The following is a 117,419-nucleotide window of genomic DNA, read 5'->3' as shown; positions in this document are numbered from 1 at the left end:
CTTGTTATGTAGAGTTGTAGATTTCAATGGCGCTGAATTGTAATTTTGTCAAACTTTGATCGGTGTTCGTGCAAAAGTTCTGCTAGATCCTAAAGATTTAAAACCATAAACCTAAAGGTCAATGACTGTGCTGTCTTTTTTCAAAGTCTCAGAGGATTTGAGGCACTACCGGTCAGCTTTTTTTCTCGCTGAATTTGGATTATTTTAAACTTTTGCGTGATAGAGAAAAGTGTGTCTACTTCATCCGAGCTCAGTTCGCTCACAAACGAGCAGATGTGAAGTAATTACTATGTTTTGACTGAGGAAGAATCAATGTATTAAATTATTCTTACGCAAGCAAAAGACGATTAAAATGAAATGTAATTTCTGTGACCCAGAGTACCGGCGAAACGAAAAATCGATCCTGTGAGCAGTTTTCGTGCGGAATATGAATTGCGATGAGTCTAGCTGGGTCTGAGCTGAAATACAGCTGTTTCGACAAAAGGTCGTCCAAAAAAGGCGGAAAAGCGTACGCGACATTGCCGAAAGGTAGTCTGGGAAATACGCAATAAACTTTAATAAAAGCTCAGAATCCATATTGCCATCTCAAGTCTTCGCTGTACGCGACACGGTCGAAGCATTATGGATTCTGAGCTTTTATTGAAATTTATTGGGTATTTCCCGGACTACCTTTCGGCATTGTCGCGTACGCTTTTCCGCTTTTAATAGACAACCTTTGTCGAAACAGCTATATACATGGCCGGTAGATTCTTTCTTCGAACTGGGTGCTTAATACGGTTTTGGTTTTCTTTTCTCAATTAAGGGCTACTTTTCTTTCAAATGTTCGAGGTATCTTTCTTTTCAATGTACGTAGTCTTTATCTATAAACTACACAAAGCCTAGTTGGTAAGAGGCGGATTCAGTCCAATGAAGCTGCAATTTTTTGGTTCCTCTTGATGCCTCAGTTTGGCTATTAAATCTGACAGTAAAGAAAGACACCTTTGTTCTGAAAGTTGCAAATCATCGTGGTTTCAAATGACATCTCAAAGTTATCGTTTGTCTGCAATGTTGTCGATCGCAACGTTTTTAATGCTGTTTCTTGATTAGGCAATGCTATGCTACACAATCGTGACAAGCGATTTATCTGAGCTAGCATTTTTATTCATTTGATATGACATAAACAGTAATTTACATGTCCTTATCTTGAAAGAGATTGCCTAATAGTCGTGGATGGGTCGTAGATTACAGGTATGAAAAAGGAATGGATTAGGATAGCAAGCCAGATCCCTGTAATATTGTTATGTAACATCCTGCAGACATTCTGTAGTATGGCATTGAACTTGTCTCCTTTTCTTCCTACTTTGAATATGTTGATTCGAGCTATCACAGGGGTTAATGAAAATATGGTAATATTAACGTTACTTTCATGATGTTGTCGTTGTTTTTGTTGCTGTTAGTTAACTGAACTTTTTGTAGACATAACTTTGCCTGTTAGACTAGATCTTGTTCTGTTATGCCCAAAGGAAATTACTTTACTTGTCTGTACAGACCCATGGTCTCCTACCCGGCCCTTCCCCTACTTATCTCTACAGACACGTGGTCTCTTCCCTAACCCCCCCCCCCCCCACCCTCCTTCTCCAAAAAGTGAGTTCCGAGCATGTAAAATAGTTTTGACCATTTCCCTTAAATAAATATTCGCTCTTTGTTTTACCAATGGCAATCGTCGCGTCTTTGATTTCTGAGGCTAAAAGGAGAGCGAAAGTGAGCCAGACTAACCTGCCGAGATTTCCGAACGGTGGACGGAGATCAAGGTAAGTAGGGGTTTCCTGATGCCAGTTCCCTCGCTTCCGAGCATTTGCCTTTGAAAATTTTTTTCGATATATAGCCCCCACCCCACCCCCCGCCTGGTTGATTCCAGAGAAATTTGTTTGCCCTCACCCCATCCCCAAATTCCCATAGCCCACTCTGCTACGAGAAAAAAATATTATTCTCTCTTTTTCACTTCAAAATAAGCCTGTTGTGCAATTGGTGTGTAAATACGAACCAATTTGTACTGCTGATATGTCCCATCAGGGACTCTTTGTCCCATGCTTGTGACAGGGTGAATATTTCATCTTTTCTATTTCAATACCAAGCTTAAAATTAATCATCTTCCTTTCTTTGCCACCACGGAACGCTTTCGACATTTCTGATCGCTGCAGAATGCAACATGTGACATGAACCCAGTTTGCTCTGTGGTTAGTCATCTGTCCGATCTGAGAAGGATCACGGATTCGATTCCCGTCGGAGACTAAGATTTTCTCGTTGTCCATGATCGTTACAAGATCAAAATTTCCGGTCCATGACAAATAGAAACTGTTTTTGCTGATAACATTTGCATTTTTTAGCATAAAAATAGTTTAGTTGAACTCAACCTTGTTTGGCTGATCTCACTCCTACTCCTTTCAAGCTACACTTTTAAAAAGGGGAAGCCCATATTCAAGTAATCCGCATGATAACTATCTGGGCCGGGTTGTTCAAAAGTTGATTAACGCTTATCCTCGAGGTTGGCATTTCGTTGGTTAAAAATGTATCAGAAAACTAATTTTAAGCTGATGGCAAAGAAAAGTCTAAGTCAAAACTGAAGGACAAAAACAGTTTTCGAAAGATTAGATAAGATTACTAATTGAACTCGAATCAAACTTCACATTAATCCAGGATTAGCTTAATCGAGCTTTGGACAACTGGGCCCTGGTCTTCTTCACCACTTACAATTTTTTGGCATGTATACATCAAACGTGTGTAATTAATTCAACATTGGAAAATTAGATTATCTATTTGTTTAGTATTCACCAGACACCAGAACCCGGTTGTCTTGCTTAATTATATGCTCATATTTTAAACGCTTCCCAAAAAGCTGTTGGGTCTTATCGTTTAATTATATGCTCATATTTCAAACGCTTCCCAAAAAGCTGTTCGGTCTTATCGGTTCCTGTTTCAGAAGTGACTTCTGTAAATCGCTTCAGGTGAAGTTGTTAACTCAATACAGATCAAAAATCAACAATCCACTCGACTGAAGAAACGTTGACAAGCGAAAAGTATAAGCTGAACCAGGAAACGATAAGACCCAACAGCTTTTTAGGAAGAGTTTGAAATATGAGCATATAATTAAACAAGACAATAAAAGCACAGAATGCTCAAGTGCTCTAAATTTCTAGGTCAGTTATTTACTATTTTTATTCACTCCTTCTCAGTTATTTTTGTCATCTCTCTTTCCTTCCTTTTTCAAAGTAGGCTTAATGAATACCTATGACTTTAGTTTTTTTTGTCCTTTTGTCGGAAAAAATAACGATTTAAGTAAGCCACTGTGATTGCAAAAGCTACTGCGGGTCAGGGTAATTCTGTTCCTTTTTGTTTTTCTTTGATAAAGTGTCTGCGTTGTTGCAGGTGATAATAACGTTCAGGATCGCTTGGCGAAGATCATACAAATACTACAGCATTAACATTCACTGCGACCAAAGCACAATAAGCTCTGGCCGGTTGATTGGTCCTAACGAAATGCTAGTATGTCGGCAAGGATGCTCTGGAACTGTCGGCAGCTTGCAATTCAAGTGCACAGATTTCAGCAAAAATGAAGACTGGACAATTGGCACCAACAGTTTTCAGTACACATTTCCTATTCCCAACTCATTATCTCGCTACTATGAAGTCAGGTAAACATCTTTTTAAAACGTTTCATCCATATTACGTCAATTTGAAGCAAGGCGAATATGTCACCAATCACTGACATATCTTGACCGAGCATTTTTAGTTCTTCTTGGGGTAATACCCCCTTCCTCATCCTCCCTCCAGAACGCCGAGGGTAATAAAGTTATGGCAATGAAATACAGAGTGTAATATTACGTCTAGAAAAGCTGTTCTTGAGGTCCGCAACGATAGGTGATGTCATCACATGACTTGGAAATTACGTCACGTTTCAGTTCCAAACGGTAGCCATCTCGGATCCTCCATCTTCAATTTTATGATTTTCTCACAACTTCAAAAAGCCTCCAAGCTTAATCAATAGAAGAAAACGAACTGCTTTAATTATAAACAAACGAACTTTACCTCACGTAAGTTAATTTTGTAAAATTCAAACATGAATACCTATACCTACCTACACCCATTTCTGAAAAACATTTCTGCCGAAATATACCGCGGGTTGCCATGGTATCGTCAAAAATTCCATGGACTTTGACCCTTCGCACTAAATTGTTCATCGTTCTTGCCAAGACCACAATACAAAGCCTTCAACAAAAAAACATTTAACTTTTGACTGACTAAAACAAAAATGGAGAAACCTGGCTCTGGAAACTTTTCCAGTGATTGGCTCACTTTTAAAACCTAAGTCGTGTCGACTGTCTCTCTCGCTCATTTCTTCCCTCCTATCAATCTCTATGTCTAGCGATTTAAGAATAAAAGAAGCGACTGAGAACATACAGTAATCTAATATGTATTATAATTGATGACAGTTTCAGAGGCGGAGACTGGATTAGCCTGGTCTATTCTGGCTATGCTTCATGGGAGGTGCGGATGTACGTAAACCTGACTGTCAGGAATGACACCGGGCGTTTGAATACTTCTCCAGTAACAACTATGACACCAATTGTACGTCTGAAGTGGGGCTGTAACCACACTATTACTATTCCAGGTAAGCCGAAACTTTCTTAGCAGCTGTAAACCGCTTGCCAACATTACAACAGGTTTTTTTGTGAATAAATTATTTGCGCGGGCAAGAGTTTGAAGTGTAAACAAAAATCCGGTCATGTGATTAAGTTTTTTTTAAGAATTTATCAAACTTCACATGGAGGCAAGGTAACCAGTAATGTCTTTCATCTGAGTTCTGGCAAAAGTTTGAACTTCCTTGCCAAACTTGCTGCTATAAAGTATTGGTCACTACATGAGAGGCGCTTAATAGTCTCGCACCGGATTATATTAATTACTGGCATACATGACAGATATATATAATCCTAATCAGATGTTTATATTAAAAAAAAATCAATAAGAAACAACGTGGAATTGCGGCCTTATGAAATCATTAAAAAGTTCTTTTTCATATAGTTCAGGCGAAGAGTACCTGCATATAGCGAAAGCTAATCGAGACGGGTAGGAAAAACATAGGTTAAACCATTCCATACATTACAGGTAAATTGATAACTAAAAAGCAACTGATTCGATAGCAAATTAGACGGCAGCTTATAAACAACTAAATAATTAAATAATTAAAACAATCCAATAATAAATGTAAAGAAAGGTACTCGTAAAAAAGGGGCAATAAAAATATCAAAATTTATAGAGTACAATCATTAATTATAGGATTTCAGTTTTGAGATTAACGAATGGGCGTCAACATGATCATCCTCAACCCCGAGAAATGCAAAGATTCTTTTGTATTTGACACTTTTTGAGCATTTCAAATTTAAGGTTGGGGCAACAACCTGATAACTTGTGTCCATTTTACAAAGAGAGGAATAAATAGGATAAAACAAGCCTATTTATACTAAACCTGTAAATATTATGCACAACCGGCTCCCCTGAGGATCCAAAGATGCGCGGGAATTTGAATACACAGGTGTTGTAGGAATAGGGGGCGTTTGTGCCTGGCGGCCCCCAGTGAGAATAGTATTGAGTAATCCATAATAATTCTAGTTTTAAAACAAATTGTCTTTTGAAGGAAAAAAAAATCAAAAATGTTTAATTCCAAGCCACCTTTGGCTTGCTCTCTCTCTGGTCGATCAACTCCATTTTTGTTTTCGTGAAATTTAAGCCCGCTGTAGTAGTAAGGAGTTTTCTTTCACAAAAGCGCGTTTCTACCAAAGTTTACCTTTTATCATTAATAAGCGATATTTCACAAATAAAAGCCTTAGATGACATTAATAGGCCTGAGGCGGAAGTTTGTGTGACTTATTCAGGACCAATATAGTCCAGTCATTTTATGAAGAAAATTCGGTCAACCTGCCACTAATTGCAACAGAAGGTATTCCAACGGTTTTAGACTCAGAAATGTATCCTTAATAACATACCAAAAGTCCCAAAAAATCCCATTTGGGGAAGTTACCAAAAAACGGGATTAATTACGAAGCTCTGAGAACCGTTTTACGACGGCATGGGAACGAGGCTGACTTTGCATTTTTTATAACGCGCGTGTAAAGATCTTAAACTTAATAAAATGCAATGAAATTTCGTGTTTAAATGTTCAATTTAATGTGTTCCTAATACTTTAAGTAACAGAAGATATTGTTTTGGTGAAGAAAAGAAAAGCTGTATTAGCGAAACGCTTAATATATTGGTGAAACTTTTAATTTTGCTTTTTTGGGTAGAGTGTTGTTTTGTTTTGTTTTTGTTTTCAAGTTTACACTTGCCGAATTGATTTCGTTTATGTTAAAAAAATTAATTTAATTTAAATATGTTGAACATTATTGTGGGAAAATAAAACGTTGCGGGTTCACTAGAAATAAAACGTTGCGGGTTCACTAGAAGTCGGTCTTCAGGTCTTGCAGGAGCTGGCGCCTTCGCGGTTACACTTGTACATTTGTGAGTGTTTGTGCTTGCCTTGCACGTTTGTAATATTTCCGTCGAGAAAAATGGCTAGAAGACGTGATTCTGCAATATTCAGTTCTGGTAAGACACACTCAAGAGTACCTACAATATTCTTTAGTTCTTATGACAGTAAATTGAATTAAGTGCACTTTTCGATCAATCCTTCTTCACACTAAACATGTGTCTTCGGAAAGAGTCGACCTGTATGAATAAATAAAACATGCACAAACACCGAGATCATTACAAAGGATACAGACGCATAAAGCCGATTAATTGCGATTCTTTAGAAAAAGACATTGTACAGTTGCGGAATATTTTCAATCAGATTTATGGTGTTTATGCGGCGGAGAAACGTGCAAGAACACATCACGTGTCCAGAGTACGAGATTCTGATGTCAAATATTCTTACAAAGCATTTCCGTAAAAACAAAGTAATTTGATAAACATTTCTCAATTAAAAACTTTAGATATCAAAGCCATTAGTTAACTACAACAAGTTAGGGGTTGCAGCTGTGCTGAAAAGCGCCCAGCCACCACGTTTTATTTTCCCGTACAATTTGTGGTCAGTAATTATTTTTCCCGCGAAACTCCCAACCGGATTGAATTCCGCGGGAAATTGCATACAGACAAATATAGATAGAAAAATTGGAAAGAAGCAGTACGACTTCTTGCATAATCATGTCGTTAAACCTGTGCTAGCTAAATTGTCTGCCCCAAAAAATAAATTTCTGATTGTTTTTTTTTTTTTTTGGTTTGTTTTTTGTTTTTTTACCCAAAAGTTTTCGAAAAACATAATATTTTCTAGCATATTTCATTGAACAAAAATTGCATCGAAAACCGCGACAAGGTCTATTAAGTATGCTTGGTACATTCCAAGTTGCATCCTAATTATTTTTTAGACCATCAAGAATCCTAAAATGGATGACGAAATCACTTGCGCAATTTGCCAAAAATCACTTGATAACGTAAAAGACGTCGTAACTCTTCGTGAGAAGGGAAGGGAGGGTATTAACCGGGCAAGCACAGAGCGCTATGACATCATTCAACCTGCTACGGTCAAAAGGTACACCAAACATACCGCTGCACATACTGCCACCCAACTTACATCACCAGAGTTAAGAAACAGGAGAGTACCATTTCACAATTATCAAGTAGCCGCCGCTCTTTTGATCGCCAGACTGAAAAGTCCTTCAACTTTAAAACTGACTGTTTATTCTGTGAAACGAAAGTTGATTTCGAGGAACCTGAAAAGAGAAGACAAGGTGGTGTGTTCAGGGTGAAAAACCTCGAAACTAAAGATACTGTGTAACAATCCTGTTCCGAAAGGAAAAATGAGTGGGCCGAAGTAGTACATGTTCATGATTTGCCAGCGGCCGATGCCATTTATCATCAGGCGTGCAGCGTGAACTTCAGGACCAAAAAGCAAATCTCAATGCTATTTGCCTCAGAACATCCTGGTCTTAAGAAAAGAAAAATTGGACGAATTTTACGAAAACCCGTCAAATCAGGTGCGTACCCATGGGAGGGTTCCAGGGGTTCCGGAACCCCCCTAAACGAAACCAGCTTTTGCACGCAGTTATAGAAAAGGAGGCTGCCGATACAAAGAAAACAACGCTTTTGAGTCTACACGATGGGTCGAAAGGCATGAAGCATACGAGGTATTTTTTGACACGTTACCTTCTATCGTCAAGACACTTGAGGACATCTCCCATGGACGACTGTTCCAAAACCAGTACAGCAACACTCCATGGAACTGGAATGGTGAGAGTCGAAATAAAGCGAGTTCGCTTTTAAATGCCGTATTGAGGTTTTCCTTTCTCATCACTCAAGTTACTGCTATGAAGTACTTATTGTTCGTAAAGCCCCTGAGCATTAGGCTACAAAAACACGACATTGATGTGTACGAGGCATACCGCAAAGTTGATGACCTGAGTCGGCATCGAACCCTCTATTCCAAGGCCGACAGGAGCATCGCAGTAACGTGCGTGGGACGTGGAGGCAACGACGCCCGAAGAGTATTTCAAGAGGGCCCTTGCAATTCCCTTGCTAGATCACTTAGCTACCCAAAATTCTGGACTACTGTCTCGATCAGCTCAAAGATGCACTTCAGTTTTATCGCCTCAGGTCACCGACTTTGAACTCCTCCGTTGCGCCGAAAATAGCTGCAATCTTCACTACACAACGCGGTTAAAGCTCTGGCTAAATGCGAACATGATTTCTATCCCAACACTCACAAGTTGTTACGAATCCTCTGCACGCTAGTAACCTCTTCAGAATGCCAATCTTTTAGTACTCTACGCCGATTGTAGGCTTACTTACGGGCAACTATGTATAGTGAACGGGAGTTTTTCCTTGCTCTCATAAACATCCAGTATGACCAGGATGTTGACGTTGATGTTGTCATTGAAATTTTGCTCAAAAACACCCGCGACGCGTGTTTCTCGCTGACCTTCTGTCTACTGATTAAGAAATAACAAGATGCCCCTCTAATGGCATTACACGGAATGCTTAATGTAGCCCCAATTATTCCCCATTGTATGTTTCGCAGATGTTTAAAAAATATCCTCCCTTGGCCATTGAAATAATTGTCTGAATGGTTTTATTCAGATATATTGCGTGATACTTATCGTTGTGTTACTAGGAATCATACCAGAAATAACTATGCAATAACGTCATGACCCCGCTGAACTGGTCTGGCCTCCTCTAGCTCTAATCCCTCGCGTTGATCATTCGATCTATTTTTTGAAGCGGATTTTCTTTGCTGTGAACTCTCCCAATTTCCGCCGTTTCAACTGTCGAGTACTACCTAGAAGTTATTATTTCGATTTACTGCTTGAAAAAGGTTGGTTTTCTCTCTGAAAACGGCAGATCCGGAGTCTTAAATTCAGACATGTGGCCGCCATTGAACGAAAACAACTTTTCCAAATGATGATTTGCTTTGACGTCACACAAGTAGAGATGAGTGGGTCCCCTCCCTCGTGATAAACGCGCAGATAATGGAGTTTGATTGGGCCGCTTTTGTTCAAGACAATCAAAACAATAGATCCCTTCTGGGAGAGGGAAGAATTTAATCTAGTTTTAATGAATAAATCAAATGATGATTTGACGTCACACAGAAGTGATGAGTGGGTCCCCTCTCTCGTGATATGTGCCTGAAAAATAGATTTTGATTGGGCCGCTTCTGTTGAAGACAATCAGAACAATATATCCTTACTAGGGGAGGACAGAGTTTAATGCAGAAATTAATGTGCACATTTATGACACCGATGAAAAAAAAGATACCCGACCGAAACCTAGACACGTCATGCCCTGCGGGCATTCCGTGTAATAACAGAGCAGAACGTACTAGTTGACATGTCAAGAAATGCTTCTTCTAGTGACACGCGTATGCCTTATGAACGGCTGTATAATTGAACTTCCTTGAGTGACAGATTTCCGACGAGTTAGAAATTGAAACGTGCGTACGTACGTGTGAAATTTTCCTAGATAGTATTGCGAAAGCCTATTTTCTTTTTGTCACACATATCTTGTTTATCAGTATCATTGAAAACGAGTTGTACCTAGTAGCTGGGTACTGTTGGACGATAATGAAATGTTATAGGATTTCTTTAGTACAGACCTTTCTGAGTGAAAATTTGAAATACTGTATGGCTTTGAGCTTAATTGAGCTTACACACGTATTAAGTAAAGTTATTTACAAGGTGAAAGTTCACAGAAGTATCTGAAGTAAAATTGATGAAATTTGGATGAATTGAGTGCATTTCTGGAGATAAATAAGCAGAATAAAACCAACTTCTGTTTTTTAGCCTCGTTTCCATGTTGCACCAAATCGGGAGTTATTAGTCATTAAAATTTTGACATGTTCCCGTGCTTGGATCCTTTGGGACTTTTAGTATGTTTATCTAGTTACCATTCCTTAATGATTGGCGAAGAGAAACCTTCTGTTGCAATTAGTGGCAGGTCCAGCCACAAAATGACTGGACTAATAAGGACGTTTTCGATCATGGGTTCAAACCAGCTTAGAGTACATGGGACATGAATTTTACAACTGTATGGAAAATGTAACATATTTGGGGCGCTTGCGGCGACTGACAAGAAAGTTCAATGATCCAAAAGTTCAGGATTTCAAGTCGTGTCGCGGCAAAGCATTTAGGGACTACTTTACGGGTCGTAAAACTCAAAAGGTCAAGAACCACGGAGAACCAAAGTTGACGGTTAACGGTGATTTATTCCAACGAAAAACGACCAATAGTACAGAAAGACCAAAATGCCAAATCGACCAACTAAAAGGACCAGCTAAACGACCAAACGACTGTAAACTGAAACACAATACAACGAAACTCTACTAATTAAGTCGAAATAGATGCGCAATCAAAACTAGGTCCTAGCGACGATAATGCAGCTTTTACAATTACATAAACAATTAACTAGCATAAAGGTATCTTAAAACTAATCGAGTTTCAATCAACAGTCGTACTCTAGAATAATATTATGAACTGATTTAGAGCCAAGCGCTCTCTAACGTAAAACTTTGTGGGCGTTCCTTCCTGATAAATGTGTTTCCATCCAATTGACGCCTTTGGCGACTATGAAGCGATTAATCCCTCTTGTGGTTGATTGTACAATAATCCGTTTGAGTACATTCGCCCATAATGAAATCTAACTTAACAAAAATAAAAGATTACTTACATATCGGTCCCACTTGTTCCCATTACAAGGATTCAAGAAAAACGCAAAGCAAACTTCAATAAGCTATAGTAGGTGACTCTCTGACAAAAAGAGGCGCTACAGCCGCTTTTATATGCGCGTGGGGACGCTAAAAGGTCCGATTACAACACCAATCAAATCGAGAAAAATACGAATAAACATTACAACTAGGGACAAGTGACTATGGTCTGATAAAGAAGGCCAATCAAATAAATGGGAACTGGTTAGTGACCTTAACATGGCTCCCCTGAAATGATATATTTCACAAAACTAAATCATATTAAATTATCAGTGTTCAGAATGTTCATATCAAGGTTCAAGTGTTCACTAAAATCAAGTTCTATTTACAGTTCAGTTCAAATGCTTGTTGAGGCTCCTCGGCTGGGAATTACCCCGGATATCGTCATTCAGTTCTTACTTGACATCAACAACACTAGCTTGTGCACTGGTCGCTCCAGATACCGCACTGGATCAGTCCGCTTGGCCTTGTTGTCCAAGCAGCTGTCCGCAAGAGCTACTTGGACCTTGCGTACCTGTCCATCAGGGCTGGGGTAGACAGCGGACACACGTGCTAGCTCCCAGGCGCTTCGAGGTTGATTCTCATCCTTCACTATGACGACGTCATCAATCAGCAAATTACTCCGAGGGCGTAACTATTTCTGCCGTTGCTGTAAGGTGAGAACGAACTCCTTTCTCCGGCGAGTCCAAAACTCGTTTGCTAGATGCTGAACACGCCTTCAACGTTTTCTACAAAACATGTCTGCTGGCTGGAACGTACCTGGTGGAGCGAGAACGACCCTTGACTTCATGATAAGCAAATGGTTAGGGGTCAAGGGTCTTGGTGAATCTGGATCAGCAAGCTGGTTGACTGTGACCGGACGACTATTGACTATCGCCTCCGCTTCACACATTAGAGTCCTGAGAGACTCATCATCTAACTGCTCTCCATTATTCTGCAAAAGAGATGGCGCTCCCAAACTCCTCCCATATGGCTTGCTGCTGGAACACTCATTTTGAAGGAGAACCAATCACATTGCTCCTCCAGCAGCTTGACTTTAATCTTTTCCTGATCCATCTCTGCTAAGGCTTGGGTGAATTCCCTTCTAGCTCCTACGAAGGTTGTTCCTTGGTCGCTCCTTAGCTGACGGATGGGGACCTCGACGACTGATGAATCTCCTTAAGGCGTTGATAAATGCATCCGTCTCGAGGGAATTGGCGGTTTGAAGGTGTATGGCTCTTGATGCCATACACGTGAAGAGGACGCCGTAGCGTTTCAGCTCCTTACGGCCGTCCTTTACAATGAAGGGACCAAAATAGTCTACATCACAGTAGGTGAAGGGCGGAGTAGCTTCGAGGCGATCTTCAGGCAGGTCTGACATCCTTTGTTTCTGTACAGCTCCACGCAGTTTCTGACACTTGACACAGGACGAAATCACGCTGGCGACAACTGATTATCCGTTGATCACCCTGAACCCGTTCGATCGGATCTCATTAAGGGTCATGCCTTTGCTTGATGTCTCGTGCGCTCGTGAAAATACTTTACGATCAGCATCGTGATGTGGCTATCTCGTGGTAGGATGATAGGAAACTTTACGTCATCAGACAGGCTCGCACGTTTGAGACGACCACCCACTCACCCATCTATAAATGGATCAAGCTTGTAGAGCGAGCTAGATGCTTTCATGTTTGCCTTCCTCTCCTGGGCGAAGACTCTACTGCCAGGTTCTTTATTTTCCTGCTTTATCTTCTTTAAGGTTGCTAACTTCTCCTTGAATGCAATGTTCTGCACTGCGCGAATGATTTCGCACTCTGCGCTTTTCAAATCGCTGACCTTCAACGATCGTGTTTCTTCATTATCACTTTGTTTCTTGCGGACGCGATCTCTTAAGCTCTTCACGTAGCGTAGACACAGAGCGACTGCTCGTTTGGCACGATACCAGTTAGAGAAATGTTTTACTCTCTCCGCAAGGTTTGTCTTCTCTGAATCTGTCTGTTAAATCTGTGTGGTTGCCATGGCGACAGATTTCTTAACTTCAGGATCGTCTTGCTTCAGCTCAAGACTGGCCTGAGTATCTTCTCGGTTACCAGTTGGCCACCGGTTTTCCTTCTCCCACAGGATAGCTGGTCCAGTCATCCATCGGGAATCCAACAGTTCTTGTACTTTCATTCCTCGCGAAGCCTCGTCTGCTGGATTCAGTTTAGACTCAATGTACTTCCATTGCTCAGTGGAAGTGTTGTCCTGGATGTCTTGTACTCTGTTAACGACGAACACATGGAATCGTCTGCTCTCGTTGCTAATACAACCAAGTACCACTTGGCTGTCCGTCCAGAAATATTCTTGATCAATTTGATGTTGCAACTCCTGACGCAGCTGTTGGCTAATCCTTACTGAGCACACAGCGGCAGTCATCTCCAACCTCAGTATGGTTACTGGTTTTAGTGGCGCAACTCTAGACTTGCCCATGACAAAGTAGTAGTGAATTCTCTGGTTTTCATCAATCAGGCGCAAGTAACTGCATTGGCCTTAGGTTTCGACGCTCGAGTCCGAGAAATGGTGGAGTTCTGTTCTCACTATACGGCCAAAATTTTCTGGCTTTTAACATCTGGGGATCGAGATGCTCCGTAGTTGCAGCAACTCTGCTCCCCACTTCGTCCACCTAACCTTCACATCCTCTGGTATCGGATCATCCCATCCCACTTCAAGGCGGCACAGCTCTTGAAGGATTGACTTCCCTTCTAACAAGAGTGGAGCAACGAATCCGAGAGGATCGAATATTGAGCTCACAGTTGAAAGTATTCCTCGTCTAGTGCATGGCTTGTCTTGCAACACGATGGCGAACTGAAAACAGTCAGTCTCCACGCACCACTGGACACCGAGTGCACGCTCTAAGGGAAGCGAATCGAGGTCCAAGTCTAATGCTTTAACACCATCTGCTCGGTCTGACTCCGGTATTCTTCTAATGACTTCTTTTCTATTTGAAACAAACTTGTGGAGACGAAAACCTCCTTTGCTGCACATCTGCTTAACATTCGCAACAAGCTCTACTGGTTCATTGACTGAGGGAACGGACTTTAGACCGTCGTGAACATAGAAGTCGTTGCGAAGGAAGTTCGCAGCAGCAGGACCAAACTCATTCTCGTAGTCGTTCGCAGTTGACTTCAAAGCGAAGTTAGCGCAGCCCGGTGACAAGGTAGCTCCAAACAAGTGCACAGTCATCCTGTACTCCTGAGGATCTTTAGTGGCATCGCCATCCTCCCACTAGAGAAAGCGTAACAAATCCCTCTGATCTTCATTTACTCTGACTTGATGGAACATACCCTCTATGTCGCACATGAACGCAACGTACTCCCGGCGGAATCTCACTAGTACGCCAGTCAGGTTGTTTGTCAAGTCAGGGCCTTGAAGCAGATGCTTTTTCAATGATTCATTTTCAAATTCTGCGGCGCAGTCAAACACAACACGGATTTTGTTTGGTTTCTTTAGGTGATAGACACCACGTGCAGAATGTACCAAACACTTCGCTTCCTTTCTGGTTCGACACTGGATACATCCTCTACCTTTGGCACCTTTTCCTCGTATCCACTGTCTATCATCTTCTTCATAAATTCCACATAGTCTTCGCGGTATTTCTGGTTGTTTCTTGATTCAACCCGTCTTTTAAGCTGATTGAGGCGGCAAAGCGCTGCATCACTATTTTTGGTGGTTCAATACCTTCATTCTTCAAAGGCAGTGGGAGCTCGTAGTGCCCGTCTTCGCAATGATGGAACCCTTCCTCAGCAATTTGAAGAAACTTTCTATCTTCTTTGGATAGACCATGCCTCCGTGCGTTCTTTTGTTCGATGAAATCAAGTTCAAACATTTGACTGATCGCAGATGAATTAATTATTTCCTTTGTTTCCCCGTTGAAAACAAAAATAAGTTGACTGTCGCGTGATCCCGGAATGATTTCCCTCGCCAATGTGCGATGACAAGTCGAATTCAGGGCGTGATCTTCCAGGGGGTGTCTGACGTCGCGACAGGTCCCACGATACTCCATCCTAGCAAGGTTCGAACTGCGTAGGGCCCTTCACTCTTGCCCTGAATGACTTCCTTTGGTTTGATTGTCTTTGGACAGTTACAACCAATCAGCAGGGCGACTTCTAAACTTTCTTCATATGGCGGAATCATATCTCTAATCTTATTAGGGTGTGGCCACTTGTCGACTATCCCTGGTGTCGGATTTTGATGTCGTCTGGACGGAATACTTGGTCTATCATACGCCTTTGGTAGGTCAACTTAGGCTCGTTTGTCGAGACGCTGCACTATCAAACTTTCGACTCTTCGTACGGATAACGTCTCGCGACCAAGCATGGTGCTCAAATTCAAACTGGTTTCAACACCTTGTATGCCGAGTTCATGTTCCACTTGTGTTGTGACGAAGTTCGTGTCACTTGCATCATCCAGGAGCGCGTACAACTTGACTTCCTTGTCTGGATTATCCTTATGGAACAGCACAACTTGAACTATTCGACAGTTAGTTATGATACTAGCGGAGTCTGCGACCGAGTTGTGCGCTACGCTTTTAGCGTTAGAGTTTGCGGACTCTCTTACGACCGGTTGGCTTCCACTTGGCGTTTCCCTGCTACTAGAGGCTTCCTGAGAAGCTTGCGGCCTGGAGTCGGACTGTGGATTGTCGCTTGACATAGGTCTCCCGCGATGCATGAGTGTGTGATGACGTTCTCCGCATTCTTAACAGATGAATCTGTTTGGACAGCCCGCTGACAAGTGACCCTTCTTAAAACTGCCGTAACAGAGACCCTTGTTGCGAATAGTTTCATCGCGTTCCTTTACGGAACTCTTTAAAAACTTGCTGCACTTGGTGAGAGCGTGCTGACCATTACACATGGGGAAGGACGACTGCTCTGATTGATTGATCGGCGACTTTGAAGACGTGGCCGGGCTGTGACTTGGTGTACTCCGACTTGGCGCGTTGCGACTGCGAGTGGTTGATGTGGCGAACGAACTTGCGCTTGGCCTGTTGCTACCCCTGTTGTTCGGTCTGAAAATCCGTCCCGACCTGGACTGGTATCCTCCTACGGTCTTCCTTTTCTCCCTCTTTAGCGCATCCGGAGAGAAAATGGGATCATTTGCCAGCTCTGATTCCCCTCTGACGAACTTCACAAAGTCGCTGAAGGTAACGATTTTCTTCAATTTTTTCTGAGTTTCATGGGCGTGTCGGCACCACTTCACACCAGAGTAGGAAGGCAGTTTGGCGCTGATCTGAATGAGGGTTTGAGTTGAATCGAGGTCCCCCATGGACAGCATCGTTTTCATTGCTTCTTCACAACGAACGAGGAAATCTGAAAAGGCCTGAATAGCACCGCTGTCTCCATCATTGATTTGTGGCCAGCTTCTGAGACTTAGACTTATAGGCCTCGGCTACATGGACAGGGTTTCCAAAGCGGTGGTCTAGCAACTTGCGGGCTTCTTTGTAAGCACTATCGGAGCTCATGGCTAAGAAGCCTTTCACCACGTCATTCGCTTTGCCTTTGGTGTACTTGTCTAAGAAGAAGAGTCTATCTCTGTCCAGAGGTACATTAGTGGAGATAATAGCATCAAAGGCGGTCACGAAGGCTGGATGCTCGAATGGATCTCCAGAGAACGTAGGCGCCTCTTTTACAGGAAGGTGGCTAACCTTCTGCTAATTGATAATTAACGAGCTTAACTCTGTTTGCTTTGCTTGAAGGTTTACGATCTCCTGAAGAGCTGTGTTTATTTCATGACTTTGGCTTTGCGGTGCGATTGCAGGCTCGACTTTCAAAGGTTTGGGAGGACAAACAGGAGAACTGCTTGAAACAAACGGAGAAGCATACGGATTAACGGAAAAGCTCCTTTCTTGTTTGATGTTTTCCGAGTTTAACTCTGACTCCATTTCCTTCTTTACACTAGTCTCCTCTTTATCGCTCGGCAGTTTTTCGTCTTCGAGAATTTTTTTTATTGCCGATTCCTCCGCGTTTGCAATTGCTAGATCCCTTTCGAGTTGTAATCGCCTCAGCTCCTTTTCCTTTTCCAGAAATTCGATTTCGGCCTGTAACTTTGCCGATATTGCCGCCGCCTCAACCAAAGACTAAGGTGTTTTGTGGACAAGGAACTTATTCTGGACCCGTCAGACAATCTGGACTTCCTACTGTGACTTGACTTCACAGATCGCGTGGGTACAGGTTTTCTTTCCAGTGCCTGGATGCGTTCAGAGACTCTAATCCTGCACTTAAAATACTCTCGATCGCGCGTGTCAAACCATCGATACGAAACCTCCCTTTCTAGTTCCGATTCCAAAAAATTATCGTACTCTCTATGAGCGTCAGTGAATGCATCTTTCAATTAATCCAAGTGATCCCTTTCTGTTTCTTATTGCTCTATTTCGGTCTCAGGCAAGTCACGAACGGCGTTAATAATTTCAATCTAGGCGGAATTCCGATTAACAAATTTTAGTTCCAGCTGATACGCCTTCCCCTTTTCGAACATTTTCTTTTTTCAACCTGAGCTTTTAGATTTTACGAAGGCGCCTGGCTTGATGCCTGCTATGCTTTTCGGCGGCGGATGTGTTTGTTTTGACGCGTCGATATCCGGATCAGATGACGTTTGGTTACGGAAGAATGCAATGCTATCCGGTGCACTCATTTTTTATCCTAAAAACAAAGTTCCAAAAATTCAAAACAAAGTTCAAGGGCTGTTGATAACCATTGGCGGAATGTTGCCACGATGTTTTTCTCGGACAAAGATTTTTTACTGTGGCGCTTGCGGCGACTGACAAGAAAGTTCAATGATCCAAAAGTTCAAGATTTCAAATCGTGTCGCGGCGAAGCATTTAGGGACTACTTTACGGGTAGTAAAACTCAAAAGGTCAAAAACCACGGACAACCTAAGTTAACGGTTAACGGTGATTTATTCCAACGAAAAACGACCAATAGTACAGAAAGACCAAAATGCCAAATCGACCAACTAAAACGACCAGCTAAACGACCAAACGACCAAACGACCGTAAAGTGAAATACAATACAACGAAACTCTACTAATTAAGTCGAAATAGATGCGCAATCAAAACTAGGTCCTAGCGACGAAAAATGCAGCTTTTACAATTACATAAACAATTAGGAGCGGCTGCCTGTAAGAATCGAGAACTGCATTTCAGCGACCCCTTGGTCGAATTTCTGATATTTCGCCTGAAGATACCCTTGGATTTACTATTTTCGAAAATCATATTTTAAAGTTCCAAGGTATTTTTTTTTTTTTTTGAGAAAATTTGCGAGAGTTTGAAATGCGGCCTAGGTGCGGTCACGGGCCGATGAAAACCGCGAAAATTTAGGTCAAAGGACGAAGCCCCGTTTACGGTGTAAAATAACCCAATGAACTTGAAACTTTACACAAACCTAGACCAACCATCTCACAAGAACATTAATACAATAAACATTCCAAACTCGCTGGCTGCTTTCTAAAGCATGCAGATTTGTGTACGCTACTCAAAATGGCCTCGAAACTAATGCCTATTTTCATTAAAATAAAAGTGTTTCTGGTATGTCATTTTCTCTTAATTTAATCTCATATCTCGAAAGACGAAGAAAAGAACTTTATTTGTTCCAAGTTTCAAGCTCTGATTCAAACTCTTTCCCACTCAAGTAAGATCGAATATGCGTGCGATACTTGCAGCTCGCAATTCACGTCACGAATTATGAGATCAGAACCAATTCACAAACACTTGGGTAAGCGAAATCTGCGAGCCAGCGAGCCATGCGAGCCACCGTGCGAGCCATGCGAGTCACGCGTGTCATGCGAGTCATGCGAGTCATGCGAGCCACAGTGCAAATGTTAAGAATTTTTATTTGTTTTATTTACATTCGCATGAGTAAATTTTGGACTTTTTGTTTTTTTTGTCTTTGTTTTTCTTCGTTCTTGTTATAATTTTGGGGAGAATTTTGCCTATTCAAAATCGCCCAAGATGCGTAAAAAAATAAAAACAATACGCAAAAATTTATTAAGGTTCAAGACTTCAGAAAAAAAAATCCGAGAAAAACATACGGCTGCACCGATACCCAAATGAATTGACGGCTTGATTTCTTTGGGTTTAAGATCTTGCCCCAATTTCTTGCTCACGAGAACTGGCAAAGTTTTCATGGGCAAGATTTTGGGGCAAGATCTTAAACCCAAAGAAATCAAGCCGTCAACTGTGAATAAGCAGTGTGTTGTTTACCGTTTTTCATGTGATCTGTGCGATCCAGATTATGTCGGCTGCACAGCCCGACAACTTCATCAACGCATTGCTGAGCACAAAAATTCGGCAATAGGTAGACATTTCTTAGAAGCTCACGGTAACAGTAACCTTTTGAAAGAAAACCAATTTAGAGTCTTAAGAAAAGTGCCAGGGCAAATTTGATTGTTTAGTTTTATAAAACTATGTACTTTTCTTTACATTACAGCACAAGTATTTCAAGAATAACAATTGTCTCTTAAGTATTTTGAATCTTTTTTTTTTTTGTCAGTTAATGCGTCTTTTTCGAAAAGATTTCGAGATGAATGTTCTACATTCTATTCAAAAGCCAAGCTTTACAAAGGAATTCGAACGTATGTTTACTTCTTTCTCGGAAATAATAGTCACGCGTGACATGGATTGACTGTAACAAACGAGCACGACCATGGAAGGCGGCGGGGCCAGTGTTCATAGTAAGTTCATGCACATTCTAGTTCACGAATTTGTTAGTTCAAGGAAATATATTATCTCGTACCTTGTATTTTTTGCCTCATTTCGTTTCTTCGAGGAATAAAAGTTAGTCAATTCACGGAACCAATGTCCGCCAGAATACGGAACTGCATCGAGTGTTGTCACCGATGACTGACCTATCCTAAGCAAGTAAGCTTTAGAGACTAAACTTTTTTATATTGGCTTTAATCCTTATTTGACCCACAAAATGACCTGTGATATTGAAAAAAAAAAATAACAATAATAAAAAAAGGGAAAAAAATAGACCCCGACACCCTGGAACTTCATTCAAGAACTATAAAAAAAACAAGAAAAGAACAGCACTTCGATCTCCGTGTGTTGGCGTCAAGAATGGCGAGTAAATCGCGCCATTTTAACAGGTTTGGTCTTTAGTGAATCCGAGTTATCAGAACTCTGTCGGTTGGCTGACTGCTGCATGTGGTTGTCCTTAATTTCCCTTAGACAAGTCTTTCTTCAAAACTCGCCACTAGAGTGGCAGAGGCTGGTTTCGAGATAGCATTTGACCCACCAGCTGACGGCAAATGCTTCTGTTACGCTGCTTCTTTTCAAACTGGATTTAGTGCGACAATATTGACTTCGCTCATCTTTGAGTACTCATTTATCATACCTTACAAGATTGGAATGACACTGACAATCAGTCCTGGCGTGTCAATTTACAAAAAACTGAAATATGATGGTTTGCGTTGTCCCACTGTAAGAATTAAATATTGCCATGTTATTCATCTTGTTCCGATGCTCTTGTTCTTGTTATTATGTGAATGTAAATACAACAAATAAAAATTCTTAACATTTATACCGTGGCTCGCATGACTCGCCTGACTCGCATGGCTCGCATGGCTCGCATGGCTCACATGGCTCGCACGGCTCGCACGGCTCGCATGGCTCACACCTTGGCTCGCATGGCTCGCTGACTCGCAGATTTTTATCACTCCAAACACTTGACATCTGGAGCCCGTGAATGTTTCCAAACATCACATATTGGGCCCTAAAAATAATCAGACTCACTGAAGACAGCCATTCAATGTTTTTCGATCCCAGATTTCTTTCCTATTCTGCTCTAAAATAATATAGTTTATATTCCGGTCAATTAGCCTACGAAACATGTGCAACAAATTTGCATACCATTTCGATGTCGCAGGAAAAAGTAGTGCAAATCAAACTTTACAGCTCCTTTATCTTCTTAAATGAAGTGGTCGATCAGTAAAATGGAGAAAAACGTGTGATTTTGTTTCTGCCGTGTTGTTTTGAGTGTTCGTTTTTAGCAGCGACGGCTCAAATCAATAAGCCAGTGTGACAAAACAACTGTCACTCTATATTTACTTCGTTGACTTGGGTAATGCGCACGTGATCCTGGCCAGGCACTTGCTGTTCAGGGCGCTTTTAGAAAAGTACTGCTTGTGGGCCAAGCTAAGACTACCCTGGTGATGATGACCTTGTTAAGCTTAAAGACTGTAGAAGAGATCTGAGAGCCCACCTTTCAAGCTTTGTTTTTTTTTCGCGAAAAAACTTGACGTTCAAGTATAAGTGTCAGTTTTTGTTTTTTTGACTTACAGTAACGCAGATCCTCGAACGTCGATTTTTTGCAAAAAAAAAAAAAAAAAAATCTATTCATAACCTCCATCTCCACAATTAGAAATATAAAATTTGTAACTTTGAGGGTATCAGAGTAGTAAATTCCCAACCGACCAACCCGACCTCCCCCACCCCCATTCCCATCCCCCCTGGCGATAAGCGTCAATTGTGGTTATTGTTTACTTTCTTAAACCGGTTTTCTCGTTGTTCCTGTCAGTTTCTTTCAATTTGCGAGAAGATACGAATCTTGCCAGCGTTGGTCTGTCTGATGATGGCCACGAAAACTGACTTATTACTAGCGCAAGCGGGTGAGGGCTGTAACTACCATATTACTAGCACATGCGTGTTAGGACCGTATTTCGCCTATACATTTTCCAATTTCAGATTTCCTGTTATTATTTTTTCACGGAGTTGAAAAAAAAACTGGCAGGAGCAGCCAGAAAACGATTTAGGAAAGTAAACAATAACCACAATATTATTGACGCTTATAGCTAGGGAAGAGGGGGTAGGTCGGTGGGGAATTCACTTCTATGCTCTCAAATATACAGATTTCATATTTTTAATTGTGAGGATGGTGGTTACGGGTGTTTTTTGTTTTTTTGTTTTTCCGCGAAAAAAATCGACGTTCCAGGGTTTGTATAACTGTTAGTTAAAAAATGAAATGACAATAATACTTGAATTTTTTTCGCGAAAAAAAAAAAACAACAACAACAACCAAAGCTGGCAAGATGGGCTCTCGCATCTCTTGTACAGTCTTTTAGCTTGACAAGGTTTTCATCACCAGGGTAGTCGTAGCTTGGCCCACAAGCAGTAATTTTCACTATTTACAGTTTCTAAAAGCTAAGCGCCCTATACGCGCAGGATTCCATACCGAAATGCCTGGATCGCGTGCGCGTTACTCACATCAGCGAAGTGACTATCGAGTGACAGTTGTTCAGTGTCACACTGGCTTATTGATTTGAGCCGTCGCTGCTAAAAACGAACACTCAAAACAACACGGCAGGAACAAAATCACACGTTTTTCTCCATTTTACTGATCGACCACTTCATTTAAGAAGATAAAGGAGCTGTAAAGTTTGATTTGCACTACTTTTTCCTGCGACATCGAAATGGTATGCAAATTTGTTGCACATGTTTCGTAGGCTAATTGACCGGAATATAAACTATATTATTTTAGAGCAGAATAGGAAAGAAATCTGGGATCGAAAAATATTGAATGGCTGTCTTCAGTGAGTCTGATTATTTTTAGGGCCCAATATGTGATGTTTGGAAATATTTACGGGCTCCAGATGTCAAGTGTTTGTGAATTGGTTCTGATCTCATAATTCGTGACGTGAATTGCGAGCTGCAAGTATCGCACGCATATTCGATCTTACTTGAGTGGGAAAGAGTTTGAATCAGAGCTTGAAACTTGGAACAAATAAAGTTCTTTTCTTCGTCTTTCGAGATATGAGATTAAATTAAGAGAAAATGACATACCAGAAACACTTTTATTTTAATGAAAATAGGCATTAGTTTCGAGGCCATTTTGAGTAGCGTACACAAATCTGCATGCTTTAGAAAGCAGCCAGCGAGTTTGGAATGTTTATTGTATTAATGTTCTTGTGAGATGGTTGGTCTAGGTTTGCGTAAAGTTTCAAGTTCATTGGGTTATTTTACACCGTAAACGGGGCTTCGTCCTTTGACCTAAATTTTCGCGGTTTTCATCGGCCCGTGACCGCACCTAGGCCGCATTTCAAACTCTCGCAATTTTCTCAAAAAAGGAAATACCTTGGAACTTTAAAATATGATTTTCGAAAATAGTAAATCCAAGGGTATCTTCAGACGAAATATCAGAAATTCGACCAAGGGGTCGCTGAAGTGCAGTTCTCGATTCTTACTTGTATCCGCTCTTAACTGGTCTCAACTAGCATAAAGGTATCTTAAAACTAATCGAGTTTCAATCAACAGTCGTACTCTAGAATAATATTATGAACTGATTTAGAGCCAAGCGCTCTCTAACGTAAAACTTTGTGGGCGTTCTTTCCTGATAAATGTGTTTCCATCCAATTGACGCCTTTGGCGACTATGAAGCGATTAATGCCTCTTGTGGTTGATTGTACAATAATCCGTTTGCGTGCATTCGCCCATAATGAAATCTAATTTATATCGGTCCCACTTGTGCCAATTGCAAGGATTCAAGAAAAACGCAAAGCAAACTTCAATAGGCTATAGTAGGTGACTCTCTGACAAAAAGAGGCGCTACAGCCGCTTTTATATGCGCGTGGGGACGCTTAAAGGTCCGATTACAAGACCAATCAAATCGAGAAAAATACAAATAAACATTGCAACTAGGGACAAGTAACTATGGTCTGAAAAAGAAGGCCAATCAAATAAATGGGAACTGGTTAGTGTCCTTAACAATATTTGACTGGCATTTTAGTTTAGACAGGAACGTTAACCCTCGATTCCATTGTTGATTTTGTTCATTGTTTAGTGACTGACGCCGACAATGACGAGGTACGTTGCCGTTGGGCAAGGGGATCCAGTGAGTGTGGTGAGATCTGCGGAGACAGTGGATTGCGCTACGGCGGGATGCAAAACGTACGGTCAACTTTCTCTCTAGATTTTTTCTTACCAAAAAGGTCTCTTAGATGGGCGCTACCTATTACATATGTAATAGGGAGGTTAGAAACATTGGGGGTGGAACAGGTGGGGGAGTAATGATAATTCAAAGGGCAGCGAAAGTGTTTGTTTTCGCCTTCTTAAACGTAAATTGAACCGAGCGTTAAAATATGTTTTTTTAACTGCTGTTAGGTATAGTAGTACTAGTACATTCAGGATCTTTTCTTTTACATCTACCAGAATTTATGAGAAAGTGGTCGGTCAAAAATTGAGCACTTTTCTTGAAACGTCATTTGCAGATTGTCTTGAACTTTGAGTTCAATCGTTCAAACGATCTATGTCATAGAGTCCCCTCTTCCCGTCCTCGTAAGACCTGGTAGTACCCTCCAGAGGGTCCAAAAATGTCCGGACTGAATAATGAAACTGGACGAACTGTTCTTAAGCCCCCCTTGTTGCAGATATGATGTCTTGTCTTCAAAAAAATAAACAATTTACATAAAGCAGTTCCAATTATCACGACACCCAGGTTTCTTATTTGTTAGTAACTACGTAACTACTTTCACACAATAGCGTGAGTGCAGGATCACTTACAGTGCCACTGACAACACTGGATTTTACGGGGTCGCTGCTATGATTGAAGATTATGCCAAACCTACTGACACACAGCCCTTGAGCAGTATACCGCTACAGTTCTTAGTGTACGTTTTTAATTCGAATGAAACATGCGATGAACGCCCTGACTTCATGGAAGAGACCCGTGTGAAGGGATCTTGCATTGGCATTCCTCCTGGGGGAACGTACTTTGATAGAATCATCGTACGAGCCGGCGGGCCATCAAAAAGGTATTTAATTACATACGTTTGCTTTGAAGGTTGGTTCACAGTGAAAAGCTTGGAACTAAATAATATAAAAGGGGAAGTATCATGGGGTTTTTGACCTCTTTTGTTAAATATGGTGAAATAGGACCTTCACTTTGCTACAAAATAATTATAGAACAACGAGAGGAGAGAAATCAACTTAATTCTTGACAGGAACAACTCGTACTCTGTTCTAGCGCATTTTGGAAACAAAAATACGAAAACTTGAAAAACATTAGCCTAACATTTTTCAAGTTTCAATCCATTCCGACCTACTCTGTCTATGGCCAGAGGCACCAATCGACAGTTTTATTGCAATGGGGTGATAATTTGTAACAAAACTTAACAATTATTTTTTGTTTTTGTTGTCAGACAGACATTTTTGGGTTTTGAAATGACATCAAATTTTCGTGATACTTTCCCCTTTAACGGCCAAATCAACACACGTTTTCTATAAGCTAGCAGAGAGACAATCATGATAAAATGGTTCCTCGCTTTCGCTTGGGGTTCTGATAGCCCATTTTACAGTTGTGTGTTCAGTGACTCGACCTTTCGGTAGAAGCGAGGTTTGTTGTCACACAAACATCACTGCTCTCATCCTTTTCACGAAAATTATATTGTTCTTGTGCGAACTAATCCATTTGCACATGAAAGAACCGAAAGTTTTACAGTCACAACAAAATCAACTCTAGCGTCGCATCCACTGAAGCCCAAGTCATAAAAACACGACTGTAATACGGACTATTTGTGTTTATTTTAGGAACGTATTCTATTAGAAATAAAAACTACTCTATGCAAAAAAAAAAAAAACAATTACTATTTTTGTTTTATGCCTGTCTGCAGAATCACTGAAGTAATCACGAGCAGCCCCCAGGGATTTATTAAGTCATCAGTTGCCAGCTATGCGTCGCAGGAGTATTACGTCAATGTCACGTGGACGCCGACGTCCTCAAATATAGAAACTAAGCTGTTTTGTTTTACAGGCCTGGAGGATTCAGGGTAACAATTTTGAAATTCCAATGAATGGTTTCTTAACTGCAGTTAGCGTTTCATTTAAACTAACTGTTAAACAAATATCCAGAATATATAGTAAATCAGAATATTTGGTAAATCAATTAACAATAACAATACCAATAACAATAACAATAACAATAACAATAACAATAACAATAGTAATAATAATAATAATAATAATAATAATAATAATAATAATAACAACTTTATTATTGTGTCACAAAAGAAATGTAGCTGAGGGGAGAAGTCCCCTCTACTAATAGTGGACACCTAACTAAATAGCCTTAAATAGCCTTATTTTAATATAAGTTACAAATTCAAAATCATATCCCCATACTAATGGAAGTGTCTTTCGTGTCGTTTACAGGGTAACGACAGACCAGCGATGTGTATCGCTTCTTGTTGGAGGTAATTAAAAAGCTGAGTAGATGTCATCTTAACTTCCATTGTACCTGATTTAAGGCATGTTACTGATATAATTTTGATGTTTCTTTCTGTATTATGTAAAAGCTATTTTGGTCATTTGACTATTATATAGCGAAAGCTCATGTAATGTTGATATATGTCGACAAGAGATCATCTTCTCTTGTTGTCGATGATTAACGTAGTATCTGATCGGTTTGAAGGTCGTGGTTTGACCAAAGTCGGAGATTCACGCGTTTTTCACAAACTAGATACATTGTCATGAGAGTGAAGATATGAAATGTCATATGTGTTAACTGCGGATGAAAAGTTGAAATGCATGGTAGACCATCGCAGTTCTTTTCTCAAGTGCATGCTCAAGTGCATGCTTTAAATTGCATTTGGTGCACCACCCGTCAACTACGGAAACGTAAAAAAGTAGCTGACGACGCTTAAATTTATTTTAACCCACCCGCACTAAGAGTGAACTCAAGACAATTAATCAGAGAACTGCCATTTTAACCCTGTCAAGACAAAGCTTTTTATCGTCTTCTGGGCCCGGGAAGGGAGTTGGCGTAAAAATAATACGTCCAAAGATGTTTCTTTTTGAGGTACTTAACAAGAAGTGATGACGTCACATCACGTAGTATTATGGTAATTATTGCCAAATGCCAGGCCATCCTGGATCCGCCATCTTGGATTTCTGGATTTTCCTAAAACTTCGATAAAAAATGACAAAATCAAAAAGGAATAAAAAAAACCTTTAAAAAAACGCTTATATGAGCTAAAAGAATAAAAGGTACAGCAAGAAAAGTAATTTTTCTTCATTTTAAAATGAGATTTTATACTTTCTGAAAAAAAGGGCTTGCCAAAAATTGTTTGTTATGGAATCGTCATGAAAGGCAATGACTACAAACCAACCACAACAAATTGTTTCCAGATAAATTTATGTAAAAGTCACCGAGTTTCACGGTTTCACAGTTTCAAGTTTACCCAAATATCTTAAAATTTATTGAAGTTTAGAGTCACCGCGAGCAGAATCCCCACCCCCTCTCATAGTCAAAGACGCTTTACATACAAGCATGTATGGCAGCAATTAGCGAATGAGGAAAGTTTTCCCCACATACGTTTACTTCTCATTGACAGTTGCTCCTCCTGAAATCGTGTCTTTCTCCCCAACCGGTGAAGTTCTTCCCAACACTCGACAGTGGACCATAACGTTCGACAAAGAGGTTAGTAGAGTAGCTTGACGTATATCAGAGATTGGTACTATGGAAGTTATAGCGGTAATACCCGCAATAAAATGAGACCTACTTCCTCCAAAAGAGTCGGATAAAGTTGCGTTTTGGTGAACATCAATCAAGGAAAAGCCGTTGAAATAATTTTGAAATTCTGACAAGATTCCAAAGCAACCATGCAAGAAACTGAATAGACCATTTCCGAGTTGCTTTGAACCTCATTATGAAAACGAGGCTTAGTGCAAAGTTTTTGTTATGAAAATTAGCTTTCATTCATATGCAAACAAAACTAATTTTCATATGAAACGTTTTGCACTTAGCCTCGGTTTCATAGTGAGGTTCACAGCAACTCAGAAATGGCCTATTTACCTCGCTAAAGGAAAGGTAAAACAGAATTATATAATTATATAATTTACTGCGCGTGAAAATTTGGCAACTCGCACGCATCGCTGATTTTACAAATTATCACGTGCAGCGATTTAGAACTATTCATTCAAAGATACGATATCCGACTCTTTTGAGGGCGACTTGTCAAGTGTTATTGGTAACCGCTGTAATATATAATAAAGTGTTCCAGGTTTCGCTCAAGCTATGATTGGTCAGATTGAGTCCATGACAGGGCCATTATAGTGTAAGCGCGCTACCTCACACGTCTGCTTTATCTTGTTACAGTGCATACGACCTTACAAACAAGTTTGAGTTCGCACATATCCACATTCTCCCGAATACTCGTTTTTGAATTAAAAGTGGATATTGTCAAAAAATTGTTATAATTTTGTTGTGCTAAATATCTCCAGGTCGAGTTTAATATTCCCTTAGCTAAAGTTCCTCAGTTTCGCATATTGTAAAGCATAAGTATTCTTTTAATACCACAGAGTTTTCCTTTATTTGCTTTCGTAAAGGATGGCTGAAAGCAGGGGCCAACCCATGGTAAAACTTCTATATCTATGTTTTTATCCGCGTTTAAAACAGTTCGTGAGGCCTATAAGAAGTAGTTACATACGGATCCATCAGTCGGATGGCACAGTTGTGTTCAGTGTTGACGTTGCCATCACAGCCGCCGTGTTGTATCCTGTTGGAAGACTGGGGCGGAGTATTCAGTTCACAACCTCAGTCAAGTTTAGGGAGAAGGAGACATATTATGTGACCATGTATCCAGGTAATTATGAAGGAGAAAACATTAAAGCATTGATCTACTGGTTGATTTATTCATTCACCTGTAGAGTATTGCTCTACGTAACTACCAAACTTGTTTCTTCCGCATAGGCTCAACGGGGCATTAGAGGAAATCAGTGAGCAAGCTTCGTGTAGGCGCAAGACCAGATAATATATTGACGCATGAGTTTTCCAGTTGTTCTTTTGCGCTTGAATTCACTTAAGTCTTTAGATCGTCTCGTCTTATGACAGTGAGGAGAGAAGATGGCAACACGAAAACCTGATTTCCGATGCATTATTAAGATCATAAGCTCACCGAGGAAACGACAAGTCATCAATTTTTAAAGCCTCTAAACTTCAAGCACTAAATAGATCTTTCAGGTATTTTTTCGTCAATACAGCAAATACCGAATCTCATGGATTTTATATTGCAAGATCTGTGATATTGTTTTGCTTTTAACTTGTCGCAGGTGTAGCTAGAGGCGTCATCCTTTGCGGTGCGGAGTCACCAGCCATCAGAGACCCTTCAATCTGGAGCATCAAAATAAGTAAGCAGTTAAAGTAATCATCACTCGCCTTCCCCCGCCCTGGTTTTTCAGTTAAAACCTTTCAATGACCAAACTTGCGTCAAAAGCAAAGACTTACAGGTAAGGCTTTTACTCGTGCTAGACCGATCCGAAAAACCAAATTACAAGATAAAGTATGCATAACGGACTAAAAATCATGTGTAATGCACTTAAGAGGCCTATGAGGGTAACTGTCCTTGAGATCATCCTAATAATAATAATAATAATAATAATAATAATAATAATAATAATAATAATAATAATAATTTTTAAGCTTCACGTTGAACATGTCCTTATACCACAAGAATTTGAATAAGAGAATTTTATATTTGCTGAAAATGTACATAATTTTTAGGAGTGCATAGGGTTGTGTTTTGTGTTTTTCATTTTTGATAAAGATTAAATTATTATTAAAAAAATAATTATAATAATAATAACTATAATATAATAAGAACCTTCCCAGAATCCCTTGCACTTGGACATTAAATTGGAATGCAAAACAATTTTGTCAATTTGAAGTCCAAGAGGATTCGACTACATCCGAAAATAATACATGCAATAAATATCTGTCATATCTGGTGCCCAAATCCCATACCTAGAGAAGAAATCAAAACAGAATGCAGGGGCACCCAATGGCAGTTTTCTTTCAGATCCTTTTAAACGCTATTTTAGGCTATCTGGAGTGCCTTTAAAGCTCTGTAGGTTCATTTTAGGCTGCGCTATAATATTTTTATCTGTTCGGTCATTCTAGGGGAACTTGAGTCTTTTCGAAACTTCTAGGGCATTTTTGTCCATTTCCCGAAAACCTTAGGTCATATTTCCTTTCCATGGACTTGGCTTTTTCGACTTCAATATGATCTTCAAAATCTGCTCGACCGCGGGATTTCTTTTTTGAATTATTCCGCATAATCTTCTTCTTTTTATTATGATTACTTTGCTCTGCTACTGCTATATTTTCGAGTTAGACCATTTAATGACTTCTGTGTTCAATTCTAAGGACCAAATAGAGAAAAACAAAACAAAAATGACTGGAGACTATAAACCACAATTACCCGTAAAACATTCCTTTCTCTTGACCGATCTGAACTGCATGAACTAAAGTGTCCATGACGAATTACTCTTCGTGTATAATGTTATAATAGTGGCTGTCCATCGGATCATCGTTCTCTCCTCCTTTTTGCCAGTTTACTCTCAACGATAAAGACGAGCGTACTAGGTGAAGACGTGTCAGTCGACTATATTTGCGGTTAGAATTAGTATCCAGGAATGAGTCCAAATTATATGACAAAAATGGTCCTATTGTAGAGGGAAAGCAGGTAGTATCCCTATTTTAACTGGAAGTAATACCTTTAGGCATGCAAGCTAGGTTTGATGCAGTGTCTCTCCTGGGTTTTGGCTAGATCCAAACTGTGAGTTGTTCAGCTGTCAAACATGTACATTGAGATTGAATTTAAAATTCTGCAGCCTGTTTCACCCAAAAACCTGAAAGCGCGTATTTTCTTCAAAAATGGGATGACCTCAAGTTATTTATCGCGCCTCTAAAATGATTCTCGTCAAACTATAGCAAAAGGTGTATCAAATAAACAAACAGCTTTTTTAATATTTTAAAACAGCGAAACGTGTTGAAAATATCACACAAGAACATCATTTCCCTTCTCCTTGCACGTCCGAAGGTTAATCAGTAATTTACTGTTGTTTTACAGAGGACATTACTCCGCCAACATTAATGTTTGTAAATGCTCCGTCTCGCTCCGGTAGTGACGTCAAAATCACATGGACAACAAACGAAAATGTCACGGCTCAGTGCACATTGCAAACTCCTGCCCAGATCACTGCTCAGCCTTGTAATATGTCGTGGACTGGTACAAATCTTACTGAAGGCTTCTACAGTATCTATGTTCAGTTGACTGATTTGGCAGGAAACACAGCTTCCCCGGGCAGACATTCGTGGTTTGTCGGTAAGTTGTTAATGCACATATTATGGAACAAGGAACTACATTTTTCAAAACGGCAGCCCAAAAATCGTATTTATAAAATAGCCTTTAGGTTGTACACAAATGTTTTGTTATTGTGAGTCTCTTTTTTTAATATTCTGACAAACAATTTACAAACACTATTGGCAACTGTTCCCATCAAATTAAAAAGCACAAGGATAGTTCATTGTGTTAATTGGTTTTATTATATCTCTCAGTTAGTACGCTCAGTATGATTGGTCAATTTTCAGTACGGGCCGTATTTCACTGTACGGCCCCCTCACTTCAACGAGTTTCCTTTCCCAAGCGCCCGATTATCCTCAAAGATATTATAAATATCTTACTAACCTTGCTTTCTTGGTCCGTACTGTAAATTACGGATCTTCGTTTTTTGCCCGTTGTTTTACGGCCCATGCGCTTCGCGTTTGGGTCTGTAACTTACAGTAGGGACCTCAAACTCGGTAAGTAAGAGGTATATAAAATTATTCGTACTTTTAATTTTAGACCGCACACCACCTCAGGTAACCATTATCTCCAAGCCTGCCTCACTGAGCAATCAAAATCCGTTTACGTTTACATTTTCTTGCCGAGAAACGTGCACATTTGAGTGTGGAGGGGCACAGGAAGGCACCACTCCCACCTTTTATCAATGTAACAGCAAAAGCTATAGGATAACCAACCTGCAGAACGGGGTGACTTACGTTTTCCAAGTTCGAGGGACAGATGATGTGGGGAATCAGGCAGATGCTGTGAAGTACAGATGGAAAGTTGGTAAGAAAATTAAAGACTACTGCATTAGTTCATTTTAGTTTATCATGCTCACTTGCAATCAAGAAAACTGAACCCTCCCAGGTTTTCAGCAGAGATGTTGCTAAGTCATAGGACGTAGCGTTATGACGTTTGAAGTGCTTACGTTGGGTGCTGATTTAACTTGATAAAACGAAGTTAGAAGTTGTTCCATTTACAAGTGGTACGGCTGTTGTCACATCAAGTATTGGAAGTGAAATTGATCAAACTCTTACATTTGAACTGTGGTTGAAAGAATTGATAAAAAAGAGAGGCCTGCTTCGCAGTTATGCTCATGCAACTTAAACAGCTATTACAACTAAAGTATTACAATAGTGTCAAATGTGAGGGTAAAGCCTGAATAGTGACACTTGAACATTTAACCTCCAAACTCAAAAGTGAAAACCACCGCGTAAAGCATAAAAAGTAGCGCCATGTGAGAGCACTGCTCGATAGTTTTTATTTCAAACTTGAAGTTGCACTTCTGAGTTTTTTTATTAGATACTCAAACGCTATGACCACGATGTACTGCAGAGTAAACAGCATCACGTGCATCGGAAAGTACTGCTGTATACTGGTACCACTACCATGACTACACTTATGATCGCATGTAGATACTTGACAATCTGAAAGTTAGGATCTCCTCGTAGATCATTTTAAACACTTTCCCCACATTAAATACTGATCGATAAATTTCATGTTGTTAAATGGTCTTAATGGACTTATATTCCTTCATAGATCTGGTACCTCCAGTCATTTCAAGTGTGTCTACAAAGACTGTAGATTGCACTTCAGATCTCAGTCCATCGGTTTTGGGCAAACCTTCTGTACGCGACAACGAAGGACCTAATGTAACACTGACGTATACAGATATTCCTGGAGGTAGCTGCAGCTTTCAACGGAAGTGGACGGCAAAAGACCAAGCAGGTAACACCAACTCTAAGATCCAGCTTATAAATTTAAGCAATCTGAAAGAGCCTACAGTAAGTTACCATGGGACCGCCACCATCGCCTGTGGAAGTTTCGAGGAGCAGCAGCAAGACATGCGTGATGCAATCAACGTCACTCATCCGTGCGACCGGCCAGTGACAATAACGTACATCGATTCTGTTCAAACTATTCTTTGCGGTACTACTTTTACGAGAACTTGGACGATAGCAGATGATTGTGGGAAGCAAGTGTCAGTTGGCCAGCGGATCCGAATTCTACGGCTTCAATTGCCGGACTACCCAAAGAATGGACAAGTTAATGTTGCGTTAAGGGAAGCACTTCGATGGCCGCAATATCCAGGGTCTGTGAAATACAATGTCTACCTCTGGCGATATGGAAATACAAGACCATCATCACCTACTACAAGGTAGGAATGACAAGCAGTGCGATGTCAAATTTTGCACGCCATTCATGATCCTAACGTTCGCTAAAAATGTGCTTCTTACGTAAAAGATTCTTGCATATTCGACGTTGATAAAAATTGATCGACTTACGTTGTTTGACGATCATATTTCCATTTAACATTTACGTTCATTTCATTTTTTTATGGTTTATCTGTTGAAACACCATGTCAAAATATTCTAGCCCAAGCTCTATTTTCAGTCACTCTCAAAATGATCCTTTTTAGTTGAGAAAGTTTATTTAAACGTTATTTAAACGTTCTTGCAGTTGGTATTAAGGCCTTTTATGCAAGGAAGAAAAGGGTAACAAAGGCGGCGTCTTAGTAAAGACGCATGAACAAACCCATTTAAACAAGCACGGCTTAATTTACATAAGACGAGTGGTCGCGAGGTGCTCACTTAAATGGTATGAGGTATTCGCGTTTCATATGTCTCAGAATGAGGGATCTTAGCTTTGGTATTGTTAATTCGCCTACTGGCGACATCAAAGTCTTATATGGTATGTGTCAATGACACAGTAAATACCATGTATCGGCGAAAAAAAGTGGCACTAGTTTGTTTAAGTGGCGCTCACAGTTCTGCCAAGTAAGTCTCTCCCTGTAATAAACATGTCAGATGTTTTAATAGTTTTTTTTTAATATGATAATTTCAAATCGTCTGAAGTTTCAGCCTGGTTTACGAATGACGGCTGACGGTCGCTTATCGCTCAATTTTCAGGACTTATTATCGACGCTACATCCCATACCCAAGTTACCCAGCGGATACCCGTATGTTGTGGAAAATCGAATACGTCATCAGCTCTGGTGCCTTGATCCCGAGTCCAGTCTGGGGATTCCAAACCAGGGCCTTTCCTGACTTTAAAGTAGAGAGGGTCCTATTACCTCCAAACGCCTTCTCGGGTTTAACCTTCGAAGTGTCGTGGATTGTTAGAAATATTGGCAAAGTTGGCAATGCGTTGAGCACGTGGTATGATGGAGTGTACATTGGGAAAAGCACAAACATCCGTTCGGCAAGGTTTGAAATCAGATCTAATAAAAAGGACAAGTTTTTGTTTATTGCGGTCACTACTACTCGGGCTCAGTGCTTTTGTAGTAGTGGTCGTCACTGTTAGAGTTGTAATACATTCCTAAAATGGTGTTCTGTCTAGAGGCCGATTGAATTCCTTTTTTCCAAGAAATTTCAAATCAGTTTATGTGTAACTTTCACCAGGTTTGCAACACAGGTATCTCACAGAGAGATTCTCTTTCAAAATGATGGCTACACTGCTAAAGGGACGGTGCGACTTAGAGTGAACGAGTTCGGCGTGTTTTATGTCTTTGTTGTTGCAGACAGGTACCACAGGGTAAGTAAGTAATCCAGTTAATGAAAGGGTGTGATGTATATAGCAGGGTTAACCAAGTATTACAAGCGACTCTCTCTTGGAACCTCATATCCAATTTTTATCTAAAAAAATACTTATCTTGACAAGTAGGTACCTAACAAATATCAAATATATACGAAAGAGAATATTAAATTTTCTTAAAATTTTGTGATTCGCACTTCTCGAACCCCGAGCTGTGTTATATACACCCTGGGGAGGTCGTGAGTTTTATGACTTACAGCTTTTGGTTGTGCAGAATACAGATCATTGAAAACCTTCAAATTCGCCAGTTATAAACGATGACCCTTCACGTTTGTCATATGATGAATTGCAATCATAAGCCATAATTACTGTAATAGATCTGAGGGCACAAAGTTTATCTACTTTGAACACTTATTACAACATGCCGTTCAGCTCAAGTGCAGAGGAATAAACAGCAAAAGCGGCTCGTACTCACAGGCTCTTTTACATATTAGTGGAAAGTTCCATCACTCATTTTGGAAAAATTGTTATAAACATTTGTCTACAATCCAGTTCTTTTTCCACAACTGAGAGGTGAAAGTTGTGACATCGGCTAACAACACCATATTTCCATCAAACATGTCATCAACGAATGTTAGTAACAAACTAAGAAATGAGATAACTACCGCTTTAAAATTTCACCACGAAGGAAGATTACACGTTTCTTACTAATTTGAATTTAATAAAAACGCTGCAAAAGTTTCGTTAAAGCTGTTATGTAACGAGACAAGTCCATAACATTAAACGAATTCACTGTCCACCATGTTTTTATTTTCCGTAGCCGCTGACCAGTTCGTTTATTGGCTCAAGCCGTTTTAATTTTCTCATCTTGCATCTCCTTAAGAATAATCGGGTCCTAGGAAAAGGCTTTTCTCATCTGCTAAGATTAGTTAGCTTTCAAACTCAATAATAATTGAGATTTCTCTTCGTAATTACAGGGCAGACCGTGTCTAAGATTGGGCTCGCTATCTTTATTTTTTGTTTTCTTCATGTTAGCTTCAAATCTGCACATTAATTTATTCATTAAACTCTGCTCTCTCCTAGAAGGGATCAGTATTGTTTTGGTTGCCTTCAACAAAAACGGCCCAATCAGAATCTATTATCGGCGCGTATATCACGAGGGAGGGGACCCCCTCTACCTTACTAGTGTGACGTCAAATCATCATTTGATTTATTCATTAAACCTAGATTAAATTCCGCTCTCTCCTGCAGCGGCCATATTGTTTACAAGTTTTAGACTCAACTATGCCGTTTCCAAAAAGAAAATTAACCCTATAAAGAGCTAAATCGAAAGAATAACTTCTAAGAAGTACTCGACAGTTAATTATAAACGGTGGAAATTGGAGAGTTTCTGGCGAAGGAATCGTGATTTGTTTGAAAGTTGTAGAGCGACAATGCGATGAGCAAAGTTCGTTGACAAGCTAAAACGCACATCACATCACTTTGTCGAATTTAATAATAATAATTATAATAATAATAATAATAATAATAATAATAATAATAATCATCATCTTTATTCAAGCTCAAACGGAACTGGACATCCACTTCAAAAAAAGATTAAAGGTTTGATTGTCAATTTTTACTAAAAGTTTTCATTTAGGAAAGCTTTTTGGCTGTTTTCCTTTCTGTTATTTTGGTGAAAAGAGAACAATTTGTAATCTCACACTTTTATTGAAATTACATAACCAGAATAGGAAACGTGAATGAGGCCAGGAGTTTGTGGTCGCAAATTCCGGTACAACGATAAGTAGCGTAACACTAGGGAATACGGAAATCACGCTATCCTTGTGACTCGAACTAATTCATCAGCTAGTTTTATTAGATAGTTTTAAAAATCTGCGAAGCATTTAATGGGAATAAATGAGGCCACATTAAGCATCCCGCGAAAATGCCATCAGATGCATCTTGTTTATTAACGATTCGAAGATATTTTTTGGCAGGAAACCGGGTCGCGTATGCAGTATAAGCTAGGACAGTAATATTTCAAGTTAGGTCATTCATCAGATGCATGTGTAATTATTTAGCTGTCTGCCAGTCAATGATCCGTTGGTTTATAAAAGGTTGGAAAAAGCTGAGTACTCGCTTTCTCTTTCTTACAGATTAGTGATATCGATCGTTCTAACAACGTTCTGTTAGGCGCTAATCCTGTCCAGATATCTCTTACTCCACCTCCTAACCTTAAAGTTGAGAAGATTATTGTTCCAAATCCATCGTTCTCAGGTAAGGACGTTAACGAGTTCTTCTATAAGAAAACAGCACGTTCTCAAGTAGTATTCCCCCGCCAGTATACCAATACATTTCTGCTTTTTAAATTCCTTAATCTACGAGAATAGGGGAGAAAGGATTTAGTTAACTAAAGAGAGAAGAAATCCCTTAGAAATTGAATGAAATTTGATAAGAGCGAACATAACTTGCAGGCCGCGAAGAGCGAGTGTCAGTGTCTTATCAGTCATTATGAAAATGTGATCTGATTCTCTTCAGGAGTGGTGTACGCGGTTTGCTGAGAGAGCATTAGGGTCCAAAGAAATAAGCTTGAAGTCCTGGCTTATTTTGCATTTTTTATGTCTCTGGATCAAAATGTCTTCCAGAAAGAGAACACTCGAACAACATGAAAATGTTTTTGTGCATGTAATCCTGTACGGGTTGAATTCCTTGGTCTCTAAAAGAGGATGGGCTCAATAAATTAGTTTCCACCAAAAAGGACAATCAGTTTTGCCAAAAAAATTTCTGCCTTAATGTGCCATCGTTCTACTTTGTTGAAGGTAAAACAATCACCATAACATGGACTGTGAAGAACTATGGGATGGGTGTCACAGCGCATGGTGCTTGGTACGACAAAGTGTATCTATCAAGGGATGAAGATCGAGGTTGTATTCATATACTCAGAAAGATCCCTTTAATATAATAGACCGTATTCGTATTCCTCGGTATTGAACTGGAACTAGCTTGCACACGAGGCTTATGCGGGGGAATCTTTTAACATGCAAATAGTTTCTAATAAATTCCCCCGCATGAGCCTCCATTGCAAGCTCGATCCAGTTCAATACCGAGAATACGAATATGGTCTATTGTTGGAATGCGCCCCAAATAATATATTGAAAGAAAATACAGCTTGTAACTGTTGGAACGTTTTGAAGATGATTATGGTGGCAGCATCACACGAGAACTAGTGTTTGAATAAGATTCGATATGAAAAAATGTTTAGTCCAAGTACGCTCTAGACTGTATTAGAAATTTAAAAACTTATTCTAAAAGATATATTTATTGGTGTAACCAGGGCCGTAGCCAGACTTACAGGAGTGGCAACCACTAATTATGGCGTGTTGTTTCAGATACATGGCGATAGAAATTATGACTGTAACAGGGGGCTGGTTTTGGGTGTCTGCGAACTCATCATGAAAACGTGTTTACGTCCCTGACTTCCAGCCGCACTTGAAGAATTTTTGTTGACATTCACATTTAATTTTGAGCAAGGTCTGTGCTCTCTGGAATGATTTAAATATAAGTTTTCAACTAACAAAATTATTGTATTAATTTCGGGTTAAAACGCAACTGCCTCGTCTTGCCTCAGGCTGGCTACGGCCCTGGTATAACATTCATTGGAAGGTAAATATTTGTTTCACATAATTCACATACCTTGAATTCTTTCTCATCCATTCCGTTTTCTTCCGTTAGGGTAAATTTTAAATGGAGTTTTGATAAATGAGCTGATTTTCTGTAAGGACTGCTGAAGGCAAAACAGTTTTCGTGTATCAACTATTTGTGATTTTGTCCCCACTAATTAATCTGCTGATGAACCAATTTCCATTAATCGCGAGACTATTTTATTAGAACATGCTTTTTCTATTTTATTTTAGACTGGTCTGACTGGCTGTTAGGCACTTTCTACCATAATGGGATGTTGGGAGTCGATGCGAGTTATACAAGAAAGCGGCCTGTCACGCTGCCTCACGCAATCTTCGGTAACTTCTCCATTCTGGTGAAAACGGACGTCTATAACTATGTCTACGAGCATAATGACGAGGACGACAATCTAAAAGCACAGGTATTTTTCTGTTAAAACAGGTAACTTCCATTGTATAGTTTTTTCATTTAAAATATGTTGTCTGTTGCTTTTTTTTCCTGAGCTCTACATAGAATGCTTCAAAATAGCTTAGTATACGCAACTCGGTTTTCACCAAGCACAGCTAATACACTGTTTTTTTAACCAATTAGAGAGAACCATGACTTCCATGACAGCGCTAGTGCAATTGGCTCATATGCATAAAGGGTGTAAACGCACTGCTGATACAAAAGTATGGTCTATATCATATATAATCGCCAAATTTATCTCAAAAGCCTTAGCTCGTTTGTGATCTTAAAGCTTTCTAAACGAGCTATCTCAACAGAATTTCTGTTTTTCTTTTCCTATTTTTTTGTACCTAATTGGTAAGGTAAACTATGGAACCTTTGCTGATTTTTTCTGAACCTTACAGTATATCTCATCTTTAGTTTCTTTCTTCCTTTGCTATAGCCCATGATCATTTCCTTGAGCCCTCCGCCTGATCTGGTGGTCAGTTCTATCAAAGCAGCAAGGAATTACAACACGGGGGATAGAATGAAAATCCAATTTAACGTTTCTAACGAGGGATTGGGAGAACCTTTTAATCATTGGTGGAGAGACCGCGTGGTGAGTACAGGATAGAAGAAGGACATAGATTTCTTTTGTATCACCGCCGAACACATATCCCGGTAGGGGACACAAAGTTAAGATTCAGAATTTATTTTCAGGAGGCAAGTGTATTGTGAAACGCCATAATCGTAGCAAGATTTTTGTACTGACTATTTTTGTACACTATACCACCCTTCTTTCGACAAGCAATAGAGATTCTTAGCATCGCGTTTACGGCAAACGGCAAACGGCAAACGGCAGGCAGACTGTTGACCTGAACTGGATCCCAGAAGAGTTTACGTACAAAAATTACAACTTTCAATTTAAGCTTTATCTTTTTTGTTTTAGGAAGATAAATTTACCAGTCTGTTATTTCTGTCATTAGTGATTCCTTCATGTATTTTCTCCGCGACAATTTCTTTTCAAAATCACGACAGTGGTTAGTACATTTGCAAATTTAGTAGGTTGAAATCCATTTTAAGTTGATTCCCTAAAAATATACCAAAATATGGAAAGGAATTTCCTAACTGATTTCTTTGTGGAGTAATTCGTTAAATCCTCTATATTTACAGACCATCACTCACGTTACCACAAAACGACGTACAGTTCTCGGCATAACCCGTTTCTCAGGCGTTTTCCCTCCGTCGTCTGTGTACACAAGGACATTGTATCGTGTGATTCCTCCAAGCTGGCCTACTGGACTATACAATATTACCGTTCACACGGATTATTACAACGATGTTTTTGAATTCATCTATGATCACAACAACGTAAAAGTTTTCCAGGTGAATCTCACCCAAAAACTGCCCGATCTTATTGTAACAAATGTCAACGCTACTGTAACTGCTGACACCGTGCAGGCCTATGTGAGGGTGGTCTTCTCGGTGAAAAACACTGGTCCCGGTGAGACGTCCGAGGCACCTTGGTTTGATGCGATTTACATTTCACCCCAAGTTGAATTCTCCCAATCGAATGCGCAATGGTTAAGTGATTTTCCTCACAGGAACGACCTGAATCCTGGGAAAGAATACACTTTAGACACTGGACTGGTAAGAGTCAACAGAGATATTTTCGGTCAGCGGTACATTCATGTTTTAACCGACGCGTATAAGACCGTCACGGAGGAAAATGCGAAAAACAACATGAAAACGTTTGAAAATTTAACTGTTCCACAAGTTGTTCCTGATTTAGTGCTGATAAATTTCACATTGATGTCTTCCGAGAAGACTCTCCTTGGCGATTCTGAAGTATCGCTGAGATGGACGGTAGAAAACAATGGCACCGGGAGCACTTTGTTCAAATCTTGGCATGACACACTTTACTTGTCAAGTTCTCCAAGAGTGGAACATAACTCGACGAAATTGAACAACCTTCTTTTCGACAGGCGAACACTGACTCCTAGACAGAGGTATCACCAAGTTTCGTCAACGAGGTTACCCCCAAAAATATCTGGAACATACTATTTCGTTTTGAAAGTAAACGAAGGAGATTCTCTGAATGAAAAAGACACTCAAACAAACAACGTAGCCTGGACGGGTGTGAAGATTCTGCCTGCGCCATTGCCAGACTTAACCATCATCACCGTCTCCTTCGATTTTGAGGAAGAGCGTCGTTTGCTTACGGTGACCTGGAAAGTATTAAACATTGGTAGCTGGATGCACCAGACTTATTCCTGGGTAGACAAGGTTGTTATTTCGTCGTCGAGGGGAGACATCGGTGGAACAGATGTCGAAAATGTTGTATCGTCGAAAATCGTGACTACCAAGTTAGATGAGGGGCAAGACTATCAACTCTCACTTGCGTTTCAGATCAGGAACAACATCAGGGGAAGATTTTATGTTAAAGTGGTAACAAACGCAGACAAAAGCCTGACTGAAGTTGGGACTTCAAATAACGTGGGTGTGTCAAACCATACCCTCTCAATTCCACCTCCTCGTGAAGCTATGCTTATCCTGAATATTATATCAAGCCTTCCTTCGAAGATTACATTAGGTATTCCTTTCTATATAGCGTTTCGGGTAACGAACGTGGGATTTGTGTCAACAAGGAAGACGTCTTGGACAGATGCTCTCTACGCTTATGGTAGAGGTAGGGCAAATAGAACAGAGGTCATTCAGATGGGTGTAAAGCTCAAGGAGTTTCCTCGCATCGGTGCGTTAGCAGCTCAATCCTTCTACGAAGCGAGTTCCAGCATCACTGTTCCTTATGGGCTAAATTATTCGGCTTTCATCTACGGCTTTGCAGATATCCACAATCCCATGCCACCAGAAATTGATGAGCCTACTCAGCCTGACAATGTAACGAATCCACCAGCAACAGCATCACCTCCACACATGATAATAATTGACAAAGGGCTTTTACCAGATTTACAAGGATCACTAGGAAACCAAAAAGTGCAGACGCGTGGTGGTCAACCGTTGAATGTTACCTTTAACGTGACAAACACAGGAGAATCTGCTGTACAGTCCGCGTGGTATAACGCCTTATATCTAAGTCAAGACTTGCTTCTCGATCCCTTTGACGTGAGACTTGCCACTGTTAAAGCAACTCAACTCGCAATCAACGGCACATTGTCCTTGAGCGTTGAGGTCTTCATTCCCTTTGACACCTTTGATTTGGATTATTACCTACTTCTCTCAGTGGATAGCAAGAATACTATCTGGGAATCTGATGAACAGAACAACGAGGCTTCTCAGCTGATTACGATCAACAAGACATTAAGCAGCGACTTAGCAGTTCTCTCTGTTTCGTCTTCAGCTGGACAATTCTTTTATGGCCAAGGTAATATAATGTACATCCAAATTCATACAAGACTTCTGATACAGTTATGTTCACAATCAGAAATTAAGCCCTTAGTTACCTTGATGACCACAGAGAATCATCCAAATTCAGTTTCAAAATTATATTGAATTATTAACTTGCTAAATAACTGTAAAGCGTAGGTCGCCATTATTACGAGAATGCATTTAATGGAGAGTGGAATAACGCTTGAATCCTAACATATTCGCATGTCTAGACTTCGCAGGTCGTGCCATGATTTGAGCTGACTTTGGAAAAAGATCAATGGAACCAAATAACTTATCCATAGGCACAAAAACGTTTACGATCCAAGCGAGTAAAATTTCTTTTCTTTGAAATCTATTGTTCTTTTTTATTTGGTTGGTCGATTCCCAGATAGACGTATTCGGCTTATTTCGGGGTGAACTTTGGAAATTAAAAATTGCCATGAGTATTACATTTTTCGCCACTAGTCAATAAATGTATGAAATATGAGTATATATCTTGAACCATTTCAGATGTTACCCTGAACTGGAAAATAAGAAATAACGGAAGCCGACGTGCAGAGGGCTATAAATGCGATACGGTTTACTTATCACAAGACGAGGTTTGGCAGATTGAAGACGTGAGAGTTGGAAATCCAATGTGTTCGTATGTCACTCTAGAACCTTACAATGGAGGTGCGAACCAAGACACGCCTTACTCTGTTACAAGCAAATTGCCGCTGGCAGCCTTAGGTGAATATCACGGTCTCGTTAAAACAAGGAGCAACATTCTCGATCTCAACCACCAAAATAATATTGCTGTTGGTCCAAAGAATTTAAACGTCACATTTCCACGTCTTCTACTGGATGCCTGCATAGATGTCACTTTGAATTCTGAGGAGGAAACGTCTTACATAGTACACAATGTGCCCGAAGATAAAACGCTTATTATTACGGTGAATAGTAGCACTGTTGATGCCTTCCATCAGCTTTTTGTCAGGCACGCCAAACCGGCGACTGCTTACCAATACGACGGAGGCCCGAGGTTTGCGTTGTCAGCTGACCAAGAGGTGGTTATTCCTGAAACTATCGCTGGAAAATATTATGTCTTGATGCGACGATCTGACACATCTCCATCAGTGAAAACATCGCAACTGTGCGCACGGATTGCCAAATTCGAAATCCTCCGTATTTTTCCTAACCAAGTTGCTCCACTAGGAAATGCGACTTTGCGCTTTGAAGGAACTCTTTTTAGACAAAAACTTGAAGCCTTCCTTGTTAACGCTTCTGCAAATGAAAGATTCTTTACCAAAAAAGCTGAAGTAGTTTATCGAATGAGTTCAACAGAGGTGTATGCTACTTTCTACACAATGAACTTAGTTGTCGGTACAACCTTTCATGTGAAACTGGTAAACTTGGAAACTAAAGAAGAGGCAATTTTGGACCAATCTTTGGTCATAGCTAGGGGTGGACCAGGACAGTTACAAGCGCACATAGACTTCCCAGAAGTGTTGCTAATGGATGATTCCGGCTCGATAACGGTATCGTACAAAAATATCGGAGACACTGACATCTTAACACCTCTCCTGTCACTCAGTACTATTGAAGAAAAACCTCGACTCCGACCTATACAAAAGGATAGATCATCTTCTCAGACCTTCACTACTGTGATTTTTCTCGCTCAGCCGTCTCAAGGTCCAAGTGGGATTTTACCGCCAAAGGCTTACGGAGAAGTTACATTCGACACTGTGCAAAGTGGAAGCATGCTTGGGTCAGGACGATTTGCACTTGGGATGTTGGATGGCACCGACCAATCACACGTTTACATGAACAGCAGCGACGATCTAAAGCCTGAGTTTTTGAGCAATGAACTGTGGGCTCCAGTTTGGCAAAACTTCCTAGTTTCAGTCGGGAGGTCAGTTCTTTCATTCCAGAAAAGAATGTCCGCGGTCAGCACCCTTCTGAGCAGGTCAGGAAGAAGAGTGAACCTAGTGACTGATCTTGTTCAGTTTCAACTTGATATAGCAAATGGCAAGCTGGCTGGTAGGTTTGGTTACTTACTACGACAATAAGGCAATTTTTGAAATACGTTTTTGAATAAGCTGCGCAATTAATAGCCTGCCAGAAAACTCCCTACCACCCATTAGAAAATTTCGCTTTGAGACGGTGAACTGATAATTCCCCAACACATGAACATAGAGAGAAAACACCCGACGAAAAATCCTTCGATTCTCAGCGTCAATAAAACATCTTGGTATATATCCAAGTTTCCATGCAAAGATGAAAATCTTATTTCACCACCAACGCTGCGCTGCGAATGCCTTACCATTTTCTAAACATTGGTTTATCCTGCATGACCTCTGTATACAACTTAAGTTGCTAACCTCTTTCTCTTTTGTTGTTTTTCGCATTTAAGGTGACCCACTTTTTACGCACGATGACTTAAACGAGCAAACTTCAACGGATGATTCCCTACCTTTAGTGTTGCAAAGAATTTATAGCCCGCACATTTCAAAACGGAGAGACAACGGCGTTTTTGGTGTCGGGTGGATCGCATCTTGGTGGTAAGAACCTTAAAATTAAATGTCAGCTTTTAATTTGAATCTTTTTGAAAGCTAATAAGATTTTTAAAATGGTTCAACTTTGTCTCTCTTTAGTGTCAAACCCTCAGTTTTTTAATGGGGTTATAAGTTTTGAAAATTTTGATGTAATGCAAATGAGAAACCATTAAGATGAAAGCTTTTAAGATAAAGATCTAAGCACGAAATGGTGCAAGATGTAAGTTAGAGTTAACTTGAACTTAGCATTATTGGAACGCAATGTTTGATAGAGAGGGTAAAACTAAAAGGGGTTGACTGTATTAACTTGGCCACGGAAATCAACAAGGCCATCGAGAAGTAGTAGTTTATCGAGGCTGTAAGGTTGTAACATTGCTATTTTAATTAACTTGATCATCTATCTTTTTTGTCCCGACTAAAACTTAGGGAGGGTAATGTTACGCTGTTTACACCAGAAAAGATAAAAATCGTTCATTTACGAGAGGAGCTTGTGTTTGACGCAAAAAAGATTGAACTATATTATGTGTCCCAGGATGGAAAGGAAGTCATTGTTAACAACACAGGTTTGTGCCGCTAGTTTTTCTTGTTTCTCTTTTTTTTAAGAAGTAGAAAATGAAAATTCAAGGCGAATTTCAGAAAAGCAGAGCAGATCACCTTCGTAATCGTAACTTCTTGATTTTCTATATTAATTTAAGGTTACCGTATATCTTTTTAGGTGTCTCGCGTCCAAACGATGTAGCACGTCCAGTTTAAACCGTCGATAGCTTATAGCGCTGGCTATAAAATGAATTGTCGAATTTTTCACGACCTCTAAAAGCGAGTGTCCGTATCACCTTTTGAAAGCTACAAGTCAAGGCGAATTTTGTTTTTCACTAATTTAATTTGCTCCTCAGTTTCCGGACCTAAGGCGCTAAAAAGAAAAGCTGTCTGAGCCTTACCATATTCGTTTGCAGTGAAAAGTTACGGAACATTTTCGAAATAGGATTAAAAAGATCTGGAGTGATCATACAAAAATCGCACAAAAAATTCGCAGGCACATCTTTGTTTTATACATGTTAAACTAGCTATTAACCGTCCAAATTTGAAGGCAAACGAACAAATTCCCTTTGAATTTTAGCTCTTTAAAGTGTCCCTTCAAGTGACAAAATTGATTGGAGAAAAGAGCGCTAAAAATTCGACAATTCAGTTGATTTCAAAATTCTTGGTGTGGTTTGATAGCCAGCTCTATAAGCTTTAATTTGATATAGACGATTAGGTATCTACAGTTTAAACCGGACGCGCTACTTTGCTTGGACGCGAGACACCTCTAGAGGTATACGGCAACCTTGACAGGCTACGTTAGTTTTTTGATAGGTTAGTTTCACTTTTTATTGGTTTATAATAAACGCAAGTCCCTGGAAGAGCATTTGTAATGAAGGCATACGGTATCTAAATTAAGGTGATTCCGTTGAATTGCATTGCGCATTCTTCCTGCGCATAATTTCTTACGTCATTAGAACCCACGCAAGAAACGTTTTGGGTCGATATTGCTTCATATTATGCTTCCCTGCCAAGAAATATATCTTTAATTGCCGATTACGCTTCATGTATTCTATGCATAACGTCTTTCTTTTGAACTCCTGCATTTCGACGACCTGAGAAGAAAACATCTTCGGAGATAAGTTGGTAGTGTACTTATGTTAGTAGATGGTATTTATGACTTTGGTCATGGCCCGACCAGCGAATCAGTCCAGAAAGCTGTCATGCTCACTAGAACAAGCACTACTCAACTGATCCCAAAAGTTATCTACGCCGAGCAAACAACCTATTTACGACTTAACCAAAAATTAGACTAAAAATACAAGAGTCAGTTCGAAGTTCACAAAAACTGACTAATCACTGTCTTAGGTCTGAATTGCGAACACATCTTGTCACACCTTGCCATTCATCCCCTAGGCAGCTGGGGTGCGCCGTAGGGTATGGTTTTGTTCACGGGGTGAGTTCCCTAGTATATATTACTTTAAGCCCATAGATGGGAGTTCATCGATAAAAGCTCTTCTATCATGCTGGATTGCCAAGGCCACAAATGTGCACGTGTCAGTTTAAAGAAAACAAACAATCTTAGCTTACGCGTGGACATGGGTTAAAGTTGAAGAGAAAACTAAAAAATATTACTACTTCAAAGCACAATTGGACCCTAAAGTAACCTCATAAAATGGACACGTGCAAAATTTTCTCTAACTATTTCTTTTGCACACAGAGCTTTACTTCACTGATGTCAGCTTTTCCACCGTGTTTGTATTTGATACCATCAAGAAAAATCTTAAAAGGATCGAAAAAGGTGAAGAAACGATCACGATAGAGTATTCTCAAAGCAGACCCACGGCGTTTAACCATTCAAATGGAGGACGCATTACGGTAACATACAACAACAATGGTCTTGTTCGACAGGCGCTACTTGAAGACAAATCTGGGCAAAAGCAAAGATGGTCAGTAATTTCACTCTAAACACTATCATAACCTATTGCCTCAGTTTGCAATGTGAAAAATGTTTTCCACATTTATCCCAGTTAGTGCAAACCTTAACTCACTGGTAGAGCAACCAAACGTTGTATGTAAGGCCGTTTTTTTTGTTGTTGTTGTTTTTTAAATTTATTTACTAATTTTAGCTCTACTGTTATTTAAACTGAGACATATACCATCACTTTCATAAGCATAAGCTTCCCTTTCTTACTGCTCACTTCTTGCAAATATTGTTTACTTCTTCCAGTTATTTAACTTTCAGTAACATCTGATTGGGATAAGGAAACACCCCACCCATCTCCTAACAAAAGAAAGCAATCTGAGTAAAGAAGTTTGTTTTGTATACTTTTATATTTTAAACATACGCAAGTTTCTGAAGTTTTACTAAAAGTCATTTCAGTTAAGCCTCACACGTATGCATTCAAACAAGTGAATGATTCTAATTGCTTTCATCGAAAGTACATTTTCGTTGGGTTGAACCCTGCGAATACACTCGATTGCAAAAACGTTGACACCTAAAAAGCATAAACCGTGAACAATGAGACCCAATGGCTTTATGGGTATTTATAAGCGACTAAATTTATTTGCATAATTTTCTATTCTCGTGCGACGGTTGATGACCAAAATTAGTTACACGTGGTGAATGATGGAAACTGTCCAAGCTTTTCTTAAAGTGTCCAAGTTGGCCAACAAGGGCAAATTTGATTGATATACAATTCGCTATTTGCCTATGTTCAAATCAGTCAATGAACTTAAGCAATATTCAGTAGAAAATTATTCGGAAGAATTAAGTCAGTACTGTATTTTTTATTGCAAAGAGTGACAATGGTAAATTATTGATAATGGAAATGAGGTTATTGTTTAAAAACACTACCCACAAATCCGTTGGGTCTCATCGTTCACGGTTTATGCTTTTTAGGTGTCAACTTTTTTGCAATCGAGTGTAGTGTAAATCAACTTCCAGTTGTATGTGGACTTTTACTCCATCAAAGAGGACGCAATTTAGCCGTCAAAAGTTCAAACATGTGTGCGTACATCACGCCGTTTTCTAAATTGTGTTGGCTTGCGTTTTCGTTGCTCCAAGGGGTTATAGACAACCTTTATACTTAGAAACATTTCCTTCATTTTTCCGTAGTTTCTACGTTTATGACGGAACCATCCTTCTTTCTGTGACAATCGGCGAACAAACCACGAGGTATACGTACAACTCAAATGGTGACCTTACAAAGGTCATTTATTCCACCTCCACTGCTGTCAAGTACTCCTGGAACCAATTCGGATTTCTGAGTGGAATAACCAGTTTCAACCGAGAGAACAAGTTAATCCAGGCAGTTTATTTCTCATACGACTGGAATGGCAAGGTAACAATGTCAAGACAACCACAGGGAGACTCAGCAGAACTCTTGTTTAATGAAGAAGGGAAAATGATGGATGTCAGCGGCAATGGGCTCAGCGATATACGCTATGAGAATTTGAAAACGGACGACCAGATTATACGGATCATTAAGCAGGGAGATCAGGTACAAATGCCGTAAACACGTTGAAAGGGGCTATATCAAGGGGACTATTAAAACGTAGTTTTACTTATGGCCTAAATTACCAGCTCAGGGCCCTTTGGTTGTCCTGCGTTTGGAGTCCAGTAAATGATTCTAGACGAACAATGAACCGATACCGTGTGAATGTTAAGAAAGAGGAGCCACAGTCAGCATTTTATCTGTGTCAGACTTTTTTTACCAGTTAAGAAGGTAGAATCTCAACATTTTGGTCTGATTGGTGAAGTTACCATCGATTTTCATAACTCAGTGTGCTCTCCCTTATTTAAGCGCTTTAGTATAGCCATTCTGGACCATTAGTACTTCTACGTTTTAGTTAATGCAGGTTCGTCTTTTGGAAATAGCTAACGCAGTTCCTTTAATCCCTAATTTCTCTGAACCACTGTCTTATCGGCTGTACTTACCCTTCAGTTTGCAGTTGAAATCCTTAGCTATCATCAGTAAAGAAATGTATTTCGCAATTCTTTCTAATATGGTTAATTTTCCCTTTACTTTCGTTGTTTTACGGAATGAAATTATACTGTGATCATACAATAATGACACCAAGACTCACATTTGACAGATTTTTATAAACGGAAACAACAGCACCAACAAAAATAAAAAAATAAATAAATAAATAAAAACACACACACACACACACAACATAACAAACATTCATACAGTCACTTCCAGTTTTCCTATGACTTACTAACGGGCATATTTGGTTTTACGCCTCAAAAAAAAAAAAAAAAAAAACTAATGGGGAAATATTTTCCGTTCAATTTTCCAGGTTGTAATGAAAAGAATGTTCAACGAGAAGACCAAAATCGTGACCGTGTTGGATGCAAACAAACACGAAACAGAATTCCTTCTGGGGAAAAACGGACGCGTTCTCAATACGACAGATCCAGACGGCTTCGTTTATGAAAATGTTTATAATAACAATTCTAAACTGAAAATGTTCAAGTACCCTGATGGAGCAAGTGAAGCTTCTGACTACGATAGCTCTGGGAGACTAGTCAAGTTTACCAGCAGAAGCGGCAAGACGATCAAGTTCGAATACAATAAAAATGGCAAAATAGTAAGTCGTGGCCCCTTTAGTATTGCAGTAATCCATGGGAATTAGGATAAATAACTTGACGGATCGGAATTTTTGATTATAAGAACCCTAACTCTTGCCTCTGAAGTTCATAGCTACAACACCAGATTTGTATCAAACCTTCATTTTCATCGGCCGAGGATAATGCACTTTTAATATTCTTTACTTTTTTCTTGCTCTAGTTAGTTGCTCGTTAAACGCCAGTTAGTTGCACGTGGTAGAAACCAACTCGAAAGCCTAAGCTCCTTTGGTCACTGCGCACATTTTTACTCTTCACATTTATGTAATTTAATGCTGTCTTTATGTTACTTTTCTTATATATTGTAATTTCCTTTTGTTGTAAACCATTGAGATAGTGCATAATAATAAAAACCTTAACCTTAACCTCAGGCAAAACAAATAATAAATGAAACACTGACATTTAGCAACCACTGGGAAAAATCAGTGACCCATGCAGTAAAGTTGGTATCAAATTCAGATGAAATTCGGTGTTTTTGTCATTCTTCACAATCTGATATGTCAAGGAGTATAATTTATACATTGCGTCTTTCATTAACATGACATTAATGGGTTTAAGTTTAAACAAGAAGTTCTGCTATAAATGGGTAATCCCCTCCCCTCCTTAATTTGTGGGAGTGGAATTCAAATTTAGGCGCTGTTGCTGACTCAAGCCTCCTGTGAAAAACTCAGAATTTTTAAAACATCACTACAACAACAATGGTTTATTCCGAAAACCAAGCCAATTTTATCAGTACTGAAGGGTCGAGGAAAAAGACGCATGTTATTTGGCAGATGTTTACGCTTTGGTGGTTAATTGACAACTGAAAGTAAGAATGACCAGGCCAGGCCCCTTTAATAATGACCGGAATTTCCTGTTTAAAGCTGCATGCAGCCATCTTGTAGGACTTCATATTTAGAAACAATTAACAAGAACAGCATCAAAAGGGAACATCGGTAAGCTTAGATAGATCGAATTCATTGTACTGTAAAGAGTGTATTGAAACGTCAACATAACACTCTTTTTGTAGGTCAGAAAAGACGTTGAAGGTCTTGGTTCTTCATATTTCTTACACGATGACGAAGGGAACATGATTCAAGCAACAAATGACATCGGAACAATACATCTTGCTTACGACAGTAAAAACAGACCTTCTGTTATAACGTATCCAAACGGTCAGCAAATCACTTACCAGTTCAACGATTTTCAACGCCGTGTTGCTCTGAAAGAGTCCGCCTCTGGACTAAACCTGGTTTACACGTATGACCGGTTTTACCGGTTAGCGCAGGTTGGTCGCGTTCACCAGAGTGGTTCAGTCGACGTCATTTTGAAATTAGAGTACAACCTTCAGGGGGTGGTGTCAAAGCGGATTTTAGGAAATGGGGCGTATTCTGAATACTTTTTTTATCCAAAGAACTTCAATTTGCTGCGTCTGGTGAATTATTTTCCAAACGGAAGCGTGGCTTCTTACTTTGAGTACAACTACGACGACAAAGGACGCATCAATCAAGTTAACACAACTGCCAGAAACTGGCGTTATAAATATGATGCAGCTTCGCAGCTTATAGAATGGACGGACTCAAAAGGTAAAGTGGTCCGTTATACCTACGACAAACGGAAGAACAGAGTATACGAATCGCAGGGTCCTGGCAACAAGACGTTTTACGCTGCAAACAATGTTAATCAGTACTCCACAGCAGGGAGTTATGATATTAGATACGACACGGATGGAAATGTGAAGGAGAGAACGAACAGGAATCAAAGAAATGACAGTGTTAAATTCTCGTTTAGTGCCGAAGACATCTTGATGCAAACTGAAACGCCAAGCAAAAGGTAAGATTTCAGTCATTTCAGGTAGGTTTTCATACCACGGCGAAAAGCGACTAGGTATGTAACTATTTTATTAAAACCTGGACTGCGGTTGTTCGATTTCCAGAATCTTGATTGCGTAAACGCATCAGCGAACCAGCACATAACCCTGCTGACCAAATATGGTCAACGAAAGTGTCAACCCGAAACTTTTTGAAACACTGTTCTATGTTCCATGAACTGTTTGTGCGCTTTGAGTAAAGTAAGGAGTGAGAAAATGCTAAGTACGAATGCATGGAACTAAGGCGTGTGCGAACTGAACACATTAGAATTCAATAAAACGCCGATACTTGTAATTGGAAGACCCGTTTGCAAGTTGTTATCGTTGCATTTTCCGCGTTTTTCAAGTATAACGATAGTGACAAGTGACATTATAGAGACGATGCAAAAGCTACAATATCTATGAAGTTTTAGCAGACTACTTTCTCCTGATAGAGCTTTTCTTCCTCATATATGACAACAAAACTTTAACACGCTATACAGTTTCTTGGCCGTTTTGAACTAATACCTCTCTGGGGTAACTTTACCCGCCTTCAGGTCAGTAGAGAAATGATGTTTCTTGAAAATTCTGCTGCAAAGAAATGATTTTTTGAAAGGTTATTTAGATTGTTCTGCAGAATAAGTTTTCTTGCGAACCAGCCAACCACCCAATGCTATGACAATGAAATAGATAATAAGCACACGATGAAAAATTTTCAGAAACAATTTTGCGAGGAACCGAACCCACGACCTTCCAGTTACTAATCTGGATGCTCTAACCACTGAGCTATGGGTGACTCATATGGTGAGCAGGTCACAGGCTTGGGGTTATAACTCCCAGGAAGTCGCATCTCGCGAGTACACTGGACACTCGCTATATGTAGCCTCATCTTTTTACTTTGTTTGTTTGTTGTTTATGTTGTTGTTGTTGTTTTTTTTTAATATATATATTTTCTTAAACTCTCGGGACCACTGTAATTGGCTTACCGCTGTCGTGGTATCGCTGCCTAATTTAGCATTTATTATACTTATTCCTTTATGTTTCTGTATCATGTAATAGGCGAAGCTAATAAAATAAAATAAAAAAAGATATAAGCAACACGCGAAATTACCTGCATCTCGCAAACACATTAAATTAGCGTTGTGTACACTTAGTTCATTTATTATTTATTTAATTACTTAATTTTATATTATGAATTATGTATTTGTGTGTAAACATCAGCTTTACGTGTATTTAAAACTAAGTATGAATAGTTCTAACAGTGGGGGCAATTAGTATGAGGACATAACTGTTGTGATGTAGACAAGAGTAGTTTAGCAAACACACGGGGGAGGACACTTAGTCTGGAGCTGCGGGTGGGAGGGGGGGCTTATTCGAGGATTCACACTACCCTATTATATCTTTTCTAGATGTAACTATATCTACGACGGCCTGGGAAACTTATACAAGAAGACGTGTGGCCAAACAGAAATCAAATACATCATCGATCCTTTTGGGAATCCAGGCGCCGATATCACTGGCCAGGTGAAATGAAAGTTTTTAATTTTTGTTTTTTCTTGTTTACTTGTATTAATTCATACATTTTTGTGAGCATGCATGGCTATCACTTGACGTTTTAACCATATCTTTGCTCCGTTAGATTTCTGATGGAAATGTTACACATTTTGTCCACTGTGAAGAGCTTGGTTTAGTTGCTTTCATTGACGTGAATGGAGATCCCCATTATTACGAGTTTGATGGTTTAGGGTAAGGCTACAAAAGTCCGTTTAAGTTAAGTGTGAATTCCTCACGACTGTTTTTTTTTTTTTTTTTTTTTTTTTTTTTTTTTTTTTTGCACTAACGTTTTCTACAGCCAAAGGGTAAAAGGATTACTACCCTAGGAATTCAGTAAAGGAACTATGTAATGTTAACATCAGACATCAGCCGGCCTAGAAAGATTTTCCTCCTCGTTCGCAAAAAATGAACGATAAATATTTTTCTTTATTTTCTTGTTACGTTATATCCGTTTAAAATCTTTCTTATGCACATAGAAGCACATACCTATACATCTGTAAAACGTCTTTGCTAGTGAACTATATTGTACTAATTTTATGAGTGGTATTAAAGTTTTATTTGCTCCCTTCAGATCTGTCGTTGGAGTGCTGGATCCCAATGGCGATCGCATCAATAAATACAGCTACGATCCGTTTGGCAGAATGTTGGAGGTTGAAGAAAAGTTCCCTCAGGATTTCACGTTTATTGGACAGTGGGGGGTTACAGCAGAACGAGAACTACGAGATATCTATTGGATGAGGTCAAGATACTATGATGCGCAGCTTGGAAGATTTGTTAGCATTGATCCACTTGGTAAATATACTCTCCAGTGAACGTTTGAGTAGAAAACGACAAGGAAATAAAGAAAGCCGATACTACTACTACTACTACTACTACTACTACTACTACTACTACTACTACTACTACTACTACTACTACTACTACTACTACTACTACTACTACTACTACTACTACTAACTACTAACTTCTAACTACTACTACTAACTACTACTGCTGCTACTGCTGCTGCTGCTGATCACTACTACAACTGCTGCTGCTGCTGCTGCTGCTGCTCTGCTGTTGTTACTATTACTAGTACTACTCTCTAGACTTTATAAAGTTTAAAACGTATATGATCGTGCAATAGAATTTATCCAGTAAGCCAGGGAAGGTTTTGCAGCTATACAGGTCGATCTTAAAGAAATCAGCAAGTAGAAGGCCTGTAGATGACAGTGGTTATTTATAGTGCATTCTTCTTTTAAGGCTTTTCAGGGAAAAGCATCAACCTCTACTCGTACGCGGCCAACAACCCCATCATGCTTAAGGACCCCCGAGGAAGGTGCATTCCATTCCTTAATGTAGTTGGGGGTCCTTACGGGGCGATTCTTAATGCGGGGACAAATCTGGCTGCTTACATGGCTGCACAGACACTTAACAACCAGGGAATCACCTTTGGAGGTAAATAAGGGAAATCTATCTTACTAACGACTTTTACATTCTTTCTTGTTAATGATAAAAGACTTGTAAGCGTTGTGATATAGTCATAATAGAGGTGTTTAAATGCATCTTAAATTACAGTCGACGTAAATTTAATATCCGTGGTATCATTTTCGTGTTTTTATTTATACAAGTCTTATCTATACGTGAAAAGTAGTGACAGTGCTCGCCTCCCTCCAGTAACGCCAGAGTTCGATTTCAGGAGTTAGGCCCAATATGAGGGCTTGTCCTTGTTCCGATAGCTAACTCTCCAGGTATTCCGGTTTTCTTCCTTCCACAAAGGCCAACATTCTCAAAATCTAATTTGACCAGGAAACAATACTGTTGATGAAGAGTCAGTTTGTGCACATGCCACTATAAATTCCCCAATTTTTTGTTGTTGCTGTTGATGTTGTTATTATTTTGCCACGGTCCATGATTCACGGCATTAAAGGTTATACCGGAAATTTGAGTGCTGCCAACCCTACCCTATAATTAATGTCGCTCAAGTAGTCCTCTCGTCTCCTTGGAACAGTTCTCAACGACCTTAACTACCAATTAATTGGTACAAATTTTACCTTCTTAATATCTTCCATAATTCTTTCATCTCAAGCACCAGATGGAGGCATTTATTGATCTATTTCTCCTATTTGGTCTCAACTCTTCTGTTATTTGGGCAGAGGCGATTCCTGTTCTGCTTATTCACAAGCTAGTGATTATGCTCCAATTTAATTTTTCTTGTCTTTTTGTACACAAAAATCCTACAGTAAGTCAGTACGGCATGCTCATACCACTTGTCACTACTTTCAAATGCATGTCGTTTACACAGGACCCAATGAAGAGCGTATTCTTTCTGTGTAAGCTTGGGACACTCAGGTAGCAAATGGGTTGCTGTCCTACACGCATTTCTCATGAGCGGTTTACTATGCTTCAACATTTTTTTTTTTTAAGTTATGAGTCTAAAAAGACTAAGAATTAACAGGACCGTTTATCTTGCAGGACTTTTTTCAAGTGCATTGACTGGTTTGATCTCGCCTTATCTCAAAGTTGGAAGTGAGTGAAAAGCTTAACGGGGGAGTCAGGTTGATTTTGTATGAAATATCATGAAAGAAGGAAAAAAGTACACTGACACCACAAGACAGTCCACCACCACAATGAGTTATTGATTAGTAACCTCAAATGGTTATTTTGAAGCACCTTAAAATCTAAAATTTTCTTAATTTCCCCTAAATTCATTAATTCTCTCTCTCCAAGCGGTGGTGTTGCACTATAATGACATTGCTTCCTTGATTGCGCTGGATGGGCATGTCTGTCATAATGTGAAGATTACACCTGAGAGACACTAGTTTACGTAATATTGTAGAACTAAATTATATTTTATATCACATTAACCTTCAGAAGCCGCTGGTGGGTTCCTAACCTCAGCCTATGGCTCCATGTGGCAACAAAGGATTGATGATGGTCGCATTGACTTCAAAAAGACACTGGAAGATGGAATAAACGGCGCAATTTCATCGGCTATTCCACGATTAAGCCGTAACTATTCTTTTTTTTTTCTTTCTTTCTTTCTTTCTTTCTTTTGTTGTTGTTGTTGTTTTTGGTTTGTTTGTTTGCTTCATAAATCATAGCCTTTAACTGAATGATGAAGGAAAATCGCTTTCACTTGATGGGCGCTTTAGCCAGTTACAACTTATGTGTGTCTCTCGCACGCATTCTTTCGAACTTGGTGTGTGTTAAAATGTAATTTCTCGGGAGTAATTACTTTGTTTTTGTTTTACGACTCCCAGCTGTAAACTGCTATATATCAGCTTAATAAAAAAAAAAAACACGGGCGGAAGTAATCCTTTGTTTCAAAGTGAGTTAAAGCTCTAGCTTAATAGATGGCCGTTTCACTTCAGATAAAATGAGCATCAATTTTTAGCTTTGACTTCACTTTGCTTAAAATAGGCTTGATTTTGCTCCATTATTTGTTATGATAATTTTTTACCATTTTAAACTGGGAAAGTGTAAAGACTTAATGGGATGAGACTGAAAACGAACAGTGAAATGAACAATCGTACACATGGGGAAGTGTTCGACACACATCTATTCAGAATGTTGAAATGTACCTTCAGTCCTTTTGGAAGTTATGAACTTTAGATGATGGTTTTAGGTTTTGCTTTCGTTATTCTAAACATGTCCCGTTTAATTCCGTTTTGCTCTGTTTCAAAGTTTATATGTTATTCCGGACCAGCGGGCAAAACTATCAACACATATGCTGACCAAAGTGGCAAAATCTACTAGCCATACCCCTTGGGCCAGTATCTGTCTGTATAGCTTATAATTATAAGAACGCTACTAACACTTTTACCGGAATCTCTAAGCACTACTCAAGAAGAACAGGGCTTTGTGACCCTAGTCGTGGTTTGACTTCTGGCAGGAACTCGAGACAAACTAGATGATAAGCGTTACTCAGAAGCGTAATGGATGCAATAAACCAGTAAATATGCCAAGAAAAGGTCTTAAAAATGTCTTAAGTAACTTCTTCTTCTTCTTCCGTTTCTCTTCTTCTTTCGTTTCAGCATACTGCGATGAGATTTTAGACGACCTCTTTGACAAGACGTTTAAAAATAATTTTGTGCCAAAGGTGACACGCAAAGTTAAAGACATCGCTAACTTCAGTATAGAGTGGATTCGGTCGTGGGACCCGGTAAGATGATATGTTTTGCAAACACACACGCACCGTCGGCCTCTCAGAACCCTAATCCCATTATATATTAATTATCTCAATTCACTGCCATAATTAGTGTATATCACGCGATCATAACTTCAGTTTATGCATCACTGCTGGAGAAAAAAAAAGATAACACTGGGCAAACTGACACCTTGTCGTTGGGCGGTAACGGTAGAAACGTTATGTGGTACAACCGCCCACACTCAGTAAAATGCTAGTAGCAGGGGATTTAAATGAAACCACACCATTGTTCACACCATGGCTGATTGACTATATCGACTGCTATGTATTCCCGAGTATACGTCTGATTTCCTTCCAACCTTAATTTCTTCTAAATACAGAACGACATGCTTGGTCCGCCAGGATACGGAGACGCGCGCTTTATTTCATTCAACACACCGCTGAACTACAAGATTAGATTTGAAAACGACCCCAATGCCACTGCGCCTGCCCAGCACGTGATCATTTTACATACACTTGACCAGGACCTGGATTTGCGCACATTCAGAGTTACTGCTTTTGGGTTTGGTAACTTTACTAGAAAGCTGAAGAATGCAAGAGCCTCCATTCAGGTAACGAAAACCGAACATAACATTTGTTAAAAATCCCAACTGGTGGGAGCCAGACCAGCTAGGTTTTCCTTTCTTTGAATGTTACACAGAGTGGCCAAGGATAACAATAACAATAACAATATTAGTTTGAACGAACTGCCCTAGCTAGGCTGGCTTCTCTTTTGTTTTCAATTGTGTTATACAAAATGCCATAATGACACAGAGATACAGGTATTCAAATCTACACACTTCAGGTGTAGATGTTGGAAATATAGACATTGCAATTTGTAAGAAAAGCCGAATTATTTGTTTTGTTTTGCTTCGGTTCTTTCTCCTTCTTCTTTTTTTTTTTGATTTATCTTTTTTTTTCCATTTCTTAGGAAACAATTAACCTTGTGTCGGAGAAAAACATTTATGTACGAGTGCTTGCTGGAATAAACATTTTGACTCGTGAAGCACGCTGGGAATTCCAGAGCCTCGACCCAGAGACAGGTAATGTTGCAATCAGTAAGTCTTTGAAATCCAGCCTCAATACCAGGCCTTATCACGTTATCGCGCGAACCGAGCTTCATGTTGAAAAATCAGCTTAGCGATTGACGTCCCGTTCAACTGCAGCGCCAGGACGACTGGGAGGAAGCTATTTGACATCCTTGAAAACTACAAGTTAAACCAAATGTAGAAAATACCTCCTACACACTTGATGTTCCAGCATTATTTGCAGCAAACCTTTGCAATAAGGTTTTAATTTTTCTTAAAGATCGAATTCCGTTTGAATCAACAAAAATGCGACGTTTACACTGCGCGTTATATGTTAACCCAACCACACCCATTCGTATTTTATAAATACACGGTGATAATCCTATGGAGTAACCAGCCTAACAGTTGCTTATCGTGGAAACACAATGTTTTTTATGCCTTTGTCAGGTGAACCTCCTGATGATCCACGGAAAGGCTTCCTTCCCCCGAACAACGGCACAACAGGTCAAGGATACGTGTCTTTCATGGTTCGCCTTAAGAAGAATTCACCGTCTCTGACAAGAATTGACGCTCAAGCCAGCATCTACTTCGACAAGAATGAGCCAATCGACACTCCGCCAATCTTTAACACGGTAATAAGAGGGATGATAATGTAAACGTTTCTCAGAAATCACATGTACACCCCTTGCGGTGTTTATCACTGATACATGGCAACTGAAATTCGGACTGTCTCTGCCAAAGTGTGTATAGCCAACCTGCCAGCTGCCTTCTGAGGGCTGATTATCTAAAAAAGTTATATTTGGTGTTAATGCCAGTATCAAACGAGCTTAGTTCCACTGATTACTAAAACATTTCACGGAGACATGTTAACGACTAAAAACATGATTTTATCGAGTCAGCAAGGTTGGAAGGTTTCATATAAAGATTGTTATTATTATTATTATTATTATTATTATTATTATTATTATTATTATTATTATTATTATTATTATTATTATTATTATTATTATCATCATCCGTGGGTCACCTTTTATGTGTTTCTTGCTAAGGGCTGCATTCCAGTCTTCACTTTGCTTGTTAATGAGAGGAGGATTTGTTCTAACTAGATCGACGCTGTTTCCTTACTGGTCGGCAGATTGGTTGTTGTATTGTTTGATGGTGGGCCTCTGTGCTTTATTTTCCCATTGATTTTGTAATAGTTAAGGTATCAGCCACCCTACAGGACAGTCCGCGCGCGGATCGCTGCCATATTTGAGGTTTCAACGTTTTCAAATAGATATGCTTGAGAGCTTTCTTTTAAAAAAAAAAAAAATCAGAAGAAAATATTATTTCTGTCGAAAGATATCGAGGGTAAAAGATTTTTTCTCGTTAATTATATTAATTGATCGTTGACAAAATTTGTCACACCCGTGTCACATATCAATTAACTTATCTGTGAACTAGTAACGTGATACCTAGTGCGTGCTTCGACACAACACGTGCGAATTGCCTTCGTGTTGTTTATACCTTTAGTATTCTCCGTGGATATTTAGCGTTTGCTTCGGTGAAAATGCCGCCAAAAAAAAGAAAAGGTCGTGTCCGTTTTCGTTATCGAAATTGACAGCGAAAAAGAAGTTTGACAAACAATGGGCCGCAAAATTGGCAGAGAGCGACAACGGCTCAGTTTATCGGCAAGAGAAGTGGCTCGAGGAGTTGGATATTCAGAAAAGCGAAAATGCTACAGTTGCTGCGAGTGCAAGCCGCTCCAAAATCCAGCTAGAAGAGCCAGAAGAAGAAAGCCAATTAAGCTCAACGACCCCATCTGCTGATGGAACGTGGAAAACAATAAGCGGTCGAGCTATCGCATTGAGCGAAAAGCTGCTTGAGAAACTGGACGAGTCTGTATCTTGTCGATTTTGCCAGGGAAGGGTCCAAGTCATGGAAGATGCAGCGACTAAGCATGGACTTGGTTCTACCTAGAGAATCCAGTGCGAGAATAAAAGCTGTCCGTCGCACAAGACAAATTCTGTTTTTAATTCTTCCGAGAAGAGCACAGCGTTTGAAATCGACCGGGCCTTAGTTCTTGGCCTTCGAGCAATCGGCGGCTTCGCTTTCGTTCGTGTTGATTTCGCACTGGTTTTCGGCATCTTTACCAACCTAGCCAACATTACAAGAAATAAACACAATTTATTTTTATTGCTGCATGAAAACCGTATTGTTGTTTGTAAATTAAACGATTACTATGCATGTACGTTCACTTACTTCAACAAATTTTGTCTTTTGTCCACACGCGGTGTAATTGAACTGACTGGAAGCAAAATAATTTATATTTCCCGCTGCCTTCCGCGAAAGTTTGTTCCTGTCACATGTTACCTGTCAAAGTTCTATTGTTAGAGAAAATTGATCCCTCTCTGATATCAATCAGAACAAACATTTAGGTGTTATAATCTCATTCCAGGTAGGATGCCGCCAAAAATGTATTTTCCATTTTATCTCCGAACGCAAATTTGGCCGATCGGCTCGTACATTTTGAACTCCAAGTCGGCAGCCTTTCAATCAATTTCGCTAGAATTTGGCCAGAGTGATGCCATATATCTCTTCTACAAAACCGTGTCTGCGAATTTTAATACTCCTTTTTATTTCAAAGCTAGAGCTTTTTTTCCACAGGGAGTGTTGACTAATTGCCTTCCCCAACTTCATTTGCTAATAAAAGAGAAACAAACGCACTTGTCAAAAATCTGAGACACGGTTTTTTAGTGGAACGTGTTGAGAAGCGAATGCAGTGTTAAATGTTTTCTTCCGTTTATTTCCGGCGGGAGTGGAACATGATTTATAGAGACGTGTACTTTTACACAAAGCGTTCCAATTTCGAAACACATTTAAGTAAATAGTTTTTGTTAGTTCAAATCCATAATCTGGAATTATTAAGCTTTTAAAAAATGTATGGTTTATAGGGGTTTTTATGAAAACAACTAACGCTACAGCGACCCGCGCGCGGACGGTCCTGAAGGGTGGCTGATACCTTAATTCTTTGGCTCGATCATACACTTTATAAGAACCTGACAATACTGCGCATTACTGATTGAGAGCAATGCAATGTAGTTTTGAACTACACTTGAACCAGTACTTTCTACAATGTTGTTCAAAGGCCGCTCAAATAATCGGTCAATCTTTTAAAAACAATTCATGTCCACTTTTCAATTCAGGATATTTTATGTTACAGCTTTATTTACTTCACTGGATGTGGTGCTGTTTGCTTTAATTAAAAAAAAGTTTTTATTTCAAATGTCTTACGTCGTCTCACTGTTTTTACGAACAGATTGACAGTTCGACCCCCTCTTCTAATTTGTCAGTTGTGAGTGACATCATGAAGGTTGGTATGTTAGCTGTTGATATCGCCTCCCAAGATGAGGGATCTGGGGTGCAGTCAATTGACATTTTGTACCAAATAACTTCCAAAGGTGATGGTAAGTTCGCCTTCTTGTTATCCTTTTTTCTCTCTCTCTTTTCTTTCCGCGCCGGCTTTCAGGGTATCCCAAGGTTGGCTTCCAACGATTTTGTGTTCTCACGTTCCTAAGTGCGTACCACTCTGATTGTGGAAAGCCGTGGACGAAAGCCGGATTCACTAGCTGAAAGTTGAAAATCGAGTAAAGCAGGGAGCAGCGACACGTTTTTGTCTCTGATAATGAAAATTTATTGTCCTGGTGCGAATGCATTGATTTCACGAATGTGGCGCCATCTTTTCAAATTGTCCAACTGATGGAAACCATTCCGCACTTAGTTGATGTACCGAGGCTCCTCAGTTTCTCGTCTTGTTTTGTGTTGATAATGACTATTGAAACAAAAGGTTGAACCCGAGTCAAACACTTACTGAGAGGAAGTCAGTTCCTTTATCTAAAAAGATGCTCTTCTGTGCCAAACCAAGACGCCTTTGTAGGAAAACCTGAGGATTTCGTCGATAAGTATCTTACTGCATGCATGCTAAGCTTTGTGTACAACTTTCCCAAAACACTGTATCATTTTCACTCTCGTTCAATTCAATGCATCAGTTTTTCATCTTCTCCCAAAAATAAAAAAAGTGAGAAAATGTTAGAACAGGAGTTACATCTTTTGCAGGCGTTCTCCAAAAGCAATCGTTTATTCCGTTATTGTCCGGAATAACAGAGGGGACAGCATTTCTCCCCCTTCCCCCTGGAAACGTGTACAGTCTTGTGGCTTCTGCTGTTGATTTTGTGGGCAACAGGCAGTCAGTAGACTTGGATCGAGCAATCACAGTCAACTTTGAATTACAGAAACGTAAGTCTGGCCGTTGATGTTTGAATCCCGAGACTGAGTGTCACAAACGAAAATAATTAAAAAAGCATTAGAACTACCCCGTACAATGGAAATAAAACTAAGTATCCAACACAAGTATTCGGTAGGCTTCAGGATTTCATCCGCATGAAACATAGCTTAGCGCCATTCAGTTGTTTACACCACAGAAAGTGTTGGCTCATTGGGTCGGTTTGTCGTTTCTTGACGTCTATATTTACAGACGTAAAGTTCCCGAAATACGACTTAAGGAGTAACTGGTACATTAGAGCCTTTTTCAATTGAGTGTGGAGAGTAATTGCGTTTTTGCTTTGGTTTTGCATTACTACGCTGTGTGATTGGTTGATAAAATTTCCGCCACTTTCTTAACCAATAAGATGTAAAACCAAAATCAATCGGGCCTCACTCGCACGTGTTTTCCTGCGCTTGGCGCCGGTTACATGTATTTGCTTTGAATTCTGATTTGTTCATGGCGCTGTTTGCAGCTGTTGTGATTGGCCAGAGTAATTACTTTGGTTTTGGTTTTACGACACTCGATTGAAAACCGCTCTATAAGGTAACATACTTGGAAAATAATTACATTCATCCCTATTCCATGTAATTACACAGTTTGAGAGTTGATTTCTTTCGAAGGCGAAGTTCTGATTAATGGCTATTTTATGAAATACACGCTTAAATTATTGTCTGTTGCCATGGAGTTATATGGTAAAAGGCTTTCCATCAATCACGGAGGGTGTAGTTTCGCGCTTTTCACAACTCTGGTCACATCTAACACTGCATGAAATTCCTCCCAGTCCAATTTCACTTAAAATGCTTGAATATCTTTGGCAACATGTTCACAGTGGTGTTTTGTTGCTGAAATGTTAACAACTCCCTCTCCATAAGAGGCTCACTGATAACTTTCATGGTCACGTCTTCAATTTACCGACTGAAAAAAACTGTTTACAAACTTTACTACAAAACTCATAAACAGTTAGAAAGTCTCCAGGCCCAAATTACGACAAAAATATTACTCCACACCCGGCTGATCCTAAGCTCAAAACTTGACGTTGATAAAAAACAAAAAACAAAAACAAACTAGTCTAAACTTAATAGTACTTAATCATAATATTATTATTATTTCCACTCAATTTAGTTTATTATATAGGGCCTCTATGGACGGCAGTTTTTATCCTGTACAAAAACTGAAGGAGTTACCCTATTAAACTAAAGGTTTCTTATCTTATCTTATCCTATCTTTTTCTACTTTCATTCACAGCTTCCTGTGAACGACTAAACAATTGCTCTGGTCATGGAAATTGCACTGTACTCAACTTCTGCGTTTGTGAAAATGGATTCTATGGAGTTAACTGCTCACTGGGTAAATACCATTTTAATGCTTATTATGCAACACTGGTCACTGCAAACAAAGGTGCCTCTGGCTATGGAGGCTTAAAAGTCACCTGTACCCCTTGATCCCACGACATGACATCTCGCAGTGGTAGTTTCTTTCATTTTTCTAGGATTTTTTAAAAGTTTCATCTTAAAATCAAAAGCACATGATCCCTAGTTAATCACACAAACTCGATATTTCAGTAAAAATTTGTAAATGTCCAAAATATGCTCGCGTTATATCAAGCTAAAAACATGATATCGCAAACTTCAACAAGTTGACTCGATTACGACACAGCTTCAACGTACAAGAAAAAGATATTTTACTCTGACAGAGCATCACGTTGCAGAATGTTTAATAAAATGTTATTTCTAAGAATTTCACCACAGAATATTGAATATAATATATTGTTACATGTATATACCTTAGACTTTCACCCAACAAAACGAGCACGGTGATTGGTTGATTCTTAGTCACGTGCCCCTGATCAAATACAAATGTATCCCGACCGGAATGCAATTCCGCAGTTGTTGCCCTCTCAGTTGATTGTTTGTTGTTTGTTTGTTTTGCTGTGATTGTTGAAGGGAAAGTCTAAATATATAACAAAGCACTTAATGTATGGTCCCTCGGGAAAGTAGTTAGTTTTGTTTTCCCTCGAGTCCTGATGTTTCCCTCGACTTCGTCTTGGGAAACATCAGGACTCTCGGGAAAGCAAAACTAACTGTTTCCCTCGGGACCATTGCTGAATGCGATATACCAGCCAGAACTGCGTTACCGTTTTGCAATGCAACATTGTATTTCTCCTTCCTTTTGCATGAAAACATTTATCACCTCTGAGCCTGAAATTCTGAACACTATTGTCCTTCTATTAAGAAATACTTGCTGATTGTCATATTCACTCACCAAAACCGTGCACAGATCACGACCTTTAAATTTCACTAATAATGTACTAAACCGATCTGCGACATAACCCGATATTGTAGCAACGATTGTCTCTTGGGAATAGCAAATATCTCTGGAAACCACACCAAGGAAGCTGGCAGAAGGAAGAACAGGAATGTTTGAAGGAGTGCATTTTGTCCACAAAATCTCGTAGTTACTATGATGACCACGAGACAAAAATGGAAAATCTGGCGAAATTTGTAAGCGATGTCGTCTTAGTTGTTCGTGTGCAAAAGTGGTAATTGAAGTAATGACAGTAATCTCCTTTAATTTATGTACAATAGAAAAAATGTGATGGTATATATATTTTCTTATCATTTGACTTTGTTGGATTTGCACCGAAAAAACAGTGAACGCCAGAAATATTTATGGGTAATCTTTTTAATCTTATAACTCCTAAATTCCATTTGTAGATTTTCCATTGCGTTTCGACACTCCGGTCATCAACGTAATGTTCAGCGACACCGTCGAAGACAATCGTACGCTGCTGTACCTCTCCGCCTTTATCCCAGATGTTGCCAGTAGCAACTACAACAAAAACTTTACCTTAAAAATTACCATCTATGAAGTTCCCCAAGGATTCAGTTTTAACAAAGGAAGCCGGAATGGTAGCCGCGTCACGCTGGAACGTGAAGACTTTGGAGACGTTTGGTTGACACCGAGAAAGGAATTTTCAGGGCGTCTAAGTTTAAATGTAACTGCACAGGCTACAACGCCTAGAGACACAAAAGCTACCAGCAGCCAAATTCAAATAAAAATTGAAGCCGTGGCTGACGCTCCAGCTCTCAATGTAAGCATTTCGTGTTATCACTGGAATACCAGCGAAAAGATCATACCACTCTCTTTGGTCAGCCATCTGAATGATCGCGACGGGTCCGAGACTCTTACGATCACCGCCACTGGTTTACCGACTGGTTATCGATTTTTCGAAATGAACGTAACTCAAGTTGTGAATGGCAGTAACAACACCGCTTGGAATTATTGGCGTGGTTGGTATATCGCATTCAACGGAACATTGAAACCTTTTTCACTGAATGTCACAGCTACAGCGGAGGAAAAATCCAATGGCGACAAGGCAAATAAGACCTTAACTGTTGATGTCGAATTTTGTGGTAAGTTTTGTAAAACTAAAAGTTCAGTGATAGAAGTCATAGCTATCCTTTCAGTGTGTAAAGGTCTCTCTCTGTCAATTTTAACAATTGTCAAATTTCTCACCATCTCTCATTGGTTAATTTGTAGTGAATAGAGGATACACACAAACTGGCTGGCTGGATCAATACTGCGCTTCTTCGTCATAATATCGCTGTGGAATGGTCCTAGCCATTATTTCTTAAAAACCCTAACTTCCACTTATTTAAGTTGTTTGCCAACATCTTATCTTAGTGCTTGAAAAGGTTTTCAAGATTTACATTTGACAACTGACAAGAAAAAAGCCTAAAACTCAAAGAACGAAAAAGACGCTTTTGGATATGCAGCTAGTTTACGATCGTCACTGACGATGCAAAATGTGACATAAAATTCGCATTGTTATAGAAGTTAAAGGCAAACTGTGCCACACAAGCCAGCTGTAAAACAGCACACGACAAAGTACTATTTAGAGCTCACATTGCATAATGAACATGCTCCTCTATTTCCTAGTAACCTGCGAAGCAGTAAACAATTGCTCCGGGCATGGGAACTGCAGTGAAGTAAATACTTGTGACTGCGAAAGTGGATTCAAAGGATCTCTTGATTGCTTGTCAGGTATGTCCGATTTCATGGGCTCTTTTATCGGCTTTAGAAAAGTAGTAAGTGCGTTATCATAATTATTTTCTTATTCTTTGGTGCGATGGATTTCACTTTTAGTTTCTTGCGAGGGAGTAAGCAATTGCTCTGGACGAGGCAACTGCACCGGCCCAAATGTGTGCTCTTGTGAAACTGGATACAAAACCGTCGGTTGTTCACAAGGTACTAACATATCATTGTGATGCATGTAATTAGAACAATAAATCATCGTGGTCTATGTTAAAATTTACATCACCCTACCGCAAGTGGATTTAATCATGCAGGTCTTTACTACGATACTAGTAATAATCGAAGATTATGGAGTGCGTTCGATGATCTCGATCCCAGACTCTCCCTCCTTTGCCAAGTTGGTGAGGATGTCATCCTTGCCTGGGAAATCTGTAGGGGATGCCAGATACGCGTCGCAGATCCATTCATTCGTTGATTGATTGTTCCACACAATCTCGACTCAATATGTATTAGGAGTTCGTTCCTTCTACGTTGAACGCAATCAAATTGAATTAGATTTCATCTCAGGGAATATATTGTTGTTGTTGTTGTTGTTTTTTTTTTTTTTTTTAATGTAGGAGATCAGAGCCGTCAGAGATAGGCGAGAACCAGAAGGAAATCCAATCCTTTTTGCAACGCAAAATTCCTTTAAATGATAAAGACTTCCCAGAAAATAAGCCCATGAAAAGTTCGCTGTGTGAATATTAGGAGAACAAGAAACTGTTGTGAAGGCACCTGGTCCGTAGGTGGTTGTATCCGAAAATTTATGAATGTTTCTGCGAGTGATTATCTGTTTAAGAAACATGCAAAAACAATAATGCAAAGCTTTCCCTCATAAAACAACTCATGGAAAATTGGCTGTCTTTTCTATTTTTCAAACGCAAACAAAAACTAATTAGTGAACGAGTTTAGTAAAGGTAATTTTCTATTTTCCATTGCAGTGTCATGTGAATTAGTTAATCACTGTTCAGGACAAGGAACTTGTAGCGGACCTAATGTGTGTGCCTGTGACAGCGGATTTAAGGGGATCAACTGCTCAGAAGGTATTTAGGCCCTATCACTGGCATAATGCTTCAACTCTTTTTTCTCTAAAACTTCTTTAAAGTCCCTACCAGTCGAAGATTCCTCCTTGAATGAATTGAAGAAAAATGCTTTTAAGGGGGAGTTACACCTGAACGCCATTTTTCCGCCACTTGACATGGCTTCAATGGAAATATCTCGTTCGCGTTTCAAGGAATCCAAAAACCCTATCATCATATTGTGAATCTGTGTTGTGGTGTATTTTGTGAAGTTTTGGGGGATTTTTGGGTATATTTGGGAGGAGTACTTTCTCTAGAAAGATCGGTAAAATTAAGAAAAATAAGAAATTTTGAAAATTTAATGAAGTTTTAAAATTAGAATTTGTAGTTAATAATTAATAGACAGATACCAAGTTAGTCCACTAGCAACCTGGGGTGCTCTTGCGTGGGTATCAACTGTCTGTTAGTGATCCAAAAATCATTTTCTTTCTTCTATATATCCCTTCTAAAAACCTCTTCAAATTCCATTCAATTTAAGGTGTAACGCCCCCTTAATACAACTGAAACCTTTTCCTACAGCTGGCATGGTGTAAAGTTAAAAAAGTTCAGCATCTGTTTTATCTGAACCGGATTCCTTTCTCTGCTTGTGTAAAATAACTTCTTTTATTGTATTGTTACTGTGACTAGTTATTCTTGTCTACCAAAGCTTGGTGTGGCGTTTAACGTCAAAGGCTGAAGTTCTTTTGGTTTAGCAACACTTTTAATCGTATAGATGTCTTTTTTTTATTTGTTTCTTTGTTTTAACAGTTACTTGTGAGTCATTAAATAACTGTTCTAATCATGGAGCTTGCACCGGACCAAACAATTGTACTTGTGAAAACGGATTTCAGTCTGCGAAGGACTGTTCACAAGGTACAAATTAATATAACATTAAAACAAAAACGATATTTATTGAACCAGAGGTAATACACCAAGCGTTCACCTAGAAAACTTTTGGTTACTCTTTTGTTGCGTTCTCTCCCACTCAATGGCTAAAATTATCTAAAGGTATCTATTGCAAAATGTTTGATTCTTATTGGTTCTCCATCTACCTATTATTTTTTTTTTTTTGGCGTAATTTTTTTTTTCATTTTAATTCGATACTTGTTATTGAGCACGATTGCATCCGCGAACAAAACTGCTTTTTATTTCCCTTAGAAAGAGTCTAGAAACTAACTCATGAACAATTCACCGTGCTCCTAGTAATACAAACACACCTTACAACCAATCAGTGGACGCGTTTAAAAAAGTAAAGATAGGATTATTTTGCAATTCTTATTGCAGTGTCTTGTGAATTGATGAATCACTGCTCAGGACAAGGTACTTGCAGCGGACCTAATGTGTGTACCTGTGACAGCGGATTTAAGGGAGTTGATTGTTCTGAAGGTATTTATAGCCCTGTTACTACCATGAAAGAGTTAACTCTTTTGTATTTATTTGTTTGTTTGTTTGTTTGTTTTATGTATGACTGTTTGTTTGTTTCTTACTCCGGACCCTAAAGTCACTTCCAATCTTTCAGTCAGCCTAACATTAAGACTTGCACATATATTTAAGTAGTTTTTTAGTTCCTGACAGGTCCACACCAGCCTTTGGGTTGCCGCAAGCCAACCTGCCTCAACAAAAATTATATGTATGTATGTATGTATGTATGTATGTATGTATGTATGTATGTATGTATGTATGTATGTATGTATGTATGTATGTATGTATGTATGTATGTATGTATGTATGTATGTATGTATGTATGTATGTATGTATGTATGTACGTATGTACGTAGGTAGGTAGGTAGGTAGGTAGGTAGGTAGGTAGGTAGGTAGGTAGGTAGGTAGGTAGGTAGGTAGGTAGGTAGGTAGGTAGGTAGGTAGGTAGGTAGGTAGGTAGGTATGTGTGTAGCCTAAAATGGCCTAAAATGCTCAAGCTAGTTCTCTTGGTTTAGAAACTCTTAATTAACAGTGCAGTTGTCTTTTGCTCTTGTTTTTTGCCTTACCAGTGACTTGTGAGTCGTTAAACAACTGTTCAAGTCATGGAACCTGCACCGGACCAAACGAGTGTACTTGTGAAAATGGTTTTCAATCTGCAGAGGATTGCTCACAAGGTAAAATAATATGGAGATAACAAGGTATACTTTGAATCACAGGTCTTAATAAAACTAAGGGCTCAACTAAGAAACTTTTGGTAACCCTCTTTTCTAGCCTTCCGTCAAACTCGCTGGCATAATCATCTAATCATATATACTTTTAAAACAATTTTATTCCACGAGCGTGCGTTGGATATATTTATATATAAAATTATACCATTAATTCATTACTAGACTTTATGTCCTCGTACAGCGCGTTCGGCCGATTTGTAACAATTCTCTTTCTCGGAAGCAACTGGCACTTTAATTGGTTGGTATTCAACAAAAATCCGAAGTGCAATTGCCATTCAAGGGTAACGCGCGTTCCGGTAAATAGAAAAAAACGACACAATTTTTTTCTCTTTCGCTCCATCTGCCCTCTTCAAACCCCAATTTACCGAGAAATTGTGGGACGCGGTCATATTTGTCAATTCAGCTTTGAGGCATTTAATTAGATATAATTGTACAGATCAGCCGTTAGTACATGTTGGCGATATTACATTTTCATGAATGGACCTGATAGGTTAAATAAAATACCGTTAGATCTCCTTTGAGTGACCTCTTTTGAAATATTATCTGGATCTTAAAACTGTGACCTCCAAATCCGCAAAATATATTCTGCATAGTGTTAAAGTATTTGTATACTTTAACATGCAAAGTAACTGGTGTCGGAAAGCATTGTCACTTCATCTGGATTCTGTAAGAAAAAAAATATTAGCCATGCTAGTAACAAAGATTCGCCTACTGTTTTCACATCGCTCTGTCTTTGATAGGATTAATTCAATCGTTGATCGGATTTCTGGTACGTTTCTTTACAGTGTCATGTGAATTAGTGAACCACTGCTCGGGACACGGAAATTGCAGCGCACCTAACGCGTGTACCTGCCACGATGGTTTTCAAGGATTTAACTGCTCAGAAGGTACTTTAGAATTTAACTTCAATTTTATGTAGTAAAAGCTTAGTCAAGAGTTAATAAGGCGGATTTCACTAGACTAATAAGAATGCCATCATTGTGATAAGGAAAAACCTCGTTTGCATTTACTTTCAACACACTTTTACATTCGCGACTACAAAACTAGTTTCGTCAATAGACCTCGTCAGTTGGTAGCCACAGTTTGTTTTTAAAATACAGACGACTTTATGTAATATAGCACGAGGGGGGGGGGGGGGGGGGAAGTAAAAATATAAAATGCAAAATACAAAAACAATTAATAACAACAAAATATATATACAACAAAATAATTTAAATTAAATTAAATAAAATATAATATATATTTCATGTTATTTTATTTTATTTTATTTTATTTTATTTTATTTTATTTTATTTTATTTTATTTTATTTTATTTTATTTTATTTTATTTTATTTCATTTTCATTTTCATTTTTATTTTTTACTTTATTTTATTTTCCGCTGGCCCTGCGTATACCCAATCTATTGAACTGTTCTTTTACCAAGTCGACCAAGTCGGCTCATGAGTAAATATTACAATGTTGTAAGCCTATGTTCATTGTTCCTATGTGGCATACAGCCCATGCACGAAGACGTGAAGTTCCTTCCACCCCCAGACATGAGTGGCAGTTTCTCAAACTGCAATCATTGTAATGAGCTGTTATTATTTGATACAGTGTCTTGTGAGTTGTTAAACAACTGTTCAGAACATGGAGCCTGCACCAGACCAAACGAGTGTACCTGTGAAAGGGGCTACCAAGGAGCAAATTGTTCAGAAGGTATAGAAAATTGTTGTATGAAAAACATTCGTCGCGATTCGCGCGGAAGTAATGGCAGTTAGTTTGGGTGAACAAATGGTAACGAGTAAAATGGGAAATAATTTCACGCACGTTTTGTCATTTTTCCCGAGTCTTAAAACGCAAGTGAAGTTATTTCCTTTTTTCACAAGTCTACCATCATTTTGATTACCGATTAATAACATGGGCGACGAATTACGCTTACAATGATGAGTTTAGTTTTTGACCCGTTTATTGTATCGAAAAACATTGCCATAGTAATTTTGTGAAATTATAAAAATTAACGCTGATTTTCCCGCCAAAATTAAGGGGTTATTTGCCACCAATGACATTTTATATGAAATTTAGTAAAGTAAACTAAGGCCGGTAGCGGACAACTTCCGGACCACGAATTGGTCAGGTTTGCAATATGTTCAACGTTCAACGGGACCTTGCCTCCTGTCGACATCTGTAATAATGGAGTGTCCATAATATCAAAGTCCCCACAATTTGAAAGTGGACTGCATAATTAGGGATTACAGGGCAGCAAAATGTCCTTAGGAATCACTTCAATTAATTAATTAATTGATTGATTGATTGATTGATTGATTTATTTATTTATTTATTTGTTTATTTATTTATTTATTTGTAGTAAATAGAGACAATAGAGACCGTTTCAGTAAACTCATTTGCAGTTTATAATTAGCTGAATCACAGGGTTAAAATATAATAACAATACTTTATAAAGGTACTTGGAATAAATTGCTTTTTTATAAATGTATTGAGATTTACGCCAAAATAAATTGTCAAATAAAAATGATCCGCTGCAGAGTACACGCAATCTGATTGGTCATACAATTTTTCTCACTAGTGAAAAATACCGCATTACCTATTACAAACCGCAGCCGAAAGTCTTCACTCGTGACAAAAAACGTATCGGTTTTCTCGCCTTTCAGTGATGGCTTCACTAGGCAAAAGGAAAACCATGGCGTCTTCTTCGAGCAATTCAAAGTTTGTAGATATAACTTCAGTGGCGGAATTTATCGAAGGACAAGAAAACGAATACACTAAGAAGAAAACTAGACAATGTTCAGTCAAGGACTGTAGAAGAAATTCCCTCACACGAACTGAGTTCATTCATCAGCGAATTTATCGCAACAGTACGAAAGAAAAAGAAAACGAAAACGCCCCTTAAAATTTTCTAATGAAACTATGACCATTACGTGTCCTAGAACTTTCTGCAAGACCTATCAGGATAGCTAAAACTTTCGGATGAGACAGAAAAAGCCCCCTCAAACTTTCGACACGACCAAAGTTCCCCTAACATATCCAAACAGATAAATATTTTTTAGGGAAGCTCCAAATTAACCAAACAGGCTTCTAAAGCAAACAGAAATCCATTTTAGGCACTTCTGGCGTATTTAGGAAGATTTGGTCGTTGGGTGCACCTGATCTTAAGAAGAAAGGCAAAGGCGATAAACCAAACATTTAAGTTCCCCTCACAGAAGACGACATAAATTTGCTGTATGACAAAGGATTGTTAGGAAGTCAACTCCTGAGGCTCTACTGAATACAGTTTGGTTCAACAACAGTCCATTTCGGTCTCCGTGGTTGTAAGGAACAAAGAGACATGTGTCGGGGTGATGTACATGTGCAAATACGCCAACTACAAATGAAGAGGAATGTTTAGAGTGTACTGAGAGAAATTATATGACTCGAGGAGAAAAACCCAGAGATGTCAAGCAAGTAAGACCGAAAATGTTTTTGGTTCGGGGAAGTGAAAGAAGTCCCGTCGCTGTTTAAAAATTCTACGCGGAGAAAAAGCCATCCGAAATGATAGACAACAAAGCGCCATTTCATCATTTTATCTGTATAAAACAAGCTTAAAAAAAAAGACAGCCGTTGGAGTGAACAAGCTAAATTCATTAATGAAAAAGCCGGGCTGGGGCACAATGTAAAGAACCATATCGGCCGCAAAACAATGATCCAAACTTGAACAAACAACGACACATATTATTCGACTGTCGGGACATAAAAATCTTCAAAGTGTGACAAATTATTCTGTAGTTTCTGAAAAACTGAAAGTAAAAATGTCTTGTACTTTGAGTGAACTGATGTCTGTGAATGTGGATAGCTTAGAGAAAACGAATTCATCTCAATTTGGAGAATGCTCCAATGAAATTCCTTAAGTTAGCACGGCGGCAGAACATCACCAACAAGCGATGTCGCTTTTCACGGGCGCTGTTATTCATGTAGGTCAATTCAGCATTTCTAGTAACAGCCTCAATCAATCCCCGAAAGTGGCATTCCAAGAAGTTGAAGTGAAGTCTTCTCTAAAGAGTAAGGTCTGTCGGATTATGCCAGCATAATTTTGAGCATAATAGTATATCTGGAGCATCAGGCATAATGTTGGCATAATACCAATGCATTTTGCAGCATATGCTGTTGTTTCTGAAAACTGTGAAAAGTGTATGCAAATTTTGCCAGCAACTCCAGCTAGATTGTACAAAGTTGATATAAGCGGGAATATTTAAGGAACTGGATACCTTATACTCGTACCCAGTGCATTTTGGTATAATCGAAGACCTGGTTACCTCTTTATGTCAGGCTTCCAAGCTTGTCAGTGTTCGTGGATTTGCATATGACTCGTCCCCAGTCTTCTTCATACAGCCCGCGGCAAAGGGAAGCGTGAGGTGGGGCAGCAGGGGTTGACCCATCTCTCCCCGCTTCGTGCGCCCTGTATAAAGATGAAGACGTCTGTGGACGAGTCAGGATTTGCATCATGGCCGAATCAGATAATTCAGAAAGACTAGGAATGTTTAGTAATAGGTACGGTCCTATGGGGGGTGGGGTGGAAGTGTCATTTTAGTCCGGCATAATTTTAGCATTATACCTCCAGCCGAACATAATTTTGAGCGTAATACCCTGTGACGCCCGAAAGCATGATTCTCTATTTTACGAGCATAATCCGACAGATCCTACTAAAGAGAGTAGGTACAAAAGGCTAAAAGTACTCGATTCTGACTCTGATAAGAAAGCTTTACGATAACAGGCAACTTTTTCAAATTTATATAGTTACGGTTTTGAACGGCGATATTTAAAGCTGAAAATTTTCATTCTCATTTAAAGAATCAGTTAAAAGTAGACCTTGTTTCACTTTCTTCAGAGTCATTGAATAACTCTAATGTCGATAGGAATTTTTGTACATTCAATTTGCTCGAATAAAGTCGTTCGCAACTTGTTGTGGTGTTTGTGTTGATTTCACCGCGTAATTAATAGTTGTTAACATTATTTTGTAATATCTCAGTACATATATAATAAACAAATTACTTCATGGTTGGTTCGTTTAATATTCACTCGTTGTGAAGAATCACAAACTCACTCACTCTCGCTCGTCCGTTTGTGATTCTTCACAACGAGTGAATGAAAATGGTACACACTCACCAACCATGAAGTAATACAATTATAAATCTATAAAACTAGTGTTAAATCCAACTAATATTTAAAGGTCACGAATTGTTGTGAGAGTCGTTTTCTAACCGTCAGATGGTCACCAAATAGAACCTTTTTACAAGGAGTGTCTGACCTAAGATTCTAATTCTGGGCAAAAGGATCTTCCCTAGACAATAAACAACTAATGGATGATTACCACTTCCATCCATCCATACAAATTTTAAAACCATATTCGCAAGACACATGCAAAATTTGGAAATGAATTTCCAACATTACCGCCTGGTTATTTTTAAATGTCAAAACATCACAACTTTTATTTGAAGAAAACCGAGTTAATTTTTTTGTCATCATGAAATCTTCTATACCGCACAGTTTGTATAAAAATACTCAACTGAAACGTACTAACTAAACTAAAAAGCTAATTGTTTACTTGATCTCCTAAATTATGAGATCAATTTAACTCGATTTTCTTTTAAATGAACAAGGCTAAGTGGCTTATATGTTTGATTTGCAATCAGTATAAATATAAAGTTTCGCATCTTTCTTCCTCCTTAAATTTAGTAGTATTTCGAATGTCAGTTATATTTCACGTTGAATATTTCTTCCATAATTCATAATATTAGGGTAACCTTCAGTTACTTATTACAGCCAGTTTTGTTATTAAGTTAGTATGATATTTGTAATTTATTTACGTCCTTCTTCTTCCAGCTTTTTCCCCGCCTGCATTAGTTAGCTACATGCGGGTGGAAGAATTTTTGAAATAGTTTCTTTTCTTTTGATATTATAAAGTTTGTTGTTGTTGCAGTTGCTCCGGATGAACAAGGTGATGCGTCCAAGAGTCTTAGTAATCCAGAAGTCGTTGGTATCTCAATTGGGTCTTTCGTTTTATTTTTGTTACTGTTTCTGCTTGTCTTCTACTGGTGCAAGAGGGCTAGGATGAGGCAATGGAACAAGACCTCCAGACCACAAAGGAAAAGTAGGTTTTCTGCTTAGTTATCCTTGTTTTACAATCACGCTGCAAGAAATGATGAGGCGACCTGCGCCGTTTGTAACGTCTTACATGGTTGGTCAAGGGGACCAAAAGAACGACCAACAGAACAATGCTCCCAACCCTAAAAAAAAAATAATAATAACAATGCAGCTGCAGGTTATCAGGGTCTAGTGAAAATAGAGCTTTTGAAGGGGGCAGGTCCATTTGAAATGATCGGAATACGGTCCCTTACTCAGGCCGCACTCAATCAGTCGACAAAGTCGTAAACGGAAAATATAGAGGCTTGGCATGACGTATAAGCCCTGTATAAAGATCTCCACAGGTGATGATACGCCAAGAAAATAGCATGACTTTTGTTATACACTCTTATTGGAATATAGGTATAAGGAATCAGGCGTATATGTGCTGAGTGTGGGGCGCTGAGTCGGTTACAGTATCTGTCGATGGATCGCGAACGTGACAAAGTTTAAGTTGTCGTTCTGTTAAATGGTATGGGGTGTGTGGTGATATTCATAAACATTGCTAGTAATATTTTCAGTTTGATATGTGAGAAAATCGGCTTCCGAGTGCCGGTGTGAATTTTAAGGGAAGTAAAGGATGATTTAGGTCGTTGCGAAATATGGTGCGTCATGTGACTGAACTCAGTTATGGACGAAATTAAAAACCTATAGTGTTGTCTAGCTGTTCGACATTTTAAAACAGCAGAAGTAATGACATGCGACTTGAAACCGCAAGGGGAATACTTCAATCGGTGTTACAAGATTCGTTGAAGGAGCGCGCGGGTTGTTTGTAGGCTGAACTCAGGATTATCGGTAATAGCAACAAGGTCTATTTTACTCTCACGCACTCGATGGTCGTCTTCCTATCATCACTTTATCCTTGTGATGAATTCCCCTTACAAGAGCATAGTTCAAGAGCGGTTTCGTGTCCCCCCAAAAAAATATTTAAAATTGATAACTCAGTCAATGTTGCTCCTAAACGTCAAGAAAAGGAGAACACAGGAAAATCACTCTTTTTTGCTTGTCAGAGATCTTTAAGAGCTTAATTAAAAGTTGTGTGTTTACAACTGCATGAGAGCCGTGTGGTGCGAACGAAACTACCCCGAAACAAAATGTTCAAAAATTAGTTTCCCCATGCACGGATATTTGTCCTATCGAAACGATTGAAGCATATTTGTAAAGCTTGAAACACGTTAAATAAGGAAAAATTATTGATTGTTCCTCCAAAGCGCATTAGGCTTGTAAACGGCTAGCGAGTTGCCTAGATTGAGTAGATTGGTAAGAGTTGCGTTCAAGAAAACAGAGAGAGAGAGAAAGAAAAACTCACTGTTGTTTGCTCATGTTCTCCATAAGACCTTGAATTATGTCATTTCATGTTGTTCCTTTGCGGAGGACGGCAAAGAAATGGAGCAAAATTTAAAATGCACGTGCGGAGCGATTGGTTTTTTTTTTTTTCATTGTTCATTTTGCAGCATTGTTGCTGCCGTCGTCGTTGCTTAACAAGGTTTCCTGACATATTTGGCGCTCGGATGAAAATGATTGAAAAATTATAACTCAGTCAATATTGCTCCTACTAAAATAATTCTGGCTTTTACAAAAACTTTAAGACAGGAGTAATAACGCTTGGTTGTGGCCCGACGTTTAAAACTTGTGCGTGTTTATACAGTCCAAGCGCATGGGAGCAGAGACTGCGCAAACGCCATCATTTGCATGTACACGGCTCCAAAACAAAATGTTCAAAAAATAATTTCTCTACAAATATTGGTGGTATCGTAACGATTAAACTATCTGTGTAAAGCTTGAAATACGTAACATAAACAAAGATTATCAATTGTTGCCTGGAAGGTGCGGTCGGACGGAAGTAACGTCATAACCAAATCAAAATTTATCGTATTCACAATTCGCTTATCTATGGGGCTCCGCGAATAACAACAAGCGAGCGCGTGACAGTCAAATTTGCAATGAAGGGCATCATGTAAGTTGTTTTGGTAAATTGAAGTTACTTATATCGCAGTGGGGGATAACTAAAACACACGCGTTGAGGTAAGTTGGCAGAACGAATGAATTTGTATGAAAAAATGCGAATCGTGATTTCTGGAGTGGTCACGTATCAGAGAACGGTTGTTTGTTTACCTTGTGGTTTCAAGCGTCATCTGATTGGCGACTTTAAAACAATTGACGTGTCAGACAGAAACGATGATTTTTTTTGACACTCAAGGCGAGTCGATAGTACGCTGCTGTACGCATGCTCATTGCACACACAATACACACTCCGTTCACGGATTGACCGCTTTTAATTGGATTGTTGTAGAAATTGGAAAGAAAAAATGTTAAGTAATCTGTTTGGCTTTATTCATTCTTAACGTGACATTTCTGGTTGAACTATATCGTTTATCGCAAATATTAAGTGATGCGTTAGACTCTGGGAAAGTCTTTTATCGCTCACCTGTCATCAAAGACCGAACTAACGTGCATCTCAAATTCGCCTAATACAACAACGCCCAAGTAAACGCTCTCACAGAGTATTGTTATAATGAGCGACTAGTGCGTGCTCAATAAAACATATCTCCAACAAGCGTGTACGAAATAGGAATCGACCGTTTCCTTTCCAATATTTTGCACTAATCGCCATTTTTTCCTTCAAGGTTCAACAGAAGTTTACACTGACTTGCAGTTTCCGATTAGTGATTGGGTATTTGAGACGTCTCCCCAGCCACGTTCACACGACCAAGTTAAATCTCAAGCTTCCAATATTCCCCTCTATTCTTATCCAAATCCGCTGTACCCAGAGGCTCAATTTGAAGACGACGACCCAATTGCCTGATCGACGACAAACGATAATGATGCGACCCATAACGATGACGGTAACAAATTAACGTTGAAGATAGCAATAACGATGACAATAACAAAGCACAAGATGAAAATGACGATGTTGATGACGACTACGATGACGGTAACGATAACAACGTTGACGATGATGATGATGATGATGATGATGATGATGATGATGATGATGATGATGATGATAACGACGACGACGACGCCCACGAAAATGATGATGACAATACAGATGACATAAAGCTCAACGGCGAACTGAAGAAACTGATGAACAGCGATGATGATGTTGATGAAGGAAACGACAATACATATGACGATAATGATGCTTTTTCATCGAAGTGACAGAGAGTGTTGTACATAGAAACTCCTTAGCAGGAGTGCGATCGCGTGCTTGAAGAGGCATTTATTGTTTTTTATAGTTATAGGAAAGATATCACAATTCCTTCAAAATAGATACGTTAGATGAGGTGTATGGTACAAATGGGGGATTAGTTACTCTACTGATAAGACTATGAGCGCGGCAATCAATGTAAGAAACAAATCAATGAGGACATGAAGTGAGAAGATACCGAAACCAAGTACGACACCTGATTGGAGACATGTTTGGCCAAAACCGAAGTATTTCAAGCTTTCTAATGTAATGACTGACAGGTTCTGCCTGGAACATTGAATACTGCAGGGTGGTTACTCCATGGGAAACAAAACCTGACTGGCTGCATTAGCATATTCTTTACTGGTTGCAATGGGCCTTTTGCACTAACTGGTCACATGGTGCAAAATCCGCCATACTGGATGGTAAAAAAAATGTAGTAGATTCGAACACAAAGAAATTCCAACCTGTCAAGCTTGACGTTCCTTTGTTATCGATGTCCCAGTGGAAGATGCCACGCTTTTTCGCCATCCAGTAGGGCGGATTTTTACCATGTGACCAGTTAATGCAAAAGGCCCATTTCGGATTGAAAAACTAGTGGACAGATAAGGTATGTTACATTTGTAGACTGCAGAATATATACTGCCAATTACAATCTTAATATGGGATTACAATCCTAGTATAATCTTAATATGGGATTATAAACCTATTATAATCTTAAAATGGCATTATAAGCCTAGTATAATCTTAATTTTAATAAATAATATTTTTTTTTATTGGCAATATCTATATTGCCCTTACAATACGTACAAATAATACTTACAATACGCTAGAATACAACGAAAGAAAAAAAAGGATACAATTAATACATAATGTGGTATCATAAGCCTAGTATAATCTTAATATAGGATTACAAACCTAGTATAATCTTAATATGGGATTATAAGCCTAGTAAAAACTCTTAATGGTATTATAAGCCTTGTATAATCTTAACGAGGGATAATAAACCTAGTATAACCTGGTTTATATTTGGCATAATTTAATGTTATTTGTAGCCAGCGTATTTTAATTGGGGAAGCCGAATCACGCATAAGCTTTCTCAGGTTTCTTTTCGTTCTCCCCGCCACTTTTTTCTTAGTAACTTAATTTAAATTATTTTGTGTGTCTTCTTTTTATTTCTTTTGTGTGACTTAAAAATTTTCAAAAAATGTGCAGTCAAATAGGACATTTTCATGACGGTGTCATTTTACTACAACTACCAGAATTCATTTCGTTTTTCTTTTCAAATCCCAGTGGACGGCAAAGAGCAATAGCTCTTATTAGCAAGAGAAAATAAAAACCAGAAGGATTCTGGTAGTTGTAGTAAAATGACGCCCTAGTGAAAATGTCCTATTCTGGGCTACTGACGAAATGTCCTAAAGCGTCGATCATTTCGAGCTTTCAACATTCCTCCCACGGGGGGGGGGGGGGGGGGGCATAACCCTGGACGTTTGCCCGCATGCACGGCCACGGAGTGGGTTTTGGGAGTTGAGTAGTTTTTTAAAGACAGGATTTCGTCTTTGGGAGCAAATGGCTCGCTCAGAAGGGGCTTCAAAAGTTTTAACCCTAACCCTAGATCCTAACCCTAGTCTCGGAATAATTTCTCCATCTTCGTCAGAACACAATGTCGGGACCCCTGACCTTGCCAGACAGTTTTCAATCCTGAAGAAGTGTCAGGGAAACTTGTACTGTTTGATCTCTGAAATGCTGTTCATCCGAGACCATCGCAGTTGTACACAGAACTTATGCAGTTTATGTAAATGAGTTAACTTTGTTGTGATACATACCTCACTACTTTTGAAATCGTGTTGTTCTTATGCTGACTAATTTGCATTTACATACAAAAAGCACTGCCGTTAGTATCAAAACAAAGCAACTCCAGCCTCGCCTTCACTCAAAGGCCAGGTCACTAAGCACACATCGGATCTGTAGCATGGACTGTTGAGTTGTCAAGCCAACTGGGAGCTCAGCATTTCTTTTTGCAATTGTATAAGTTGGGTACATAACTGATGGTCGCTCACTTATTCAAACTTATAGTTATCTCTGAAAATTTGTGCATGGCAGTGTTGTGTCCCAGGCCTTTATGTTTTCCAAGGTTCATTACTCCTGATAACACCGTAAGTGCTCGAATTAGCACCCGGGGTGCTTATTTAATTTCCTGGGTCGAAAAAGGGACACTAATTCGAAGGGTGAAGGGGAGGGGGGGGGGGGGGCTTATTTCAAGATGGGCGCTTATTTCGTTTTCCAAGTTTCGGCCTCAGACTAATATTGTCTTCATTTCAAGTAAACTGTAACAAAAAGTAAGAAAACTGAAACGAATCTGTTAGGAGAAACATGGAAATTTACCTAGAACTGGAAGAAATGAGAAGAAAACCTGCAAGACTTAAATGGTCTAAGATTTTTACTTTTTGGTTTATTCACTAAAGATGCCTGTGCTGCATACCGTATATTCCTTGTTTTTTGTTTTTTTTTTCTTTGTTTTTGTTTTTGTTTTTCTTCTTGGGAGGGGTTGGGGGCGTATTTGAAGGGGGCGCTAATTCGAGCATTTACGGTATTTAAAAGCTAATTTCTGCGAGAATACTCAACATAATACACTGATATCCAACCTGGTTACCAAGTGTTACATGCTTTTGTAGTTTATTGTGTCCATTTGTTTGTAGCGATTTTATTGTCCTATATATGCTACTGAGGTAAAATGTAAACAATGACTTTAGCAAAGATTCCCTCAGCTCTGACAGCCGCTCTTTATATCTTTTCATGCCATACAAATACCGTTGGCTCTTCTTACACCGGCACCAAAGGGACGGAGTAAACGGTTCGTCAAAGGGAGGTGCCCTTATTATAAAGCTCCTGAATATGACGTAACTTTAAGTGTACTTCCAAAACTCATTAATAGTTCATAAGCCCATTGACCTATTAAATGGTCTATAAAACATCACTTGCAGTGGTTTTAAAACCCGATAAAACCTCCTTCTTATTAGTATGCGATGTTTAATGGTTTTCTCGTATCCTTATTCCCAAAGTTCACAAAAGCATCACTGTTATGAACCCTCTTGACACACGCTTTTCCAGGAATGTTTTTGAAGCCGTTCAAAAAACTCGCAGGACGTGTTTCTTTGGGTCTAAAACCACTCGGCAAAAACTGATTGAAAACCGAAAACCGTATGCGGGTTGCATCCATAACGAACACTGGCTGAAGAAAAGTTTCCTGTAACAATGTCAATGGCCAATTCATGGCCGATTCATCCGCCAAGAAGACTCCCTCACCAAGACTGCCTTGCACTGAACACCAGTGGGAGAGCGAAGGAAGGGTCGTCCGAAGATCATGGGCTCCATCGGCTACACCGTTCAAGTCGCCTGAACAAGTGTAGTAGATTGTCGAATTTATGATTGACCAGAAGGTTGACCAGGCCAAGTATACTGATCTTAAAGTAACATTTTTATTTCTTCACTTGAAAATATATCACGTGTGATTGATATTGAAACGTTGTGTAATTTCGCTAATTTTAATTCTTAAATGTTTCTCCAACCTAGATCGATTAGAATTACGTATTCTTTCAGCTAGTTATGTTGTTTCTGCTTATGTATGCTAAAGAGGCTAAACATCAAAATAAACAAGGATCCTCCTATATATAAGGCTACCTGGACCCGATGCATTACTCCCGATTCAATAAACTAAAAAAAAAAAAAACAATACTACGTATTAATAATTGAAAATGCTTGGTTTTAAAAATAGCTGCTTATGGATATTTTTTCCACCAGCCCTGCTACTTTTCCGTGACTTGCGCCATATAACCGCGGCCCACGAAGAAAAGACGCTCCCCCGTTTTTCCGCTCAGTCTATTGTTCGTAACGGGGTACAGGAAAACTTTTCAAAGCCGCTAACGCCTCGCCAACTTCATTAGTTATTTGTAAACCCGTGTTTGCTTACCAATAATCAAAATAACCTTTCAGTGTAGACGGAAGGCCAAATAAAAAAAAGCTGCCTCAAGAAGTTTCAGGATAGCTAAGAGGATGTGGAAACGCTGGTGTGTACTGAAAACGTTAGAGGCGTGTTGAACACGACTCTGTGGACACAGTGTCTTAGGAAGTCTCAAGTGTGCTGTGATGATTTCTAATGGGTTCTAATACATATTTTATTTTATTTTTATATTACTTTCGGTCCCGATCGTTAACAAATCAAATGTAAAATTCTCATAATTTTTGGCTCCTTTTTTTCCTCATAATTTTTATCGAATAAAGCAGTTTCCATTTAGAAACGACCCTACATCTTCTAGCACTCTGCACGTTCCTATTAGAGAAGGGTTAATTGAGACTGATATGCATAGAAACGTTAGACACTGCGATTCAGTGGTCGAATAAAATGCAATTTTCTTCAAATAGACTTCAAATGAAGGAATTCATGGGATTGTTAACAAGGAATTGGTTGTGTAATATGCAAAGACACTGGCGATCATTAGGGATCATACAAAAAAGGCCTTAAAAGTACACCATTTTCGGCCAAGATTTGCATATTCAGGAGAACGTTCAGTTCACCTGCTGCACTGTTTTGCACGTGATCTTTTTTCTTTACTTTTTCTTTTTGTGACCTGCACGTGCAGCCCGGCGACAGCGGTTCAAAAAGGGATCCAAAAATACCATTTTTCCACGTCTTATTTTTTCTTCGTTGCTTTTCAATACCTGAAAAGATAAAAAGGATATAAAGATATGATATACGATGGAATAATTTGGAGGAGCAAATTTATTCGTTAGGGATCGGACTGAAGAAATCGAAGAAAAATGGTGTATGACTGATGTTTAAACATCTATTCGCAGCATGGAACTGATGTCAACACATATCGCTTATACTAATCCATAACTTCCAGAAATCGTCTGTAGTATTTTTACCAATTATTCCACGAGCGCGCGTTGGATATGAGATGAGAGATAGTCAACGAGGCACTACGCACCTTGTTGGCTATAATCATCCCATATCCAACAAAGCGCAAGTGGAATAATTTATCAAAAACAATCAGAAATATTGCTAGATCTTGCTGATTTCGCTTTCCAAGAACAACCAGAAGACAATTTAATGGTCGCTATTTCTCGGGCATGATATAATGGCTTATGTACCATGACCGCTAAGCCAATCAAATCCCTGGAATTAATGATCCAGTTTTTAATAATATAATTTATCCTGGTCTGTTGAATTGCCTTATCAACATTATGCACCCATCTTCTGAAGATACAAACCCCCTACCCTTCCGTCCATGAAATACTGCAAACAAGAATAGATACTTAGTCTTTATTTCATTTAGCGATAGGTTAGAAAGCCTTTTTTCTGGAACTGAAGCGAAATGTTGTGCAAATCAATTACAAACACTGTTTCGCGATAAGAAAAGGCGAACGTGTTTATATTTGTAGATAATGTGTTCTAGAAAAAATAATAGAAATCTGACAAATGGGAAAGTTTCGATTCTATTTCATGTCTTCCAAATCAAAACAATGACAATTCTTAAGCTTTAATTAGACAACTTGCTGAAGGAAACACTCGACGTTAAGGGTAGAATGCCACTGCAAAAATAATACTTAACTGCTAATAAAAAAGACTACCATTGCATTGGCACTTTTTAATCCATGTTCTTCTGTTTTTAACATCAAATTTCCTTCTTTCGATGTGTTGTTTTATACCAAATCAAACCATTATTTGAAACAGTTCAATGTAGCATAATTAATCCCGTCGGTATAAGTGACTTTGAAGTGCTGTTTTCCGCCAATCCAATTAATTTTTGCAACTCTGTTTTGGCTGTAACTGGTTGATTTTGGCTTTTCTCAGGCATGAATAGAGGCTTAGAACGGATAGTAGCCGTAAAAGATCAAATTAGGGAACAGGAAATTGAGAATAATTTTCAAGTTGAAGAAGCAGAAAGTTACATAACAAAGGACATCGTGATAATTGAGATTTTTATCATTTGTTTCTAAATATCAAACAAACATTTACAAAAATAACATGGTTTTTCCCGCTTCAGTATCTCACAGAATATCAGAAGACTCGATCTCCAGGTAAATGCATTTGATTTCCCCCCCTTTCTGTACTGAAAGAGAACCCCAATTGTAAGAGCTTTCCGTTGGCTGACCAAGGTTCAATCATAGACTAAGAAAAGTACCCCTTGGTAGCGGCACTCATATTAGCTTCACAGAAGTATCTCATTTTTAGACTCAAACTGAGTTGAAACTATCTTGTACAGCAAAATCAACAACACCTCAGGAAAGCACTGCTTGTGATTTCTGTCACAGTATTAGAAATATCAGGAGCCACATGAAAGGAATCAAGGTATGAATATGGGAGTGTCGATTGTGTAGGTTGTTTCTTCATATACCGCTAACTACTTTAAGAGACAGGAAGAGGGAAAGGCAGACTTATAACTAAACGGGGGCCCAACCGCGAAAATTTAAGCCAAGGTCTCTTAAAATAACTTTTTTTCCCCAGATAGTTTTTAGGCGTTTACAAGGAATATTAGCCGAACATTAGCTAATACGGCTTGATATGGTCAGATTTTGTAGATGAACATCCAACTCACAGAAAATTTTAGACTTCGAATCTCCGAGTTCCTCTTGTCTTTCGGCCGAAAATCATAAATGTTCCTTTTATTTTCTTCCTCTAAAGGTAATTCCCCCCCCCCCCCCCCTCCGAAAGCAAAAGGGATTATAATTCCTTACGTTAACAAAACTTTGAAGTGATATTTCACTGAACAAAATGCAAGTTTTCCATCACAATTTGTGCCACGCAATGGCCAATTTTCACTTCTTTCTACTGAAAACACAATATTAGTTTTTGTACTGATAAGCCAGACTTTTTTGCCGATATACGTTTTGGCCTCTGATAAATGTTCACCTCTGACCAGCGATCCTTTGACATTTCGGTTATTTTAATTCATTGAACCGCCCGGGGAGATCAGCCAAACTTAAAAAAAAAAAAAAAAAAAACCACGCTGACCTTATCATATATAGTATTAAAAAAAAGCATGTCGATAGCATGAAATTTGTGCAAGGATTTATTTATTATAAATTTGTCGATATTTTCTCTAGATTTCTCCTTTAAAGGACTCCGAAGCCTGTCGTATATATGACCGAAATACTGAGAAATGCATTTTCAAACAAAAAACTAGTGTAGTTGTAAATGCTATCGTTTAACCAGCACCAGACTTAAAATGGTGAGATTCTCTTTGAAAGAAGAAATTTTAAGTTGAAAATATTTTTTCGCCTTGAGAAGTTGTAAACAAATCTCCGAATGTAAAATCACAAATATTTCATTTCAAATGGTAGCTCTCCACTAAATAGACGAATAGTCGAGTTCAGCATATGAGTCCACCCCAGCAAAAGATGAGACAGACTGTATGTAATTCGTGCATATATTTTGATTATTTATTACCTGCAAAATTTATACGCTAACAGATGCGAGACCTCGCAGTCAGAAAAGTTTTCTTTTTTTTTTTTATATTTTTTTTTTTTTTGTGGGGTAACACCGGAACAAATGCTCCGAAATTAATTCAATGTTACTTTGACTTTTCACTTCTTAGAAACTCATGTCATCTTGCCCTTTGTAGCAACGGGTTTTCAGTTGAAAGCGAGAGCCATTTTCGGAATGAGTTTTATGAACGGAAACAATTAGTCAATGTTATTGTTAATTGTGTCAATGTTGTTCAATATATTTTCTCCAGGGAGAGCAAATCCCCGAAGCGTCTGATGTGTTTACTTTACGGCGCGTGACCTCGCACGAGATTTGCACACGACCATTATCACTCTTTGTGTGGCAGCGTCCCGCCGCCCGCGGGCATGAATGCCAAGTAGCACGTAGGATGGAAAAAAGACAGAATAAATATGTGTTCACGGCAATGAAACTAATAAGTTAATCTACACCTATGATAGAATTCTCTGTATTTTACTTCCTAAACTAAATTCTTTAAAAAACGTTACAATATGTGGCTCGTGGTCCGGACGAATATCTCTTAATCCTCTTGATCCTATATGATGCTTTTATAATATCATGTACACTTGTACAATCGCTGGCAAATGGAGGCATGCGCTTCTGATGACAATCAAAACTTTTTTCTAGTGTAAGATAATCTACATATTACTATTGTATAGTTATGTTGATCCTGTACCAAAAATATACGTTCATTTAGAATTAACTTTTCTACTGATCTGATACTCGTATGGAAGTGATTTTAATATGAGGTGCTTCCGATCCCATCTGCCTAACTTTCAATTTAGCAAGAGTCTCTTTGTTGAATGGAAATGATTTGTTCTTTCGAACGGAAATCAAAATAAGTATATAACTGAATATAAATTTCATACGGTGCCAAAAAAAAAGTCGCTTGTATGTACACCACAGAAATGGATTTGTTTGGAGACATCAGCGATTTCCATTCAAACCAGCCTGGATGGGAAAAATTTTAGTACCTCTTGAGGTTGTCTGCGGTTCGTTCCCCTATTTCCAGTGATAGTGCCAATTCCATCTTGAATTCGCCTACTTAAAGGAAAATTGTAGTACATGGAAAGCACCTAATTAAATACCAAAAACTAAAACGTGCGACAAATAATATACTTAGAATGCATTAATTTACCACTGTGAAAGTTATTTTATGGTTATCTAAAGTTGACTGCAAAAACGTGTGATTCGCCACAAAATCAGTAGTTTTTCATTACTGCGGCAAGTGTTCGAGACAATGACAAGCATAGCAAGATAACAACACTCTCAAAAAACTGTAAGATAATTGTCTACTGGCGAAATGTCGACCGCCTATTACTTATTATTTGAATGCCATGCAAAAACGTGTCATTCGCCACAAAATTAGTTATGTAGTTTTTCACTTCTGTGACAAGCGTTCGAGACAGCAAGAAATATATCAAGATCATAAAACTCCCAAAAAACTGCAAAAAAAAAAAAACTCCTGCCGAAATGTCGACTCAGCAACAAAGAATATACTTAGAATGCATTCATTTACCATTGTGAAAAGTTATGGTTATCCAAACTTTGAGTGCGAAAACGTGTCATTCGCCACAAAATAAGCAGTTCTCACTACTTTTGCAAGCGTTCAAAACAAAACAAAATTGTGTTATGGCGAAATTTCGGCCGTCCTTTAACTATTTGAAGAGCTCTTAAGCCAAAGTGTAAAAGACGCAGATGAGGCTTAAATTTAAATTGCCGGCTGTAAAAATCACGTTTACAAGCATTAGTGTTCAAGTGTTCCTTTAAGTACTCGTCGTGATTTTCATAATCAGTCGAGAGGGACAATGAGGTGCAAGATTCGGCTCATATATCTAACTGAAACTCTCGCCTGAGAAGTTTCTTGTGTGATTCATACAATTTTGGGAGTGTTTCATGATGATCGCCAAAAGCACTTTGTCTGAATAGCTCTTTAACTGGAAGTGTGTTACAGTCAAAACACTGGATGTCCTCAATACGTTTCCTTAAAGACTGTTGTTTTCTTAAGGGTTGGGAAGCTTAATTGCCGAAAAAGCGGTTTCGTCGAACCGGAGATACATGTGCTAGTAACTGAACGACCTTGTCGATCCGAAATTCAATTCTGGAGGAGATTATCTGCGTGATCATGATTGGGAGATGCAAAAATTTCCTGTGGAAGCCAATAGATCAACCCTATCTTAAGGGAATTTAGAGTCGTTTCCATTACACTTTTTTTTTTTCGTTTGAGAATTAATTGTATCACGAACGGAAAGTGTACGGACCAGGGGCCGTGCGGACCAAAGGTGATACATCTTTTGCGACAAAGGTTGTCCAACAAAAGCGAAAAAGCGTACGCGACAATTCCAAAAGGGTATCGGGGAAATAGCCAATAAATTTTTAATAAATTCAGAGCTTTTATTGAAATTTACTGGGTATTTCCCAAACTACCTTTTGGCATTGTCGCGTACGCTTTTGCGCTGGTTTTGGACAACCTTTGTCGAAACAGCTGTATACTGTGAAAGCTTAGTAGCAGGCTTGAGAGTCAATAATACAAACTCTTTCAAACACACATGAAAGGATCGAGATGTTTTTGATTACGTAGTGCCTACCGTGTTCTGTATGGAATCTGGAGCTGCCCTTCTAGTTCCTCTTATACTTGCGTCGCTAGTTGGAAGCAAGTCTAACTTGAAAACCCGACTGATGATTTCAAATGGGGAACGTTACCGAGCCATGATGATTAATTAAATCCAACCAAATGGGTATAAATTTCTACTTGCTGAACTTTGAGTTCCCGGAGTAGGTTGTCCTATTTAGGTTGTGGAGATTGGGAAGGGGGGGGGGGGGGGGGGAGGGGGAAAGGGTGAACTACCACAGTTAAACGGCTGATAAATCTGTTGAATCGTCCTACAGCAGATTTTAACGGTTTTGCTTCCTTTAATAGGCTTTCCGGCATCGAAAAATGGACGTTCTTTCATAAGTGAGCAAGAGACAATACTACTGCCATGTAAGATATTTGTAACGAAGTAAAATAAGCGCCGCTGGGAACATAGATAGTCAAGCCACCTACGCTTTGAATATGACAACAAGCCAACTTGACTTTGACAACCCACTAAATCACTCCAGTAGTCTGGCTTCGCCTGATTGGCAAGACGCGAGCTACGTCGTTTACTTCACAGTAATGTTCCTGATCCTCACAACTGGTTTCCTTGGCAACTTGGTAACAATTATCGTCCTTTACCAGCCTTCCCATCGAAAACAAACCCTGGCTCCTCCGATGCTAAGCTTAGCAGTGGGCGACCTCTTCGTTATAGTGTTCGGATATCCCACGATGATGATTGTTATCCTATCTGGGCAGGCCATAAGTGCCGATAATCCCCTATGTAGCTGGTACGCGTTTGTCAACGGTGCAGTGGGAATAGCCTCCATTGCCACTTTCACTGCAATGACTATCGTCCTGAGTTACAGCATGCATCAAATGAATCCAGCAGTTAAAGTCTCCAGGAAAACTATCCTGAGTCTTATTGCATCATCTTGGTTTTGGGGCGTGGTCTTGATGCTTCCTCCATTTTTCGGCTGGAACCGTTTCGTACCTGGAGTATCTGGAATAAGCTGTGCTCCTAACTGGACAGATGAATCCCCATCTGGGGTGACGTATAGTCTGCTTCTGATTGTCGTGGGATTTTGTGGACCCATTCTAGCTATTAGTATTTCTTACTTCAAGATTTGCAGGTATGTACTAGAGAACGTATTTAGGACTCATATCTAGCAAATGAGCCTTCCTTCAGAAGATTTCGAAAGAGTCTTTATAGTAGGATCTGCGTTTCCGTTTGAAACCACAACTGTCCGGAGAAGGGGCTCTTATTTCGCCATCTCTCCATTTAACTTACAAATTACAGCCACGATACTATGTAATTTCGGGCTGGTGGTCAAAGTTCCTATTAATATTTTATCCAAATTTGTCGTGAATTAACCCTAATAAATGTCACTTGTACTTTTCTCATCACTCGGCCTGCTTCCTTTTCTATGGCGTTATTTGTTTTAATATGCTTTGTACACATCGTTGAGTAATACTGGAATCTAAGTTACTGTCATGACGTGAAATCGACCCATTTAAAATGGTAGTCTTGGGCAGGCTGCTTAACTATGTGTCCATATTTTTTTTCTTTTGTTTTCTCTTCTCCTCTTTTTAAAGGGTCTTTTCTCTCCCACTCTGGAGGCAGCGAGGGATAGGGAAAAAGAAAGATCCTCGAAAAGAGGTTTTTGAACCAGGACCCCATATCCCTGTTTATAAATCTGCCGGTCCAAGCCAAACTCTTCAACAAGAGAGACATTTCACTGGCATAGCTTGAAAAGGGTAATCTTTCAAAGGGTCTTTTCTCTCCTTCCCTGGAGGTAGCGAGCATGCAGTGGAGAAAGGAAAGACCCTGGGAAAGAGATTTAACCAGGACCCAATGACCCTGTTTATGAAACTGCCCAAACCAATCACTTCAACAAGAGAGGCATTTCGCTGGCATAGCTTGAACTTGGAATTATTTATCCGTGAATTTAGTAAAATGCTCAATTTATCTTAATCACCACTATATTTACCCAATGAAAATTTGCAAAGTAGATTTTGTGTCTTCTTTGTTTTGATTGATCATTTTTTTTTTCTTTCGTCTGCAGACTTCTTCGTCGAGACAAAGTCACACAAAGAGAAAACATCCGCATCAAACTGAGGCGACGACGTTGGCAGATGAGCCTCCTGCGCCTTACGACTATTGCAATAGCCGCTTTCATGCTCAGCTGGTCCCCATACTGTCTTGTTAGTTTAATCAGTGTCTTCAGAGGGAATAACTTGCTGTCTGCTGGAGAAGCAGAAGTTCCTGACCTCATGGCTAAAGCATCGGTTATCTATAATCCCATTGTATATACAGTCATGAACAGACATTTCCGAATGACCCTGTGGAGATTTGTATCATATTCAAACTGTAAAACAAATTGTAACTGTAACAGCCATGGACCATGTTGTAGGCCACGTCTTAGGTGCCGTATGGAAACGTTTGTCCACTTAAAGGAGCTCGGGTGTGGGAATTCCTTAAGAAGTGTGCAGAAATGAAATATGTTTTCATCGTACACGAAAACGAAAACCAAGAGAAGTATATAAAGTGATATCGTTCAAACAAAAACAAACAACAGATCTTCACGATGTTTCCAAGACACTAGGAACTCAACTTGAAGGTTAAATAGGCGTAAGTTCTAATTCATTTCCATCCTGGGAATTTGTAACCAGACACTTGCTTATAGTCCCAGGAAACGTTAGCAAACTAAAGGCGCTGTTACACTGGGAAATTTTTCTTGCAACCTGTCTCGAAATTTTGTTGCGACACAAGTTGCACGAATCGTTGCCTGGCGTAACATGCCCTGAAATGAGCATGTCTCGCAACAGTTGCGATACGTAGAAGTCAGTTCTACTTCGTGCAACGGTAACTGCACCAAAATCGATGCGAGACAAGTTAAGTTCATTTCAGGGCATGTTACACCAGGCAACGATTCTTGCAACTTGTGTTGCATCGGCGCAACAAAATTGCGAGACAAGTTGCAAGAAAAATTGCCTAGTGTAACAGCGCCTTAATTTGAACAGAAATAAACCATTATTTTAGGTTGTTTTCTTGATTCCAATACCAATATAAATACTAATCTAAGGGCCTTCCATTCAGTCATAGTTCAACCGCTTACAATTGGTTAACGTCGAGGATTACTGCTAGTCAACTAGCTACTAGAATGTTTGTCCCTTTATTTATCTTTCTCCCAGTTTGTATCTCCACATGACTGATAAATTGAAAAATTGTTATTGAAAAACGACAAATTCTAATCATGGGGTCAGAAGACCACAGGACAATTGATCGACTCAGTTCCACTGTCGCTAAACAAAGATGATTTATTAGCGTATAGATAGACAATAACATTAAAACTCAGGGGAGACTCGTCGACAATTTTGGTGCAGGTGTACAGTCCCATTTTGTAAACCCTTACTCGCTTTTAGAGCAAAATATTGGCCTTTTCGTCCATGTCTAATTTCAACACACTCTTAATTGTAGCCTTAGCTTAAAATTACTTATTGTATCAATAGCCTCAGTTCCGTCCTGCAACTGGTTTCACATTTGTACTGCCAGGAAAAAAAAACGAGGACTGTCAAAAGTAGGACAAAAGAAACTCGTTTTACAAGCCGTAATTAATCGAAACTTCATTACTGAATGGGTCGTTGTCGGAAATGCTCATTCAAAGTCTTTATAAAGCCGCCCTGTAATCAGCAGCCATCCTGTATTAAACACTTGCTTCTAAACCACCTGTAAATGAAACCTCTATTTAGCGGTCATCTCTATTACGCCGTCGGGAGAGGGGGAGGGGGAGGGGAGGGGGAAATAAGTGGTGTTTAACGGTCACTTCGTTTAAGCCTGTAAAACATCTGGCGATTTTATACGCAGAACGCCGCGATCGGCGAAAATCGCCAGGTGTGCCCGGTGCAGCGATTGCGATTAGCACCAATCGCCGCGATCGGCGTATAAAATTGCCGATATCTGGCATGTCATCCTCATGTCAGATATCGGCGAAGTGTGCCCGTTCCCGCGATTTTCTACGCTCATCTCTGTGAATCGTCAATCAATCAGGATGGGCTATTTTATCAGATTACTTTTGAAAATGGTGGATAGCAGTAATAAGATGGAGCTTGGGAACAAGCTTGAAGTGCCACATCGCCGCGATCGGTGGCGGAAATTCCTTGCGAACAATTTGGCCGCGAACGGCGAATAAAATCGCCAGTGTGTCGCCGGCTTAAAGCAGACGGAACGAACATCCATTAAAACTGCGGCCATACTGGTTAAAAAAGTTGCAATAAATTCTATTTAAAAATAACATAAAGAGGTTCAGCGTGGGTTCACTCTTATAATTGTCAAATTTGCTTTTCATTGACATCTTGAAACCGGTTGTGCTTGTATTGACCCTATCTAAATCAGCTTCCCCACATCCCTTCAAAACTTCGGAAGTATAAAAGTTATGACAGTGAGACTTGGAGGATAGATAGTACCTTCAAAGATGATGTTTCCTTTGGGGTCCAAAACGCGAATTTATGACGTCATTGACGCGCTAATTACGCGATGACTGCCAAATGGCGACCATCTTGGATCCGCTTCCTGTATTTATGGATTTTCCCAAAAGGTCAGGTTAGCGACGAAATTGAGCAAGAATCAATCAATAACATCAGCTAAAAACATAAAACATACGGTAAGAAAAGTAATTTTTCTTCATTTTAAAAAGGAATTTTTAGTTTTTTGGAAAACTGCCTGTCAAACTTTGGTTGCCATTAAAACATCAAAGTCAGTCAACACTAACCGATCACATCAAATGTTTCCCAGATAAATTTCAAAGTCGCCGAGGACAGAATCCTCTTCTGCCCCCCTGTGTGACGTCATGAGGTCAAACCTTTGACATCAGGACAACAAGGAACGCTATTTAGGCAATAGAGCTAAAATTAGACACCCAAAAGCCGTCTGGAGCATCCAACGACGTCAAACGTTCCTTGGGGTCCCTTATTGTTGATCTAAAACATTACAATCCAAATCAATTACTTTGTGCTTCAAATTAATCCTGTCAACAGAATCATATCTATGGGTTTCATTAAATTTTTTCTGGCCTCACTGGTCTTGCATAGTCCATTTGTGCATCAGCTTCTTCCTCCCTTCAGTAGTCTTGGGTCGATTATTAGCTATCTGGAAGTCCAACAATAAAACAAACTTTGCATGGCAAGGAATGGGACACGAATACGTACCATCAAAATCAGAACCAGTCAATTTCCTTTCGCCTATCCGTTACGTAATTGGATACTGGTTACAAAGATGTCATCACTTGGTTACGAAGTGGCGGCCGATCTCACGAGTCATCAAGAACATTTCAAGAACGTTTGATGATAATTCTTTATAGAAGGTAGAAACGGCTTTTAACTGAAATTAAATTAAAGCAAATAAGACAGACCTAGACCATTTCTTTAGTCATCTGGGCCCAGTTGTTCGAAAGCCGATTAACGCTAATCCCCGATTAAAAATTAACCGAGGTTTTCATCTCGCTCATTAAAAATGTTTTTAAAAGCTTATTTAAGCTAGTGGTGAAGAAAAATCTTAATCAAACAGTGAGGAACAAAAATCGTTTTGAAGAGTCTTTATTGATTAGCAATAAAACTCAAAGCCAAATTCATATTAACCCAGGATTAGCTTAATCGGGGTTTGCACAACTGGGCCCTGAGGGCTCCGATAGCATAGCGAAAGAATATTGATTTCCCTTTACTCGGTGTATTCAGTAACATTCAGGTTAGCAACAGCCGTAAATTTACCCTAGATCCTGTACTTTTCAGCTTATCCAGCTCAGACCAAAATCAATCATGTTCAAAAATCATTACACTGATTTTCCCTCTCTGGCGAGATCAGTATTACATTTTGATTTACTGGTTTAGTTGTTCCTAACTCGTTCGTCAATGGACGTAACTTCCACCCCTGGTATATACAAAATATTCAAAAACATAGTGAGGGATATAAAATGTGTAACTTACTTGGTTTTTAGTTCATGAGGTTACTTTTTTCCTTCCTTTTCGAAAGGGAAAGAAACGAAGATACTTTTAGCAGAGAGCTGTTCTTTTATAAACAAATTCCCTTAAAAGGAACGAAAAACGTTAACCCATGCTTTATTTCATGTTACAAGTGTTGGTTCAACATTGTCTCAAGGTCTGGGGCGATAAACCTTCTAACATTGTTCAACCAACGAAATGTTCTACTGTCAGCGATGGTAAAACACTTATCCAGAGTTTTATTTCTTCAATGAAATAAACGTCTCCTACATAAGTCGAAAATATCAACGGACAGTCAGCCCATTTCCCAAGCTGGCTATTGCAGTGACTCAGCAGTTTTGGCCCGTGGAAATAAAATATTCTTTGTTTTCAATTTTTTTTCTCCAAAGTCGTTTCTGTTGCTGTCCTTTCTTCTTTTACTTTTCAGTTGTTTAACTTCCTTATCGATAGTCTGAATTCAATTGTACAGCCGTGTTCTTGTGTAAAGACTATACATGCGATGTGCCTGTTGACGGCTTTTTACCAACGATATGCTTCTTATATTGCTTCCAAAACTAAATACGTTCATCACACTTCCTGAACAATTGTTTTATATTGAAAACTTATCTCAGGGTCTGTTTACATGGAGGGAAGAAGATCATAGCACTAGGAAGATCCTAGAAGGCAAAACAACTTTCCGTTTAGTTTACATGCAGAAATTTCGGTCGCGGTGGTTACCAAGTGGAGAAGGAAAAGAGGAAAAATTAAATTGTCGGCCTTTAGCAGCTGAACGCCCGGCTGCCGCCATTTTTGTTCTTTTTCATTGCTAGTACTAGGATCTTCCGAGCGAGGGTAATTGTATGGTGCTAGGATCTTCCTATCTCTCAGCTAGGAAGATCCTACCGCTAGAGCCAAGTACAACTTTTTTGCATGTAAATTTAATACAGAAAACAAATGGCGCTAGGATGATCCGCCTTCTAGGATCTTCCTTGTGCTAGGAAATTCCATCCTCCATGTAAAAAATCCCTCACTCACATTTGTACGAAGCGCTCCAGTTTTGGCCATCCCAAGTACTTTATGCATAATAAGCTTAACTAAGATCTCTCTTTCCAAAGTATTCCCACGATAGAAATAAATAGATGGGGGAAACTCATTGATTTCAGCTTACCTCATCCATTTTTATGATGAACGCTTCAAATCAGAACTCAGAAGTAGGAAGTCGGAAATCCGAAATAGGCATTTTCAAGCCCGAAGTCTGAAGTTCGAAGCCCGAGGTCCGAAGTTCGGAGTCCAAAGTCTCAGTGAAGTCTAAAGTCTAAAAATTCCCTTCTCGGCCACTGTAGTTTCCATACCCATGTCGCTTGAGTTCCTTTTGTTTGGCTTTCAATACGTCTCTGGTTTTATTAAACTCATTGTCCTTGAGGATGTAAATAACTTTACCGTGGAGAGCACGACTCAAATGGCGTTCATCACTCGAAAAATCCCGCGGACTTTAGACTTTAGTCCTTAAAGCCAAGTTAAATTGACGGAATAAGCCGCCGAGTTATTTTCTCAATTTTCTTGTTTCACTGCGTTCTTCAACCAAGAACTTTTTGACTATATTCAAGTCGTACAAGCTCTTTCTCTTGGTGTTCGTATTTTCTTCTGCTTCAATCAACTTTTCAACGCCAGTAACGGTGACAGTGATAAACGCCTCCTTCTTCCACCTCTTGTCTTTCAAGAAGAAAAATTGAAATTGGTAATTCTTCTAGAAAGCTCTCCGCCAAGTCCTCAAATCTTCCAGCCAATTTTTTTTGCACAAAACAAAGATCGAGCCGTGTTGTAAACGGAAAGTTCTGTTGTGATTGGCTGATAAGATGGTATTTATGACAACCTCTACAAACGCAGTGAAGAGATCATATGCTAAAAATTTGAGAATTTCTAATACTTCATCGTTATCTATATAATAATTCGTTACCCTAAAACACCGGGCAATTTAACTTACAATTTAACTTACAACACCAAATTTAACTTAGGCTGCCTGTAGTTACATTTCAGTAGACGCCCTCAAGGATACGGCTTGGACGATTTTAGATACTTAAGTGAGCCCAACACATTTCAAGCTCTCCTAAAAGCAAAGAACGGAAATCGCTTAGTGTAATGGACATTTTAAAAGCCTGTTTATCATGTTGACAATGTTATCCAAGTTGCTTTTCACTTACAACGAACTCTGAAAACAAATTGGCCTAAGCCATTTAGATATATCTGCGTCAACTGTGCACGTGAACAAGTTTTCCAACTGTCTGTACTTTCGTGTCTGAATTTCCCCATAGCAAACCATTGCACGTGCTCAGGTCATGTTGAGTAACACTCAATTCACAGCAGTGCACGTGAACAAAGATGTAATTGGGAGGTTATTGGCTTAGTTTAAAATAATATTAGAATTTAAATTGCCTTTTAAACTTCAATTAACATCCCAGCAAGAACATAACTTTTCATGTTTCATCCACCGAATCTGTTTCATTCCTTTTGGTTTATGGTGATTCCATGGGGAGCCATGTTTGCTTATCCAAATGTTAAAGAAAAACAGTATGAATAACCAAAATATCAACAAACGATATATCACAATTAAAAATCCGAGAATAACATTTTGACAACCTCTTTAAAATACAACCTTTAACCCGGATAACAAATCGTTTAATGTCGTAAGATAAATTCTCAAATATATTTACCGTAACAAGGCACATAAACAAGGCGCTATGTTCACGAAAATTAAAATGCCACTCACGTACAAGTTTAAGGTCATCAAAGATCAGGAAGCGATAAGTGTTTTCTCCGTTGGCGGGCTAATAATGCATGTTTGCGGAATAAAGTAAAGTGCTTTCATCGATAACGATTGCTGGGCACAGATTAAATAAATGCGTAGGGCCCAACGATAATTTTTTCACAGAATACGAGTAAGTCTGTGATGAAGTACTTTGGCTTCAACGCACTTCACCTACTTGCTGGTGGAACACTCAGTATTCATTTGCTGAACGCTTAAACTCCATCGAAGATTCATTGTCTGGGTCAGTTAACAAGAAAAGGTTAGGGATTGCTGAGACATAAATTTGACTTACTCTATTTAACACTACGTTTCAAATCTGGACGTATTGAGGAGAAACCACAGAGTTCAGTATTGAGGAAAACGCAAACATAAATTACATGCGTTTTGCCGTATTTCTTAATATTTAATAATCACCTGTCGTTTCGCTGTCTGTTAGTCTCTCTCAATTTTTTTTTATGGAAGAAAGCAGCCTGTCTTGAATTAAAAAAAAAATGGCCGTGGGTGTGTCGCAGGTGTGACTATTGGTGGTGGATCACTGGTTCTAGAAACATACACTCGAAAAATTGCTGTATTTGTTTTGGATTACTTGAAAATGGCTACCAAATTTAAGTTATAACCACAGATTTACTTGCCATACAAATTTTTATGCCAAACAATTATTAAATCGAAACATCCTCGGGCTACAAAAGTCTTTAATTTAATAAAACGTTCGTAGGCATGACGAAGGTGTGCGTGATCAGTTGATGGTTGATCGACGACTTGGTCAGCGAAGAGTTTTACATCAAATATTACTGTGTTGGTTTTATATTACTTTTAAAATGTCGGGCAATTTCAAGTTATAAGAACGGCTTCACTTGCCGCATAGAAATGCTAGCCAGAACAGTTGCAGGCTCCAAGAAGAAGGCGACTTTTGGTAAGCTTACTAGTGTGGCTGATGAGTCAGTACAGATCGTGGAAATAGGCCAAATGAGCTAAAGAACAAATGAAACTTACAGGCCCAACGAGGCATAGTCGCATGAATTTCTATATAAATTAACAAAGTTCGTGCGTGAATGTACATACAGACACAGGAAATGTGAAGTTATTTTGTTTTATTAAGGAAAAATGTTTCTTAAGTTAACTTCACGTTAACGTGAAAATGTTAAGAACGATGAAAGAAATGTCTAGCCATTGAACGCAATCGTAAACTCAAGAGAATAACTGAAAATGTTATGAAACAAAATGGCTTAAAGAAATTCTCTCTTTGCCTTTTATCTCTTTCATTCATTGTTTCTTCCGGCAACCAAATTCAAGAAAAATTTTATTCTTTTCGTTTAAGCTTGCATAGATCGACTAAAGTGAATTATTTCTTTCCAATTTCTCATCTCGCAACCAGTTTTTAGATGAGACTTTTCTCCGTTTTTGTTGCCGATGAAACAAAATGACTTGTAAGTTAAAGAAAGATACCAAATAAGTCGATCAACTTTCACTCTTGATCTAGATCATGCCCCAGGGTCACATCACGCTTCCTGCTGACGCCATCCGAACGCCTGACATCAAACAACCAATCACAAAGCCGCAAATGTTATAAACTCTTTCGAAAACACCAGGTGTTTTTTCACTGTTCAATTACTGTAAAATTTATTTTTGTATCCTCTTTGTATCGTACTGCAACCTTATTTCGATCCTGTTAACTCTGTATATCACATGCATAGATTTTACTCAGTTTATATGGCAAGTTATGTTATTCTGGCTAAAACAGGGAGTCGTTTTTGCTATTTTAATTTTACTTATTTGTTTGTTTGTTTTGACTACGATGTAAACGTTGTTTGACACATAGAAATTTTCACCTGTTTTAGTTGTTCAATTTTGCATTTTGATTATGTAGCATGATTAAATAGATACACGCATTTGTTAAAATACATCAGTGGGAAGTATTTAAGAAAGCGAAGACTCTAATTTCCTTGTTTGTAAAATACAGGACTAAAAGCACAAAAACAAGAATAATGGTTAGACAGATAAGCATAGAAGCGTAAAGGGAAGATTAATGCGTTTACCAAACCTCATTATTCGGTTAATTACTGGCTGTAAAAAAGCACATGTTATTAATTAAGTGATCGTCGGTCGTGGCCCAACGAGAATATCTAAGAAAAATACTTGTGCAGTCGTTCTTGTATCCTTGTTTTCGGGCATTTAAAAGGGAAATGTAGATAACTAAAACAGTTTCTTAGCTTCACCTGAATTTTAAAGTCGCGGACAGTTTTTGAAAATACTAGCTGCCCTTATTTCCGCTTTCTCAACGACATTTTTGTCACTAAGAAAACAAAATGAATTCATCGTCTTTTTTTACAAACGTTTTAGGTTGCAAAAAACCAAGAAAGAAAACGTTAGTCTTTCTTCAAAATTAAACCGAATTTCTAAGGTGATTTGGGCCTTCCGAACAGATATACAAAAAACGAATCGCTGGGTTTCCCAGGGTCGTTTTAAAGCGAACTGGCAATTTATTCCCCAGTTTCATTAAATGTATGTTTGGTTTATCAATAGAGTTGACAACAAAGGGTGAATTGGCCACCGTAAACTGATTCGAGTGTTGATGTTTCGAGCGTTAGTCCTACGTCAGAGCACACTCTGTTGATAAACCAAACATTCGTTTCGTTAAATGTGTTTGTTGGTTTCATCCTAAATGGTTATTGCCTTCTAAAGAATATTAATCCTTTCTCTGCCCCAGCTATTAGGGAATAAACACCAAATTAACGCCTTATGGTCATGCTTAAAGATTAGTTCCATAGACTTAGATTTAAATAATACCACCCTTTGTAGCTCACGCTAGTGACACGTGACGACTTAAAACTTAGAACGAGATTGCGCGGAAACGGTAGTGTTCAGTACCTTTCGTTGAAATGGCCACACATGCTATATACAGATTTGATCCACGACCTTTACTAGAGTAAGCTTTTGCAGCATGGTAAACATTATCAAAGGGACGTAATACTTAACAGCTTTCCTTTGGATTTCACTTGAGGATTTCATCCACAGACTGAAGATTAGAACCACCTTGTACAGCATAATAAATAGCACCACGGGAAAGTGCTGCTCAGTAGCTTTTATTTGAATGTCACACTCTGGGATTTCATTCCCAAACACAAAGTTAGAACCACCCTGCACAGCAAAATAAACAGCACCAAACGGCTTAAATGAAATTATATATATTTGAGATATAATGTACTTGAGAGAGATGAGTGACACATGCAAGTTTATGTACGCAAATTGAGCGGTTGCTTCCCTGGATATAATTCTCAAAATGAAAAGCTCCACAACGAACCTTCGTTCAGTGTAATCCTCTACAACGAAGGTTCGCTTGCTCGAATCGCGTTTTTTATTTATTTAGGTTTTCCTTGCAAAACTTCCTAAGTTGCATACATAAGTACGATGAGCTTTAATTCTGTGAAAGAAAGGATTAACACTGTATGGCAGAAACATTGATTTGACTTCGAAATTTTTGGCGAGCTACTGGAGGGATTAAGATCGGATAGCGAATAGCGTAATAGCGAATAGCTTAATTTAAACTGTTAAATTGTAAAGGCAGAGTTGAAAACAAAATGAAAAAGAGTTGTAAGTAATTACCTTAGCAGAGAGCATTGTGGTTACTGATACGCTGCCGTGGTGAATAAAATTAAGAAATAAAAATAGATTGGATTTTAAACAGCTTAAGTGTTTTTTTTAGCACCCGAGAAATTTTCCAGCTGAAAAATAATAATTTCATCGAAAAACACTGAGTTCACCTAAAAACATTTTATATAAAAGATTTAAATCCGAGTATCTTCTATATTGCGCCTACTTCCCGTGCCAGTTTTACCAGTGTATGAAATTCATTTCGAAAGCACATGTACACGGAAAAAAAATCAATGAGACTCAGTATTATGGTTGAAAACATGCAGCAAGAGTTGTGTGAGATAAAGTTACAGAATGCCGCACAGTTCCTAATAAATTTAAGTTTTAAAGTGGTCCGTTTTGTAACCAGCTTCACCTAATCGTGAAACCTTCAAACCTTTGCATAATATGGCCCAAAATTATCTGGGTTGATCTTATCTCGGTCGCAACTTCCTCTCTGTATAATTTTTGCAGTGCCCACGACGTTATCCTACTTTGCTTTCCATAGCATCAAATCATACAAAACTCGTGGTGATCTTGCCTTTATGGTTACCGCCCGGAGGTTGCATCGAATCGTTCAGCTTGTTTGTTACCTCTCAGCTTTAATCTTCGAATAGCTTCCAGTCTTCCGGTGGAGAATTTCAATGTAGTGGCGAAATATTGTTTGCAAATGTCGGGTTTTTTTTTCTCTACAGGTACTTTCTGATTACGGTGACAAAACTTTTTTTTTTCCTTTAAGAAAAAAAAAAAAAAAGGATTCAACCAGTGACTTAAGGACGTTCGCGCGAAAATGTTTTAACATTGATTTTTTTTTCAAACTTCTGCTGCAGTTAGTCTTTGAATTACTTACATCTGAAATGCAAAAAAAAATGGGGGTCACCGACTTCGTTTCGGAGATATGACATCTGCAAGTTTGCGCTTATTTTGAGAAATCGGTCCTCGTCACTCGATATGACCTCACCGGTTGTTGATGCAAAATTTTTATAAACGAATCGCTGGAGACAAGCTTCCATTGCCGAAGTTTATTTCAGAGGATCTATTAAACAAATAAATTCCGCTTTTATTATCCCTAAAGCTACAACTTATCTTTGATAATTGTATTTCCACCCCAGAAGTGGCATAAAATGTGCGGAGTTCGATCGCGCGTGGGTAGATAAATTTAAAAAAAAAATAACTTCCCACATTGATTTTTCTTTCGTTTGATGACAGTGAGCAGATATCTATCAAAGAAGGTTAACCGTCTAAAAAAAATTGGGGGTCACCGACCTTTTAAAACCGCAAAATCCAGTTGAAGTTGTCGAAAACGTGAGAAACTTACGGAAGTCACGTTTTTGCGTGACAGGTCGGAGAAGCACTGGAACCTAAACAGGATGATCTATCCCATAATTCACAGCTCACAATGGTTGCTTGGTCGGTTTTTTTTTTGTTTTCGCTCGAGTGTGCTGTCAAACCTCTGATCGTCTAAGTTGTTTATTGTTATTCTACCTTCAAAACTTATACAGCTGTTTAGCCAATGCCAGGAAAATGCATCTATAGCCGTGAGCGAGGCGAGAATGTGAGAAGTAAGCTTATTTATTTACCTAGAATAGGTATGTGGAGATTAAATGTACACGGGATTCTTGATCAATAAAATTGCTTTCAGGGTAAGACTTTCTCGTTTACTGTCAAAACTTAAAAAAGCTTAAGGTGACTTCGATTGACGAATAGACTAAATAAAGTATTGCATTTCAATCATTTTATTATATCGAGAGTCAAGTAAATATATTAATCTCTTGGCGCGAAATACCCGCAGGTATCGATACCTTTTCTTGGACTTTTTGTTGTAAACTCAACCCGTCTAATCGTTTCACGTCGATTTTTCGTTTCAAAACTGTGCAACGGAGATGAATTTCCCCCTTTTCCGTCTTTTTAATGCTGTCACGTCGGCCGACATGTGTGTTTACCTCCGTCTTCCTCCGTGTATCGTCAACCATGAATTGCGCGTGACATTGCTTGGCGTGTGCGTTACCTGCGCACTAAAGATGCGCATAAGCAATTAGCGCGAACGTCCTTAAATTCCGACTAGTCCAATCTGTAGAATCATGCCTGTATATAACTCTGGGATGAGGTCTGCGATGGGAGAGAGATTTGACGATTTATAGACTTAATAAAATTACTGGCCTAAACAAATTTTAAACATCTTATCATCGTAAAGCAGATCGAAAAGGACTTGGCTTCTAATGTGGCATAAAGAATGATTGCCTTATGCCAACTATTGTCTACAAACGTTTATTGTTGATTTACTCTATCGCCGGATTACTTCAACCAATTCACAGGAAATGTGCCAAGCTCTTGGGTTAGAATCGCGTTCTAGGGAGTTGCGTTGTTTCAATAATCGGTTCATGGTTCTGAGAAGGCGAAAGCTATTGCAGGACTCAATGAACCCTAACAGTGTTTAACCGCTTATTGGAAGGGTGGAATTAGGTGAGTTCCAGGAGCAAGGTTATTGCCAACTCGAGTTTGGAATCTTTAGTTTTCACTGCAAAGTCGCCTTGAGGTCAACTTCATATAAAGTTTTTACTTTTCAATTTCAGATTAGATAGTAAAAAGATATGTCGACCCCAACAACCCAAGACCTGGAAGTCGTGTTCAGCTGGCATAACGCCTGGTACCTGGCATACGGGACCGTGATGTTTGCCATCCTTTCCATTGGTTTCCTTGGCAACGCGTTGACAGTCATCATCTTACGAAGGCATGAACACGCCAGTAAGTCACTTACACCTCTTATGATCAATCTATCCATTGGAAGTCTTATTATTATCGTGTTGGGATACCCAGTGGTGATAAGTCTTCTGTTACGCGGAGGCCAGATCAGCAAAGAGGACGCTACATGTCGGTGGAACGCCTTAATCAACGGGATAGTGGGTATGTTCGTTGTTATTTCAGTTAATTATCAAAGATCCGTTTCAGATGTTGTGCTACTGCGCTGCTGTATTAAGTACTAGACAATAGGGAGCTTAAGCAACGACGACGGCAACGGCAACAAAAACGTCACTTGAAAATATATCTTTGATTCATTTGTGCTACTTCGCGATTATTTCAACTCGCTCAATGGCGAACTATCCAGGAACCAGTTGGTAGGAGTGCCGTAAAAGTTAAGAAAGAAAATGAAAAATTCACCTTTAGGCGTTCACGTTCTCCACAAAACCTTTCATGTGGTCATTTCACGTTGTTGTTTTGCAGAGGACGGCAAAGAAATGTACCAAAATATAAAACGCACATGCAGAGCGATTGTTTTGCGGCGTTGGCGTTGCCGTCTTGCTTAAGCTCATTTACTCATATTTGACACGACGTTTGATACCAATTCGCCCCAACTCCCGGGTAACAAGACAGAAGGACGACTTACTTGCTGACTTCGCTCTGCAACTGCGCCGAACTGAATCATAACTATATTTTAAAGGAGGTTATTTGCACATACTCCTTTAAATTACCTGTTAAATTTCGAGGTCTGAAGCCAAGTGAAGTCAGTCGTGCCACAGTCAAGCCAGTTTGGCACGGCAGTAGTACAATTTTTCCAAGGTTACTATTGTGTCACATCAAAAAATATTGAATTGTAAAATCGTCAATGTAAGGAAATTGTTCATCACGCCACCTTGTCAACAACTTCCGTGGTTTACTTGGTCGGTCATCTCATTTTCTTCGTCTTTCACATCATACCCCATCTTGTAAGTTTTGTTCAGATGCAAAAAGGCATGATGACGTCATTGGTTTTGCTCAGCCACCATAATGGAGCTACATTGTTGGATTTCTCGTTTACTCCAAAAGCTCAAAAAGTCATTTTAAGTCACTTGAAAGTATCGGAAACAATAAAAAAAAAATGGTAAAATGACATAAAAATATAACAAGTACGACGATACACTTAAAACAATTAACCTATTCACTTCTGTGCGTTCCGTGATAACCAACAAAGGGCTAGGCTTCTTGTGCCATTTTGGATGGTATCAGTTTTAACGACCAAAGTACTTTTGATAGTCGGGGATATGGGATTTTGCAAATCATACCTAAACGAGAACGATCTGATGAAACAGGCCAGGGGCGCTTTTTCGGTTGCAAATTTCGGAAAGTTATCGTGTCAAATGGAAAGACTTTTTTCTAGTAGTTCCAAACTTGCGATCCCATTGGTAGATAAAAAAAAAAAACAGTACGTGATGGCGCCATAATGGCGCAAGAGGGCAACAAAGTGGAAATGGAGGTTTTGTGCAAATGGAACGGTAATTTCGTTCCAACTGCTTCGAACGGGAAAAGTGGAGTACCTCTAATGGTCGTCCTTTTGTTCCGAAAAATTTTGGCTAAATATGGAAAGCGCCCCGGAGATACCGGCAAAACAAAAATACGTAATTTTCTTTAAATGGAACAAAAATTTATTCAGAAGAGGATGATGTATTATTCAGTAATGACACAGGCAAACTCGGAAAAAGAAATTCCGAGTGCTCCTATTAGGAGTCGAACCTAAGGCCTTCCGATTACTAGTTCGGATGCTCTACCACTGAGCTACAGGAGACTCGTGGGAGCTAAGGCCATTAAACTAGGTTAATGGGACAAACATCTCGCATCTTGCTAGGATTGGAATGTCAATGAGTGGCATATGCGCAATGAAAGGAAATGTGATGTAATATTTTTGAATTTAGCTTCCCACACACCGCTACTTTCTCGATAATTTTGCCTTTATTTAACGTTTAGGGCAACAATGGTGCTTACCATTTGCACGAAAATCTGGAAACTTCGGTTAGAAATCAAATGGATAACAAAATTTCCTGAAATTCCATCCGAAATGTTCACGGAAATGTTCCACTCGTTTTTCCCATTCGGAACGAAACATCGGAATTTGTCATTTCTTCCTTTTCCTGTCAATGAAAGTGGCACGGTATTGTAAACGGAAAGCGCCATCTTTTTCAGTTGATATCCTTTATTCAACAGTGGTCCCAGATTTTCCCAAAGTTTCCATCACAAGCAAAGTCTGCTCAATGGTTAAAACTCTTGCAAAATGGGGTAAAGGGGACCACGGAAGAAAAAATAGTAAATTCGAGTTGATGGGGTAAGCGTAAACACAAATATAGATCACCCTGTGATCATTTGTTTAAATTTCTTGCCCCAGTTGTTTAAAGGGCGCATAACTTTATCCAGTGGATAAGTCACTATCGCGCTGTGCAAATGTACTCCAAAGAACACTTCTGGCAAGTTTTCATCACAATCACATAATTTATTCATAGTAGCCATACGCTTCTACTCTGTACACAAATTATAGGGCTGTAGGGAAATTCTTGCACACATTTATTTTCCGCATAGCGACCTATCCAGTGGATAAAATTATCTGCTTTTTGAACAGCCGAGGCCTGATTTCTTTCTATTCTTTCAGTTCTTGCAAACCAAACCATTTCGGAAGATATCTTGATTGTAACCTTCCTCAATTTAAGCAATTAAGAAAGAAGTTTTTAACGTTATTCTCCTCTATTTTAAGCCGCTGCCTTTTAAAATCCCCCGTCGTGTTAACTGCAGTTTCCTTAACAACAGGTATCTCGGGGATTGCAAACCTAACAGAGATGAGCCTCGTTATCAACTACAGCTTGCACCGAATGAATCCAAACGTTCGTCTCTCGAAACGAAATCAGGGTTTTCTCATTGCTGGAGCCTGGGCCTACGGAATGGTGTGCATGTTTCCTCCTTTGCTGGGTTGGAATCGGTTCGTACCAGGAGCAGCTCGGATTAGCTGTGGGCCTGACTGGACCGATAATTCTGCGTCTGGGATGTCGTATAATCTGGTATTGGTGGTTCTTGGTTTTTTTCTACCTCTTTCAGTCATGTGTATGGCCTACTACAAGATTTACAGGTAAATCAACCTTCCGAAGAGCAAATCTTCGGAGAGCGAATCGTACATGTCTGGCCGACACTCTCAAATAAACCGCAACGTCAATAAAAATTCCACATCGAAATTGAGTATTAATATTCATGTAAGATTTTCCCTCCGATACTGTCGACCCGACAAATCTTAGCGTGTAAACCGAGCTTTGAGCAAAAATTGTCTTTTTGTTTTACGATCCACCTTCCCATTTGATTTACCACTTAAAATTATTAGTTGCACGGTCAGTAGCTCTATATAGAGGCATAATCTCAGAAATTAGGCTGCTAAATACCAGTGAGTTGTCTGGGACCCTTAAAAGATACGGTCTTAGCTCTCATCCAATTCAGAGGCAGTTCAAAGGTAGAATAATGTGCGTGTCATTGGGTTTCTGAGTTACCCGAGTTGACGGTCCAGTTTGTAGTTCATTACTTGGTCCGACTGCCACGGAGCCGTTTTCTACTTTAATCCTCCGAGTTAGGCAGCTATCCCCTTTGTTCTACGGTTCTCCAAGCCAGTTGATGAAATATGGCCGTGGCACGATGCGATACACATCCTTCTTTCCTCTTGCTCAACAATTAAACGTCATTGTTGTTAAGAGTTGAGGTTTTCTAACTTAAACATGATCAATTCTTATCGTTATTTCCTTATCTATTTATTTATTTTAGGTTACTGCGAGTCCGTGAGCTATCATTTTCTGGCAACGGTCACTTCCATCTACGACATAAATTGTACATGAAGAAGCTCGTGCGCATGACAGTGATAGCTATAGTGGCTTTCATGTTGAGCTGGGCACCATATTGCCTAGTTAGCATCGTTGCTGTCTTTAAGGGAAGTTATGTCTTCACCAGCGGGGAATCTGAGATCCCAGAACTCATGGCAAAAGCATCGGTCGTTTATAACCCCATTGTGTATATAATAACGAATAGTACTTTTCGAGCAAGTCTTTGGAAAGTGATTTCATGCAAAAGACACACAATGGTGGTGCACATCAACAGAAATGTTGTACTAAAAGGGGGTTCAAGAAGAAGAAGTCTTAGAACAAGACGCATGGCTGTCCTCTTGAAACCACTGAATGAAGTGAACGTGTATGCCGGTGGGTACGTTGTTGCGATGGGTTTCGCTCAGGTGAATGGACTGTGAGTGAAATCGTGGATTGTGGTATATAGTGTGCATACCAACGCAGTCGACACGGCCAGAGCAGCAGCCAGTAGTAGCCACAGCATAAAAAGCCACAACGACTTCAGCAATCGTACAACAATTTAAACAACAGCGACAGTAATAACAACAGTGACAGTAAGAGGAATTTAATTTTTTCTCTGCTCGTGAGCCGGAGGAATCCTGAAAATCCTGCAATCTGATTGGTTCCCGGAGTGAGCAGAATTTTCTTATCTCCTGACCATGGTCAAGGTAACCAAGAACACTTACTAGCTATATATAGTGAGAGAAGGGCAGAGCGAAGTTGCAATTCGTCTGAAGCGTTTTAGCGTTGTTTGCTTTGGTATTATTGAAATTTCTCGCTAATTTAGGAAACTTAAGTAGTGACGACGGCAACACTAACCAGAACGTCACTATAAAATAGAATTTCATTTTATTTGTGACACTTCGCGATTATTTGAACTCATTCAACTTGTACAGAAAAGGCGAACTACCCAGGATCCAAATTGGTAAGAGTGGCGTTCAAGTTGATAAAGAGAATGAAAGAAATCACCGTCTTGTGCTCACATTCTCCACAAAATCTTGAATTTGGCCATTTCATGTTGTTGTTTTGAAGAAGACGGCAAAGAAACGTACCGAAATTTAAAACTCACGTGCAGAGCGATTGTTTGTCCTCATTAAACCTATTGTTTTCAATTGAGGCGTTGTCGTTGCCGTCGCCGTCATCGTAGCTTAAACTCCCTCATGGATTCTGACGAAAGCTCCCAGAGTTAAAACGAATGTTATTATCCAGATGAATCAGACAAAGAAAAGGTGAATGAAGAAAAATTGCATACTATCGCCATGACTGGCGTGCAAAATTTCATATTGGATCAGCGACCAGCAAACACTGTTAAGAAAAAAAAAAAAGTAAACAGGTCATTTACCGGCCTAGGTCGATCAGTATAAGATCAGACAAAGTGGGTCTTCTGCCCTTTTTGCCTATACGGACCTCCCGGCCGGTAAATAACCTAGTAATCAACAACAAAATAAGATGACGAGAAATAAGAAATGACTCGCTGATACACATTACGTAACTAAATAAAATAATATATGTTAAATAAATCAGTAGGCCTGCACTTTTTCTAAGCTCTATTTTCACTGGACCCATATAACCTGCAGCTTCATTGATTTTGGTGGCTAGGCGTAATTTTTCTTTTGTTGTTCGTTCTTTTGTCCTCTCGACCAATAATGAGAGAGGTTGTAAACGGTGCAGGTCGCCCCAAATAAATAAATAAATAAATAAATAAATGAATAAATAGATAAATAAATGAATAAATAAATAAATAAATTTTTTAATTAATTAATTAATTAATTAATTAATTAATTAAGAATCAAATGTCTGTGATTAGAGCAGACTTGAACAAAATTGATAAGAAGATCAAATGACAAGACCTGCTTTTGAAAGATATATAGACTGTCTTACTTTCTTTTTTTATCAATTTGGTCCATGTGAAGCCGCGGAGTGTTCACTCAAAGACGGCTGTTTTTAACTCAACTAAAAGTAAACATTTCTTATGTTCAGTCTATCTGGGACCTGAGGGGCTAAGGTTCTTTTAGTTCTTTAACGGCTTATACGGTGCAACTCTCTACGTTACACAAAGGCGATTTAATATATACTACAGTGCTTGGTTAATTTAAATGTTTTATTGTATACAGCTATTTCAATTAACGTTGTCGGATCAAAGCTAAAAGCTTAAAGACAAGACCGAAAGTTTACGTGGGATTTTTATGAATAAATTTATCAAAATCAGTCATGTCTGGAGAAAACAATAGGTTGTAATTAGCAGTACAATGACCTGCACGTGCAGGGATGATTTTGATGAAATTATCCATAAAAAATAATCCCACAAAACATTGCGGTCTTGTCTTTTAGCTTTATTTTTATCCGACAACGTTAATTGAAATAGCTGTATACCTATATAGTAAGTGTAGGTTTGTTTTCTTTATTTAATTTGTATTTTTACTTTTTAAAGGTCCCCGAGTTTCTGTTACATGTTACCCTCTTAACCCAATCTCGAACGGGCTTTTTATTGTTTTCTGGGGCGGGGTGAGAGGGGGGGGGGGGGAATTCTCTATTCCCCTTCCTAACTTCGCAAGTATAAAAGTTATGACAATGAAACTTGGTGGATAGCTAGTACGTCCAAAGATGTTTTCTTTGAGGTCCGCAACGCAAATTTATGGCGACATGTGACGTTGTGATTACGTCATAAATGGCGGCCATCTTGGATCCACCATCTTGGATTTCTGGATTTTCCTAAGACTTCAAGAAAAGCGCCGAACTTGAACGAAAAGTAATCAAAACAAATAAAGGAATACTAACATGAGCTAAAAACATAAAAGTTACAGTAAAGAAGTAATTTTTCTCCGTATTAAGAAGGGATTTTCTATTTTCTAAATCTGCCTGTCAAAAATTGGTTGTCATGGCACCATCAAAGTCAATCAATACTAACCGACCACATCAAATTTTTCTGAGATAAATTTCTGAAAAAGTTCTGAAGTTTCAGGACATTTCCTCAAATTTTAAAGTTATTCAGGTTCAAAGTCGCAGCGGGAAGAATCCGCCTCCTCCATCTCCGGTCTAGATAGGGTTAAGGACGGTGCCTACTAGTAAAGAAGTACTTTTGTGTGGTTTATGACTATGTGGGGAAATTAGATCTTAGCAGGGGTTATTAAAAATTGGGGTTAACCACACCTGTTTTAGAGATAATTAAGCAACAATTATTCTTAAAGCAGTAAAATACAAAGCAATATATTACATTTTTTCCAAATCGAAGCTTTATCATCTCTGAAAATGCATGGTTACCCCAAATTTTCCTTTTTTGATTCCAAGAGCACATGCTAAGTTCTGCTTTCTCCGCGTAGTTTTAAACCGCCCAAAAATATCCCTTGGAAACAAGAGTATCTCGAGATGCGCAGAGCGTATGCGCAGTAACAAAAGTAGGCACCGTCCTTAAAATAAAGTCTTACCTTACCTTACCTTACTGGCTAGCCTAGAGAGCTGGTAAATTAACTTTAGGTTTGCCGTCTCGGGTTGTCATAACATTGGATATTTTGTATTAATGCATTTCGCTGTCAGAAAGAATAATGTTCCAATAGAAAGAGATTCATAATATACTTCCTACTCGATCGTCCCTTTACCGCGACGGCCTCGCTGAAAATGATCTTTGTATGTGTAAATGGCCGTTTATACGCTTCGTTACAGTTACTGTAGCAAAAACAAAAACAAAACAAAAAATAATCATCATCGAAAGTAACTTCGCAACAGACGACACAATGAAATCCATTTGGTAAGGTACGACTTAACTGAGACATGTGCGAGTTACGTAAATAATTTAGCTTAACTGAACCCTAAAACAAAAATTAAAATGAAATGCAAAGACAAGACAAATACTTCCAAACTCTGGTGATACAATTTAATGAAGAGCCACAACCCGTACTATAGCAATATAAGATTTGGGAATATCTTCCTCCAGCTAAAGTATACATCTTATGCATAAAACCCTTATGCAACTTATATGTTTACGTATTTCACAACCAAACTTATACACTATGTTAATCAATCTGTTGTCATTAATGAATCATGTAAACGGTGACATTAAATTTCTGTTGGCACATAACGTTGCATTTCTTTGCGTACATATACATTGCAATCCATTGTACAGAAAAAGATGGCGACTGGAGAAAGCGACTGGCACATTTGGTCAAAATAGACTCTTCCCCAAAATGGCGACCGAAAATTCAAATGAGTTAAATTAAAAACGTATACCAGCACAAGAAAGAGCACTTTTACTTTTGTAACCCTGTAAAGTTTCAGCATATCAGGTGTAATATCAGCTGAGAAAATGTAAGTTGAAAAATGAAAAATTTACAGACGTTTGTACGACTGGGGCTATGACGTATACCCCCAGTCGTAAAATTTGTCAAATTTCATCTTTATTTTCCTAAGCTGATATAACACCTAATGTGCTGAAACTTTGCAAGGTTACTAAAGTAAAGGTGCTCTTTCCAGTGCTGGTATCAGTTTTTCATTCAGTTAAATTTTAACTTATTCACATCTGTTGCCGCCATTTTTGGAGAAGGGTCTATTCTTAGCGTACGAAAACCGTAAAAACGCTCATAAAAACGCACAGAAAACTTCTAGAAACTTCAAACCTAACATACACAATATTGTTAGTAAAGAGACAAATTTGGCCCCCACCCCCTCCCTAAGATATGGCTTTCTACCTGCCTATTGGCTGTGTAACGTTCGGAAAATATTGTGGTGAAATCCAGACGTAACTTCGCATGCGATGACACCAATCACATCAATGAAATCAGTGAGCAATCAATAGGTTAGCGATGAGTAATCAGTTGATTAGTCATTGATTATTACCGATAATCAATGAGTAATCAATAAATAATCGATAGGCCACAAACTTTTCAGTCATCGATGGGTCATTGATTTCATTGATTAGTCATAGATGACATCGATTAGCCATCGATATAAACTCGTGGCTACACGAAACATACCAAATCGAAAATAAAGATATAAAAAGAATTCATATTTACATTACAGTTGTAATAGATCGAAACAACTGACTCAGACGGGAAACGTTTACCCCGGCAGGAAAACCTGCACGTACATTGTTCGGTAATTTTACCGTCCATCAAATCAATATGATCCATGCCGTTTCGTTTTTCTCATAGATGGCCTATATACATTGTAATAGACTAGAGACGAGTCTTGGATTCCTATGAATTCAGTTACTTTCCCCGTTTAACCATGTATGCACAATTCCTCTTTGCGTATTATTATCGTCGCGTAAAGATTTATAACAGAAAAGTCAGTTATAATAAAGAAATCTTAACAAAACATCGTAATAGATGTGCAGCATAATAATATATGTGTAATCAATGATTAATCGATGGGCAATCAATAGGTAATCGATGAGTAATCAATAACATAAATGGATAATCGATGACATCGATGAGTAATCGATAGCCCGCAAAATATTTGTTCATCGATATCACTGGAAAAAATTTACATCCATGTAAAAAACATGTAAGTATTATGTAAATTGTCAAAAAGTTACTTTTGAATTCAATTTTACATTTTTACCCATTTACAGGATTTGGAACATACTGTAAAAATCATGTAAATACCCATGAAGATCCTGTAAATTATGGAGACAAAAAAACAGCAGCCATGTAAATATAATGTAAATTTTATAAAAAATAGTCAGTCTCCCATTTTGAATTTACAAGATATTAACAGGTCCTAGGCAGTCTCCCTTTTTGAATTTACATATTTACATCGTCTATGTATTCTCCATTTTTAAATTTACAGGATATTTACAGGATCTGTGCAGTCTCCTTTTTTAACTTTACAGGATATTTACAGGGTCTAAGCAGTCTCCCTTTTTAAATTTACAGGATATTTACAGGGGCTAGGAAGTCTCCCTTTTTCAATTTACAAGATATTTACAGGGCTTAGGCAGTCTCCCATTCCGAATTTACAGGATATTTATGGGGTCTTGGCAGTCTCCCTGTTTGAGTTTACAAGACATTTACAGGATCTGAACAGTGCTCCATTTTCACTATTTGATAATGCAATTTACGTAGTATTCGCATGGTTCATTGCAAAGATTTATAAGTTATTCACACTAGTGGATCACACTAAAACACATCGCAGCTTTCTGGCCATCTTGCAGGCCTGGTTTGTTTGCATGTTTGCAGGGTTATGTAATTTGTCTAAATATGTCGCTCTTATCTTTTATCTTCAGCAAATTCATTGCTGGACCTCCAAATAGACTAATTTGATCACGGGTCTACAAAACAATAAGCGGACGCTACGTCAGGTCATTATTTTCAGTATAGTAATAACCTGGCGTAAATCGATTCACCAAAAAAGTAAACAGTACAAATTACCGTGAGACTTATAGTGCCTTTGATTTTCTTGTGCTTATTCTTGTGCTTACCCCACACCAGTTTCCATTAGTGAAATAAGCACAAGTGCAGGGTGGCATATGAACGCGCAGTGTTGTTCTGAGGCATAATCAAACCGGTTCCTTCTCGTGACATAAGCACAACGCACACTTTTTCCAATGCTTGTGCTTGAGCTTATGTACAAGTGTGACCCAAGCATTTTGGTACATTAACTCAACAACTCGTTTTCAAGCAATCAACATCTCATTTATTCACTTCACTTGTTCAGTTTTTTTTCCCCATTGGCGCTATTTTTATATTTGGATATTTTCTATTATAAAGTAATTAAAGAATAATTGAACAGAATTGGCTTTACCCAGAAAAGGGATTTTGGAAAGAAGGAGGGGGGAGGGAGGGAAGGTTGCGGTACGGTCCGGGTGTCATCTGCTTCTTCAAACCCTGACCCTATTTCTGACCAAAAATTTTCAGTCATCAATTTTCCAACACCCATTCCCAGACGTGGCTTCTAAAATTGAAATCTATTTTCACATTTAGTCCGTGAAATCAATATCCTATTACAGACTTACAGTGAAAATTAAATTTTTAATTTCGTCACTCTCAGTCAATCCTCATCATCATCATCATCATCATCATCATCATCATCATCATCATCGTCATCATCATCATCATCACCAGTCAAATAACTATTGTCAACCTCGCCAGCATCGTCGTCATCATCCTCATCATCATCATCATTATCAGTCCCTACAAGAGAATCATTTATGACTTCAGCATAATCAGTGAAGTCATCGTCATTATCGTCGAAAATATTTTTCCTACCGCCATGGTTTTGTAAACTAACTTTAGCCTTAAGAACAATAATTTTATCGTCTTTCTCTGATAGAATATTTCTAATTCGAGCCCAGGATACTTGTCAAGAACTTTTTCTACTTTCTTTGAAATATCAGTGAGTTGTTCCTGGATATCCGTGGCGGAAAGATGTTTGGCAGTCAATGGGACTTTGTCTTCGTGGTCTGTATCGTCGTCTTCATTACCATCGTCATCACCAAAATTCCATGGCTCTTTCTTGTCGTCCTGTGGTTTGTTAATCTTTGTAACAGGCATCCCTTCCCCCAAAACCAGTATCAACAGCAGAATAAAGATTTTCATCGTTGTAGTCATTTTTGCTGCAAGAAAAAGAATAAAGCTAAGTTGCTATTTATGTTATGTTTCGCTTGACCAAAACTCGAGGTCAAGTTTACGAGTGAGTCATTAAATTTATGATTATCGCAGCCGCTCTCGCTGAGTGTAAAGCTTTGTTTCTCGCAATATTTTACGATTTGCATTTCAGCTAAAAACGAAGAAACGTTTATTCAGTATCAAATTTACAAACAGCAACTCTAAGAACGCAAAAATTTAACGCTAATGGCCATTCGCACCTTGCTTTTTTCAGCGCTTTTAGTGACTTTCATACACTTTCCTTGGCGACTTTTGAAGAAAGAAAATTATGTTTGTGTTAGTTTTAAAACTTATGTCATTACCGTATTCAGTTTCTCACTGGGAATTGCGCCTCAAGAGAGGTAGCGATCGAAATTTAATTCGGCAAACTCAACGCCTTTTACCCGCTGCATTATCTATCAGAGCTTCAGAGCTTCCAAAGGCAGGAATTTAATTCATTGAGAGTCAGTGAATACACATTTGCTCTTTTGGCCAAAATAAGAACAGATCAGTTATTCATTCCATGTAGGTGAAGTCCAAAAGTAGTTACCAGCGATTCGAAAGTATTTTCATATCGGTAGCCTCCGCTGCTAAAAGTTATGCGCATAAAACACAATAATTGAAAGTCTCTTCATGCATCCTTCGCCGATTTGTCTCAAAACATTATCCAACGGACGTATATACGGCCATCTTCATGCTAAATTGTTTTTTTTTTTTATTATTTTATTTTTTTTTATGCTAAATTGTTGCAGACTTTAGTTAGCGAAGGCATTCAGTGATAACACAATTATACGTTTTACAACCCAAAAATACATCGAGAAAAGTAAAGGAATGTATGCATACTACGCGTTAAAATTTGCTTCAAACGCTTACCAGGCTATAAAGATGTGACCTGTTTCCTCAGAGAACTTGATAAACACAAGCTAGAGACTTGCTGATTGAAAAGTTGCTCAAGAGAGAACTGAACTGCGGTTCCTTAGTTCATTCCTTTCATACTCGGGTTACTGATCCTTGATTTCATAGCAACAGTCAATCACCGGTTGGTTACTAAGGCGTCTCTTAGCAACTGAGGTGCAAGGAAAAGAAAATAAATTTTGATTGGTTGTTATTGATCTTGAAATTTGTGGTTTGGTGGCTACCGCCCAGCAACTGACAGAAA

The 117,419-nt window shown here is 39.0% G+C and overlaps 3 protein-coding genes and 1 long non-coding RNA gene across 9 annotated transcripts; 3 read left to right on the top strand and 1 right to left on the bottom strand.

Annotated features, from left to right (window-relative positions):
- The first annotated feature begins 3,387 nt into the window (after positions 1 to 3,387).
- On the top strand, positions 3,388 to 80,744 carry LOC146481449 (uncharacterized). 6 transcript variants are annotated; one of them, XM_085108541.1, is made up of 50 exons: positions 3,389 to 3,671; positions 4,470 to 4,648; positions 24,049 to 24,155; positions 24,747 to 25,018; positions 25,877 to 26,032; positions 26,415 to 26,455; positions 27,596 to 27,681; positions 28,660 to 28,846; positions 29,313 to 29,390; positions 31,112 to 31,366; positions 31,886 to 32,152; positions 32,906 to 33,524; positions 34,276 to 34,572; positions 34,768 to 34,900; positions 37,039 to 37,159; positions 37,702 to 37,806; positions 38,797 to 38,984; positions 39,453 to 39,608; positions 40,163 to 42,371; positions 42,887 to 44,395; positions 44,769 to 44,916; positions 45,337 to 45,473; positions 47,150 to 47,378; positions 48,548 to 48,932; positions 49,735 to 50,025; positions 51,072 to 51,874; positions 53,300 to 53,414; positions 53,530 to 53,636; positions 54,016 to 54,236; positions 54,687 to 54,881; positions 55,899 to 55,952; positions 56,298 to 56,435; positions 57,461 to 57,588; positions 57,954 to 58,184; positions 58,544 to 58,655; positions 59,088 to 59,272; positions 61,939 to 62,086; positions 62,736 to 62,915; positions 64,189 to 64,290; positions 65,658 to 66,356; positions 66,883 to 66,987; positions 67,090 to 67,191; positions 67,959 to 68,060; positions 68,844 to 68,948; positions 69,360 to 69,461; positions 70,067 to 70,171; positions 71,011 to 71,112; positions 71,820 to 71,936; positions 76,195 to 76,347; positions 79,007 to 80,744. In XM_085108541.1, exons 1-50 carry the CDS (start codon positions 3,517 to 3,519, stop codon positions 79,183 to 79,185), a joined length of 12,900 nt encoding a protein of 4,299 aa, XP_084964667.1. In that variant the 5' UTR covers positions 3,389 to 3,516; the 3' UTR covers positions 79,186 to 80,744. The 6 variants fall into 6 exon arrangements, 5 of the variants coding, with proteins under 5 accessions (XP_084964667.1, XP_084964668.1, XP_084964669.1 ...); XM_085108544.1 differs by having other exon boundaries at positions 3,395 to 3,671; positions 71,820 to 71,921; positions 76,177 to 76,347; XM_085108542.1 differs by lacking the exon at positions 71,820 to 71,936 and having other exon boundaries at positions 76,177 to 76,347.
- On the bottom strand, positions 80,127 to 81,763 carry LOC146481448 (uncharacterized). Its single transcript, XR_014864483.1, has 2 exons — positions 80,488 to 81,763; positions 80,127 to 80,305 (listed from the first exon to the last, which is right to left on the bottom strand). It is a non-coding gene; the product is annotated as an uncharacterized LOC146481448 (long non-coding RNA).
- Positions 81,764 to 85,585: 3,822 nt separating this feature from the next.
- On the top strand, positions 85,586 to 92,150 carry LOC146481447 (rhodopsin, GQ-coupled-like). Its single transcript, XM_085108414.1, has 3 exons — positions 85,586 to 85,650; positions 89,997 to 90,784; positions 91,718 to 92,150. The coding sequence occupies exons 2-3, from the start codon at positions 90,132 to 90,134 to the stop codon at positions 92,148 to 92,150; spliced, it is 1,086 nt and encodes a 361-aa protein (XP_084964540.1). The 5' UTR covers positions 85,586 to 85,650; positions 89,997 to 90,131.
- A 6,371-nt stretch (positions 92,151 to 98,521) lies between these two features.
- Positions 98,522 to 110,352, top strand: LOC146481446 (melanopsin-like). The gene is made up of 4 exons (XM_085108549.1): positions 98,522 to 98,692; positions 104,637 to 104,967; positions 107,614 to 107,929; positions 108,607 to 110,352. The coding sequence occupies exons 2-4, from the start codon at positions 104,655 to 104,657 to the stop codon at positions 109,079 to 109,081; spliced, it is 1,104 nt and encodes a 367-aa protein (XP_084964675.1). The 5' UTR covers positions 98,522 to 98,692; positions 104,637 to 104,654; the 3' UTR covers positions 109,082 to 110,352.
- Positions 110,353 to 117,419: the final 7,067 nt, after the last annotated feature.

This window comes from Pavona decussata, unplaced genomic scaffold (assembly GCF_977016875.1).
Source record: "Pavona decussata unplaced genomic scaffold, jaPavDecu1.1 SCAFFOLD_50, whole genome shotgun sequence".
Taxonomy (NCBI): Eukaryota; Metazoa; Cnidaria; class Anthozoa; order Scleractinia; family Agariciidae; genus Pavona; species Pavona decussata.
This window is presented reverse-complemented; position numbering and strand designations above follow the sequence as displayed.

Coding starts and splice junctions, on each gene's coding strand:
- LOC146481449 (XM_085108544.1), top strand. CDS start 3,517: ATGCTAGTATGTCGGCAAGGATGCTCTGGAACTGTCGGCAGCTTGCAA. Junction 33,525..34,275: donor CCATCATCACCTACTACAAG/GTAGGAATGACA, acceptor CTCAATTTTCAG/GACTTATTATCGACGCTACA. Junction 67,192..67,958: donor AACCGTCGGTTGTTCACAAG/GTACTAACATAT, acceptor TTTCCATTGCAG/TGTCATGTGAATTAGTTAAT.
- LOC146481447 (XM_085108414.1), top strand. CDS start 90,132: ATGACAACAAGCCAACTTGACTTTGACAACCCACTAAATCACTCCAGT. Junction 90,785..91,717: donor TCTTACTTCAAGATTTGCAG/GTATGTACTAGA, acceptor TTTCGTCTGCAG/ACTTCTTCGTCGAGACAAAG.
- LOC146481446 (XM_085108549.1), top strand. CDS start 104,655: ATGTCGACCCCAACAACCCAAGACCTGGAAGTCGTGTTCAGCTGGCAT. Junction 104,968..107,613: donor CTTAATCAACGGGATAGTGG/GTATGTTCGTTG, acceptor CCTTAACAACAG/GTATCTCGGGGATTGCAAAC. Junction 107,930..108,606: donor GCCTACTACAAGATTTACAG/GTAAATCAACCT, acceptor TATTTATTTTAG/GTTACTGCGAGTCCGTGAGC.